Source organism: Aulonocara stuartgranti (assembly GCF_965226115.1).
Source record: "Aulonocara stuartgranti genome assembly, chromosome: 3".
Lineage (NCBI taxonomy): Eukaryota > Metazoa > Chordata > Actinopteri > Cichliformes > Cichlidae > Aulonocara > Aulonocara stuartgranti.
This window is the reverse complement of record NC_138941.1, coordinates 14,035,308-14,170,039: the sequence shown is the minus strand read 5'-3', so window position 1 is coordinate 14,170,039 and position 134,732 is coordinate 14,035,308. Positions and strand designations below refer to the sequence as shown.

The following is a 134,732-nucleotide window of genomic DNA, read 5'->3' as shown; positions in this document are numbered from 1 at the left end:
GCCGCTTTGAGGGTATTTCCATCATCTGTCTCAATCCCTGTATCTTCTAGATCTTTAAGGTCTGTGATAATACTTGAGAAAACTTTCTCCTGACCAAATGTCTTGAAGTCCCTTTCTCTGCACAGCATCACCAACTGCATGGGATCAACTGAAGAGCGATTGTGTGGCTGGACCTCACCTAGACTCATGTAAACCCCCAAAACTTTATGTTTTTTCTTCCCTGACCCAAGAGGATTCACAACCTCAAATCCATCCTGGTAAAGGATGATGGACAATGAAGAAGGATTGTCTTTTAACAGAGCATTTTCTTTCACATTTCTTCCATCTGCCACATCCTCTACAACCATGTTGGAAGAGGTATGATTTTTGGATTGGTGATATTGCTCTTTAACACTTGACTGTCGAAGGAGTGATTTTAATGTCTCTTTGATGGAAATGTACTGGCAGAAGCATTCCTTTCCAGCAGCATCACTTCCCAGATAAATCTGGGTGGGTTCAACATAGTCAAAATACTGCTTGTAAAATTTTCCCATTGTTTTGTCAGATCTGAGTATTCCTTTGTTGTATATTGTGAAGACATCCTCTTTAGAGAGATTTTGAATAATCATTTCTATCTCAGTTTGTGGTATGTCTAGCTCAGAAAGCTTGCCCTTCAACTTGTCAAAAACATCTGCCATAGAAGTGCTATGGACATGCAGAAATCCATCAAGAATACATTGTATTGTGCTCGCTGGCAACAGCATCTTGACTTGCATTTTCAGGTAGAAAAGAGCCAAATTATGTAAAAATGTCTCTTGTTGATTATCACACTCCTCTAGATGATCACATGGAGTTGGAGTCAGATTCTCCTCAGAAGGCTGAGTACAGTCTATATTTTCGGGGAGAGTTGACACCTGAGTTGTTATCACCGGCTTATGTTTCCTGGATAAATGTGTGGCAAAAGATGAGCGCACTCTGAAATGTTTGTGGCAGTCATCATAAGGACAGACAACTTTCTTGCCATCTTTAATATGAAATCTCAAATGAGTGCATAATGCTGAAAAATTCTCTGCCACATAGAAACATGCCTCAACTCCACAAGCAAGATTTCCTTTAAAATGGGTGTGTTTAGTCTGAGCCCTGCGATAGCGGTGGTTCCTGTGCATATGGGATCTGAATGCAGAAAATGTTCGATAGGAAGAAGGACATTGCTCTATTCCACATGTGAATCGATAATTAGCTGTGTGCTGATGTTTCTTCGTATAATAACAAAATTGTCTTAATTCTGAACAAAAAACACCACAAAATTTACACCTGTACATGGCTGCATGTGTCTGAATTTGAATTTCCAAAAAAATGTTGTCTACCTTTATTCTCACTAAATATGTCTTTTTACCTGCTGTTTTGTCTTGTCTGTCAAAGAACTGAGGCTACATCACACTGTCAGCGCGGCCAGCAAGGGCAGGAGGACAGCAATGCACCACACTGGGCGGGAAAAGACAGAGAGAAAACTGTTAATTTAACGTTGCATTTATTTAACCCTTGAAAAATATATTTACATAAGTAAATAAAAGAAAAAAAACACACAACCCATCTTTTCCAGAATAATTCAACTAATTCCCTTTTGACCAACCTAACACAGACGTTACATGGTTTTCATATGAAAAAGACCCTGGATGACGTTGTATTAAAGGAAAAAAAACATGCTCCCCTTCCCACTTAAAAAAATAATAAATATTAAACTTAGGTTGGAATTCCTCGCGCCACCAACCTAACGTTATATTAACTTTTTGTTGTTGTGTACTGCAGCTCACACAAAATTAAATAAAGCAGGCTAACCTACATGAGCAAGCTCAAAACTGGATAAGATTGTTTTAGCAGTCTCTAAATTTCCAAAAAAAAGTTGTCTTACTTTATTCTCATTAAATGTGTATTTTTACCTGCTGCTTTAGCTGAAGCTAAATGTCCCACTGTTAGCGTGGCCAGCTTCTCAAAAGTCATAGAACAGAAGCGCAGGAGGACAATGCACCACACTCGGCGGGAAAAAGACAAAGACTGTCGTTGCGCCTTTGTTCCTCGCCCCTCCCCGTGGAAAATATATATCTAAATATTTATTTGAATAAGAAAAGAAAAAAAACACACACAACCTATTTTTTCCAGAATAATTCAGCTAATGTGCTATTTCGACCAAGCTAACACCGAATTTAAGCCCCCCCTCCCCCCCCACACACACACAAAATATATATGCTCTTAAAAATTAATAAACGAGTATGTTAGGTAGGAGAGTCCTTTGCATTACCTTATGACGTCCCGTTTGCAGTTTCCACACAGAGGTCCAACAATAACGAGGTGCAAAATCTTTTGTCCTCTCGAGCATATCGTAAGGAAGAGTTAACAAAGTTGGCCTGTCTTTCCTCTCCTGTCAATCACTGGATCACAGGTCATGTCAGTCAGGATATGGAGTGGTGGTTGGTAGAGATAGGTTGGTGGGCGGGGCCAGCATGCATTCAGTGTGTGTTTCACTAAGTTGGGTTGACTAGTTCCCAGAAGAGTTCTGTACATGTAAATGAGCAATTCAGTTACTGCTCGACTGAGAAGCCTCCGCCAAATTATTACAATATTCTCCACTGACTGAAGTTCGCCTTTGGCAACGCAGTGGCAAGCACACATTTGCAGCAGCTGTGCATGTGCATACAACTGCATGCAGCAGATTAGATGATCAGAATTCTTGAACCTTACACACAGGCAAGTCCCCTAAAAAGTCAAAACCATAATACTTTCACTGGTATCATACTGACAAATGGCATAGGTTGGAGGAAAATCTGGAAATGGTTGGCAGTGAAAGAGTTAAAATGTAATGCACTATTGCAACCAACCACTGAAAGAGTAAAAATACACAAACAGTATGATGAACCATTCAAATCACATAATACAGTAGCACTAATGCTAATGTGTTAACGGTAGGTATAACTACTACCGCAATTTTAAAAAATACAGTAAGTAAATGTAAAAAACCTTAATATACCCATAATGCAAAGCAAATTACAGTAATTAACTGTAGAAATGTTTTCAGGTAAGTTACTGGGCATTTTGTGGTATTTTACTGTGAAAAATACAGCAAAGGTTAACAGTGTACACGCAATGAAGAAACAGCTTACACCCATGAACACGTGAAGATTTTCCAGCAAGTTTAAAGCAGTGAAACTTAACATATACCCGCCGTTAAATAATAAAGTTTATCCACTACTAACAAATAAACTCTCTGGGTTGCAGGACAACAACTTAACTTCAAAAAAGAAAAAAAAGACACGACAAATTTACTGGTTAATAAAAGTCAAATTGTGACATGTTTTCTGCTGATTGATTAATACAAGTGATTACTAAATGAAAGAAAATTCCAATTTTTGTGCTTTTAAACATGATCTTAAGAATTTTAACATGTACTTGTGTTGTCCTGTCAGCTTGGCGGGTCATGAGTGGATTAGATGGAGAGAAAAAACAAAAAAAGGGGGAGAGAAGGCTGACACAGGGCCTGGTCCCGTTGTTTCTCCCCTCTCTGAATAACGCAGCCAAAATAACATCATTTTCCTGTTCATCTGTTTTTGTTTTGTTTTTGTTTTGTTTTTTCTCTTTATGCTTGATTACAGGCTGCTTTGTCACCCAGAAAAGCCGAGGCTGACCCTGGACTCCTGCTCTCCCCTCTACCATCGTTGCTCTCTCCTTTACCATCTTTGATGTGACCCTGACCAAATGCTACAGCAGCTGGACCCACAACAACAACCTGAAAATGTCAACAGGGCTGCAAGAAAACGATCTCATGCAGCAGAGACGGAGAGAGTTAAATCCAAGGCCCGTTTCACTACACGGGGAGATTTCCGTCAGCGTCTTTTCTTTCTGAGAAGACTGAGAAAGGCCCGGCTCCCACCACCGATTCTGACCACCTTATATAGAGGAACTATCGAGAGCATCCTGAGCAGCTGTATCACTGTCTGGTTCGGGAACAGCACCAGGCCGGACAGACAAGCTCTACAGAGGGTTGTGCAATCAGCTGAGCGCACCATCCGCTCCGAGCACCCTGACCTGCACTCAATCTACAGCAGGCGGTGCTGGACCAAGACCAGGAAGATCGTGAAGGACCTCAGCCATCCCAACAACAGACTGTTCTCTCTGTTGCTGTGTACGTGACAAATAAACATCTGGATTTGGAAAACGAGGCACTCGCAAAGCCACCAGCATTGTGCCTGATCGGACACACCCCTCTCACACACTCTTCACACTCTTGCCATATGGAAAAAGACAGCTTCAGCTGACAGAGCTGTGACGAGACGTCCATTAAGCCCAGATGAAAAGTGAGGCCGAGCAAAACAATGCTGACCTTAACCACTCTGCATTAAAACTGTGCAGGACAGTGACGGACCAACAATGATCATCGGGCAGCAAAAAGGGCGTGCCAGAGACAGGAGGAGTAACTGAGGTCAGGAGGCACCTCAGAATGGACAAAACACCAGGAGAAAATAAGCTGAAGGCACAGGTGTCGGGGCTCGGCCAGGAGCTGACCTCTGAGAAGAGCCGAACAGCAAAGCCGCAAAAGGCCGTGGAGCAAAGCAAGGAAAACATCGATGGACTTCAATCTGAAGTGGACGGAAAAGATTGTGAGGTTTCTGCCCCTCAGTGAGAGCTCAAGGCATCAGAGCAGAAACTGACCATGGCTCAGGAGGAGCTGGCTGATTATCGAACCCATCAGACTTGGAGTCCCAGACACACGACTTGAAATCAGGCTCAGGACCTCAGCAAGGAGATGAGAATAAAGCAGAACGAGCAGCAGTGACAGCAGCTGAACTTTGACCTGAACAAAATCTTGACTTGGCTGGGAGAAACAGAGGAAGAGCTGGAGCAGCAGCGTAGACTGGAGCTTGACACTGACATCCAGACGATTGAGCTGCGTATCAAAACCCTGAAGGAGCTACAGAAGCAAAAGGGTCAAGTTAAGGAGGAGGGCAGGACCCCAGGGCATGCTTCAGGCCTTGGTTTACCCAGAACACCAGAACAGGAAAGTGATGAACACAAACACCCACACAAACACACACATCTACATGCACTGACTCAGAATGAAGAGAAACACACATATGAACATATGCACTCGTTGATTGAGTGAGAAATGACACACACACGTGCAAAAAAAAAAAATCGAAATGCTGATTCAATTCACTGAGAAGTGATCCACACACACACACATTTACAAGCTTGTGCAATAAAGAGTGATACACACACACGCTGATGCAATGAAGAATGCTCTACTAACAAATGCTGCACACAAACATCCAAATATGGAGTCGGTTACAACAATAAGAACTCATTGATTGTTTATTGGTTAAATGCATTTCATGCCACACAGAGGGCATCTGTGTAGATTTAGGGGACAGGGTCTAAAGCAGTTTGGTTGTGAAAACAATGTCTGTGCGTGATGTCTGTTTATGGCTTAAGGCCTCCACTGAATTGTGTACTGTGCTTCACACAGCCTGATAAGGAGCAGTGGTACAGAGTGAAAATGATGAGTGAATGGTGTGAGTTTTAGTTCGGAGAGAATATGAAAAGGTTGTGTTGATTTGACTCAGTTGTTTAAGTTTCTGCCAAAGCAAAACATTTGTGTGTAACCAGTGTCCACTATTGAATCAAGTCAATCCAACATGTTTTTGTCAGTGAAAAAAAAAAAAAGGGGACACCTTCCTGTTCTTTTTTCTGGAGGATACACAGATCGTTGTTTGCAATCGGGGCAGAATAATCCCCTGATCTGTGCCACGACTGAAGGGTTGTCTAACCCCTAAGGTTGAAGAATGAAGAGCAGAGGATCACCCAACTGGACGACACTGGTAGCTGCAGCAATAAAATAAAGGCTAAAAGCTGTGGGAGACCTGGGGAGTGTCATCTGTACCCGCTATTGTTGGAATAATAGTTTTTCTTGCATCTGAACTGCGCAAACATAGAGGTCATCCCACATATGGTTCGCCCCTCAGGGGGACAAAGGACCTCAGGAGTGAGAAGAGATGAACCCGGCCACACTGAATTGAAGGGTGTTGGTGAGGTCATTAGAATAATGACCTCATCAGGGGGAATTGTTAGATTATAATATTATTTTATGCCATGTTAGACCCCTAATTAAAGATTGTGAATTATTATGTAGTTTTACTTTGCATTATTCTCCTGAATTAGAAGAAGCCGACAACTATTGCATTAGTTAAACTGATTTGCATTAAAGTAGACTGCTGATTTATTGTGAATGAATGATATTGTTTTATGATGCATTATACTGCTGAGTTATAAGAAATACTGTTTGCAGAAAGTCATTGCCTTATTTGTCTGATTAGAAGAGAACAGAACATACTGGAGTTTTCTGCCCCATCTCAGCAGAAGCAGATAAACAGGGAGCCAAGGTCGTAGCTTAGGCACTGTGTGAGAGAAAGCATGTGAATGTTTAGGCTTTTATGATAAGGTGGAGACACCAGAGGCTATAAAAGTTTGAGCAATGCTCCACCATTTTGAGATCTGATGCTGTCTGCAGTTTCCATCTCCCACGTGTGTGATCATTAAAATCATCGTTTGACTCAACCCGACCGGACCAGTGTTGTTATTGTGGTTTTTCTCTTGTCTCCATCCCCAATATTTTTGAACCATAACATCACCTATCGACCCTAACAGTAGAAGACGCACACCATGTATTGTTTTGTGGCAAATTTCTTCTTAAAGCATTTTTTGTAAGTCAACAGAAGAGTTTTTTTCCCACTATGTTGAAGTAATTTCTTGTAAACACACATTTCTCTTGTGTTCTTAACAGTTCTTCCACCCTCTTTTTTGGTATATTAGACAAAAAAAAGGTGTCGGTTTAGGGACAAGTTGTGGGCTGGTTAGCTCAGCTGGTCAGAGCGTGGTGCTAATAACGCCAAAGTCATGGGTTCAATCCCCATACTGGCCATTCCAGTATGGAAGGTGCTGTCTCATGGTAGACTGTGGTTTTGTTTGGTGGGATCCAAGAAAAAAACTTCTGCCAACTTCCAGGTGTCAGATCAGGCCACGTAAGCTTTATGACGTCCATTGGCAGTTGATACTCTGGCTTAGTGGGTGGATCCACTGTGCATGTGGCAGGTAGGACTACGTTTTTAAGAGCGTGATACATGGGAGAAATGCTGTGGCATGCACTTATTTCAAGCAACAATCAATTATTTCAAGCAACAATCAAGCAATATCCACCAGCCACGTGACCAACCCAACACCAGCAGTTGGCTCAAGCAGACTCCAACGAACGTTCGTGAAAAGTGGGAGCTTGTGCCAGACCATGTGGCCTAACGGACAAGGCGTCTGACTTCGGATCAGAAGATTGAGGGCTCGAGTCCCTTCGTGGTTGGTTGTGAGTCCTTGAGGAGCAGGCATGTGTTTGCAGCATGCCAACCTCGGCTCCTTTATGTCATCCAAAATTGCTGCGCTGTTGTCAACTTCATGTCCTTCAACAGAGACTCTACGAGTTCTCAAACGAGGCTCGAATGGCCAGGTTGGGGACTGAAGCCATGAACTTGGCCTTATCAGTGCCAGGCTCCAGTAGTCTTGGCTTAGAAGCAACCATAGAAAGTCAATAACATGCCATGACCTCAAGCGACAAGGGTGAAAAAATCACGACTTGGAAGCAGGCTGTTGGTGGAACTCCACCTGCATAGGTGGCTTCTGATCAGTAGGAGCTTCCAAGAGTTGGCTTTCATTGGTACAGCTTGAAGTAATTTCTTGTAAACACACATTTCTCTTGTGTTCTTAACAGTTCTTCCACCCTCTTTTTTGGTATATTAGACAAAAAAAGGATCAGTTCGCACACAAGTTGTAGGCCGGTTAGCTCAGCTGGTCAGAGCGTGGTGCTAATAACGCCAAGGTCATGGGTTCAATCCCCATACTGGCCATTCCAGCAGCCATCCAAGGTGCTGTCTGGTGACACACTGTGGATTTTATTTGGTGCGATCCAAAAAAAAACCTCTGCCAACTTCCAGGTGAGTGATGTACGCAACTACAAATGACAGCAAACCACAAAATTCACTGACACATGACACGCTAATGAATACATTACATGCTTAGCTACAATCTCCAAATCACTTTTCCAGCTACTTTCTGGATAAATCACTCATTTCCAAAGTCTGACACAGCATACTGCATCAAAAACTGCTGCTTTATATCCTCACCTATCGACCCTAACAGTAGAAGACGCACACCATGTATTGTTTTGTGGCAAATTTCTTCTTAAAGCATTTTTTGTAAGTCAACAGAAGAGTTTTTTTCCCACTATGTTGAAGTAATTTCTTGTAAACACACATTTCTCTTGTGTTCTTAACAGTTCTTCCACCTTCTTTTTTGGTATATTAGACAAAAAAAGGGGTCGGTTTAGGGACAAGTTGTGGGCCGGTTAGCTCAGCTGGTCAGAGCATGGTGCTAATAACGCCAAAGTCATGGGTTCAATCCCCATACTGGCCATTCCAGTATGGAAGGTGCTGTCTCATGGTAGACTGTGGTTTTGTTTGGTGGGATCCAAGAAAAAAACTTCTGCCAACTTCCAGGTGACAGATCGCGCCACGTAAGCTTTATGACGTCCATTGGCAGTTGATACTCTGGCTTAGTGGGTGGATCCACTGTGCATGTGGCAGGTAGGACTACGTTTTTAAGAGCGTGATACATGGGAGAAATGCTGTGGCATGCACTTATTTCAAGCAACAATCAATTATTTCAAGCAACAATCAAGCAATATCCACCAGCCACGTGACCAACCCAACACCAGCAGTTGGCTCAAGCAGACTCCAACGAACGTTCGTGAAAAGTGGGAGCTTCTGCCAGACCACGTGGCCTAACGGACAAGGCGTCTGACTTCGGATCAGAACATTGCAGATTCGAGTCCCCTCGTGGTTGGTTGTGAGTTCTTGAGGAGCAGGCATGCGTTGCTAAGTGCTGCTGGATGTTTGCTGGAAGCTGAGACCTGCTGTTATTTGACAGCTACTGGAAGTTGCAGGTGACTCCTTGAAGCAGAGTGCTGCTAGCAGCTGAGAACTGCTGCAGGGTGAGATCTGCCGGAGGTTTAAAGCTGCTTGAAGCACCTTGAGCCTGCTTGAGGCTTGAAGCTGCTTGAGTCACTTGAGTTTAAATTATACTACTCTTCATATTCAGTATGTTTGAAACCTTTCATCGGTCTGGTTAGTGCTTTTATTCTGTTGTTGCCAGAGGCGGAGCCAGACATTTGAAACACCCGGGGCTTAGCCCAAAAGGGTAGTATGCATGTGGGATTTATTTTTTTTTTTTTTTTTGGGGGGGGGGGGGGGGGGGGGGGGTAGAAATTACTGAAAGATTAATTGGCTCTGTTTTGAGTTTTGTTCAAAAAACAATGACTTCATATAGGGAAAAATATATATCACATGTGCAGGACACCTTAAACTAGTTTTTTAATTAGGCAGCAAGGCAGAACAAAATCGGGGCTGCATCAAGACATGAGGACTAAACCCCAATTCAACCAGACCCAGAACTGATCCGGAATTAAAACAGGACTACAACAGTTCAAAATCAGGACTACTGAGGGCTTAACCAAGACAGAACCAGAATCAGAACTAGATGATAGTAGCACTAAAAGTCATCATAGACCTGCAGTACATTTATTGTTTAATTCTACCAAAGTACAATATTTAGATTGAGAAAAGTTTATATAATTATTGAGCCTTGTTGTGCAAACAAGCCTGCAGAACTTAATAAATATAGAATTTGAAAAATAACAAACCTAAAAAGAAACACTAGGTACGAGATACATGAGGACGGTGATACTTTTGGTAAACAACCATTTGACTAACATGTGTGTCTCACCTGCTCTTGTTCCACCTCTGTTCTGTCCTCATTCTCCTCTCTCTCCCTCTCTGTTCCTCTCTCTCTCTTTGTGCTGACAATCATCAAATATACAGTTGAAACCACATATTTATGTACTCTTCAGATCAAAACACAAACACTTTTTTAATTGTAACATCAAATCAGACTAAATGTTTATTTTTTTAGATTGATAAATCTAAAAAACATATTTGTTAACTTTAAGAGTAAAGAGAGAAACTATCTGTATTTCTTAATTGCAAATGGCACCAAATTGTATTCAAACTGAGCCACACTTATGGAGCTCCACAATTCTTTTCCTGGTGTTTTGGTTGACATCTTTTGATGTTCCCATGTCACAGAAAATTTACTCACATGGACTCTACTAACCTATCAGAAGCTTCTTCAGCTCAGAATGGAATCGTCTGGAGTTTCTTATTAGTTAACAATAAACTTAGTGTACATGTACTCCTAAATTTGATGAAAGTGATAAAAATAGATCTCTCTCTCTCTTTATTCTGACATTTAACTAATTCAAAAGATATTTCAATATTTATCTAAAACAAAAGTTTACTCTAAATTGATGTTGTACAGTAAAAATGTTTTATGTTTTCTCCCTAAAGTGTAAATATCTGGTTACAAATGTGAATATCCTGCTGTGTACTGAAATCCCTCTTATTTTGCATAGAAATATACTGAACAACATACAAAGCATAATATATAAAATAACATTTACCTGAGTTTTTTCTTTGAAAGAAGCCTCTAATGTCCATTCTTATATTTCAGTGCATAACTGAAACCGATTTAGTCGGGGAGGGTAAGAACTGAAAATATGAAATAAACACACGTAAGCTAAGACTCTCTAAAAAATAGCATTTGTTCGGCTTTTCATTTCACCATTTGTTGATTCACTTGAAGAGCGAGTAACGTAATATTGGTCAAGTGATCAGTTTGATATCAATCTTTCGTGATGCATCGTCATATTTACATTATTTGTACGCTACGAATGATTTGCTTTGGTACCTGGTCAAACTTAAGCTCTCCTTAGTATGGCTGGCTCCGTTTCTCCAACAGTGCACACAGGCAGCAGCAGCCCCCTCGCTCAGTCGCTTAGTGCCTGAGCTCGGATCATACCAATATGAGGGGGGATTCATGCACAGTCGTAAATTCCCACGGTGTGCACTATGTGCTTCGAATATTGTGTGTACTTTTTGTTTTATACAGTTGTCAGCCAGGCATCTAACTATGAAAAAAATTACACTCCAAAAGACCCCGGGCTTCTGACAAAACAACCCGAGCTTAAGCCCAGTAAGCCACCCCCACGCTCCGCCCCTGGTTGTTGCTGTAGCGGGTTGTCAAATGCAGTTATTCATCAGTTAGTCAATGACCAGAGAATTGATTGTTTTGTCATTATTTTAATCACATTTAAAGCTGGTTCCAGTTTCTGAAATGTGAAGATTTGTCACGGCTGGGGGCAGTCGTGTGGTGTATTGAGAAAAGGATCCAAAATGCAGGCACTGGCTGGGGTGCGAGTGAGTGTTTATTTACAGCGGTGATAAGGTGACAAAAACAGGAAGAGCAGAGCGGGGAGTAAACAACCTAAACATGGAAAACTAAAGAACAAAACTTAAACCAAACACTCACAATTAGGCTAACGAGACAGGGGAGAGGTAAAACTGAACACACTGACATGAGACATGAACTTTCAGAATTAAACAGGAAACTAACAGACACAGAGAACCAGACAGGACACTGAACTTGACAGGCAGACTCATGAGCAGACACAATAACTCCATGGACAGACAGAGGGAACACAGAGAAGTGGGAGCAGGCAGGCAAAGAACAGAAACCTAACAAATGGCAAAATCACAACAGAATACATACTCGGAATGAACAAAAGCATGATTTTCTTGATCATATATGATCTTAAACTTAATGTCTTTAAAGGTTTGAACTTTTAAAATGTAACAAAAGATTGAATCTTTGAGTTTTTTTTAATTGTTCTTATTGTATCTAGAGTGATGACATTTAATGTCATTTTTCAGATGACAGATGTGGAGGAGAGACATGTTTCTTTGCCCTAAGCTGTGTCTGGCAGGCAGAGCATCTCCACGCTCCACAAAGCTGATGCTTCTGATTTGGAGTAAATGAGCTGAGGGAGACATCTGGTGGACAAACACAGACATGACAAGAAGAAAGATTAAAGTGCAGAGGGGAGACAAACAGCTGGAAATACTTGTTGGAAAGGATTGTCATGCTTCAGAAAAACACACAGCACACACTCTAACAATCCTTTATTTGCACTGAAGGAGACACGTGAAGAAACCAAATCACACAATAATGACGTGAACACATTTATAGCCAGTGTTCAAGATGATGGATAGAAACGAAAATCATGGAGCATTTATGCATTTTTAGGTCTGTGTCACAGAAACTGTTCAGCTATTCTCTGTTTATTAGTCTATTTATTAGGAACCTCTGTTGGTTTTTATATGTAAAGCATTTTTCTTCTATCATTGAACCTTTTCAGGGTTTTCTCATAGTAGTTTTGGGGAGTTTTTAATTTTACATCACAAAGAATAACTTTGTGATGTCCGATTAGAAAGTCTGTGTCCATGTGGATTTTTTTATATGAATGATGAATTTGTTGTATTGCATTTGAGTTAGATTTTTACTGATGGATGATCCAAGTCAATGCACACAGCAGCAAAAAGAACTACAGCAACACAACCGAGAACAAACGAGCAGCACAAACAGGAAAGCAAACTGAGAACAAAGCAGCAGGGTATCCCTCAGCAGCAGCTACAATATCTTCAGAGTGACAAACTGCATTTAGCAGAACACCAACTTCAATTCAAAGAACCGCAAACTGCAGTTTCTACAAACCCGCTAAATGACTCCACCTGAACAGGAGAGGAGCGCTTCCTGAACCGATGTTTGTCAAAACGTCACGCCGCTGTCAGATTGGCGTTCACGCCGCCGTCGCTCCAGTACAGCTGAGCAGACTGCAGCCGTGGGAGAGAGTGACTGTGTTTCGCACGCTCAGCATTCTGATCCTGGACTTCATGACAGATCTGCCACTGTGAGTAACACTGCTTCGTCTTCCGTGGACTCTGTATCTGCTACATCAGATGACTGTGTGTTTGAACTCTACAGACATTGTTCAGAGGGACTCCTCGGTGTCACGTTATTCACCGGTTGTCCTCGCTCGTGATCTTTGTGTTCCTGAGCCGTCAGACTCTGCTAATGCTCGCAGTGTTTTCTCTGAGTTAGCCAATATGGATTTTCCAGCTGTTGAGTTTGCTGAACAAAGGACTGTTACTCCACCCCAGACTCACCTCCACACTATCACTGGCATTGTATCCCCACTGGACTGTTTTCCTCCTCAACCTGCTGATTCTGAGGTTTCACAGCCTGAGCCCAGCCACACCATCAACAGTTGTGAATAAAACAGTGCGTGCTGAGGAGCCTGGACATTAGTAATCCTGCTCCTGCATCTGAGACTTCCTGTGTTGATCCGCCAGTTTCCCAGTTTGTGATATTTTCTGCGCCTCAGCTGGTAAACGTAAATGGTAGCAGAGTGCCACCTGCCATAGTTAAACTGGCTGAAATGCTGGAATTAGTGCCTCAGAAATAATGAATTAGGTTGGATTTTGTGTTTCACAACCATTTATATGTAAACCAGCTCACCATGCTTTTGTGTCAGTCACTGTTAACACTGTTGTGGTATTGTTACACCCTTGGACTGTGCAGTTTATTCTGTGATGGCCTGTGAAAATACACCTGCTTCTGTAACCTCCTTCTGAGCTGAGAGTTACTGAGTTTGCTAAGCCTGAATCTGTGTATACAAAGACTGTTTCAAAGACTGCTATTTCGAACATGGACAGCTTAAGAACAGCAGAGTTGCTAAAACCAGCCTGCCATACGTCTGTCTCCTGAAACTGTGTTTGGCACCATTAACCTAGTTTACCCAGTGACTGTTACTGAGCTCCGCTCTGCACCTTGCACCTACCCATACCATAGGTCAGTTTCTAGCTCTATTACCTGTTCAGGCTTTAGCTCCACTGCTAGCTGCTGAAAGCTCTAGTGAGCTTATTCAGTCAGCTGAGGACTGCATCTTTCTGACAAAGAGGACGAGCATCAAAATTTCCCCTCAGAGGTGAAAAAGATCATGATAAAGAAGACTTAAGGCAGCACCACAGAAGAGGGAGACTTTAATGTGGCAAAAGTACACACACGTTGTACTTAAGTAGAAGTACAGAAACCTGTGTTAAAAATGCTCCAGTAAAACTGATTCAATGTATTTACTTAAGTAAAAGTGAAAAAGTACAGGCTCTGAAATGTACTCAGTGTAAGACAGTAAAAAGTAGCTGAGCTCTGCCTCGTGAGCAGAGAAAAAGAAGGAAAATAAAACATGGCTCTATTTTCTGTTGCCTACGTTGTAGAGGGCGACTTTGTCCCTAAACAGGAAAATGAGGAGTCAGGAGTTAAAGTGGATTCAGCAGGTGGAGGAACCCTAAAATCAGCTGTAATGCCTCAGTGCCTGGAAAAGATCACAAATCACAATCATTTCTATTCAGAGCTCCAGTGGATTTTCTGAATGTACAGGCTGTGATCAGCTGACCTGCTACTCTTTGTGGATTTACACAAGTGAATTCAACCAGATCTCAGCTGATGATTTTATGAGTTGAACAGGCTGATTTCCATTCTCTACACTGACAGTAAATTGTTTATGCTGTCTTTAGATTAGACACTATTCAGCTGCTCTGAAGGTGGAATTCAGTGAATCTAAGCGCCACAGTCACACACTGTTCTGTACTTTAAATCCATCACAGTGCAGCAAACTAACCTGTTTATCCTGCAGCAGCATGCAACCTTTAAATAACACAGTTAGTCTTCATCAGTTTGTTTAGCAGCACATTTCAGAATATGAAAAAACATAATGTCACATGTACAGACCCAATATTTGATTTAAAAACTGAGCTTTAAATGTTACATGTGAGCTTTACCCCCTCCCTGTGAAATACAGCAGCTGGACCTTTAGCTACAACTCACTGTGACACAAACTGCACATGAAGAGTTTGTGTGTTTGCTGATGTTTGTTGAGCTGATAGAAACGTTGCATTTGAAATGTCCTCACGCTTAAAGTTTGATGCTTGAAGGCTGTCTTCATCCTGCTCTCTCAGGCTTTGTTCAATGTTGCAGTGAAACAGAATTTACAAAGACAAAGACAAAAAAAGACACAAACTGATCCACATCAGTTTATAACAATATTGAACACAGGCTGCAGCTGGACACTGACAGGTAACATCATTTTCACCTGCTGTTGCCTGGATGTGGAGCTGCACTGTAAACAAACACTGAAGCCCAATTCCATCAGAGTAGGAACAGAAATCTTTAACGAACTAAAATAATAAATTTCATCAGCTTCTCAGCCCCTGAATACAAGCAGACTAGTGGATCAGAAGGTTAGAGTTAGCTAATAATCTCTAATGTTTTTGATGCTATTTAGAGAACAGATAAAAACTTTTTTTCACAGCAACGTCGCCGTATTATCAGGACAGTTTGAACTTTTGCTGTATTTCAGTTAAAGTGTGTTTTAAATCTGCATCACTGATTTGTGCCATGACATGATCTCTTCATCGTCTTTCTGCCACAGCAAAGAAAGTCTTAATTAGGCGATTAATGACAAACCAGCCTCTGTGTGAGCGCACTGTAACATCATGATACCATAAACACTGCATATGAAACTTGTTCTCATCTGTCCTGTATGTCATCATTAGGCAAGTTAAGAAAATATAATGTTTAATGATAATTCCAGAAAATAATACTAACATGTGGTATTATTACTAGTATTAATATAGTAGTAGTAGTATTTTTAGAGGTGCTCTGATTAAATTTGGGGGCGCTTGAACACCTCATAGGAGGAGTTATGAAAAAAGTGAAACCAAACGGAGCAACTTGTCATAGTCGACCTGGACCGGTTCTAGACAAGCATATATAAGGGGGCAGACCGAAATGTAAAGGGGGCAAATGGTGGAAGTGGAGGCAGGAAAGGGGTGGGGTTGGGTGGGGTGGGGTGTTCTTAATAACTGTTTTTGTCATGTAACTGAATTGCACTTTGTCAGGCCTCTACCCTAAGACTAGACCAACTTGGGTGTCCCACCTGAAGGCTGGTCTAACTCTTAGGGTCACCGAGGCACGCAAACCCCCTGACCACATTAAGGTGGTAATCCGTCAGGGGGGAAACAGAAAAACAAAACAACCAAAATATTCCTCATCTATCACGGTTTGCCGGGGCAGGCCGTGTGGATAAATAACGGACCCAAGATGCAGACTGCTTAAGTGGAGGGTGAGCTTTATTTACAACCGGAGAAGTACAACAAAAAGGGGTGGCGAGAAACAGAACGGTAAAAACTCTAAACTGGGAAAACTAAACACAAAACCAGAACACGAGCGAGGGTACCTTGCAGGGAGAATGACCAGGAAGCCGGAGGCATAAACACAGAATGGCGTAAGGGAAATGACGCAGACAAACCAGCAACTACCATGACAGAAGACACAACTTAAATACACTCAGAGAACACAAGTGGGGAACACAGCTGGGAGGAACTAGGCTAACGAGACAGGAGAAAGGTAAAACTGAACACTTTGACATATGACACAGACCTTCACAATAAAACAGGAAACTCAGACACAGGGAGACAAGACGTTGAACTAAACAGACAGTTTCACACACAGACGGGGTGACACCATAGACAGACAGAGATACAGATGCAGACCGAATATAACACGTAGAACTCAAACAACAATAATCATCATGATAATAAACTGGAAAATGATAATAATAAACTTAAAGCGCTGGGTCACCGACCCAGGACCATGACATCATCAGATTCTAACAACAACTAAACAACAACTAACAACTAAAAGCACTAATTAGATGCCTTATATTAAATATATCCAAGCCCAGCAATAATACATCTTACTATTGCTAATATTAACAAAACTAAAAAGGGTAGGCGATGTTATTTAAAAAATACAGTTCACCAAGTCTTAAAAAATAAAACTCAAAAATAGAATTAAAAAAGAAAATAAAGAATAAATTAAACTATCCATCCAGATCTTTACAACCAACAACATCAAATCCATCTTCATTGAATGGCCTAATTCTCAAATAAATTTGTAAAATAAAGATTAAAATAAGACTTCTCAATATAGCCAATATTTACAAAACTAAAACGGGTTGGGATAGTAATGAAAAAAAAAAATCACCAGCTCTTGAACAAAACAGATTTTGTCATGCTTTAAGCTTATTTGTTTCGCAAGGGACTGAAGTCTGTTTGCAACTAAACAGCTCCACTCTCCTTTCTCCTCGGTCCACTCTACAACAACAGTCTCCTGTTTACCTTTCCAAAAACACTCTTACAGAGTCATCCATATCCAACTTATTTGTTATGGACTTCTCATGGACCAAGGTCACCAAATTCCTCTTTCTCTTATGTTGCAAAACTAAATAATCTTTGCTAAAATCACACTTTGTGTCGCGTCTGACAGACACAAGTCCCCCAGTCGGCAGCTGGCAGCAGACAGGCTCACAGTGGTGCTTGTGGGATTGAGAAACACGTCTTTTCCAGACTGAGGCCACGTCCACACCAGCCCGGATAGATTTGAAAACGGCGTCTTTGTCTGAAAGCACTCCGCGTCCACACTAGTGTTTTCAGCTGTTTTCACAGAGTTGTGCATCCACATTGAAAGGGTTGAAACTCTTACGTCCCAGTACTGCGCATGCGTGAAACGCAAGACGATTCGACCTGCCTCATTTCTGTCTGCCGCTTATTTACTTCCCGGCTCTTAGAAACGTCTCTTTGAAAAGCGCAGAGTTTTTTTAAATGGACTAACAATGAGGTGGAGTTGTTGCTGCGAGTAACACAAAAGTACAAAGTTGCAAAAGCGAGTGAGAATCATGAATCATGCAGCGGCCAACAACGGTCCAAGCATGGGATTTCTCTCCTGGAAATGTGCACATTATCTTTTCCTTTCTATTGGTAGGTGGCACAGTGCACGTGTGGCAAGTAAGCAAGCTAGAAGACTGGCAATGCTGGGTATCCAGTTACAGAAGCAACACATTAACAAGAGAAGTCTGAGTAAAACCAACGTTACTTTCCCTAGTAACTAGTTACTCTGAAAGTAATGAGTAACTTGAAGTAACTGAGTTACTTTTGATATAAGTAACTAGTAATGTAACTAAGTTACTAATTTAAAGTAACTTACCCAACAGTGTACATAACATTCATCAATCTTCAAACATTAAAGAAGGAAAACCTCTGGGGGACAAACCCAGTTTGATCCGGATGGATAATTGATCCAACATGTCTATTTAATCTGTTTGCCAAAATTTTAGTGGAAATTTTCATATCCAAATTCAACAAAGCAATATGTCGATAAGAGGAACATTCTGTTTCATCCTTTCCTTCTTTCAATAACAAAGAAATATTAGCGCACGGCGGAATGCTTGAGTATGGAAAGAATGCTTAAACATTCTCAATAAAAGCAGGGCCACCTTTTCAGAGTATTTTTTATACAATTCAATGCCAAACCCATCTGGGCCTGGGGACTTTCCACTGGGGAATGACTTAATAGCTTTCGAAACTTCTTCAACAGTAATATCTGAGTTTAAAGCCTCTCCTGCAGCGTCATTCATTGTCAGGAGATCCTGCTTCCCAAACCAATGAGAAATATTGCCCCAAGATTTCGACATATAGAGCTCTTCATAATATTCTCTAAATCGCTCATTAATAGCTTTAGGGCTAATTAAAATTTCGCCTGATCTTGATTTTATTTTGTGTATAGCCCTACTAGCCTGTAGGCCTCTCAGCTGCCGAGAAAGAAGCTTATGGGGCTTATCTCCAAACACAAAATGCTTCTGTCTGATCCTAAATAGCTGATCTGTTACTTGACAAGATAAAATTGTGGTTTACTCAAACTTCCTTTTAATGATGTCTTGAAACAAAGAGGGACAAGAGGAGGCCTTGTGGTCCTGTTCTAACTGTGTTAATTCAGCTTCTATTTCAAACAGGCGTTTCTGGCGTCCTTTTTTTAACGAGGATTCAAAAGAAATAATTTCTCCTCGCATGTTTCCCATAGAATCGAATCAGAAACGTCTTGTTTATCATTAGTTTCCAAGAATTCTGATATTTTAGTTGTCATAAATCGGCAAAAGGATTTCTCAGACAGGAGTGACGGGTGAAAACGGCAGTTGTTTCGTACCACAGAAGTCCAGGACTAAAGATCCAAGATCAAGATATTATGATAAGTTGAGCATACAACTTTAGACATCAATTTAGAATCAAGCAAAAAAATAATCTATTCTGGAGTACGATTTGTGCACTTGTGAAAAACAAGAGTAATCTCTACCAGTGGGGTTACACAGTCTCCAAACATCAACAGGTTAGTAGAACTCAACATATTATTATTCAGAACAGTCGAAGCGTTAAACAACTGGGAGGTTTGAGTGGATCTAACCAAGAGTTTATCAAGTACACAATTAAAATCGCCTCCTAAAATTACACGAGTATCAGCGAGACTAAGTAATAAATTAAATATTTGTTGAAAGACAGATCATAATTATAAAGCCAGGACGGTTTGCCACTTCATTTTACGCGTTAAAGCAGGGGGCAGGGGTGTCAAACTCAAATACACAGTGGGCCAAAGTTCATAACTGGATCAAAGGAGCTTGCAAAGAAAAGCGTCTGGACTTCTTTAAGTTACTTGAAGACGTTTCACCTCTCATCCGAGAAGCTTCTTCAGTTCTGCACCAGTTCATAACTGGATCAAATAATCATTGAAAAAAATCTTCCTCCAAATATAACAAGGAATCTTTTCTTATGGACTCAAACAAGTTTTGCTGAAAAACGAAATATGGAACAAGCAAAGCTTAATACTAAACAATATATAAAACTAATATAAACTTAATATTGCACACATGCAAAATCAAAATTCCAATTAAATAACAGATCAGTTGAAGTCATTTCTTAAATAAAAATTGCATTTGCAGCATTCTGAATTAAATTTTAAATTTAATTAAATTAATTTTTTTCATCATATTTTCCCACCTGTTCAGAAAGCTCCTGTTTTCTCCCTTTCTTTTTGCCACTTTGGGATTGGTAGCATGTAGGGATGGGTATCGTTTAGGTTTTATCCAATACCAGTACCAAACCAGTACTTTTGAAACGGTGCCGGTGCTTAAACGGTGCTCAAACTGGTGCTTAAAGAATGGAGAACACAAACTTTGTCCAAAAACCTCTCATGTTCAGCTGTTTTTTGTAAAAAGATAACAATGTTAGCCTTTTCTGCAGCTATAGGGGCATATATGGTATCACTCTTGGCTGGAAGCAGTGCTTAAACAATGGAAAAACACAAAATTTGTCCAAAAACCTCTCATGTTCAGCTGTTTCCCACTTTTTCTTTGGTCATTTTAGCCTTTTTGGCCAGGGTGAAGGGAGTATCTGCCATCAAACAAGAAGACAGCCACATGGTACAATGGTGTTTGCTAGTTCACCTTATGTGCATTAATGTAATAACGTGGCTAGCCTACTCAACGTAAATTACACACGAACAACATTAAGCTACTCATGCAGAGAAGAACACCTGCTGCTGTATCATCATCCTCATCATTTCTGCAACACTGGCAGGGCTAGGGGCCAGGACTCTCCTCTTCTTTAGAGAACCGGCTCTTTCTGCTCGGCTCACTAAAAAGAGCCGGCTCTTTCGGCTCCCAACTGGCTCTTCAGGTTGTTTTGTTGCTTTAATTAATTTATTATTAAAATCATGCACAAAAGGAATTTCTAATGTAAAAAAAGTGGTTACGTACAAACTCCAAAGAGCATGTACAAAGTCCAAAACACATTTCTAGCGTTAACTGAACTTCCAAAACAGAGCTATCGAGATCACTTAAATTACACAATTTAAAGCTGTGTTCTGTGGCTGTGATAAGATCCCCCGTGGGCAGTCCTTGGACTGTTTCACTGTGATGTTTTCTTTTGCAGTGGTTTTAGTTTAGCTTCTGTTTACAGTGAGGACAAATGATTATGGTTTTCTTCTTGTGTATGCTCTGTGGAGGATGCACTCAGAAAAATTCATCTGATTCTGTCTCCCTGTTCATCTCTGTCCCTACAAACACACAAACGCAGTCAGGTCAGCCCAAACTTTATAGTCGATGCTCATTACCACAGTATTGTTAAGTAATGCTGCTGCTTCATTTGGGCTGCTAACAGGCTGCAGACATTAGCATGGTGGTAGCTGTGTTGTAAAAATTGTGCTGTTTTTCACATCTTGTGGACTTCTACCTTAATAAAACAGTCAGTTTGAGATTTACCTGGTTTAGTCTGAGTTTGCTGAACTGTAAAAGTAGCTAAAACAAAGCAGAGCCTGCGTTACCTTTGACCTGCTGTACTTACTGTAGCTGTTTTTGGATCAGCTGACTGCTTGTGTCTTTTGCCTCTCGTTTCCAGAAGTGCACAGTTACTTACTGCAAGTAATTCTTCAAATACAACCCCAGTAAATTAAATAAACATATCCGATGTTAGATTTTTATAAAAGCTTGAGAATGGAGTAGAAACTGGCACGCTAAAAAACAAATGCGGCGTTGGACAACACAGACAATGAGGCGGTTTCCAGGAGAGCGGGGACTCTAAGTTTGGTTTTTCTTTCCCTTCCCGCTTCCTTGTTCAGACGCACCATCACACATGACTAATTTATCAGAACAGGCAGCAGCAACACTCACGGTGCCTGTAATCTGTGAGAGATGAGACTGTATTGTCAGCACACTGGTTTTTTTCCCTTATCAGCTTTCTTCTTATTTCCTGTTTTATGGCAGTTTGGCTTTGTCTGCATGTATGACTGTGTGTGCTGCCTCATGCAAACAGGGTGGGCTGCAGGGGTCACGGTTTGCTACACAGCGTAGCTCCATCAAGACGAACAAAGCAAAGAAGGAGCAGTGCCAAGACCGCTGAAATCAAAGACCAGGTTCAGGACTGGGCTTTGTTCCAAGAGGCTGGGTCCGTTTTGCTGGTGCAGGGGGTCTGAGTGCTGAAAGAAGTGTCTGGAGCCTTTGTATGCAGCATGTCTCCTCATCCCGCCCCTTTGAAGTCTGCTTGCTTTTGTCCTTTACATAACTTGATTGAATTTTTTGAACAGCTAATTCTTATGGATTTTGTGAGCAAAAGGGTGGGGGAGGGAGGAAGACAGAAATGCCCCCCACCCAGAATTCCACAGGAGAGCAACAGGAAGGCCAACATGATTGGCCACAGGGGAAATGACGGACACGAGCGAGCCAAAAGCATAGCATCCATGCACGTGTTTGAATTATGGCAGCTCTTTGCAAATTTGATGACAATGGCTGGGAGGTCGAGGATCCCTCTGCAAACAGAGGCCACGTACACTCTGGTGGTCTTCACTTTGTTGTCAGCTTCCCCGCTGGGAGAAACGGGAATGAGTTGAGGAGGAAAAACTATTCGTGAGCTGGAACCTGATTTTTTTTTTGTGATTTCATTAATTTTGATTATCTTCACTTTGCAGTTATTTCTGTGTGGGTCAATGTGCATATTGTATGTTTGAGGTGAATAAATGCCATAACGTGACACGATCTCAATTCCAAGAAAAGCTGGAACGCTCTAAAATGTAAAACTTCATATTTCCATATTTTATGGACAGTAGAACAAACGTGTGTTTTGCACATCTCTGTTGCTTGTGGGGCTCGCACACAAGAATTTCACTCGCATGTGCTGTGCCAGTGTGCCTGCACATGTGATGTGACAATAAAAGTGATTTGATTTGATTTGAAAACTAAACTAACAGTGGGTCAAAAGCTCTGTTTCATGGTCAGCAGTAGAGATGGCCCTGTCCCAACTTTGAGATGCATCGGTTAATATTTTATTAGCTTAGTTATCCAGCTTAGAGTAATTAACCATTTAACCAAATTGATGATAGTAGCATTCATTGCATCGGTCCTATTAGCACTGCAGTCCTCAAGGAACTGTGTTATTGATGTCGGATATCTTCTTTATCTGCAAGGCTTCATCTCAACGGATTCACGTCACTGAGCCAAAGTCTGATGAGTCTGTATGTGGCTGCTTGAACTTGGTTACTTACAAAGGGTTTGTAAACATGCAGATCGAGCTGCTACTGTGTTCAGTGATAAATCCGCTGTGCTAACATGCTTGTTTGTAAACAATATGCCAAGGAAACTCAAAGAACACTTTTTTAAATGAATTAATATTTATTTTGTTTACAATTTACGATGAAATCAGTCAGTTGCACTTGCTTATGTGTGGAAGTGAAGGAAGTGTGTTTTCCCCAAGAAGCCTGCCTTCACAGCTGCAGGCAGTGATACGAGTGAGGAAGGGCAGATGTGTCATCATGTGCAGAGGTTTGTGTGGAGGTGAGGGTGGGGTTTGGTGGGTGGGCAGCTTTTCACTTCCTTGGCCTTATGCCAGTGTGACAGTCGATGTCTCTGTGTCTCTTCTGCGGGAGGTTATTTTGAAGGTCTCCCAGTTTTATTGGAGGAAGTGTTTGCCGGACCGCTGAAGCGTTCTCCCACCCCTCGGTTCCAGTCTTCCTTTGTACCCAGCTCCTCTCCCTCAGCTACATTTTCTCAAGCGAGAATGGCTTAAAGGAGTCTCAGTGGGGACTTTCCCTTTTAGTTTAAAAAAGCAACACAAAACCCTCGTGGCTCGTAATGAAGCCTTTATCGTGTCCACCAGAGATAATGCTGTTTAAATAAATGATTACAATAGCAGTAGCAATGGTAGCATGAAGGGGAGACTACAATGATCCTAGCACATGCTTCCACTATGCTGTGCAGATGAGCTCATTTAGAACATCAGCAGAAACATGGCACCTCCATCCCCGGGATGAAACATCCCGCTGTTTCCTGCAACACCCAAGATGATCGTCCAAGATGTCTTATCCACAAAGCAGTTGGAAAACCTGACGAGGGGTGGGGGGTGTTAATGTCCATCTAAGAGATCAGCCCACTGTGGGTGGGCACTCCACCCTTTTCCTGCTGAGGACCATGGCCTCAGATTCAGTTATGGAAGTAAATACAGAAGGTACCAATCCTCCAGCTGCAGGAACATGAAGACAGTCCAAAAAACCCAAAACTACTTTTGCTTGTTTAGCTTGTAGGAAACGAGGGAACTGATTTTACCAGTGGCGCTGTCTGGGTCTCCAGGCTCTGAGTACATCACTACAGTTTAGCAGCTGCACTACTTAAGTTTGTTGTTGGAACAGGCAGGTTAGTTTTAAGGATGCAGAACAGCTACTGTAATCTAAACAGGGGCCTCTGCAGCTGTCAGCCATAACGAAACGCACTGCTTTTAAAGCATCACATCAAAAACCGGTCAGATAATCACATTTTTATTAGTGCTATTAATGAGTTTATATTATTTTAAGGTGTAGTACAGAAGGGTGAAGCTGTCGGCCTGTACTAACAGCCAATAGGGGGCAATCAGTCTATTTTAGCTTCCTTTACGGAGGGCTGTCCTGTGACTGCTTTAACCAGGAAACAACATTTTACATATTTTTAGGCAAAGACATCGACTTTGGGGGTAACGATGGTCACAGAATCGTGGAGTAAGTCTGCTTGAACCAAAGGCAGGGCTTTGTATGCATCATTCACATTAACTTAATATAAGCAGTGAATAAAGATGAGATGAATCATTTAACTGTGGATTTCCCACTTCAGGGAGCTGTGCAGCAGTTTTAACATGCTACCACTAGGTGGAGCTAAAAGCTGATATTTTGAACTAATGATCAGAGGCTGCTGTAAGATGCACACAGCAAACATTTTGGGCCTGACACCACAATTTGTGCACAGTGTACACAGCTACTTCAGACGCACATACAAAAACCAGCTCATCCACATGTGTGCGATCTGCACATCATACAGAACATTTATAGTTCATTCAATCCTCAAAATACGAAATCATCCTCATCAGACTGTCACGTGTCCCTGTGGCGACTCCAAGAAAGGCCTCGTCTCACGCTGAGCTTTGATTTAACAGGTGAAACACATCCACACCTCAGAGTACCTGTTAACGGTTCCTCCTGCAGGTTTTGGGTCGGTTGTATGACTCCACGTGTTAGTGGATCTTTGTCTACAAACATCCTAAACCAACTGAACCCATGATCTGTGCTTAGGCAGGCGATCAGAAGCAAAAGCTTAGTGGGCAGGACCTCCTGAGAGGCAGCTCTCCTGTACCAAAGATGAGTGCTCAGCACAGGCGAGCAGCCATTCATGCCCTGCTGTTTAAACAACATTAAACAGGTTTTTAAAGCAGCCGAACTGAGTTCATCTGGTATTTAAAGCTGGTAAAATGAGTTCACTTTGTAGAGCAGAGTAACAGGACCACAGTAAGATTAAAAAACAATGTCGATCATTTTGAGAATAAAGTCAAAAATCTATTTAGAGAAAAACACTGAAATGTGGCGATGACAGTCGTTTTAAGTGCCACGGCTGCACTGTGAGCTGGTGAAATGCTTCAGGATCAGGTTTAGTTGCAATAACTAATCTGCACATTTCCACTTTATTCTCAGAAGGATGTTTATGTTAATGTGCTCCCTACACTCCTCTGTAGGAAGGACACTTGCAGCAGTAGTTGTTTTAAAGGAGACAAGGCCAAAGATTTTTGTAAAGCTCCAGTGGATTCAAAGTTCAGAGTTTGCATAAAGGTGGCTTTAATAAAGACACACTTACAAATAAAGTTTTTTTAAAGCTTTAACTCCAGAACAAACTGGAGAAACTTCTCAACTTTTAGTTTTCAGACGACGGCGCTCTCAACTCAGCACGCTCGCCATGATGTGTCACTTTGTATCCAGACCTCCTGCTGGATTCTTCTTCATATTTCACACGTCTTTGCAAACTGTGAGGTCGCACACAACAAAACAGAACAACAGAGATGCATCTGTGCGGACGCTGTTTGATCCCAGGGAAATGAATGAATCGGTTATCTGATCGGAGACCGAAGCAGAGTAGTGTTACTGGTCAGACTTGTGCCTTAGAGCTCTTCAAAGTCCTGTTTCACTTTTTTCCACCCAACACACACGCACACACACCTGCAAATTAAATTTAATAAATAAGACGTACAATGTTGTAAGGCAAAGTTGATCATGCACTTGTCACGATAAACAACAACATACATGGCAGCAGAATCACTCCCACCCACCAACCCTTCATATCAAGCTTTCAGATTGTTGCCTGCTGACATCCTGATCTCGTACATCTACCCCCGATTTCTGCAGCAGGGTGAACTCTTTGTTCGGGGGAGTCGAAGCAGCAGGCTGGACCCACTGTGAGGTTTAGACACGCCAACTACAGCTGGAACTGATACAGGACGAGTCAGAGGCTCGGATCCAGCACCCAACTGCTGTGTGCCTCAGGACGTCCCGAGATAGCTCTGCAGCTTCCTTACTGTACTTCTGTCCAAAGAGCAAAGGTCAAAGTCAAACGTAGTGTTTGTAATGTGGAAGTGTCCGGTCTCTTCAATCAGGTTTACAATCTGCAAGACAGACAGTGAGAGTGGTGGGCACAGGCTGGGTCAAAGTAAAGTCTGCAACTATTAACTATTGTTATACATTACTACTTCATCATTATTATTTCGTCTAAGGTCTAATATTTATTTTAAACAAGCAGATTTCTTTATGCAGTCATCTGCTGCAGGCACAGCACGCTCTCAGCTGGCCAATCAGAAGAGAGCTTCGACCTGCGCTAACGTGTTTCCTCAACTGGTCGATTTAAACCGTGTGAATAAAATCTGAGATCTGAAAATCACTGAATTCAGTTTTTACATCTGACACGGATCCCAAACTTTGTAGAAGTGGGTTTGTGTCTGATGGACGTATCGGACACTGCTGACATCAGCTCACCTGTTGCAGTATGTGACCTTCTCTTAGTGTCATTAGTCTTTTATGCAGCTCCACCAGCTCATCCAGGTAAACCTGAAAAGCACACAGCAAACACGGCTGTCATGATGTAGCAGCGGCTGATGGTAACAAACCCCAAGACATAACAACACTTTCTATATTTCAGAATATTTACTAGTCTACTCCACATTACACGCACTGTTTCTAAAAACCAAAGACACTCGTTCTCACCTTATCACACTCCATGCTTTTGTCTTGCTTGCTCTGCTTGGTGGGACTTTTTACTTCCACTATCTGACAGACAGAAGAGCAAAGAGTCACCCAGGGTCACGCACACACCTGGATACTGTGGCTTTCAATCATGCTGCTCTAAGACATAAGCCAGTATATTACTGATACGATTACCTGGTTATTAGTAGACTTTAATAAGGGCGGGGCCTCACTGCACGACAGCGGGGAATGGGAGGAGCTGTCACTTCTGCTGCCATCACTTAAACTAATCCTAAGTGTGAAGTCACAAAGAATAAAGACATTAAAACTGTTGTCTCAGCTGTTAGCTAAAAACCGCTAACAATGAAAAATCCCCCATCTGAGAGAGTGGGGACGAAGGACGGTCTTTAACATGAAGATGACTCTCGCAGAATCAGTGTCAGGGAGGGGCCTGCTAGATCAGGGGTGTCCAACTCCAGGCCTCGAGGGCCGGTGTCCTGCAGGTTTTAGATCTCACCCTGGGTCAACACACCTGAATCACATGATTAGTTCATTACCAGCCTCTGGAGAGCATCAAGACATCATGAGGAGGTCATTTATCCATTTGAATCAGCTGTGTTGGATCAAGGACACATCTAAAACCTGCAGGACACCGGCCATCGAGGCCTGGAATTGCCCACCCCTGGCATAGATGATAGAAAACCGGTCAACTGTTGGAGACGATCTGGTTAAGTTATGCTTTTTGGCCAAGGTTGACGGCACGCCTCCACCAACAGGATGGTGGAGACAGTTGGAAAGAGCTTACATGAAATACTTGAAAAGTTAGTAAAAGGCACGTTGAAAGAACCTTTAGAAACTGTCACAAGCAATTTTAACCAAGATTTAAATAGCGGCTCTTCATCATTTTACAGGTTTGTTGTTAAAGGCTGGCTCTACTGCACAAACATGTGAGATACAAAGTAGCCCTCATAATAGCAATATCCTGGTTAGAAGGAATTCATTACCAATGTCTGCACACAGCTCTATGAAACTAAACTAGTGTGCGGTTCAGCCATTCGAAAAGCTGCCCTCGGGTTACTAACCTGTGCTGGTGGTGTGTGAGGTGTGCTGCTCGATCCCTGTCTGAATCCACATCGTCGTTGTCGTCCTCTGAATCGTCGTCGTCGTCCGAGTGCAGATCCTGCATCACTGACTGCAGCGGGCCAAGCACTGAGTGGAACAGTTCAATAAAGCCTCAGTCATTGCAGTTTAAACCTCAGGAATACAAGCAGAAAGCTGCAGATTGTGACGTTGGTACTGTAAAGCTCAGCAAATGTGGACTGGTGATCTGACTTTCAAAGGGAACATGCACACATCTCGAACTCTACATAGCTGACTTACAGCTCTGGTTTTCAATTGTTCTCATTGCTCAGGAAAACAACACGATTCTTTCATGTTCTTCAATCTCAAAATGATTTAGCAGCCTCTCTTACGACGTCTTCAACTTTCTGAACCGACTCAAAGTAAAAGTTTATAAACCAGGGCTGTGCCCGTTTGTTTACAGGCTCAAAGTGATACTTTAAGAAGATTTGTGGTAATAATGTTTCTGATCATTTACACAAAAAGATATTTTCTGCAGCATTTCTAAGTTTGATTAAATGAAGGGCATCCCATGATTGCTTCCAATGAGCTACTGTCACTGATGACACAGTGCCGTTTGCAGCAGCATTAAAGTGGCACGGCACTGCAACACAGAATAAGTCAAATGTAGTACAGAAACAGGGTTGGTGTTAGTCGTAGTTTGGCCTGGAAACTTTTGTTAAACAGTAACTAAAGTAACTTAACCTTGTGACTCTTTAGGAACCTGCACAATATTTTCACAATAAAACTGAAGACTCTCTTCTACCTGGGATGTTGGGTCATGAGTTGAGCTTTTTAACCTGCTGCTTTGGTCTTGCACCATGTACTGTATCAGTAACTTTCATCCACTGTTTGCTCTTCCTGTCACATGACGTCCTTCAGCCACACTTGGTGGAGTCATTTGTTTACATTTGGGTCACACACAGCCTGACTGTAGCGCACAGTTTTTTCACCTGAAGGGCTGAAACAGGTTCTTGCATATGTTGCAGAGCACTGTGATTGTTGGAGGTTCCTGAAGTTGCTCCACTGCAGACTGACACATGTGGCTCTCACTCCCAGACATGCCCAGGCTTGTCTCTTAATTGCATGCACTAGGGATCATAACCACCTGGTGTTGCTATAGCAATGATATCTCAGTACGACAGTTTTGTATCACGTAAGAATGATTGCAGACAATATGATATACACAGCTAGTTAATGCTTCCACTTTACAATAATAAAGCTTATGGTTCATATTAGAATATGTAGGAGGGATCACTCTCCTCAGCCTTCCCGGGAAAGTCTGTGCCAGCGGGCTGGAAATGAGAGTTCGTCCACTGCAGGAGCACGATGTAGAGTGGCTACATAAGATGCAGGTTCAGGCATACCAGGCGAATTCAAGGTCTGGCTATACCAGCATGGTATAGTACCAAGACTCATTGGCAAGTCCTGCATGGGGCGTTAGGGACTCGGGTCCACCCACTTCCAACAATGGGCAATAGCTGAGCCCTGGCTGAGGAGAGGCATGGTCCGAGCCGAGGTCCGGCAGCTAGAGGAGGAAAGCACGGAACTGGGTTTACAAGGAATCTGGACATAGTGGGACCTGTCAAAGCAGACGATTAATTGGCTTTAACTTTGGAGCCTTTCCACATCTTAATATTGCTCCGCTTAGTCTACAAGTCAATGACGGAGGAGCCACAGTGCAGGTTATGTGGGGCGATGGCGCACAGGCTGGAAGAATGCAAGACTACTGTTAGCCAGGGAAGACAGAGATGGCGCCATGACCAGGTCCTGAGACTGAGCAGTACTGTGAGAAAGTAGCATCACACAACACCAACATCAGGTGGCTGGAGGACCCAACAGCAGACCAAAGAACCTCCCAGAAAAAGCCAACATAACAAACACAGACATCCAACAATGACTCCACAATGAAGAGCTGGATAGTACTGGACACCTACTGGCTAAAGAGGCAAACAGCCCTCCAAGAACACCTGGCAGCAGCTGCTGGCTAATCAACCACACACAGTGGTGCTGGACAAGGAGCAGAAGGCTGCAGTTGTGATAGATGTGGCAGTCCCAGCAGAGAGCATGTCAGGAAGGGGAGCATGAGAAAAACTGGAGGAAAACTGGAGCCAACGTAGAAGGTCAAGAACGAAGTGGTCCCAGTAGGAATGAACGCGTTAGGAGCTGTAATCCCTAAAGTGGAAGAGCCAGGCACAACATTTCTCACATGACCGGGTCCACTGCCAGAGACCTCGAGGTCGAGGTCACCGAGATTCAAACTCGTCGACGTCGTTAGCTTAAATCCTACGTAGCCTCGTTCTTGAGGTACTGCATGCACAAACCTGGCTCTCCACCCCAACCATCCGACCAGCGGGGTGATGACAATCAGCCTTTTTACAGCCGAGAGGAAAAACACAACATGCAGAGATATGTCAGGTTTTCATGATCCAGCCATTCATCCTTCCTTCAGTGGGTACTTCTTAACTTCAGTTCCAGACTTTCTCTTTGATATTTGGTCACATTGGGGCCCGATGAATGTAAAAACAAAGAATTACCAGATTTGGTTTTTTACCTTATTTTTGTTTTTAAGAAAAATATCAGCCACATCTGATAAAATTTTATAGAACAGCAGCAGTATAATGTCCTCGTAAGTGGATATCAGGCCCTTGTAGAGCAAAATTTAGTATTTTGGTCTAAATAACCCAAAATGTGATGTCCACATATGTGGACGCCCGGTCCTAGGAGGTTAACATGAGCATAACATTTTTCAGGCAAACGCCTCCATGTGTAATTAACATAGAGCCACAGTATTGTTACTGTTTTGTAATCAGCCATAGGCACTAGCACCGACTATTTTAAAGTGTTACTGTTACTAGTAAGCTAACATAAACTAACCAACCCAGTGACATCACATGCTGATGTCGGTAAACGTGTTATATAAACTTAAACTTTAAGCACTTACTTCTTAAATCGAGCTGCACAGACAGCGTTACCTTTGAGAGCAGGGCTCAGTGGTGTAAATTAGCCTTCATACATGTAGAGTTTCATGTCCACTTTAATGATAACAGCTAATTATCTCAAATCGTGAGCATGTTAAATTCCCACCAAGCAGGTTAACGATTATGGTAACTGTGTAACACTTCAGTTTTCTTTACATTGGAGTTTTGCTGAGTGCTGTGCATTGTTGTGAATGTCAGCTACATGTGTCGTAGTGAGGAAAGAGGTTGTGTGTCTGCCTGTGTGCAGGGGTGCTGCGTGTCAGCTGGAGGCAGTGAAACAACACTGTTCAATATCGATCCTGCTGCTAAGGAGCGTTTAATCCAAACAGTGTAGCAACCTTATGACAACCATACCACAGTCTCTACAGGGCACACAATAAGTGTTAGGCTACCACTGTGTACTTGGTGTTACGCTTGCATGACAACAGACTGTTGGACGCATCATTTTGCTTTCTTTGATTTCTACCAGTGAGTGTGATAAGTTTATGTCAGCTGGACCTAAAGTGATGTTAAAAACACTGTTTAAGCTTCACACTGCCAGACTGAATACTTCCACCTGTGTAACATAACAGTTGGACTCACTATAGTCTCGTCACATCCTGACATCACCCCAGCCCTGTCCTCTGTGCATCGTGGAAAGTGACGATGGGAAAACATTCAGACACTTTGTGCTCACATTAGTTTTCCTCTCCCAGATTCTCCCAACAAGCAGCTGAAGATCTATTAGGATAATTGTTGTTATCACAGTTAATATTCCAGATTTATCTGATTACATCTCAACACCCCACCACCCACCCCCCTTTGTCGTGTGCTGTTGTTGATTTGTTGAAAAGAAAAGTCATTAAAAAGTGAATTCAATTCTTCTACGGTGCTGCTGAGCACACGCATGTGTGCGAGGCGGCTGTTTGCTGGTTTGCTGAATGGCACTGAACACATGTGCCTGTACAGTTTAAATCATTTGCTCAGGATTATGTTTAATTTCACGTGGCACTCGTGATATAAATCTAATCACGAAAACAAACAAATCAAAGCGCTGCAGTTTATTGGTTACATCGCTTTGACTGCACGAAGTGTCACGTATGATGTTAGTGTCACTAACAAACAGCACAAACTAAACTTTGTAACTTGTGTGCACGGTCCAAGTCGGTTACCTTGTCGTTTGTGGGGTGTGGGAGCAAAGCTTGAACTGGAGCTGGAACCCGCTGGACTGGGCTGCTCAGACTGGGAGGAAGAAGAGAAACAGGCAGCGATTAATGATAAAAATATGACTCAAACTGCTGTTTGACTGAATGTGGCGGTTCTGCAAACACAGAAGCAAATGAATACTATTCGAGCCCCGGCTCCGACAGTCTCGGTCGTTGTGTCCTTGGGCCGTTGCCTACTGGTGGTGGTCAGAGGGCCCGGTGGCACCAGTGTCCAACACCATCGCCTCTGTCAGTGCCCCCCAGGGTGGCTGTGGCTACAATGTAGCTGCCATCACCAGTGTGTGAATGGGTGGATGACTGGATGTGTAAAGTGCTTTGGGGTCCTTAGGGACTAGAAAAGCGCTATATAAATACAGGCCATTTACCATTTACTGTTATTATTATGTATGTGCTGAAAGAAGACCAAACCCAGCAGGAGTGGACCAACCTGGACTCACCAGTGTTCCCACTTTGAACACGTTCGGCTTTCAAACCACCTCCAAGGGACAGGAATTAAGAGTTACAGTGAGGGGGACTCTCTTTATTAAAAATATGTTTATTTATCAAGGTTTGTATTTATTTTCAACAAATACAAACATAAAACAAACGAGGCTGCAGAGAGCACTGGATGTCTTTTTCCAGCTAATGTCAGAACTATCTGTCCTGACATTAGTTGGAGAAAGAAGAGCTCCAACAGGAGCCTGGTTTCATAGTGCCATCCATCGTCCGTTGGGTCGGCAAAGCATCAAGAGAAAATTAGATTTCTGTGTAAATGTTCAAGGTTGAAGCAGTACCTTTTATAACAGCACACACAGTTCACATGAAACAGTGTGTGCTAACATTTCCATACAGTCCTTCCCTTCATGTCCATGTTTGTGTTTGACACGTCTGCAGTTTGGATTCATAAAAGCCAAAAATGAAAATCGTTCTTTTAAACCCTTTCTTGAAGCAGCATCTGCCCACAGGCAGCAGAGGCTCACACAGCCCAGAGTGAGGATGTTTGACTCTTTCAGATTGACTGAGATGTGGACTTAAACAATGACAGTGCACGTTTAAACGTGTTTCAATGTACATGCACAGATACATAAGGAAACCTTCACAGTGCAAAACATGGTGAGGAGAAACGTGAGAGAAAGAGCGCACAGCTGCTCTGCTGGTTTACAGGCTTCTTCAAAGTGTCATAAATTTGACCGGCACTCCTGTTTACGGCTTTTGTTCTCCTTTACTCCAAGTAAGCAAACCCAATCACATCAAGAGACAATAAACCGACAGCACATCCAGGAAACTGTCTGACGGTCTAGTTTAGAAACCACGGGGAACAAAGTGGGAAAAGTTGATGCCTGCAGCCGCTCTCACATCCACAGCTCGCAGCGCTCTGCCTCAGCTCTGCTCCTCACGCTCGAACCATCCGATTCATCTGCTCTGGATTTCCTCTGATTAGTTCCCAACAATGGGTTCAGCTACGGTTCCCCCGCTGCTCTGCACAGCGAGCAACTCGCTCGCTCCTCCACGCGTCCACTGTCACAGATCAATATCCCATCTGTGATCTGTTCAGCCTACAATAATGAATCCCGCTAACCTGCAAAGCTAATGACAACAGATGGCTGGCACTCATTTCAGTTTGAAAATAAGAGTGAGAGGATTGTCCACAGCAGCAGACGACATCTCATGAAGAGCAAACAAATCTGGGATGTGATTAAAACAGCTGAATGTAGAAAAACAGACTCAGGATAACATGAATACTGTCATTCAAAATAAAGATATTATTTTTATCATGTTTGAAGTTTAAGACACTCTTACATAATTAAATGTTCTTCGTGCTGTGTGATGATGATGAGTGGACACTTAAATCAAATAGATGATAAACTTTCTTTTACTAAATTTATCTGTCACCAGAACGTCACCAGTGTGACATCGTCAGCATCCTGAGACACCAGCATCTCTGTGGGGTCCTGACCATCCAGCACAAAGCGCCTCGACGATGCGGCGCCATGGAAATAAAACTGATTGGTTTTAAACAGACGTGTGCTGGTCGGAGGCCACACCCAGTTTCCCTTCCTTCATGTCATCACCTCGTCCGTGTTTCCTTCTCTGCCGTTTTTATCCGAGCACTCGCTCCCAAACTCTGAGATCAAAGATGAAGCAATGGGAGTGCTGGGCTGTGTCGCCTCAGGCCCACCAGGGTTGCTAGCCTGGGCACAATCAAATGCCTGGAATTTGTCAGCCCACATGCTTTTTACAACCAGTAGCTGCAGCAGCCCCCACCCCAAAGCTACTTCCATGACAAAAACACAGGTTTCGGTGCCACTCTGTGAGAACTCCTTTGACTAACCACGCGGCAGAGAACGATGCATGAAAGAGCTGCACTTCATACAATCACTGACAACAGAAATAAAAACTGCTGCAGAAAGAAATGCTGTGAAGCACAAACACGCAGCCATTTGATTCTTTCAAAGCTAAAAGAATTAAAGAGGAGCTGTGCTATTTACGGCCCTCGTTTCTCCTCAGGTGCCGTAAAACCATAAATCTTTCTCGTCTGTGATTTGGCTTTAAAACTTCTTTATGGGGAGGCTCTCTGCAAACCAGCGTGGGCATGGCAACAAGGTCAAATGTCAGCCTGTTCATGAAGCTGCAGCATTTTCCTAATTTGGCTCACGGGTTTGAAGAAGACGCAGACACTCTGTTAGATACTCGACATCATCATCAGCTGTTTGCTCCCAAACCAATCAATGTGCAGACGAACGCACCAGAACTTCCACCAGGTTTACTGGTGGAAGTTACCAGTAGATGAGCTCATTCCCAGCTGTAACGACAGTAAAGCGTCACGTTTACTCACATCCGATCTGGCAGACTGGTCCTCCATATCAGAGTCATTAGCATCAACCAGGTCCTGGAATGGCGGCAGCGTGGACACGCTCCTGAGGTCTGCGTCCTCGCTTTCTGCTCGTAGCTTACTGCTGTGCAGCTGCGATCGGTCTCTCAGTAGTTTCTTATCCAAACACGGACCGTCCAACTCTGAAATCTGCATTTCCGAGGAATTCACAAACCCCTTTTTGCGTCTTTTGGTCCCGTGATCGTCACCTTCGAGGCCGGACAAGCGCTTGTTTAACCTCGACACATGAGTTATCCCCTCAGTCCTACGCTCCTTAGACAAAGACTTGGGCTGCTTGAAGCCCATCTTAGGATTGATCTCTCTAAGTGGCTGGTTCTCTTTGGGTTTCCTGGAAGATTCTTTGGGGGCTTTTCCGGGTTCCCAGCCCGAGTCCCTGAAGGCACTTTTGGGGTCTTTTAAATCTTTTGGGGTCTTGTCTATATGGTCCTTAAATGGCTTGTGGAGTTTGGAGATGCTGCTGTTGTCAGAGCTGGTGGTTGTGGCCATGATGAGGAAAGTGTTTCCTGTAGAGCCATCCTGCAGATTGAAACAAACACAGGAGATCAGATAGTAGCGTCGGATATTTAAGTAGCTGGAGATGAAAAGTGACATCAAGCAAAACAATAACAGAAGAGAAAGAAAGACTGAAGCTACACGGGAAAAACACGTAAAGCTCAGAGTGTTCAGGCACAAGGCAAAGGGAAGCTCCTCGCGCTGTCAGGGCGCTAATGAGACCATACCGCTGTCAGCTGATACAGTATCGAACACGCCACCGATTTTACAAGCAAAGATGTTTTTAAAGGTGCCGTGGACATGAAACCCACTCAGTCCACACATGCAAGGACATCATACACGTGCACATATTAAGTTATGCATAGTAATGAAAAACAATGCAGGGAAAAGTGCTGAACACACTAACTGAAACTTGTACAAAAACCTTTATTGATAGTACAGCTTCAAGATGCCTCCTTTATGAAGGAAGCAGTCACACTGCTCAGGTGTGGTTTCGTCCCAGTCTGTGGGATCATAATCTGAACAGGTGATTGGCTCTAATCCTGTCCCTCACGCTGATGTTGAAACCAAAGCTGATTGGGCGAAACAAAAACACAAAGTGTGGAACAGATCAGCTGATTCTGTTTGCTAATGTGTTGCTAATATCTTTCTACATTTTCTTAGTTTAAACCAAGTTTTTCTGAGTAAATATGAGTTCTAAATCAGTGCATTCTGTTTTTATTTACATTTCACGCAGTGTCCCAATATTGGCTGACAAACACTGCAATGATCAACTGTACAGCGAAACACTGATGCTGTATTACTGTAAAACACTAAATATCTGTTTCTTTGTCCACAAACATCCACACGGGTAAATCTTCGGCCCCTGACATTCTGATGTACGTCAGATATTATAAAGTGGATCCAAACAATCTCAGAAAAATGAGGGATGTTCCTGGCCACTCATTTCTAAGCCGACTAAACGAGGAAAGCCAAACGGCTGCTGTGAAACTAAGAAACACTGCAACACACTGTGGGTTCAGTTTGAGGGCTGTATAATGGACAAACACTGTAAATGCTGCTCAGCTGTGTGGCGTCTCACATCGTGCATGATGAACACGTTATCCTCCAACACCAGACTAAACCCAGAACAGAAACAGGTAACCTGATGGTAACCCTCAGCTGCATCAGAGGCTCCAAACTAACCTGCTGAGGTTGGTTTTAACAGCAGTTGTTCTGGTTTCATGTTCCAGCTATAAAAACATGATTTTGATATCATGCCATTTAAATTTTAAACTTACCACATACACTGATGTACTCATGCATATACACACAACGGACGATGACATCTTTGCTGCTGAGGAATTATTTTCCCTTTTTCCAATTTTCAAAGTGTTTAAAAAAATGTTTAAAACGTTAAAAAGAAAATATTTCAAACATTAAAGCACAACATTGGTTACTAGTAACCAAAATAACACAGGTGGCATAAAAACACTGATTTGAACATTTGTGACCCACCTGTGGAAGACTGTAGGGTCCAGTCTCTCATCTAAAGGTTAAATATGATGTTAAGATAACTTTCTACTAAAGATGTTCATGCACTATTAAATATGACAAAACGAATACACTGTGGCACATTGTGCTGTGCATTATTAATGATGCACATTGATGCAATTCATAGAAACCATAAATGATCATCCATTTCCTCTGACGGGTCGTTGCATTAAAATAAATATATCAATAATGACTTTGGTTTGCAGAGCGCCTCACATGAAACCCAAGGACGTGCTAGAAACAGTATAAATGAAAATATAGTGAAGAAGCCTACAGCTCCCTCACAACAACCGCCTTCTGCAGTTTATCCAAGGAAACACAGAGACATTCCCAAGCCAGCCGAGAAGCAACCTCTCCTGGGACCGCCTCCCAGAAGGCCACGCCCTGAACACCTCACCCCGGCGACAGCTGACTCAAATGGTAAATGGCCTGTATTTATATAGCGCTTTACTAGTCCCTAAGGACCCCAAAGCGCTTTACATATCCAGTCATCCACCCATTCACACACACATTCACACACTGGTGATGGCAGCTACATTGTAGCCACAGCCACCCTGGGGCGCACTGACAGAGGCGAGGCTGCCGGACACTGGCGCCACCGGGCCCTCTGACCACCACCAGTAGGCAACGGGTGAAGTGTCTTGCCCAAGGACACAATGATGGAGACTGTCCGAGCCGGGGCTCAAACCAGCAACCTTCCGAGTACAAGGCGAACTCCCAACTCTTGAGCCACGATCGCTCTCCTTTCGATGTAGAAGGACATCGACTGCAGTCCGAGTCCCTCTTGAACTCGTCACCCTATCACAAAGCAAAAGCCCACCTTCGGAGAAAGCTCACGTCTTGCATCTGCGATCTCATTCTTTGCACTTCAGCAGTGAGTAACAATAACAGGCCTAGTTTTATAAGCGATGGCTGCTTTGCCATTTGCTGGCAGACGACTGCGTATGGGAGACACAATTTTCTCCCATTGGGCACCAATTAAAGCGTTAACATTAAACAACTAGTCCTTCTGATACGTTTAATGACAGCAGCTCTGATGAGTCAGGCACATTCCTGCTAAGAATAGGCCGAAGCACCTCGGTTCAATTCAATTTTATTCATACAGCCAAATCACAACAAGCTTTACATTGTACAGTATATCCTATAATAACAGATACAGAGAAAACTCTTATCCACATACAACACCATCTCAGTTCTGTTCACCACAGCTCAATTATACACATTATGACATAATCATTTTGCCTAGCAACAAGCTTTTAGCATATATAAACTTTACCACCATATTATTATTTATTGATTGATTTTTTTTACTTTTTTAATTAAGTATATCAACTAACAATATTGTAGTTTTAGTGATTCATCTAAAACAAAATAAATAAATTAGTACCAAACACCGGTGCACCCTGGGAGAGGCTCCAGGCCCCGACAGGCCAAAGCGTTTAGTGCAGTACAAGCAGGAATCACCCTGAGGTTTAAAAAACATATTTCATGCTTGTGCTACAACTTTTTTGCAGCAGCTGGTCTTTGCTGCAAAACGAGCGACCTTTGTAGCAGCAGTGCTATAAGCTAACAAGGTAAAGAGCAGAGACACTGACCTTGGACGCAGTAAAGCCTTTGCTTTTCTTTGTGTCAGAGCTGTTGGGAAGTGTTGCCAGCTTGAGGTGGGAGCCAAACAGGGAGGTTGAGCCCTCCTGCATTATCATCACCTGCCAAAGGAAAATCAGCAGCTTAAATGAGCAGAGAGTTCTTTGCTTTCAGTAAATGTAGAGTGTTCAGTCTCTACCAGGACAGCTGATAATAAATCAGTCATTTACTGAGTAATATCACTGTGTTTGTAGAGTCAAGTACCAGAAAAAAGGACATCAGTAAAGAATGTTCAGCTTTACTGTCAAGCAGCTTGTGTGAGCACTTTTGTACATATTTGTTCTATATTACATCGATTTCATCCCAGTGACATCAGTGCCTCACATGTACATGTAACTGACTTGGCTCAAACCCATTCCCATAAAAAAAAAAATAAAAAAAAACTGCATCAAAAACAACAACAACAATCAAAGAAAGAACAACAAAGGATTCTTCACTTGTACAAGTGAAGATGGATATCATGAAGATTTAGAGTAACACATAAATGCCACACAGTTACCAAACACACACAAAACCATATGACCATAGACTATACTGGCTGCACTCGAGGTTCACCTGAAGCACAACAAGTGAGCACCGCTCCAACTGCAACTCCAATCCCCAAACGTTTGATCGAATGCTTATATAGGTCATCATGTGCTACCACATACCCCTCTTCATGAAACGCCTCACGTGGTCTGAAATCTTACTCAAGAACAGAACCCGATTCCTGCCTAGCCTAAACATTTAGCTAATTACGGCTAATCATGAAGTGGACCTGCTGTCATCTTAGATCGCAGTGCAGGGGCGGGGCCGGTGTCCTGCAGGTTACAGAGCGCAACCTGGGTCAACACACCTGAATCACATGACTAGCTCATTACCAGGCCTCTGGAGAACTTCAGGACATGTTGAGGAGGTAAATAAACTGGATTAAAATGAAGTCAGTGCACATGAAAGTCCCAGTGAGGGAATTGAAAAGCTTAGCAAAGGATGGCAAGTTAAAGATGTGTTTATTGAACTCATTATAAACACTTTATCAACATTTTAACAACATAAACCGTTGTTCCACGATTTCTGGCACAGCTTTAAAAAGAAACACATGCTTTATGTTTAGCAACAGCGTTTGATTTTCGTACTGCACATTATAGCAAACATGTCCACTTTGGTCCTGTCCATACACAACCACAGGTTTGTGACTTTGTAAAGCTCAACTGTGCTGCTCTGTTATTTTTGGCAAACTCCAGGAAGACAGTCGCACTATGTTAACGTAGATGTAAACGCTCCAGACAAGAAAACAACCAAAACCTCTGCTGGTGTGGAGCAGTAGGGCCGTACATACACTGCCCCGTGAACGCCGTGTTTCCATGACTGCAGGCGTCTTATGTGGATCTGACAGTCGTTCAAGTGCACAATTTAGTAACGGGACACATTTGAAACAACTGGTTTTGACTGAAATCCCTTACATTAAAGTGCTACAACAAAGTTCAACATCTGCAGCAACAATAGCTGCTACATTGTGTCATTGCTGAGGTGGTAACAGTAACAGGGAGGAGGAGTCATGAGCTACAAGCCTGTTAGAAATCTTACCTTTGAGTCTTCTGAACTTCTTTTGTGAGGATTTCGTTGCTGTGAAGGACAACAGAAGAACAGGGTGACAATCTTGGTAAACAGAAAAATACAAACTATTCATTACTATTCATATCTCACATATGCAGGGTAAACTAGTTCAGCCATTGACTGTCCAGACTGACTGTAGCACTTCAGCCCACTGTGGGGCCAATCAGAGGCTCCAGACATGTCAAATAAAGTGAATCAATACTGAAGTGCAGTTTTAAAACCCTCACATTTACTGAGGAACGTAAACTTATGTCATTGCTGTAAAGACTATACACATATACTCCACACATACTACATCCATGATATAAAGCGACAGCCCAGGATGGACCTGGTCTGTCACGCCCTCGTGCCTACCCCTCCAGCTTTCAGTAACTTCCTACGAAACTCCTCTGTTGGATTGTTGAAGGTGAGCTTCTCACAGCGGAGGTGATTGACGGGCGGGTGACCTTCCAGGTGGAGGAACAAGTCATAATCAAAGCGAACTTTCTTCGGTTCTTCCTACGGAGAAGTGGAAGGAAAACCACGAAAGGGACAAACAATAAAAACCCGTCATGCAGCACGTTACCCACATCATGCTCTGTTTTTGACTGCATCATTTAATTAGATTCAATTCAATTTTATTTACACAGCATCAAATCACAACAAAAGTCGCCTGAAGGTGCTTTATATTGGACAGTAGATACAGAGAAAAGCCCAACAATCACATGACCCCTTATGAGCAGCACTTTGGCGACAGTGGGAAGGAAAAACTCCCTTTTAACAGGAGGGGCGGGGCCATCTGCTGTGACCGGACTACCTTATTCAGATCCCAAACACCCTCTGAAGCCTGAACCATGAAATAACAGACAGAATTTTTTTTTTTAATTAATTAATTAAAATTTAAATTTCATATAAACCCTTCATTTTGATTGAATTTGCTACATCTGGCAAAAATGTGTTGTGCAATTTATTTACTTTCTTCAGGGGAAAATAAATAAATCACACTGATTATGTACAAGAACTGTATTTGTTAAATATGATACACGAGGCACTAAGTAAGTACCACAGTAACGCAGCAAACTCAAGTCCTGATTGTAAACGACTAATTAAAAAAAATAAGTTGAGAAATTTAAGGCAGCTTTCAAATGAACATCCATGTTTTTGCTGGGTTAAGATCAACTTTGATTTTTTGCTTTTGGACTTAGTTTCATTATTTTTACTGGCTTTTTTAGTTTGAATCACCATTTGATGAAATGATGACAGTTTGGGTTGAGACGACCTTTGCTCAGGAGTCAGCATCTGTTAGATGTGTTCGAAAGGCTCTCTGCTAGAAAACGCCAAAGAAAATAGAGCCAGTGGAACCAGTGGAACCAGTAACAAGCTAAAACTCTGGAACAAATGCTGCTTCTGAATTTTGCACCAATAACCAATAATGGAGCTCTTCCAGCACTACAAAATGCACCTTTCTCTCCACTGGATGTGCCAGTTCATGGCTCTGACCCAGTATCTGTGTGGGGTCGTTTAATTTAAATCTCTGCATTCATGACCTACGTTACCAGGTGTCGTCACCCAAAGAGAGAACCAGTTCATCCAGCCTTTACCCTCACATGGCAAAGGTGGCATCGCCTTTAGGCCCAGCTGTGTGTGTGACCTGCTGCTTTGTTAGAGCTGCACACACACCTCTGAGTATGGTAGGCCAGTTTTTTCTCTTTTCCAGCAAAAACACTTTCAAGAGAGCACAACTGAATCACGCGTACACTCCTTCAGTAACGTCGCTGCAGAAGCTTCCACATAATACATAAAATGTTGCAACAGCTTGAAAAGACGTGACTCTTGATAGAAAAATGAAAACAGCTCTGAATGGACACATTTGACAATCAGCCTCTCCAAAGCTGCAGTTCAGGAACGACCTGGTGCAAACCCGACACATGTTCAGAGCATACACAAAAACCCCTTCATGGTTTAGAGGTTCAGGGTCTTACAACAATAGTGCATTACCCACAGACACAAACCCTGGCAGCTGAGTGCTGCTTGTTAAATGTACCTTGTTTCTGAAATAAACTTCGATGGGCAAGATGAAGCCTGCGTATCCAGATTCCTCCACTTTGTACGGTGGATCCTTGCACACTGAAAGAGAAAACTGCTGTTAGACTTCAGCACCAGGAGGCTGACAGTTCACAAAGCTTGCTTTAAATTCATGCAGTTACATGAAATGCAGAGCAGCGCTGAGTGTGCTGCAGCCATCTGGTTGGGTTGCTGGGAGACGGCCGCTCTGACAAACACAAAAAACCCAACCATTACATAAATCACATCCCCTCCACACCTGAACCAGGTGACAGGACTGTATTAAGACTGTTGCTTCATTTATTGTGTCATTAAACACACTAATCCTGCAGCTGTGTTCTCATGAGACCTCATTAACTCAATTTCTGCAGCCTACTCTGATGCATCGATACAGAGAGCGGGCGTCCATTAGAGCCAAAGCCTTAAACACACACGACAAGGCCAAGACGTCCACGCATGCTCGTAGAGGAGCACACGGATCACAGCGGATCCCTCCTGAGTCACAAACTGTACCAATGCAGGAAATGTACTAATTAAGTTACGTGTGCTTATTGAACAAAGGAAGCTTTGCTTAATTCTCAAATATTGTCCGTTTGACACATCACAGCATGCAGCTACGATGGTGATGCGTGTGAATGTGTAGAAATGCTGTACGGATGGATGAGAGTAGAGAAGGACGACATCTTTCTCACATCGTCCCTCTGCTGCCTCCAACATCTTCGTTCCTGAAAATCACATCTTTTCAAATTATTGTTGTTAATAAGTTACAAACTATTTTACTTACTGGTCACGGATCTAATCCAGTAGTCTAGAACTACATCTGTCCATGTATTCATACTATGACAGCAGTGGCACCTCTCAGTGTCCTTGTATACACAGCTATGTGCTCAGTTTGAAAATCCTACATGTGCTCAGGTTTCAGTGGTTTAGGTTGAAAAAGCAGCCATGACCTGATGGAGCACATAATGGTTGTTGTGAAACGTTAGCTTCATGCTTTTCAGGATTTTTTTTCCTTCCACACTTTTAAATCTGCAGCTGTTTGACAAAATTAAATGTCACAGCCTTTGTTACCCTCAAAATGAACCAGGATCCTTATTTTAGGACAGATGTGTCATAGACACTAGGCTTGTAACAATACTACAGTTTCAGTTTTAATACCAATACCCAGAAAAATAGCATGGTGAAGAGTATAACTGCATCCTACACCAACAGAAGTAATGGTGAACAAGTTCTATCTTGAAAATGTCAAGTTGTTACCTTTCAACTAATTCTTTCAAATATAAAGTTGATTTAAATAAAATCAATCCTGGTGGCCTGCAGCGCTCCCCCTCAGCCAAAGACACGAATTTAAAAATCAGAGCTGATTTTCAGAGATGTTGTCCTCCAACCACGAGGTCAGCGGGATTCAAACTCATCTGAGATTTTCAGCAGATACACCTCTGGTATCAAGTTGAAAATCTTAGGTGACCTCCTCCTTGAGTTATCACATTCACAAGACTTTACAAATCCTTGATCCCCGACCTTGACGCTGAGCTCTTTAGAAGAGCACCTATGGCATGAACTTCCCAACCCTACATCCCCTCATTCTTGATGTATCACATCTGGACAAAGTGTGGTATTAGCTGTGTTGAAATGAAGAAGACAGAAAACAGAGTGCTTACTGTGAACGCTCACACCGCTCACTGCCTGGATTTCCAAACTGACCTTTCAGGCAGCTCTTTACATCCTGGTAATTGCTAATAGTTAAACAGCAATGCTGACATGTGCTCCTGCCAGGTTAATATTTATGATAATTTCTTAATACTTTAATACTAGTGAAATGCAAGCTTCACTGATCTCTGGAGATGCCTCTGAAAGGACTGTTCGGTGTTAAAGACAGCTGTTAGCTGCATGCCTGACTTACTGCAGCAGTGCCATGTGAAAACAGCACTGTTTGTATTGATGTTCTTGCAAATATGTACCATTGGAGTCAGTGATTAACATCTGAGTGCCTATTTTTTGACAGCCCTAATAGAGACATTGCTTATGTTTGGAGAACGCAGGGACTGATGTAGACCCCAAAAACACGTCCCCACAGTGAAACGAGGGCGTGGGAGTATTAGGCTGTGGGTATGCTTCAGTCCATCTGGAACTGGAAATCTTGTCAAGGTGGAAGGAATTATCAAGAAAGACACACATGTGATAGTTTGGAAAGAAAAGATCAAGCAGCCAAACCTGGATCTAAGTAATCGCTTTGTCACATTTTCCTTTGTCTGAAAACGCCTGCGTCTCATCTGTTTGTGGGTTTATATTGGTGCTAATGTAGGACCCTTACATTCATACATCCCTGTAAAGAGGCACTTTGACGTTCAATCACTGTTGCTCTACTAGAGACAGTGCTATTAAAACTGTTCCAAAGTACTGACTAAGCCAATCTCAAAGAGCAAGGGCCGACCAAAGCTGCACATCAGCATGAAGCTATGGTCCAGCAGGCAACAGTTGCTCCTGTTCTCGGATGAACGCTACAAAAAGCTGAGCAAAAGCATTCTTCTTATGTCATGGTGAATCTGATTAGTGCTTATTTATGCACAGACAACACTAATTCATCATGATATTCACCGCAGGTGATGAAGAGTGTCTGTGGTTGACTGAGCAGAGCACCCAACAACAACCCTGCACTCCCCCACCCTACACGACCTCTCCTGACTCTACATCACACTAATCAGGTAACAGCAAGACCCTTCGACAAAATGAGGTCAACATTAAGCTCCTGAGCAGCAAGAGCAGAGCAGGGATGAACGCACACGCTAAAGTTTGTGTTGGAGGTCAGTTAGGCCGTACGGGTGGAGAGCCTCAGCAAGTTAAAGGTTAGCATCCTCCTCGCTGCTCGTCGTACCTCTCCCACCCCGCTAGCACACATGCTAATGCAGGTCACATACAGAAGCAGGCTGCATACACACTATATCACATATGTCAGCCTGTTAAGATACACACACCTCCACAGAAACGCACTGAAAGAAACTCCTGATCAAAGGTCTGAGACTAACAGCACACACAGCAGGGTGAAACTTCCACACCTCACCTATAAAACCACCACAGAAGTGTTGGATGCTCAGTGAGCTCCGGGGTGGCAAACTTTAATTCTTGCAAAAGGTTGATCAATTTCCTATTATTTGATCTGATTTTATTAGCGTCAACATCATCAACATGTTTGATGAAGAGCAAACATGATGCAGACGATGTAGGACAACTCGAACATGCCTGAGAAGGACCGTTTACGAAGTTTGGATGAACCTTCAGAGTCGTAAACTGAAATCACAGCAGAGAACACTCAGATCTGATTTATGACAACATCTGCATATCATAATAATGATAACGAAAGTAGCTCCTCAGACGTGTAACTGATGAGTCCGATGAAGAAGGAAGTAATAATGGAGCACATTATGATTCTTTACGTCCAATAAAAGCTGCCAAACCAGTGTTAGAACGAATCTAACATTACGAGAACCATCGAGAAAAAGTGAACAGCAGAAAGAGACAGCAGGTTGGTCACATCAGCTCCAGTCGGTGCTGCTCCTCGATATTAATGTTTTCCATGGGGGGGAATAAAGGATATGCAGGGTGTGATTGAGGTGGGTGATCTGCTGCACCCTCAAACGAAGCAGCCACAAGAAGAAGAAGAAGACGAAGAAGACGAAGAAGAAGAGTGGTTTATTTGTACAGCACCAACGCGCAGTCGATTTAATGTGCTTCATATTTTAGGGTAAAGATCCAACAGACAATCTACGCACGTGGAAACCAAACTACACCACCATCAGAGGTGGGCTTCAGGTGTGCACCAGTACTTCCTGAAACTATTGGCCTCCTGTTACCTCACGAGGTAAGACATGCTGCACTACATCTGCTTACTAGCTATCATGTACTGGATATAACGTCCCAGTATGGAGAGTATGGCTACAACAATGACTTATTATTCAGACTTATGGATATATTCATGTCAAAAAGGTTAACAAGTAATAATAAATGAATGCATAGGCTTTCACAGGTTTCAGGCCCTAATAAAACTCCACCAGCAGGCCACGAGTCTCAGAGCGAGTCCTGACTCAGGCCTCGGAGCTTTGTTGTGGGGAGGGACTGTAAAGAAAGACAAATGTTTTATGGTAAGGCCAACTGAGAGGAGTGAAAGAGCTTTCAACAGACACCCCAAATAAATCAAGCTTCAATAAACCACTTCCTCAAACTTCCTTTCATTGATTGAACCGAGGAAGAGTTGGCATTTACAGCCCAGTTCCTGTTCCTTGGAGGTGGCCGCCTTGTTTATCGGCACCTCCTCCTAACCCCATGCTTTCTTGTAAACAACAGCAGCCAGCCTGGAGCTTTCTTTGTGTTTCACCTTCATGAGTGGAAAGCATTTTTGAGGAATCAAGGAACAATACCGGCAAAATCCCGAAGCCCTTCAGTTTCTCAGAGCTTATTTATTTTTCCTCCACGTTACAAACTACACGTTTCACGCAGTTTTCAGGGAGATGAACCATTTTTTTTATCTTCCAACTTTCCATAAAAGTGACAATTCTCTGAAATATCAAACACCTCTGAAGAGATTCCCTCCATCTGTAGATTAAACGGCACTACAGAATCCAAATGAGGTGCTTAAGCAGCACGAGCCTCTGCTGCCAAAAACAGCACCGCCTTCGCTGCTTCCTAACAACGTCTTTACCTCCATTTGTTCAGACAGCTTTGCCATTTGGCTGTCACCATGGAAACACCTCCATGCTGGCCTGCTAACTAAACAGCAGCAATGATGAAGCGCAACGGCGGCTTTACTCGCCGACTCGGGGAGCTTCTCCGAGCTACACACCCAATCGTTTGGAGAGTGAGAAGAAGTTAGACATGCGCCATCTTTTGGCGTTCTCGCTCTGACTCCCTTCGATGTTTGGATTGATAAGAAAACACTGATGTGCTGACATATGAAGAAGACTATATTGAGAGCACTTAGGATCTGAGATCTTATCAGTGGACCTAGTTTGGTTTGGTATTGCTACACAAGCCAATAAAGACCAGCTGACAACTGTAAACAGCAGCAGAGCTACAGGACTGATGTTCAGCACCTTCTACATTTTTTGGCGTCCCGACAGACCCCAGATATGTCCAGGTGGACATACAAAGCTTATATTTCATTTGACAAGCCAAGTGAAATGGAGACATGTTAAAAGGACGTCCACGTCCATTTAGTCCCCCCCACCTCCAAACCCTCTGGTTTCCAAGGCTACAGTTTATAACCATCTGTAGTAAATACTGCTGCAAAGGTTATCGTATAAATCAGCACACGACCTGCTGCCATTAAAGCAAACTGTTAGTCCTCACTTCAGTTTGTAATTTTAATATCTGCTCGTGACGTCTTTAAATGTCTCCGTTTTATTTCAGTGTGTAGGTGGAGCCTGTGTGGCTGTTTCAGTTAAACTGGAAAGGAACCATGTCAAGAAAAACAGCTGAGCTCAGATCTTTGTGCGAAGCACACAACGTCCAGGTGCAACAACATGTGCTGGTGACTGATCTCTTAGTTGATTAAACAAGGAAAACATTAGACTAACCAACTAGTGTAAAACTAGGAAATACTCAGGTATAAAGTTCAGTTTGAGAACAGTTTAAATGAAAATGTCAAAAATGAATTATAGGCCAGTCAGTGAGCCATCGGGGGGCAGATTAAACTGGAGCAGCAGATCCTGGAAGTCATGTAAGCTGTGAGGCAAGGCCTCCTTGGACTGGACTTGTTTGTCCAACATGCCCCACAGATGCTCGACTGAACTGATATCTGTGGAATCTGAAGCCCAACTCAACACCTTAGACTTGTCCCAGTTGTTCCAGTTTGTGCTACTCAAAGAAGGCACCTTCTCCCACTTCTCCATCATCCTGTCCTGATGCTCAGGTGTCCACTGGTGACCCTTTTGGCAGTAGACGGGGGTCAGCGTGGACATCCTTACTGCTGTGCAGCTCCATGTGCAACAAACTGCGACACGCTGTGTGTTCTGACACGTTTCTATCAGAACCAGCATCAACGTTTTCACCAGTGTGAGCTTCAGTAAGTCACCTGTTGGACTGGCACACACAGGTCAGTCTTTGCACCCCACTGGTTTACTAACACTAACCCTACCTTCATTAGATCACTTTTGATAGATACTGACCAGTGCAGCCTGGGAACATCCCATAGGAGCTGAAGGTTTAGAGATGCAGTAACACAATCTTAAACCCTTATGCTTGCTCATGTTTCCTGCTATTAAAGAGAAAACCTTCACATGCTCCCTGATCTATGCCACTCACCAACAGGTGCATTGATGAAGAGATGACCAGCACCATCACCTCACCCGTCAGTGGTGGATTTCCATATTACCACACTAAGCCTTCTTTTCCACAGTGGCTCTAGTGTGTAGGGCTGTGTCAGCTGGGTGCCGTGTTTCATTAACAGTTAATCTTGTACTTGTACTCCTCTAAAAACTCAACTGTGTGTCACTCCAAGCAGATGATGTCTGCCACTGCTGAACAGGTTGTCAGGATACTACAATTTCAAACTCAGTACTGACACCACAGGGTCGATTCTGACCCCCTCCTGCAACAACACGTGGTGAAGAAGTTGTACCTTCAAAACATTAACTTGTTCATTTTTCAACAAATTTTCCCAGTTATATGTTAGCTTTAACAAAATAACTATTGAAGCTTAAAGGTTTTATTTATTTTACATAATTTCATTACAGATTATTGCGGTAAAATATATTTCAGGATCTACTAATGAACAATGGGCGCAAACAAACAACGCTTTACCATCTACATGACTGAATTATTGTAGAAGAAGAACATAATTAAAATGAGTTTGAATTGGGGTCGGGCGACTGGATGAATATTTCGACTATCGCCGATAGGCTGAGCATACTCAGCCGGATGGTGGACACGTGCATGCTCATGCAAGTTAGTCGAGTTTGAGTACTTTGCTCGTACTACACTGATTACATTGCTCTGCAATCAAAAAGTCTGTGGACGCACGAATTTATCGCCCATCGCCGATTATTGGACTGATGATTGTCGGTTGGAAAATTTTTACATATCGCCCAACTTTAGTCTGAATAAAGTCTCTCATTTGTTTCCTAAAATAAAAATAATGATTAAAAAATTTAGACAAAGTACGTGTTATGTATTTAGGATGAGTACAGGATAAGATAACAAAGTTAAATACATTTAGAAGACTATATATTACTTATACTTATATACTTATATTATATAAGATTATATCATACAGTTTTGGTTTGATTACAGACCAATTTTTCTAATAATTTCATTATTATTATTATGATCATCATTATTATTAGTAGTAGTAGTAGTAGTAGTAGTAGTAGTAGTAGTAGTAGTAGTATCTGTGTGGCCACCAGTATTGTTTTAGATCAGGGGTGTCAAACATAAGGCCCGGGGACCAGGATCGGTCTAGCAAAGACTTCAGTCTGACCCACTGGACAGCTGTAAACACTGTGAAGGCGTAAACTTGGCATTTTTCTCTACATTTTACAGCTTTTTCCGATAGATAAAGGGCACTGATACTACACTAACATAATAAAACAACAGAGAAACAGTTAAATCTGATAACTGTGTAAATTAAAAATGTCCAGTTTTAGATTTATAGGTCAGTAAGTGAGCTACCAGAACTTTACTAATTTATCTGAGACATTTTCTTAGAATTTAATTCCAAAGAGTCACGCTGACAGATTTCTTTCTTTATCATGTAGAAAAGTTGAGACGTCCTGTTTTCCTTATTTTAAGATACCTCGGAGTCTAACTTCTTTGCACTGACACAAAGGGGAGTTTCACTGATCTGGCCCAGGATAAAGGTGGGCTGTATGAGCTAAATAAGTTCAACATTACTGATCATCCTTACTGTCTGTGGAGCTATGTGATGAACACTGGGTGGACAGTCTGAAGGTTAACTGTGGGCTTCTCCAAGGTTAGTTGTTTACACTGGTTTGTACTGGTCTGGGAAACGTTTGGAAATTCATAAATGAATGTATGACACACTAAACTATTTATACTTAAATAAAGTTTTGTATGTAGTAATATTATTGTGTCTATTACAGCTACTACTAATGTTATACTAATTACTACTGCTGCTATAAATAAAAAAGATGCATGTAGACACAGACTTCACCTGATTATATGATTATTGTCATCATTGTTATTACTGTATTATAATAAGCCGAAGCACCAGCCTGCACCTCTTCACTCACTAATTTGTGTTGTCTGTTGTTATTTATGTGATTATTTGTGTCAAAACATGAAAAGTGAAACGACACCAGGACGTAACATTACACAGACAACAAGACAGAAAGGACTTTAAGTGAGAACCTGACTCTGCCAACGCTGCACTACAGGTGTGAAATAAATGCACGCACATGAAGATACAACACACATTAAAAGTATACACATATACACACACACACACACACACACATATATACATATATGTGTGTGTGTGTGTGTGTGTGTGTGTGTGTGTGTGTGTGTGTGTGTGTGTGTGTTTGATCAATTACAGATGTGAAGCCCTTAACCTCCACCCCTCCACACAAAGCACCAGGGCAGCTCTCCTCACCTCGCTTTGGTTTCGGGAAGCTTTCGTGCAGATGAAAAACCACTTTCTCCACAAAGTGCTGGATGTTGCTGTGCTCTGGTCCTCGCACAAACACCATCCAGTCGTGGGTGAACCCTTCCACCGTGGGTTTCTTTCTGACCTGGGCACGATGACCAAGTTCCAGTTTCACCTGCACAGCACCCTGCAAAGCACAAAGACGCAGGGTTAGCGTTACTAAAGACGGGTCACGGGTCCATGTTTCATGCAGGTGTTTGTTCCTGAAACACTGCAGTCTGCTGCTGTTCCTCTCAGCTGAAGCAACAGGTACACGCTTACACACGACGAGCTGAGCTGCTCACACGTCAACCTTCGTGTGTCCTGCGCTTTGTTTCCTGAGCTAACGTTACACAACTGTTAAACCGTAACATCGTAAGAATAAAGAGCAAACTTCTCAACAAAGTTGGCATGTCTGCGTTACCGGCCCAGCGACTCCTCTCACTGACTACAGCCGCTCTCCAACACTCTATCGGCGCATTAGCCGAAACGTTTTGGGGGTTTCTCCCGAAAGATTTTCCTCTGTCTGTCTCTGAGGGGAATTTAACATCTCTATTATTTCATGTGGTAGCGGCGCGCTAAGTAGCAGTACAGCCCGAAAACCCTTGTTGCAGAAAAACCCACGGACCCCTCCGGTGTGCCATAAATGTCCACGCGTATAGTGTTTAAACCCGAGCCGGGAACAGCAAAGCACCGTGAGCAGCTACTTACCGAGCTGGCCATAGCTGAGGCCGAGCCTTCGTGTTATTTCATGGAGACTTCGTTTTATATTAAATGAGAGGTGAGTGCAGTTTGCCTATGACGGCCGACATGGTTTCTTAGGGACTCAACTCAGACCCAAGACTTTGAAAGGTTCGCCGGCTGTAAAGCGTCTGTAATGACGTGGACAGTATCCGCTTGGGGCTTTTCAAAGTAAAACACTTGCGGGAAAGATGCACTCCAGGTCCCCACATACCTAACATTCTCCTTATATATATTTCTTTAGATTTGTCTTTCTTTTGTTTTGTCTTTCAGACAATCTCCACGTGTGTTTATTTGAAAAGATTCAGGTTTCTTAACTACTTTTCGACTTTGTTGTTAGCATATATACACACAGCTGTTTATAATCCTGGCGTGTATGATTTTAACCTGTATATGCATGACCCAGAATGAATCATTTTAATTAGTAAATTACTTTTTTTTATACCGTTGCCAGCAATCCAGCTGCACAGACATTTACTTCCAACATTAAGCTGTTAATGCAGCTCCAAAGACTTCTGCACTCTGCCAGGATTAAAACTAAGCTATGCTTCTCTAATTTTATGACTGTAGGTCCTTTTTGTGTTTCCTGAAGCTGTCCGTGCATTCGACAAGTCTTGCCGGTATTGAAGCTCTATTTTAGTTGAATTGCATGTTTTCACTGTGCAGTATTAGTAAGGAATGTAGGAGTGCCTTCACTGGCGTCTCTGTTCTCTTACTGCGTGTCTGTGGTTCCCAGCACTGATACTGGAGTGAGATTTACAGTCTATAAAGTCTTTAAAGGACTTCAGCGGCAAAGAGAATATCTTCACACACTTACTGGATGTTAAGTCTGTTTGCCATGACTTTAAACCAATTTGTTAAGAAAGTAAAAGATCGTGTAGCTATTGTGATATTAATCAGAATCAGAATACTTTATTGATCCCGAGGGGAAATCATTTAATATTAATAATTAATAATTATATTAATACTCAATATTAATAGTAATTATTAATTAATAATATGTAATATTAATTATCACTACAGCGTCATTATTTATCTTTAAATTCATTTTAATGACTGCTAACTACGGTGCACTTTTTCCAAAAATTATCCAGTATTTTATTTTGAGCATGAAACGCGGTCACTTCCGTTACGGTCTTTGTTACGTTCAACAAACCGGATCGCTTTAAGAGGCACAGCGCACGCGCGGCTTGGCGTACCCGCTTGAGGCCTCAGAAAGAGCACGAGATGCAAAGAACCAATAAGAGAACAACAGATCCACAGATCTCCAATCAACTACCGGCAACCTCCCGTAAGAACGCTACGTTCAGGTCCCAAAGGAAACCTGATGTTTCTGCCTTAAAACAATTAAATGTAACGTTCAAAGTCGCTCGAACTGGAGTTTAAAATGATAATCTGATTGTTCCAGGCTAACGAAAAGAAGTAATTCAGTGAACTCCAGTTTCCCCTTTTCTGTGCATATATGTTACTAAAAAGGTTTTTTACTATACTGCATAATAACGCCCAAATTTGGACAAAATAATAAGAAAGTCTATGAAAAACCCTCTTATACAAACTAGCCTTCAGTGTACTCCAGAGAATTGGCTTAAAGTGTCATATAATAACAACAATAAATAACCATCATTATTGTATAGCACTATTTAAAACACATTTCTGAAACTCTTAACACATCACAGAGAGGTCTACATATCGCATCACACAGTATAGAAATATGTATATTCAACCATAAACTGTTACAGATCCTTCTTGCAAACATATTAACATTAAAGCAGTGGTGTGAATCATAGTCAATAGGAAATGGATAAATGGATGGAGATAGAAGGAAATGAAATTACATCTAATTATTACTGGTACATAGTACAGTATAGGACTGCTGCATATTCTTCCCACTGAATGTGTCCAGTTACCCTTAATTAACATACAATGAAAGCTGAGTTAGTCTGAGGATTGACCCTTGTGGGATCCCATAGGAGTGGAGTAAGCCCTGTAGTTATTTATATGAATTTTGAAGTGTTTGTGAGATAAGAATGATGAAAACTATGTGAGAGCATCACTATAACTATAATCTCAGTTCACTATTCTGTTTGTTAGAATGGCATTAATCACCTTACCATTACTCAAGAATATTGTTTTGGAGTTTCAGCAGGCACAGTGATTTACACACTGGTGCCTTCCTGCAAAAAACCTGTTCCTGGTATTAACGCCTGTCAGCGGGGGGGGGGGGGGGGGGGGGCTGTATTCCTGTTTTCTCCCACAATCCAAGGGCCCTAAATTTAATTGACCATAGTGTGAATATGAGTGTGTGGTTCTGTCTCTCAGTGATGGACTAGTGGCAGGTCAAGAGGTACCCATGACAGGTGGGATGGGTTCGTGACACCACAGGTTCCTAAGTTGGAGGAGAGGTTAAGAGGATGGATGGATGGATGGTGTTTTAGTGCTGTGACTCTGAGAGAAACTAGATTAGAACTGATGCAAGGTGCAGGGTTCCTTAACCAGTTGAAGAAGCAGGTTTTTGGAAAACTTCAGTAACGACTTGTATTTTAGAAATGTGGCTGTAATTATATAACAGTGGAAGACACAGGCTGCCTTCAAGTGTTCAGGTATCCAAAGCAAAAGCTGATAACATGAAGGAAAGGGGAGATGACCAGAAAGGTATCTTTGAGAGATTTACCAGGAATAATATCAGCAGAAGGCTATGCATATGAAACATGGTATTCACGAAATGGAAACTGTACATTCAGGCAACAGTTATTAATTAAATTAATGTTCAAAAATATTTAAAATGAAAGATTTTACTACTTTGTGAAAAGTATTAGTTGATCTTGAATTTAAGGGCATCACCTCATCTTTATAAAGGTGGGACGGGGACAAGAAAAACCCAGAGAAGTAAGTGTTGGAGGGACAGGAATATTTTGCAACTCATTCGCTTATCTGGCCATAGGGAAGTCATTTAATTGGGTATAAAAGGAGCATACTGGAAGAACAGGGCTCTCATTGGTTTACCCATCTACAAACTGTGGCACAATATCAGAATAATGTTCTGCAGTGTAAAATCTTTACTGGGTAAATCTAGTAAAGATCTGAAAACCAACATGATCTTCTGTTACTCAGGTGGCATGCTGTCATGGAAATCATTGCATGGGTTTAGGAACACCTGCACGTTCTGCCTGTGAACACTGACATATCCAAATGGTCTGAGCTGAAGTTTGTTATCAGTGTTTAAAAAGGCTGCATCTCTGATGGTTGGCATTAGATCAGTGCCTATGGAATTGGCACCTTGCACATTTGGAAAGGAACCAAGACTGAATTATATACACAGGTTTTAGAGCAACATGTGCTCCCATGGAGATGATGTCTTTTACATGTTTATGGAGGATGTTGCTAAGCTGCACACTACAGCAGGGCTTTGTAGTGGAAGACCGCAAGTCCTGAACCAGATATTTGATGATATTTGTGACATCACGAGAGGAAAAGCCGCAGGACTGTTGAGCAGCTCTGTCCCTTATATCAGACAAAAATGATGCTCTCCCAAAAGTCCAGCACCTGGTCTCCTCAGTTCCCAGGTGTTTATGGATGGTTGTTGAAAGTAGAGGTGATGTTGGAAACATGGCCATGCTGCAAGCTTTTTGGGATGTTGCTGCCACCAAATTCACAATGAGCTCATTTGTTTTCTATGTTGTGTTATGAGTAAAGTATGGGTTCATGAAATTTGGAGGAGGTAAAGTTTTTTGAACAGCATGTATAACTTCATCTGAGCTTCGTTAGTCTTTCTTAGCCTGCTGCAGTTACAGTTACAGCCGCGTATCTGTTACAGTGAACCTGCCGTCAGCTGTATAACGTTAGCATTAGCTTGTGGTGATGCTAAGCTGCTATTAGCAGGTCCTGTTCAGTGCTAAGTTGTGTCCGGACGACTTTACAGTTTAGTTTTCTCCGTATTACGATCACCAGATAACTGTGGATGGCCTCGTGTGTACGGAAGCTTCGCGGTGAAGCGCTTTGGCCTGTGGGAAATGTAGGAAACACCAGGACGAGCTGCGCACCGCAGGAAACAAACATGCTGCTCTGTCTTGGGTGGTCGGCTTTGCCATTTCCAGATTGAGCGTTGTTATATATCTGGGGGATTACTCCTGATTAATTATTTGAGCTGTCACGTACTATGTGGCTGTATCAGTGTGAGTGCAGCTCATCATGGTGTGTCGCACTAATTTAATAACAGTAGATGTTAGCCTGATGTCCTCTTAGAGACCAACAGAGCAACGCTGCTGATTTTATTTTTGTATTTTATAGTTTGAAAGTGACACTTGGGACACAATGAGTGTGCGTCCCAATGTATTGTGCTCCTTCAGACACAGATCCACACAGCATGTGTATATAAACCATGGAAGAAGCAGAGCTTTCATAGTGACACACTGCTCAGCTTCACAGTGTGTGTGACACAGGTGGGTCACTTGGATGGGCAGAGGTGAGGCCTGGTAAAAAGCTACAGCTGTAAACTGTGACAGTGCTCATATAGGGGGCTGTTGGGGTTGTCTCACTTTTGGATGCAGGCTCCAGGGGCCGTTAGGGGAATTGCAGTTTTTGGCACTTCTGCACAGGTTTCAGTTTTCAGCCCTGGAGGTGCCGCCTGATATGAGGCGACACTTTTGTCTTTGTCCTCTCACCGTCTGTGAGAGATGAGTATCCACCATGTGAGTCCCTCCCTCTCCACCAGTCGGTCAGACGTCTGCCCGTCCTCCAGTCTGTTTCGGCTAAAAGGGAGATTTTCCTTCCTGCTGTAGCCGAGGCCTTGCTCATTGGGGTTGAGCGGTTGGTGGGATTTTCTCTGTACTTCGTGGTCTGTGCCTTCACGTGACTGTTGTTGTGATTTGTTGATCACAGAGACCTAAAAGACCTGGTGACCTCTAATTTCCTGCTTCTAAATCCAGACAGAGGCTGTTGTGCTCGGCCCTAAAACTCTTAGAAACAGCATCATCGTGGCCTCCAGTGAAGCTGTGAGGAGCCATCTTTGAGCAGAATATATCATTCAGTGTGCACAAACAACCACGTAGGTCTGTGAACTAAGCTGAGAGTGATTCTAGCTGCACGATTGTGAGTCAGTGTTATCAGACAGGTGCCATGAAAAGCCTCAAAGCCTCCAGTTAACCTGAAACGCTGCAGCACGAGTACCAACAGGAAGTAGAAAGAGAGCATATCTGTCACATATTAGCTCCTCTTCACTGACTCCCTGTTAAATCCAAGATTTAAAGTCCTCCTTCTGACAGACGAGGTCTCGAATAATCAGCCTCTGTCGTCTCTTAAAAAGCTTGTAGTACAAAGTTATACTGATAGAGCACTCCCTCCTCAGACTGCAGCCTTATTTGTTGTTGCTAGGTAGAATAGGAGGCAGTGCCTTCAGCTGTCTCTCAGTGGCCCATCTCCTGTGGACCAGCTCCCAGCTTGGATTCACGAGACTCCCCATTTAGTTTTTGTGTTTTTTCTCTAAAGCTTATTGTTAGAACTGGATCAGGTGTCTCTGAGCCGTATCCCAGTAACACTGCAGTAGGAGGGCTGCTGGGAGACTTCATCATCTATCACCATGTGTTCTCTTTGAAAGCTACATATTTGTTATATAAGATAACGTAATCAGGCACTGTTAGCATCTCTGTTTGAACACTTATTGATAGATGTACATGACAACACACTGCCACAGTACTAAAATAGTTTAGCAAAATGCATTTGGAAACAACAATGTACACGTCATGTAAGTTCATATAAAGTTTCATCCAGACTGATCACATGTCTCTGAGGTGAGGAGGAGCAACATCACCTCATTACATCATTTTATTCCCTGTTCACAACCACAGTTTAAATCATGATTCAAGTACAGATTTGAAGCTTTAACAAAAGTATTGCTTTCATTTCTCAGAAATATTTTAATGCTCTCACCACATTTATTGGACACATTCATTTTAAATATAAAGATTGTTTTTAATACCTTGATGAAAATCCTTTGCAGATGATGCCTCAGGTCTAAAACTGTATTCCCAGTATTCCCAGTGTGGCTCCTTAGTGTCATGGTAACACGTTGGCTCAGGAAGTGACAAAGTCACTTTTTAAAGGCAAATAAGAAGCTTTAAAAAATAAAAGCTGCCATATGAAACAAATGGAGCTTCCTGCTGTGGTGACCCCAGAGTGACTAAAGCATTTCTATAAACTAACACAAGAATAAACGAGAACATATCAAAATGAAAAGTAACTGCCATAAATCTCATGTACTTACACAGAAAAGTCAAAGCTCTGCCCATCAAAGCCCCGACTGTGATGACCTCAGGGCTCCACCACAGCAATCACAGGCTGCCACTGTGCCGCTGAGTGCTCTCCCAAAAAGCCGCGGCCCGTCAGGCCCGTCGGGCTCGTGCAGTCTGAGTGTTGCACAGCAAAGCCTCCGTGGTGTCATTTCTAAAGCATCGTGCTCATGCATTGTTCTGGCTTGTATTGCTAGTGCAGACCTAGCATTACAGCACAGCCTGTATTGTTTGCTGTATAGGCAACATCCTGTAGAAACCGCTGGCACTGTTTGGTTTCAGACTTTCAAACCATTCACAGCCATGAAGCAGGACTGAGCTTATTTTCAGCATCACCTCAAATATAATGAAGGCTTTCTTTATGCTGTTGGAACGTCTTCTTCATGTTGGTGACACGTTTGAAAGTGTTCAGATTTAAAGTGCAGTGGTGTGTGTGTGTGTGTGTGTGTGCGTGCGTGTGTGCGTGCGTGCGTGCGTGTGTGTGTGTGTGTGTGTGTGTGTGTGTGTGTGTGTGTGTGTGTGTGTGTGTGTGTGTGTGTGTGTGCACTGTCACGCTGCTCTGACTGGTCAGTAACTCTGTTCTACATATTGTAGTAAATAAGCTGTTATATATATATATATATTATAATATATATATATTATATATAATATATATTATATATATTATATATAATATATATAATATATATTATATATATTATATATAATATATATAATATATATAATATATATTATATATATTATATATAATATATAATATATATTATATATATTATATATAATATATATAATATATATTATATATAATATATATAATATATATTATATATATTATATATAATATATATTATAACACACGATAACTTTAAATGAATGTCGTGTTTTTAATTCCGCTCCGGACTCGTGAATCTCAACCCAGCAGCAGCGGTAACGTTTGCACGTCCTCTCCCGTTAATGCGGCAGGTAAATAATCAGCTAACAGTGCATATTATGTTAGCGCGATCTGCCTTATTACAAACCTGCCATCACTGTGCATTTAGTGACCATGATGAGAGAGACAGAGTCTGGCTCAGATGCTGGCAGTTCTCGCTGCAGTCTGCCGGTAGCGTCTCCTTTCAGGCCAGGATAGACGAACGTCACCGAGCAGTGACTCAGTTTGTGGTCAAAGGCTGGCACCGATTTTCGGTAAGTGAATGTGTTTAATTGTAGGGACATTACTGGATATTCTTGTGTAATTGCTACAGAATAATTTATGTTAAACTTTGTTATTGCTACAGGAGAATATTTATTTTATTATTTTACATTTACATTTTTCTTTCCCGGGGACCCTGTGACACCCATTGAAGAGCCATAGGCTGTGGATCTCTTAAGATCTCACTGTTGGGTTTGTAAGGCCATGTTACTCCTAAATTTCTATCTTGTTCAAAGAGAAGATATAAAACAAAGTTCTGAGCTAATCGACCTTAGTGTTCTCCTTTTTTAAACAGAATCGATAAAGAATCGAAAATGGAACCGGAATCGTGAAAATCGTATCAATACCCATCCCTATTTGTCGGTACTGCGCAAAGTGGCCAACAATCCAGCAGCAGCGACCGATTGGCTGTTGGCGGTCAGCTCCACCCTGTCGTCCAGCCAGCGCCTGTCCTCCTCTCTTGTCCTGATTGTGACTTATCTCATCATCATGGGTCAGGAAAACATCTGCCAGCTGGCTTTGAAAGCAAGCCAGGCTGTCGCTGCTGCCGACCCCTGCCAGGTAGATAACCCACACAACTGTTCTCTTAAATCTGTGGACTGAATATAAAGTAATGCATGTTGTTCCCTCTGACATGTAGATATGTTGTATGTAAGGGAGCTAGCTTGTGTTTGTCTTTCTAAGAGCAGGAAACACATGTTGATAACCTGGTGTTTTGGCACCAACACATGACTTTGAAATGGTTCAGATCAGCAGGAAGATAAAAGCTGTCACTGCTGTGTGATTGCTGCTGATCTGCTGCCGTATAAAGGGAGAGGTTAGGGAGTGCTCTAAGGGGACAGACCTCCCTCTGGACTTGTGTTGGAGTCACTAGCTGCAGATGAAGTGTGAAGTTTACCCCTCATTACTCAAGCGTGCACCGGGCCCCAGAGGATTCACCTTCTGCTCTAATTGCTCCCAGAGTGCTGCACACACTGGTGTTTGGATGCACTGGTTGAAGGTTGTTGGCATATTTGAGTCCTCTGGAGATCTCTGCTCGCTCATACTTGTCATGTTAAACGTGCAGCAGCAGGTCTTTGTTACAGGAAAAGCCAGAAGCTAACCACTATGAAACCTAAATGATGATTTACTGCAGTGATTTTGATTCAAAGTGATGTTTTTGGCTCGACAGCATTAAACGTGTCATCGCTCAGCTTTATTTTCTTTGCCCCTCCCTCTCGCTCTCGGGCCGTGCAGGTGAAGCGGTCGCTCTGCAACAGTTAAGGCTCGGAGTGCCATTAGGTGTGTGGTGGTAATTAAGCTGTGACACTGCACAGCAGCGTGGTGTACCTAAGGACCGTGATGCTGTCTCACTGTTTCCTTATTTGTAACCTGTCTCATACTAAAGTGTCAGGACTTCATGTGTGATCTATGAAGCTTTAACTGACTGCAGAGTACAAGATGGGCACCACACATTTAGTATCACAAGGGCAGACTCAACCCTGCTCTATCTGTTTATGCTGAACATCCTGTGAAGCTGTCGGTTTGTGTGCACGTACAGGTCAGTGATGCAGCCTCTGTACGGTCTGACAAAGTGCATTTAATGTTTGGTTGGTGTGTTTGCTGATGTGGGTGTTTCCCTCTGCAGGTCCCGCCCCTCGTGCTGCTTCTTTTGTTCAAACTGACCAAAGAAAAGAATCCCGTCCTGGCTCACGCTGTTCTCACAAGCCTGCCAAACCTCGGCACTCATAAGGTACGCAGCACGACTAAGAAGAATCTGTACTGACTGTGAGCGTCTGGAGACGGGGCTGGAACATCAGCAGCACCTTTCTACTTCATCTGAGCGCTCACAGTGTGTTTTAGTCCATCATACACACATGTGAGCTTTTATCTGTGGGGTCATCCAGGTCATGTAGTCTGAGGAGCTTCTCTTCATCCAGGAGGCTCCTAGAGTTTAAAAACCAGGGACCCGCGTGTCCCAAATACCAGCCTGTGAGCACAATCCACCAATAGCAGCGATAGATGTTAGTTTAGATTTTTGGGTGATTTAAGTTGCAAAGCCGTCATTTCAGTCTGCCAGGAGCTGCTCAGTTCAGAGCAACATGAGATTTTTGGTTGCCAGTAATTTGCTAATAGAACAGCCCCAGCTTTGTAATGAAATCATATAAACAGAGGTTACATGATCCAAAGGCTCCAATCTGGGACTGGAAGTACAATACAGTGGTTTGCAAAAGTATTCGGCCACCTTGAACTTTCCCACATTTTGTCACATTTCAGCCACAAACATGAATCAATTTTATTGGAATTCCACGTGAAAGACCAACACAAAGTGGTGCACACGTGAGAAGTGGAACGAAAATCAGACATGATTCCAAACATTTGTTACAAATCAATAACTGCAAAGTGGGGTGTGTGTAATTATTCAGCCCCCTTTGGTCTGAGTGCAGTCAGTTGCCCATAGACGTTGCCTGATGAGTGCTAATGATTAAACAGAGTGCACCTGTGTGTAATCTAATGTCAGTACAAATACAGCTGCTCTGTGACGGCCTCAGAGGTTGTCTAAGAGAATATTGGGAGCAACAACACCATGAAGTCCAAAGAACACAGCAGACAGGTCAGGGATAAAGTTACTGAGAAATTTAAAGCAGGCTTAGGTTACAAAAAGGTTTCCCAAGCCTTGAACATCCCACGGAGCACTGTTCAAGTGATCATTCAGAAATGGAAGGAGTATGGCACAACTGTAAACCTACCAAGACAAGGCCGTCCACCTAAACTCACAGGCCGAACAAGGAGAGCGCTGATCAGAAATGCAGCCAAGAGGCCCATGGTGACTCTGGACGAGCTGCAGAGATCCACAGCTCAGGTGGGGGAATCTGTCCATAGGACAACTATTAGTCGTGCACTGCTGTCAGGGACCAAGCAGTAAAGCATAAAGGACACAGGTGGTTTTAATTCAAAAAAGGGGTTTTATTGACCCAAAAATATGAAAATATATTTAACAAAGCCAAAACTTAAACAGGCAGACCAATAAAAGAGGTCAACTCAATAGACTAAACTCAAGATAATAATTAACAAAACCTCAACCATATGACAAACTGACCTGCTGAAATGACACACAGGTAGTGATGGCCCGCTTGAAGCTGAAGCTCCGGTGCGTGTGTCAGAAAAATCAACACACTGCTTCAGAAGCACTGTGTCGAAGCTTGATTCGTTTGGCCAGAGTCACATGATCGGGGACGTCCGAGCTTCATTTAGAACCTAACTGCTTCGGTATCTGATTCAATGGTTTATAAGGAAGTGAATCATTCGCGGGATTTGTGGAGCGTTTTGATGGTGACAGATAGCGAACCACTGATCATTCCACTGAGAGATTTGGAGCCAGCGAGGAATAGAGGAGGTTCTGTTGTGTGGGAGAATTTTGAGTGGATTTTGGTCAATCGGGTGGGTTTTCCAGCTTTGTGTTCTGGCTGTTTGCTTTTGTTTTGTGCGTGTTTATTATATCTGAAAACGGGAAAAAGGTAAAATGTCAAAAATCTGCTTCCATAATATAAATATCATTAAATAACTTTAGAAAAACTTCCACTTGACTCTTTACATGTAATGTTGTAAAAATATATATTTTATTGTTTAATTAATCTGAAAATGTTAGTCTGCCAAATGTGCAGCAATTGAATTTATTTATTCTCTTTAGCTGATAGTTTGTGGGGCCCAGGTAGACTGTATAACTGCATCTCTACCAGTTTCTGTGCGCTCCAGCCTCCTCTGTGCCATGTGAAGGATTTTCCTTAAGGCAGGAGAAATTATCTCCACGAAAAGGAACAGGTTCGGCCATCGCACACTAGAACAAATTCTCTTTTTAAATAAAAATGAAAAAGGGTTACCTTAAATGCATCATGTTTTTAATTTGCAAGTTCATAAGCATTTTCCCTTTCCATTTCACAATCAATTCTACCCCCAGGTCAAAAATATGTCTGGGAAAATTTCCCTGATATAATATTATTTATAAATACACCTGTCTAGCGATTAATTGCATAAGTGCATGGAGGCAGGACCTCAGAGCAGAAGCCTACTCCATAATGTGTTGTACATTATTATATGTATATATTATATGTAACGTGGTATTTTTCAATTATTGTATTTACTAACATCAAGAAGTCACAAGCAAAGAAAGACCACACCATGGTGCATGTTTAAACAAGGAGAGTTTACTGGTCAAAACTATTTATTAAACAAATAAAACACATTTTTTTAACCACCAAAAAAATACACGTTCAAAGCAACAGTGGCCCAATATCAGACAGAACTCCACTCTGTAGAGAGAGCAGTCATTATGAAGCAGTTGGTTTTATTTTGTGGATTCAAGCTGCTCTTTGTATTTTTGGCCACCAGATGTCATCAGAGAGGACTGTGTTTAAAAGCTTCGAGTAATGAACCGTTTTTCAATACAAGCTTCAGAAAGCTTCATTTGGCCATCACTACACACAGGGGAACTTAAATACTGGTTTAGCTAAACCAAATGACACACACGGGGGAAAACAAGATGGCTGCCATATAACCAACTAATACAAAACATTTAAACACACATGAAACACCCCCCAGGCAATGAAGCATGTGGTGCAATCCAATTAGGCTGTCAGTGGTACTTCAGGTCTCTCAGCCCTTTGCTACACCTTTTGCCAGACAGGAGGAGAAGCCAACCCCCAGGTAACTCAAACAAAGAAAAGATGTATTAATATAACATAAAACGGAACTTTGACCTTGCAAGGTTAATATGTGTGCACGCCATATAAACATTGGAAGGTGTGATGGAAAAATAAATACATTTAATAAAGAAACAATATTGAACAATAAGAATATTTTAAAGTAGTGACTGTAAATTAAACTAAAGTGAATCAACGGGTGGTGAGGTGTGGCGCTTACCATGTGTGGCATGCCATCACAACTGCACAAAGTTGGCCTTCATGGAAGAGTGGAGAGAAGAAAGCCATTGTTAACAGAAAACCATAAGAAGTCCCGTTTGCATGTTGCCACAAGCCATGTGGGGGACACAGCAAACATGTGGAAGAAGCTGCTCTGGTCAGATGAGACCAAAATGCAAAATGCTCTGTGTGGAAAACTAACACTGCACATCACTCTGAACACACCATCCCCACTGTCAAATATGGTGGTGGCAGCATCATGCTCTGGGGGTGCTTCTCTTCAGCAGGGACAGGGAAGCTGGTCAGAGTTGATGGGAAGATGGATGGAGCCAAATACAGGGCGATCTTGGAAGAAAACCTCTTGGAGTCTGCAAAAGACTTGAGACTGGGGCGGAGGTTCACCTTCCAGCAGGACAACGACCCTGAACATAAAGCCAGGGCAACAATGGGATGGTTCAAAACAAAACATGTCCATGTGTTAGAATGGCCCAGTCAAAGTCCAGATCTAAATCCAATCGAGAATCTGTGGCAAGATCTGAAAACTGCTGTTCACAAACGCTGTCCATCTAATCTGACTGAGCTGCAGCTGTTTCAAAGAAGAATGGGCAAAGATTTCAGTCTGTAGATGTGCAAAGCTGGTAGAGACAGACCCTAAAAGACTGGCAGCTGGAACTGCAGCAAAAGGTGGTTCTACAAAGTATCGACTCAGGGGGGTGAATAATTACGCACACCCCACTTTGCAGTTATTGATTTGCAAAAAATGTTTGGAATCATGTCTGATTTTCGTTCCACTTCTCACGTGTGCACCACTTTGTGTTGGTCTTTCACGTGGAATTCCAATGAAACTGATTCATGTTTGTGGCTGTAATGTGACAAAATGTGTGCAAGTTCAAGGGGGCCGAATACTTTTGCAACCCACTGTATTTTACCTACACATACATTCTTATATTTAGACAACACCTGAGGGATAAAACAAACTGTAAATGTCTCCAGCTGGTGTTAACAGCACCACTAACACATCTGTGCTGATGGGGTGTGTGTATCTGTGATCTACAGCTCATGTCTGTCACATCAAATGCAGCTGAGTTTATGTAGCTCCATAAAGCACAGCTGATCGTCCTGCGCTGTCTGTGGTCCTGAAATGAACCTAATAAACAAAGATGTGTTTGAGGTTTATCAGTGTAAAAGCAGAGATCAGACTGATGTCCATCAAATCTCTGTGACGCCATCTCTGTGCACAAATGAATGGCACAATATCAAGAGCAACAAATCAAACACTGCATTAAACAAACTGTGCTAAATATTAGCACCATTAGCAGGACACTGTGTGTGGATAATGTTGGTAAATCAGTTTGTGCACATAACTGAAATGTTCCCCTCTCGATGTTTAGCACTTTGACAAAGGAACAAAGAGAAATTCCCACGTCTGCCACACAGTTTTCTCTGTGTGAACACAGACAGTGTTTCTTGTACCCAGTTTGTAGGAGCTGGGATTGGACTCCACCACAGCAGCCTCTGTGTGGGATAGATGCAGTGCTCTGTAGTATAAAGCACTCTGTCAGTGAGCTGGACTCTCCAAACCAGCAGTCATCGTCTAACATCTGCCTTCTTCAGCTGTAACCGTGTGTTTCTCTTGTAAACTTGGCTCTGATCGTATGTGCTGTAATATTCCAGCTGTGCTTCCCGATCGTGCTGCACAGTCTGCACATGCTGGCCGGCTCCCCCAAGCTGAGAGCAGTGGGACTGCGCCTCATGACCGCTCTGTGGAAAAAACAGGTTTGTAATAATAACGCATTACTATAAATGTCATATTCATGTGTTCAAAGCTTCTGTTTGTCTTTGATTGTGTGCTGCTTTGGTCATGTCTGTAAGGACCGGGTCTACCCAGAGCTGCAGCGTCTAATGAGCCAGCAGGACAGCAGGGTGGTGCTGGGGAGGGACGCCCAGTGGGAGCAGATCCTGGCCAGGGCCGCCTGTGTCAGGGACATCTGCAGAGAGAGGTGGGTCCTCCCATACTTACAGAAACAGTGGGCACTTCCTACATTCACTGGTTCATTCATTCAGTGGACTTTGCATGCACAGTGCAGACAGTGTGAGCTTCCAACACCAGGATTCTTCATCTTCCCTTCTAATGAGTAATAATCACTGACTGGACTCTTCATAGATGTTTCTGCTCAGCAAGCTGATGAAAGTTCAGAAACATAGAAATATTTGTTTTTTCAGTCACATCAACTTTGCTTGTTAAGATAAATGAATGCACTTTGTAGCTTTGCAGTGAATGAAGCCTCAGCTCGACGCTCCACTGAGTCCCTGTTTCTCCAAAAATCAGCAGGAGTCCAGTTTTAAATATTTCCGTACAAATGTCCAGAGCAGCTACACGTGCCTGAATCCAGAAGGATCAAAGTCTTACAAAGTTCAGTTCAAACAGAGAGACTGAGAGGCAGCTAACTTCCTGTCTCTGCCAGACTATCAAAATAAAAGCATACATTTGAAGCAAAAGAAATCAAACTATGTCAGTCTGTAAGCACTGCTTCCCATATAATACAACTCTAAGCAAGTGAGCCATAACTTTATAGTTTTAACTTTTAACCCAAAAACTATGTTGATCATATAAACTCCACAAACTGCATCCAGGCTCCTGCACACGTCCTTTACATGTTAGCTGTTAGCTAACGCTTGTCAGTTTTTGTGAACTGGCCTTTATGTGTGTTGATGAAATAAAACGATGATTTTATTTGATTATTTCCTTTGTTCTAACCAGCTGGTGCACACTGTCCATCGTCCCGGGGCCTGTTACGCCTGCTAACATGTACATGCAGCTTTTTTAGCAGCATTAGTGAAAACCTGGGAAACCCTCTGGATATATGCTACAGTACAAATTTAGCAAATCATTGAGCTGTTTCGTTGTTTTCACAAATGCTTACGTTTGCTTTTATTGTAAAACATTTGCAGCCATAAGAGTTTGCAATGATAAGAAGCTGTGTTTGGCATTTACTTACTTACACGTGTCCTGGCACTTTTAATGCTTTTTTCTTAAATAAAAATGGTAACAAAATTAGAAGAAACACATTTCCCACTTTGTTCACGCTGATGTGTGTGTTAACCAGGCCTTACCAGCATGCAGGGGACATGGTGGCTAAACCTCCTTAGGAAACTCAACTCCTTTGGAGTCAGCACACCCATCATGATGACTTTTTACTACGTCTTCCTGAAAGCATCATGACCTTCTCCATCACCTGCTGGTCCCACTCTCTCAGCCTTCATACAGGAACAGACTGCAGCATCAGTGTGCTCTAAAATCATTGGCCTGCCTGTCAGAACTCTGGCAGGTTTTCATCAACAGGCCCTTAGACAGGCAGCCAAAATCATCAGTGACCCCTCTCACATTCTTCACCCTGCATTTCAATGGCTCCCCTCTGGGCGACGCCTCCGCTGCATTTCCTGCAGGACTGAGAGGAGGAGGAGCGCCACCTTTGTCCCCAAAGCAGCTCTGCTTTTTAACTCCAGCTGATAAGAACATTTCCCACAGAAACATAAACTACACTCTTATACTACCAACACTTTACTCACTTTTAGTCACTTACAGTTATTTATTCACCTTCAGTCACTTTAATTTTAAAACTGTGTAATTTTAAAACTGTATATTCTGTGTATTTATTATCTCACTTTTATTGTGCTTATCTTCAACGTCATGCTGCTCTGTTGTATGTTAATTGGCCCTTGGGGATGAATAAAGTCTCTCTGATTCTGATTCTGGTCTTGTTTTTTTTATATTGGTAGTTTGATAGGTTTTGTATTTGTTTTCTTTTACATCATATTAAAATGTATAAATATATAGATTTAAATATATTTGTGTATTTATGTCTGGATTGTGTTTGGTTTTCTTTTATTTATTTCTGCAGTGGTTGTTGTGTATTACTATTTAGATTGTCTTTTTTCCATTATTGTAATTGTGTATAAAGTTTGATTTGAATGAAAGTTGCACTCAAATGCTTTCAGTGTTGCTGTGTTGAGTGTTTTCATGTTTAATGTTTGTATGGAAGACACAGAAAGACATTCAGCTAAAGAAATCTGTGCTAGAGGGACTTTAAAAAATAAATAAACAGAATGTAAATAATGATGTTTAGTATTTGAGATGGAAACTGTTTCTACAGGATCCTGATGGACACTCAAAGGTTTATAAAATGTTCTCATTAGTTGTTTGCAGCAGAATATCAACCGATGTGAACCAAAACAACAAAAGTGCTCTGCACATGTGTGTGAGACTACAGATTCTAGAACCAGAACTGCTGATTTCATTACTCTGAACTTTTAAAGGCAGGTTTTGTATCTGAGAGCAGGGACACTTGCTGTGTTCAGTGTGACTCGTCTCTGCAGAAGGTCAGGGCTCTGATAGTTGCAGTTAGCGGGTGACTTACTGGGCAGGTGGCTCCTGAGTGTCTGTGGGAGTCAGGGTTCATTATGGTCCTGGTTGCTACTGGAAATAAAGAAACAAAAGGAGGGTGTGATGTTCAGGAAGTACAGACTGTAGCTCAGCAGGTAGAATTACTAACTGGAAGGTTGGAGGTTTGATCCCTGGCTGCTCCAGTCTGCACGCCACGGTATCCTTGGGCAAGATGTGGAACCCCGACTTGCTCTCCGATGCATCCATCATAGTGTCATTGTTAGAAAAAGAAATGCTTGTGTGAATGAAGCACGCTGTATAAAATGCTGTGACTGCTCATACAGAAAAGCAGCTCATAAGAACTGGTTCATTTTCCAGATAATTCCACTATTAAGACAACAGACATTTGGGAGGCTTTCTCTGAGAGTAACACTGAAAGTCTTGCTGCTCCTCCACAAAATGAACTTCAGATTAAAGACACAGCTCAGCTAAACACAACTCAAACTAATCTACACTATTTTTCTTTATTACGCAGCGTTTTTATAACTATTTCCAGATGTTTCTAAAGATGAAAACAGAATTAAACTCCAGCCTGATGCGTTTCTGAGGTTCCTGACTCTGACCGTCCCTCAAACGCCTCTCTGATCGTTTCCTTCCGTCGCTTTTACTTTCGCTTTCGTGAATGTTGTGGCGCAGTTGATCGTCTCGAAGTTAAGGTAACGTTAGCAGTCTGTACTGTTTTCCTGGCTGACATCAGCTGTGTGCAGCTTAGTTTCAGCATAAATCTGCTTCGTTTTATGTGAGATCAGAGTCTGGGAACGAGACAGAAACAGTTGATGATCAGCAGCTGAACTCGATGTTACTGTGGATCCACTGACTGATGTCTGTAGGCAGCTTCTCCTGCCTCCATCAGTCTGTTATGGAAGCCCGTTTCCGACACAAAAAAGGATCCATTCTCGAAATTTCGACTTATAACTCGAAAATTTTGAGAAAAGTAGCTCGAAATTTCGAGTTAGTTCTGCCAATCAGTAATCCAGCTACAATGCGCACTCAAACCCGCATCGCAACAAACCGGCGCTTTCGAGAGTACGTTAGCTGATATTAACGCCATGTGATTCAGCTGATAACAGAAGGATTTCATCATTTGTGAAGCCACACAGACAATAATCAGCGACTTGTGCGTTTATGACTGGCTGTAATTCTGGTGTCTTAGCTGTAGCATTTGTAGCTGAGGGCTTCAGCTTCCGGGTAACAAGGAAATTACGTCATTCACGTAAATGACTGATTGACAGCACTAACTCTTAATTTTGAGTTAGTTTTTTCAAAATTCCAAGTTAATAAATCGAAATTACGAGAAAATAAGTCGAAATTTCGAGTTCTGGATCCTTCTTCTTTTTAGTGACGCAAACGGGCTTCCAGTGTGTGGATGTTGTTTAACTGCTGACAGTGAGACAGGCTGTCCTAAGAGTCGCTGCCAACACTTCATCTATAAAATGCATTTCTCTGCTCGTTCGCTATAGTCTGCTGTCGTATTTGTATGCAGGTTATTTTCAGTTTAACTGGTGATGTTCATTCGTGTATTGTAGGTGAATGCGTTGATGATTGATCATAAATTAATAAACTGGCCGTTTTTGCTCAATAATTCCTGTTTCATGTTCAAACCGTCAGACAGAAACTCTGCGTTTGTTTTTATGTTCTTCAGCCTGTTGTTCTTGAGGTCATCTGTGATGCGTTCAATGACCCTCCACATGCTCTGAGGCTCATTTGAAGAGAAACAGAACTTCATCTTTAGAGCATAAGTGGGTTTTTGCCCTCTTTATGCCCGCGGTCAGGCTCTGTTTATTGTAGTATAACACTCATAGGACACGGTGTCCCGCTGCACACACACTGCACACACACTGCACACACACTGCACACACACTGCACACACACTGCACACACACTGCACACGATGACAGCTGCAGAGTTTGTGTCTGATGTATTAAGTATGAAACACTGTTGGGCTAAAATCTGGTCAGAATGAATCCAGGTGCAGGTGTGTCAGTTTAGGACCACTGGACTAACATCCAAGTGCTCACAATATAAAGTGTATTCTGTAGTAACATCCTGGTGTTGCAGCAACAGTCCCACATGGAAACGTCAACACTCAAACTCAAAATCTCTTTTTGTCAACAATAAAATGACAGCAGACCAATTTGATCAAAGTTGGTAAAAAGCTTCAGAAATTAGTAAAATATTAAAAAGTGTCTTGATGCTCAATCATCCAGGTAAGGGTTAGGTTAGTAATGCTGTGATTGCAGACATTCCCCAACTCTCTGTGAATGGGACTCATGGCCATTGATCAGTGGTTGTTGATCAATGGTCATGACCTCCCAGCCATTGTGCAAATGTCCTGTTTATAAGGTTGGAAACCTGCAGTCAGCTGAGACTGAAGGAGTCACCTGGATGAGTCATGAAACGTTTCTCCCACTGAAAACATCCAGATGAACAGAATCAACTTTTGGGGATTAAAACGTGTCTGAATTAATCAGTGGATGCTGAGTGGGTCAGTCAGTGTGTCGCTGGGCTGATTTGTGTTTCCTCTGCAGGTGAAGGTAGAAAGTGTGTGTGAGCTGATGTGAATTGAGCAGCATGGATCAGTGTGAGGACAGAGAGGAGGGAGTCCCTCCCTCTAAAAGCACTCTGTGTGGGGAACATGAGAGCCAGACCAAAGCTCAGAGGTGAGATGACCATCTCTAACTGTCCATGACTCTTCTCCATGTCACAGCTCAGCACTCACATCACTGCTCCATCATTATTCACAGGAACCCGCCTGGACCTCCACCCAGCTCTGTGTCCTTACAGAGTGACGTGTCTAAAGATGACTTCATTAATTTCAAAGTCTCTGCTGCAGAGAGGTGAGCTGTTAGTAACAAGAACTCTCTGATTTAAATGATTTTGATGTTTCCTGGTTTCTAAAATGCATCTCTGTAGCAGAGCAGTGTCTCCAAGGACACACAGGCTCAGCTGTAACTGTCAGTTTATCTGGTTTAAGACACATTTGGACTCAATTGGCTGTTTTTAACTATGTATTTTAATCAGAGGTGTAAATCTAGACCTCACACATCTGGATCCTAAACTATGATAGAAACAGCTGCTAGCAGTGGGTAGTTTGACTTTGATACGCTGCTCTAGAAAGCAAACAAAGGTTTGTGCAGCTCCTCTTCAGAAAAGTGTTCAGAGAGCAGCTGCTGTATTAGACAAAGGCTCGTCGTGTGAGCCCAGATGTGTGTAACAGCTGGATGAAGGAGAACCATCACAGGCACATCTCCATCCCGCCTTTATTAATGAACTTCCTGTTGCTTGCAGATGACAGGAACACAAAGTGTTTGTGCCACGTGATGCTGCAGGATTTGTTAACGTGTCCATGATGGTAACATCTCCTCGTCTAACTGCAAACACATGAGCGCTCCTAACGGCAGCTATCACAGCCACACAGGCAGACTGTGTCTCACTGTTGCATTCAGGGACATTTGTTTTCCTGTAAAAAGCTGAACTCTAATCTAAGAGGACTGTTACTGACAGGAAACAGCTGCATTATCTGCAGTCTGTGTGATCACAGCTGCTTCAATCACTTCATCAGAGAATTGATCATTGAATAAAACATGTTTGTGTCTGCAGAGGTCAGAGGTCACAGTCTGCAGGATCCAGCTGTCCGTCTGTGAGGAGTGATGGGTCCAAAGATTACCCTCCAGACTTCAGTGCTGAACCTGGACCAACGAGGTCAGAGAACTGTGATGACTCCTTTACATGTTTGTGTTTTCCTGGATAAATATGACCAAAGATTCATTAAAAAGATAAAAATCTTAGACTTTGTCCTGTAGCGCTGTGTGGCAGGCAGGATTGGACCCAAACACAACAGGATGAAGTCAAAGAGGCAGCTTTATTTCAGCTGTGAACATGCAAACAGCAGAAATAAGGAAACATAACTGTAGGTTTGCAGTGAATGAAGCCTCAGCTCGACGCTCCACTTTGTCCCTCTTTTCCTTCTCCAAACAGCCACATCAGGAGTCTCTGATGGAGTTTTAAAATATTTCATTACAAATGTCCAAAGATGGGTTCAGGATACCTGAATCCACAATTATTAAAGCTAAAATAGTTCACAGGGTTTGGACTTTGTTAGGTGACGAGAGAACATCAAAGTGTTTTTTATCTTTAAACAGTATTTTTATCACTTCAGTTGCTCTCACAGCCCTGTTTGTTATTTTAGTAAGTAAGTAAGTAAAGTTTATTTATTAAGCGCTTTTCATAGACAGGTAGTCACAAAGTGCTGCACACAGAGATTAAAATAAACAGTACGATAAATATCAAAATGCACAATATACACAATATAGAGTTTAAATGTAAATGAAAAATATAACAATGTAAACAGCATTGGTCAACAGAAAGCTTGTTTAAACAGTAAAGTTTTTAACTGTTTTTTAAAGGATTCCACAGAGTCAACCAAACGTAGTTGTAGAGGTAGACTGTTCCACAGTCTTGGTGCCACAGACTGAAAGGCTCCGCCCCTTTCGTCTTCAGACGTGTTCTGGGAGCAACCAACAAACTCTGAGTCTGTGAGCGGAGACAGCGAGCAGCAGTGTATTTAGTGAGAAGCTTGGATAAATAATCTGGGGCCATTTAGTGCTCTGTACGTTAAAACAATCATTTAAAACGAATTCTAAAATCTATTGGGAGCCAATGTAAAGAACATAAAATAGGAGTGATGTGAGCTCGCTGGGTAGAGCGAGTTAGTAGAGTGGGTGCTGCGTTTTGTACAGCTTGGAGGCGAGAAAGAGATGATTTATCCAAGCTGGTAAACAGGGAATTACAATAATCTAAACGCGATGACACAAATGCATGGACAATTTTTTCCAGTTCAGCTAAGGAGACCATATGTCGCAGTTTAGAAATATTCCTTAAATGAAAGAAACAGGAACGAGACAGAGACTTTACATGTGAGTCAAGGCCCAAAGAAGAGTCAAATATTATTCCAAGATTTCGAATATTTGGCTCAGCAGAAGAACAGAAAGGGGCAACAACTTGACTGATTTTAGAATATAGATCAGGAGGAGCTATGATCACGGTCTCTGTCTTGTTCTAACAAGGTAATTGTTAGAAAGCCAATCAGAGATTTGAGTTAAAGCCTGGACTAGGGTGGACAGCCTATCCAGCTGATGAGGCTTAACCAGAGCTCTTATGTTTCACTCAGTGCTCCCACCAAACACCTTGGAGGACACATTAGTGTGATTTAGATTTCATTGGTGCAAACACCAGTCACACAAGCTAACCCATGGAGGCAGCAGCAGGCTTTGTGTTTGGTAAAGTCTGCTGGCTTAAACTAAGAGAGTTTAGTTTGTTAGCACAAAGAGCTGTCAGCTAAAGCCCCGAATGCACTTTGAATACAGACGAACTGAGAAAAACACTTTAAATACAGCAAACAGTCAAACTGACCACATGTTTTTCTGCTGATCATCCACAGCAGTACGTTTAGCATTCATGCTAGCAGCAGGCTATGACTGTTAGGGTTGCCAACCGTCCCTTAAAAAACGGAATCGTCCCGTATTTAGAAACAAAAGTACACGTCCCGTATTGAGCTAATAAGGGACGCACTTTGTCCCGTATTGAGCTAATAAGGGACGCACTTTGTCCCGTAATACAGTGAGAATCAAAAGTGGTCTATAAATGTTTAGGGAATTAACGCTTTGTTTGAAAACATAATTCCAGCCCCTCTCCTGCTTTGTGACCAATGAGCTGACAATTCGAGTATGACAATTCAGATTACCGCTCATCTCATTGGTCGAGGAAAGGTCGCTTGCGGAGAAAATACCGGAAGACAACAGATGACCACAACAAGAAGCATGGCCAACAGGGAAACAAACGCCGACACTGCGGTGCAAGTCTCGGACGACAGTACACCTAAAGCTGGGCAGACACTGTGCGATTTTTTCAGTCACGTTATTCAGCTCCTGCTCAAACTGCACGATTGACTCGCAGGGGTTAGAAGTTGGTAGGTCACGATGCAGGTCTCACACTATACCGCCCGATGCTCTGATGCGACCTGAGTGCTCACACTGTGCCTCCATAAAATGAAGGTTATAAACAGAAAATCTGTCTCTCTCTCTGTCTTTCACTCACACAGACACACAAACCACCACCATCAACTTTGCTAAATTGCTAATGAAAAACACTGATCAGGCAGCTGTGAATGAGCAGCAGTGTAAATCCAACTATTTTCACGGTTGTTGTGGTCGTGATAATTTTGTGAGGCCACATCGAAAAGGCTCGGATGAGCTTTCCAAAGTTCTACAAGTTGTGCCTCCATCGCTTGTGTCCAGATCACACGCTGCACAGCCGTGCTGCTCCGTCTTTTTCACCGACGTTTACGTGTTTGCGCGTGAGCAGTGTGAGCGGCTCACGAGCGATTGATGATCGGGAGCTGCTCGAGGTGTTAATCGCTTCTCGTTACCCCACGTATACTACACGATGCACGATGAAGGCCAAAATCGGGCCGATCACCAAATCGGTCGCACGACTCAAAAATCGTCTCAAAATGGGCCAAAAATCGCACAGTGTGAGCCCAGCATTAGAGCAGCAATGTTTGTTCCCCTCAGAGAAAGAAAAAAGGCTGCAAAAGCACAGGGAGGAATGGGAAAAGGGAAACACCTGGCTGGAAAAGGTCACCATAACACCTATAAAGCGCACTGCACTGTGTGCCGGCGCACTTTTTCCATAGGCATGCTTCTAATGGTGGGGGCACATGAAGAACATGAGGGGCGTGAAAGCTCGGGGAACCCTTAACCAATTTTTTGTCCACCAGGCCACGGCAGAAGCAGATATGGTATGTAAACACTAGGGGTGCAACGATATTCGTATCGATATTGAACCGTTCGATACAGTGCTTTCGAACAATACAACATTTGTAATTTATTTTATCAACTTTCCTTCTGACGATGCTGTCTGTGTTGAGCGCTCAGTGAATCTGCGTTCGACTACTCCGCCTAGGCTGCACTGTCCAGCGCAGATCCACTGAGCGCTCAACACAGACAGCATAGTCAGAAGGAAGAGCGCAGGGCAAGCTAGCAAGACAGAAGTTAAGCTCTCCTTGCAAGATGGACCTCCCCCACCCTCATTCAGATCTGGCGTTTGGAATTATTTTGGTTTTCATGTGACGTATGACCCTGAAGGTAAGCGAGTCATGGACTAAAGTAAAACAGTATGTTGGATGTGCCACGCAATGCTCAATTACATTGGTGTGAACTAGTGTGTTAGCGCAGTTAGCTGGTTAACGTGTTGGCCGTCCAGCCCCATGCACGGGGCGATCGGCGGTAGCTCGTTAACGGAGATTTGCCGTGTTGTGGCGTTAAGGTCATTTCAACGAGATCAACCTGAAAGCACTAGTGGGAACACAACGAATATGACTGCACATTTACGCCGACATCATCCTAGTGCAAAGACAAAAACAACAAGCATGCTACTAACTTTAGCCGAGTCATTTAGACAGCCGTTAGCACATGATTCTCCTTATGGGGACCTGACATGTTTAATATGCTGCTGAGAATATAGCCCAGAAGAAGCGGATAGTATAGCTTTTATTTTGGAAAGAGACATTTCTCTGTAATAAACTCTCTTTTCCAAAGATGAGTGATTCCTCAATCAGATACAGGGCTCGCAAAATCGCTAGCCCGACGTCCTGGGGCTAGCGATTTTTTTCAGACGGGCTACCAAAATCTATCTCTTCCCTGCCCGTCGGGCTATTGTAGGAAGGAAAAATATATGTCAATGCTTTTGCATTCTTTCAGAAATGTAGCTGGGTAATTATGTCATTGGCATCGGTGAGCCACTATCAATATGTGACATATTGAAATCGCGTTTGAATTTGCGCTTGTTTTTTTGCTTTCACTTTGCAATCGCGCAAACTGTGTATAGAGAGCGACAGCACTGATCTGTGAGTGATGATAATTTGTGCACCAATTCCTCTGACATCGTCTTATTAATTGTTAGCTTACTATGCAAACATGACAAGTGAAATCTCACGCAGCAAGCTTAAACATGTGAGAGGTTGATCGCGCAGAGAATCGCTGAGCTTATGTGAGTGAGTGTGTAAAAGCAGCAGGATATATATTTTAGTTCTGCTGAGCCAAATAAGACAGGTCAGGGTGAAGAAGTGACAGCCAAAGAAAAGCTTACCACAAAACGGAGAAGTTATGACAAATCAGACTATAAGGCAAAAAGAAAGTGCAGCTTTATGGTTTCATGGACAAAAGAATTTCTGTGGCTGCAATATGACGAGCTAAATAACCAGGGCTGCACATAAGTGGTCCGCAGGTGCGCATTCGCTGTCAAAATAAAAAACACGCACAAGGGTTAGGGTTAAATTTAAAAACTGTACTTTTGAGTTAAAATATATATTTATAATTTTAATAAATGACAAATTAAAAAGGCATGAACATTTTTTTTGTATCGAAAAAATATCGAACCGTGACACCAAAGTATCGAACCAAACCGAACCGTGAATTTTGTGTATCGTTGCACCCCTAGTAAACACTGGTTTGTTTTTTAAACCCTCTGGTTAAGGTTAATATGGGCATGTGCGGTGAATATCAGCGCTATGTGGCCAGAAGTGTGATAATATAATTTATTTTGTGTGATAAACAACTGCAAGGATAGATGATTACAACAAATAGATGACTAATACATAAAAGTAATACATAGATGAATAATGATGATGAGTTATGATGTGTAATCATGGGAACAAGTGGGTTTACAAACAGGAGCAGCTGATTAGCTTTAGAAAAGCTGAAATAATACCTCAACTGAAGCCAATTGTACTAAATGCACTAAATGTGCACTGTTACAAGAATATTTTTCGTTCTATTGTTTTCTATTAATTTATATAATTTTAAGTTAAGCAGGACAGAGTTCTTTTAAAGAAAGATTTACTTATATTCTCAAAAGTTAAGCATGACAGGCTTCTGTTTAAGAAAGAGACCTGTTTTACTGTGTTAATGTTGTCATTTTGAGCTAAAAATAAATGGCTAAATGATCATTTGTTTCTCATATGGTCATATCACAAAGAATATGCATCTGCTTAAATCAAGTTCAAGTCAAATGGTTAAAAAATAATTTCACACACACAAAAAAGAGCTACCACACTGGGAAGGGTGAAGACAACTAGGTTGCCCGGCCCTGGCCACGAGGTGCCCCTTATTTATTTTTCAGGGAGTTGGCAACCCTAATGACTGTCCACTGAGCACCAACACAGGTAGGAGTGAGCAGTGATGAAGCAGGACTGTGGGCAAGTTTGAGCTACAATCCTATTGGCTTCTCAGTTTCTCCAAAGAAAAGGGGAAAAATTCTTGGTGTTGTGAAGATGTGAGTTGGTCTTGTTGTCGTGGGGCTGGAAGAATGCTGGCAGTGAGAGGCTTTTCATACAGTGTTCAGTAACAGAATGAGAAGAAAGCCACTGCACATGAAACAAGGTGCTCGTAGTGTTTGTTTACTGTGTTTGTGCCACAATGTCAGATCAGTTGTAGATTCACATGCAGACTTGTCCAGTGAAACCAGTGGAAGTACTGCAGTACAGAGCAAAGACTAAGCAAGCCAGGAGAGCTCTCCAACTTTCTGAAAGTATCAGGATATTTGAGTGATAAGAAAAAGTGGATCGTGCAACAATGTCCCTCAGCACACAAAACAATCAAAGCAGAATAAATATAATGTTTTAGATCAAACACTTACAGGGACCTGAAGAGAGAGAACCAACAAAATGTCATGGCTAACAGAGGAACTCAAGCACAGACTGAGTTCTGACAAACAAAAAGGTGACAGTTTATTTACCAAAGGGGTGAACCACAGTGCTCTATATATGTACAGTGAGTTGGGGAGGGGGTCCAGGGCTCCAGGGAAAAGAGGGAAGGGAGTCCACTCTCACTCCTCTTCAGTCACTCTTGTCCTGCTCTCCACTCACACAGCCACACACGGGAGTCACAGGTAAGCGTCTGTAACCAGGTCCGGGGAAATATTTACTCAAAGTATACTCAAAGTTAACCCAACTGGTGAATTTAGAGAGAGATTTCTTAGCAAAGAGCTGAGATCATGAACACAGGAGGGTCAATGTCCCAGCGACAAACTGCTCCATGCCGCAGCGTTAAATGGTTACCGGTAAGCCCAGGTGAGTCAGCAACAGGTGGTGTAATCATCATAGCTGTGTGGACCAAGAACGAGAGGCCATTACAAGCTCCACCCAGGCAGGCAAAACCATAGCAGGAGAGAGCAAAACATAAAACCTGAAAAGCCATCATGAGCCAGCCAGAGAGACACAGAGTTTATACTAGAAGAGAAACCTGCTCATCTTCATCATGTTTGTTTAAATAGAGAAAATCAGAAGTCTCTGTGTGTCAGACCACGGCTCTACACGGACACTTCTAAGCTGCTTCAGAGTGAACTGACCCAGATAATCTGCACACAGCAGCTGTAAAACAGTGAAAGTCATAACTGTCTCTCTGATGGAAAGCTTTTATTGTGAAGTCAGGAAGTCTGCAGGAAGTGTTGAGTTTGTATTCATCACTCAGTGTTTAATGAGACAGGCAGACAGGAAGAGCAGCTCATTAGTGTTGATGAAATCAAAGGAACTGTGAGGAACTGCAGTTTGGTCACATCTGGATGTTTTTCACTGACAGTAAATGTTTTAGTGATGAAGAAATGTGTTCACAGAGAGAGGAAGAGGAAGAGGAGTGGTGTTTGTGAGGAGGAGCAGCTGTCCTGCTGTGCTTTGTGTCAGGACGTCCTGAAGGATCCAGTCTCTACCAGCTGTGGACACTGGTTCTGCAGACAGTGCATCTCCTCATACTGGGACCAGTCTGCTTCATCAGGAGACTCCTCCTGTCCCCAGTGTGGAGAAAGATCCAGAAGCAGAGCTGGACTGCAGACAGCCAGTCAGAGCAGCTGTGTACAAAGTAAGACTGAACATCTGTCTGCTGATGGACTCATTTCTGAAAACTGGACTTCTTGTGTTGTTCAGACATTGAAGAGTTTTCTTTCTCTTTAGTCTCATTGTTTTTCTTTCTTTCAGCAGATGTTGGTCTGCAGGAGGTTTTAGATGAACATAAGATCAGTCTGAGGAGGAGATGTGAACGTGTGACTGAAGGAAGTGATGAAACAGGAAGTAGAACCCTCCTCAACAGGATCTACACTGAGCTCTACATCACAGAGGGACAGAGTGAAGAGGTTCATACCCAACATGAGGTGAGGCAGCTGGAGACAGCTTCCAAGATGGACACCCTCCATGACGCTCCAATCAGGTGCCAGGACATCTTTAAAGCCTTACCTGACCAACAGAGACCCATCAGAGTGGTTCTGACCAACGGCGTGGCTGGTGTTGGAAAAACCTTCTCAGTGCAGAAGTTCACTCTGGACTGGGCAGAGGGCTTGGAGAACCAACATGTCAGTGTGGTGGTTCTGCTTTCATTCAGGGAGCTGAACCTGATCAGAGATGAGCAGTACAGTCTTCTGGAGCTGCTCCATGTTTTCCATCCAACATTACAGAAGGTCACAGCAGAGAAGCTGGCTGTCTCTCAGCTTTTGTTCATCTTTGACGGCCTGGATGAAAGCAGACTTTCATTGGATTTCACCAACAGGAAGCTGCTGTCTGATGTCACACAGAAGTCATCAGTCAGCCAGCTGCTGACAAACCTCATCCAGGGGAATCTGCTTCCCTCGGCTCTCGTCTGGATAACTTCCCGACCCGCAGCAGCCAATCAGATCCCTCCTACATGTGTTGACAGGCTAACAGAAGTACGAGGCTTCACTGACGCCCAGAAGGAGGAGTACTTCAGGAGGAGATTCAGTGATGAAGAGCTGTCCAGCAGAATCATCTCCCACATGAAGACATCCAGGAGCCTCCACATCATGTGTAGTATCCCAGTCTTCTGCTGGATCACTGCTACAGTTCTGGAGCACATGTTGACTACAGAGCAGAGAGGAGAGCTGCCCAAGACCCTGACTGACATGTACTCACACTTCCTGCTGGTTCAGACAAAGAGGAAGAAGAACAAGTACCATGAGGGACGTGAGACGAGTCCACAGGAGCTGACGGAGGCTGACAGGGAAGTTCTTCTGAAGCTGGGGAGGCTGGCGTTTGAACATCTGGAGAAAGGAAACATCATGTTCTACCAAGAAGACCTGGAGCAGTGTGGTCTGGATGTGACAGAGGCCTCGGTGTACTCAGGAGTTTGTACAGAGATCTTCAAAAGAGAGTGTGTGATCTTCCAGAAACCAGTCTACTGCTTTGTTCATCTGAGCATTCAGGAGTTTCTGGCTGCAGTCTACATGTTCCACTGTCACACCAGCAGGAAGACAGAGGTGCTGGAGAACTTCTTGGGACAAAAATACAACGAGTCCTCTCTGGATGATTTCCTTGAGAGAGTCATGTATAAATCCCTCCAGAGTAAAAATGGCCACCTGGACCTGTTTGTTCGCTTCCTTCATGGCCTCTGTCTGGAGTCCAACCAGAGACTCTTAGTAGGTCTGCTGGGTCAGACAGAGATCAGTCCAGAAACCATCCAGAGAGTCATCAACAACCTGAAGGAGATGAACAGTGATGAAATCTCTCCTGACAGAAGCATCAACATCTTCCACTGTCTGATGGAGATGAACGACCTCTCAGTACATCAGGAGATCCAAGAGTTCCTGAAGTCAGAGAACAGATCAGAGAAGAAACTCTCTGAGATCCAGTGCTCAGCTCTGGCCTTCATGCTGCAGATGTCAGAGGAGGTTCTGGATGAGTTGGACCTGCAGAAGTACAACACATCAGAGCAGGGACGACAGAGACTGATTCCAGCTGTGAGGAACTGCAGAAAGGCTGGGTGAGTCCAGATGTGATCATTAACATCATTGATCAGTGTAGGTTAGTAGTTTAATGTTGAAAATAAAATCAGATTGTAAGCACAAAGTGTTTGTGTCCGTACGCTGCAACCTTCCACACCATTCCTTTATTGTACAGACTCAGCAGCAGCTCCATGGATCCCAAATCCAAGAGTGGAGAACAGATTTGAAGTGTGTCACATCCATGCAGTCACAGCTGTTTCCACCATGTTTCCACTGATATTGATCCTGTTCAATGACACGTTTCATATCAGTGAATATGTTCTTTAGGACGTCCACTGACATGTTTAAGTGTCCTGCTGGAAATCACTCAAATCATCCATGAAATCCATGAAAAATCCTTTTAGTGTTTCTAACTTCACCCTCTGTCCTCTCTCTCTCTCCATCCTCCTCACTGCTTCTTTCACTGATAATCACACAAACATTGTATTCAGCTACAAAATAACACAATAACATCATCTGATGATCATTATTATAAGAGCAGGATCCATATTTGATATCAGAGTAACACACTGCTTGGTTATGTGCAGTCATCATCAGTGACTGTGGGTCAAACAGAAGCTCTCTGATTGGTTGCTGACCTTGGTCACCTGTCCACTCTCACCTGTTTGTGTTTGCTCTCTCTTTGCTGTCTCCATCCTCTCTCTCCTTTCTCTCCCTCTCTGTCTTTGTACGTCACTCAGGTCCAATGGAAACAGTGACATTTACAAAATTTTTGTTTGTAAATCCCAAAAGGTTGATTCTGTTCATCTGGACATTTTCAGTTGGAGAAACGTTTCGTCACTCACTTCTTCAGTCTCAGCTGACTGTAGGTTTCCCCAACCATATAAACAGTACATTTGCATAGTGAAGGAAACTAGCGCCACTGAATGAACAATGTGCTGGGGGGTTAATTCCATGATTGTTAGTATGCAAATTCTTATGACCATTGATCAATGACAACTAATCAAAGCCTATTGATCAATGGCCATGAGTACCATTCACAGAAAGTGGGGAATGGCTACAATCACAGCATTGTAGGATGGCGAAAGATCAACCTTTTGGGATTTACTTACCTGGATGATTAAGCACGCATCAAGACGTTATTTTATTAAACATTTTAAAATGTTAGCAGCACAAACAAACATTTTTGCAGCACAAACCAGCACAAACGTTTGACATCCATTTTGTTTGATTCCATTAATATGGGGGGGCTGGTTGACCTCTAGAAATTTTTGTTAATATCTTTAAAATAATAACGGCACAAACAAAAATTTCTGCAGCACAAACCAGCACAAACGTAGCACAAACGTTTGATACTACTTTTGTTGGATTTGGGTAATGTGGGGGGGCTGGTTGACCTTTTGACCTTTACATTTTCATTAATATCTTTAAAACAGAAGCAGCACAAACGAAAATTTTAGCAGCACAAACCAGCACAAACGTAGCACAGTTGATTGACACCCATTTTGTTTGATTTAATTAATGTGGGGGGGCTGGTTGACCTCTGATGACCTCTAGAAATTGTTATTAATATCTTTAAAATGATAGCAGCACAAACGAAAATCTTTGCAGCACAAACCAGCACAAACGTAGCACAAACGTTTGATACCACTTTTGTTGGATTTGGGTAATGTGGGGGGGCTGGTTGACCTTTACATTTTCATTAATATCTCGGAAACCGTAGCAGCACAAACGCTAATTTTACCTGCACAAATCTGCACAAACGTAGCACTAACCGCTCCGCCTATTTGCCTTTACGTTTCAAGTGGGTGGGGGGTCAGCTTCACTCTGCTCATTTACAAACCAATCAAAGACAAACGGATCCATGTCAGGTTATAACAATATTCAAAGTAAATACAGGCTGCTGCTGGACACAGACAGGTAACATCATTTTGACTTGCTGTCACCTGGATCTGGACTCATAAACACTGAAGCCCTGAACAGGAATACAAATCATTTTCTGCCAACTAGCGACACAGCAGCAGATAATGGCTCAGAAAGCTAAAATGAGCCAATCATTTCTGTGTTTAGTTCCCCTGAAATCAGATCTGATATCAGCAGCTCTGAGTTCATTCATCATTATTGTCCAGTGATGAGATTTCTGCTCCGTTTGGTAACAGTCAGCAGGTTTTTCCTGCGTGTGGACGTGAACAGTCGTACCTGACAGCAGGTAGCAAACAGAGATCATCTTTCCAGCTGGAACTCTTCACTGAGCTGAACTCATTCAAAATGTTCTGGAGTCAAAACAGGAAACAGTCCAAATGTGTGTCTTCACTCTGACTCTGGATCAGATCTCAGTGACAGACTGTGGACATTATGGAAGCCTAAATGTGACACCATCTTCCTCCTTCATCTGCAGATTAAAGCCAAACAAAGATTCTCATTAAAAGTCTGCAGGTCTGAGAGAGACTCAATCGTTGTGTCATGTCAAACACAGTAAGAGGAGCTGAAGCACAGATGTGAAGAGCAGATTCATCAGATTATGACCTCACTCTGTTTTGTCTTCATATACATTCAGTCTGTGTTTATAATGCAGATTTTCTGCTTTTATAATAACACATTTTATATTTTCTATCATCACAGACTGACTCAGTGTGGACTCAAAGAGTCTCACTGTGAAGTTGTGGCCTCAGCTCTGAAGTCCAACCCCTCCCATCTGACAGAGCTGGACATGAGTAGAAACCTCAGCCTGCAGGATTCAGGTGTGAAGCTTCTGTGTGCTGGACTGGAGAGTCCAAACTGTCAACTGGAGACTCTGGGGTGAGTTCACTGACTGCGGCTGTTGTTGTTTTTCTATATTTCAGGTCTTTGATTGATGTTTGAAAATTTCTTTAGTTCCTAAATGTTCAGGATGTGTCTGAAGACAAATGTGAAGAAGTTTGAGTGCTTTCAGAAATGTTGTCTTTCCAAACGACTGAACAACAGTTTTTCCTTTTGGCTCCAAACAGAAGTGACAGACTTGAGCAGGGTTCATTTAAAGGCTGACAGAAGTGGAGTGGTGACGGGGAGATGTTTGACAGGACAGTGTTTCAGCCTCCACAGGTTCATGTTGTGCTCCATCAGTCAGTGAAGATGAAGTCAGTGCTGATGAGGCTGTAGAGTGTGTGAGGGATGTGAATGAGGATGATGAAGATCTGATGATAGCAGATAAGAACAGGCTGCAGAGACTTTGAGCCATACAGGGCACACAGTGTGTGTACAGAACAGCTGAAATCATTATGGAGGCCTCACTGGGATATGGAAGCATCACAGTACAGCTTCAGTGAAGCTTTAAAGTCTCTGATATGAGATGAGAAATGAAGCAGCCAGAGCTTTTTCATGAGTGGAAATCCACTGTGACTGTGAGCTGCTGCTACAGCCTCCAGATTAGCCAGCAGCTCATCCTGCTCAACATTTTCTCACCAACTTTAATGGAAGTGTGATGTTTTCAGCTGGAGTGATGGTCAGGGTGGCCGCCCTCTCCTCTTCTTCTCCTCTTCCTCTTTCATTTGTAAAGCCACTTCTGCTGCTTTCATTCATTTGGAAGTCCTGTAGCTGAGTTTGGGAGAGACTAACAGCCTCGGCAGCAGAGGGGAGAAAGGCTGTAACACCACCACTTTACTCTGTTCTACCTGTCACGTCATTTTATCAGGAAACAAATATGCTCATGTTTTTACTGTGTTTGTCTTGAAGATGTAAGAAGATCACATGGTGCTTTTTATTATTGTGTTGGTTTGTTTCCTGTCTCTTGGATGGAGCCCAGCTGTGCGTGGCCCCTGGGCCTGTGGTCAGAGTGTGTGCTGGATAATCCGGCCCAGGATGAGGCCAAACTGACATGGGATGAAATGTCTGTCACATAATTGAGCTTAGTGTAGTTTCATTTCTGCACAATTTAACAACAACCAAAACTTTGTTCTGTCTTTTCTATGTTATACTGTAGACTTTCTTTGATACTGTGTCCAAAAGGAGCAGCTTTTACTTTGAAGGGGAGGCGTCTCTGTTTCCTCTTCAGGTTCGATGATGGAAGCAAATGAGTGTGTGATGTTCTTTCAGTGTTGCACTTTGTAGACGCTCCCTGAGCACTGGTCTCACAGCCAGCTGCACATAGAGACCAGTGTTGTTAGTCCAGGTCAGAAGATGACTTGTTGGAATGAAAATGAGCTTGTAGTTTGTCTGCTTTAATAATGTGACTGGAAAAAGGTGTTGGACTTCAAATATGTCCATTTCTTTCACACTTCACCTTTAAAAGTGAAGCCTTGTGGTTCCTGGAAGGAAAAACACGACTTTTTCAAGTCTTTGTCCTGTTTTTATGATAAATGTACGACTTTAATGTGAAACATTCAGAGTTTTTTCTCTTGTTGTGTTTGTTTGAAGCTGCTTCCTGTTGGCTTCAGCTGTTTGGAGTTTCCATTTTCTAAACTTCTACATTCTGAACCTTCTTCAGCTCTGAACAGATGATGAAACACTGAATGATTTCAAGCACTTTGTCTAATAAACTTACATCTTTCATTCTTTATACAGATTGTGGGGCTGTGGTTTGTCAGAGATCAGCTGTGATTATCTGGCAGCAGCACTGAAGTCCAACCCCTCCCATCTGAGAGAGCTGGACCTGACCTACAACAAAAAGCTGCAGGATTCAGGAGTGAAGCATCTGTGTGGTTTCCTGGAGAGTCCAGGATGTGGACTTGAAACTCTGAGGTCAGTCAGCATGTTTTAGTTGTGCTGAGATGAATATGATGTGAAAGTTGTGCTGACACTAAACTGCAGACATCAGGCTGATATTATACTGATCCACACTGAGGATCTTCATGGTAAAGTCTGTTTTCTTCTTCTCTGGTTTAGTCCATTGACTGCAGCAGAACAATGTTCACATTTCAAACAGTGAGACTCAACGTATGGCCCGCGGCCCACACGCGGCCTGCCCACCTTTCCTGATTCAGAGAGAGGGGACCCTGATTAACTGTGTAGTGTTCTTCCTCACAGTTCTAAGTATCAGACACAACAATGAATAATCCACAGCTGACTGTCTTTAGCAGGTCAAAGGTCACGGCACACAGCAGACAGTGGGAAATATTATAACTCTGATCATTTATCAGCACATATCCATATGTATAAAAACAAAGCTGACACTGTGAGACTTGATCAGAGGTGTGATCATCACAGCAGAGGCCTTTGTGTCAAAGTCACTGAGGATCAAACAGAAACACATGAAGCAGATTTTCCTGTTCTGGCTTTTTATAGCAGATAACCTTCAAAATATTCTGCAGTCCATCAAAAACTGAAGCAAACCATGAATCAACATGTGAACATGAGCTGATGCTGCTGAAGTGAAGCAAAGTTACAGAGGTTTGATTACAGACACAGCTGAGAGTTTGTAATCTGTCATCATTTTAAAAGGTTTACATTTCTTCAGTATTGAACAGCAGAAATGAGGCTTTGTTTTCGGAGGCCGACAGCAGTGAACACAACAGCAGACTGGTGCGTAATAAGCAGTGAATAATGCAGGAAACAGATTTTTGAAGGTAAACTGTTCTTGAAGTACACTGAGAGAGAGAGAGCTGTGCAGGAAGTAAACGTCAAAGTCAGAGAGAATTCATGACGATGTTCATCAAACGTAAAGCGTAGTTTGGATCTTCTTCTGCTGCTGGTTCACTCAGTTTTGGTTGGAGACAGATGAAACCTGCAGCTTCAGGATCTGTGAGCTGTCCACTTTCAGCCCCGACGGCGTGTCCGTGTACGTGCCGTCGAGTGAACGATCCACGCTCTGTGTTTCCATCTTTGTGTGTTTAGCTGCTCTCATTTACTGTTTTATCTGTTTGCTTGTTGTTGAAATACTTTTGGGAGCTTTAACCTGAGATTCTGGCAAAATACATTTATATAAAAAATCGATTCAGGATTGAATGAATCAACATCGCTTTATTCAAATTAAAACCATTTAAATAGGAAAATCCATTTTTTACAGCCGCCTCTAATGCTGGGTAATGTCAGCTGGTCCATGTGCAGCTGGCTGTGAGGCTCAGGGAGCGTCTACAAAGTGCAACACTGAAAGAACATCATCCATAAATATTGAGTAATAACTGGACTCTCATACAGCGAGACTCAAATGCCTTTAAACATCAGCTTATCCTGCTGATCCAAGTCCAACACTGAGTTTGTAAAAACATGTTTGTCAATCATTTTGTTTGGTTTCTGAGGAAAATGATTCAATAACTTGCTGCTAATACACAACATTTCATCATATTTCCTCATAACCCTCTTTTGTCTGACCATTTGATCCCATTTGAATTTGCAATAAAGGATCCACAGAGTTTGGTGACAATAATGACAGTAGATGTTTGTGTGAAAGTGCTGGAAGCAAATGAGTGTGTGATTTTCTTTCAGTGTTGCACTTTGTAGACGCTCCCTGAGCACTGGTCTCACAGCCAGCTGCACATAGAGACCAGTGTTGTTAGTCCAGGTCAGAAGATGACTTGTTGGAATGAAAATGAGCTTGTAGTTTGTCTGCTTTAATAATGTGACTGGAAAAAGGTGTTGGACTTCAAATATGTCCATTTCTTTCACACTTCACCTTTAAAAGTGAAGCCTTGTGGTTCCTGGAAGGAAAAACACGACTTTTTCAAGTCTTTGTCCTGTTTTTATGATAAATGTACGACTTTAATGTGAAACATTCAGAGTTTTTTCTCTTGTTGTGTTTGTTTGAAGCTGCTTCCTGTTGGCTTCAGCTGTTTGGAGTTTCCATTTTCTAAACTTCTACATTCTGAACCTTCTTCAGCTCTGAACAGATGATGAAACACTGAATGATTTCAAGCTCACACTTTGTCTAATAAACTTACATCTTTCATTCGTTATACAGATTGAGGGGCTGTGGTTTGTCAGAGATCAGCTGTGATTATCTGGCAGCAGCACTGAAGTCCAACCCCTCCCATCTGAGACAGCTGGACCTGAGTAATGAGTACTCCTGGTCTTCGACCAAGAACAAGCTGCAGGATTCAGGAGTGAAGCATCTGTGTGGTTTCCTGGAGAGTCCAGGATGTGGACTTGAAACTCTGAGGTCAGTCAGCATGTTTTAGTTGTGCTGAGATGAATATGATGTGAAAGTTGTGCTGACACTAAACTGCAGACATCAGGCTGATATTATACTGATCCACACTGAGGATCTTCATGGTAAAGTCTGTTTTCTTCTTCTCTGGTTTAGTCCATTGACTGCAGCAGAACAATGTTCACATTTCAAACCTTCAAAGAAGAAGAAAAATCCTCCACTGGATAATTCACTGTGAAACTCTCCAACTCTTCATTCCACCTTAAAGTCTGTCTGACACTGAAATCCAAAGCAAAATGTGCGTTTGCTTTACAGACAGCAGTCCAACACAAACATACACACATCATCCAAAACACAGTCCAACATCCAAATCTCCTCCACTGCCAGCATGAATGATGGGAAAGAGAAGGAGGAACACTCTGACATTCAGGGTTAGAATGAGTTTCATGAAGCAGACTGTGAAGATCAAAGCTGCATTAGAAAGCTTACATGAATGAATGAGTGGACAGAAGTGGACAGAGATCATCTGAAGCACTTCAAAGGCTTTAAATCAGCACATTTCTCTTTATTCTTTATCAACTCTGTTAGTTTCTCTCAGTTTTCTGTGGAATGAAGCTAACAGCAGGCTAATAAGATGCTGACCAATAGGTTTCTATTAAAGGTTGTAATTTGTATATGAAAAAGTGCTTTGGCTCAGCAGGGATCAGCTTACAGGTAGAATACAGCTGCTGGATGGGATTAGCATGTCATAGCTATCTACCAAACTGCTAACTGGGGGATTTCAGGCCATCTATGGATCATTTTTGCTAACTGTTTATTCAGCTTAGGCTCACAGGGCTGCAGCCTGTGCCCTAGCTGTCATAGGGCAAGAGGCGTGGTCCACCTGCACAGGTGAGCAGTCCATCACAGGGCCAACAGAGAGAGACAGAGAAGCACTCTCTCACATCCACACCTACAGCCAATTTAGAAGCACCAATGAACCTAAGCAGCATTTCATTGGACTGTGGGAGAACATCCAACCTCCACAGAAAGGCCAACAAGCTTCAACCTACAACCTTCTTGCTTTAAGGCACTAGTGCTAACCACTTTTCCCCATTTCAGCCCAAATCCTGCATCTTCCTGTTTCTGACTCCAGGCCAGCTCCACTAACACTTTCTCATCAGACACTGCCACCTAGTGGAGGAAGTCTTAGTCCCATTTGAAGCTTCAGATTACAGTTAGTTCCTTTACAAAGAGGTGGAGGTGGTGGGGCCACAGCACCATCATCACTGAGTGCCATAGGACACTTAACCTTTGTTTCCATATGCTGGGAACTTCCTGTTGTTCCAAGGAGGACTGGAAAATGTGTGAAAATCTGCCAGTCAGTTCCTCACAGCACACTTCAATCATTTCCCTCCCACAGCATCAGGACCAGGGCTTTTTCTCTCTTTGCTCCCACTAAGAGATTTCCACACAAACACCTCATCAGTGGGACTCTCAGAGCTACCAGCCCTTTGCTACAATCACAAAGCTCTTCATTGAAATCAATGATATCAAAGCTGGAATCCAATGAGTCCAAGTCTTCTGCTGATTCAGCATCACATTCATCTTTGCTCCTTGTTCTGCATCCCCACCATGGACTTCATTCCTTTCCAAGCCAGCCTTGAGTGTCCTTTATTCAGCTCATCCTCTGCTTTACTTTGACACCTGATTTTAGCTGCTTTATCTCTCTTTCAACAAGTTTCTGTGCCTCAATCTTTTTCTTCTCTCCCTCATAACAAGACAGCTTCTTCTGCCTGAGAACATGTTGGAGTGATTTACTAATCCAGGGCTGCTTATTGGGGAAAATACTTCCTGTTTCCAAAGTAATCCCCATTTTTCCCAGAAAGAAATGTAAGTAGAAATCGATGATCCAAGTGAGAACATGAGCCTTTAAAAAGTCCCAGTGGCTGCAGTCAAAGCAGTCCCTCAGTCCCAGTATAGAGTCTTTGGTCCAGACTGGAACAACTGTGTGCCCAGTTTGAGCTCTCTTCAGTGCTGTGACCTGACAGACCCAGAGGGGCCATCACATCACATTTAGAAGCTCCCATAATGGAGCCACAACACATGTCCAACACTTAGTCTGTCTTGTTGGACCAACTGGAAGAAATGATTCAAGGACTTAGTCACAGAACAGAGATTCAAATCTCCAAAATCCAACTGGCTGGATCAGGACATATAGTCTGAAACTCTGCACAGTTTCCTGTTTGAAGCTGCTTCCTGTTGGCTTCAGCTGTTTGGAGTTTCCATTTTCTAAACTTCTACATTCTGAACCTTCTTCAGCTCTGAACAGATGATGAAACACTGAATGATTTCAAGCTCACACTTTGTCTAATAAACTTACATCTTTCATTCTTTATACAGATTGAGGCTCTGTGGTTTGTCAGAGATCAGCTGTGATTATCTGGCAGCAGCGCTGAAGTCCAACCCCTCCCATCTGAGAGAGCTGGACCTGAGCGGCAACAACAAGCTGCAGGATTCAGGAGTGAAGCATCTGTGTGGTTTCCTGGAGAGTCCAGGATGTGGACTTGAAACTCTGAGGTCAGTCAGCATGTTTTAGTTGTGCTGAGATGAATATGATGTGAAAGTTGTGCTGACACTAAACTGCAGACATCAGGCTGATATTATACTGATCCACACTGAGGATCTTCATGGTAAAGTCTGTTTTCTTCTTCTCTGGTTTAGTCCATTGACTGCAGCAGAACAATGTTCACATTTCAAACAGTGAGACTCAACGTATGGCCCGCGGCCCACACGCGGCCTGCCCACCTTTCCTGATTCAGAGAGAGGGGACCCTGATTAACTGTGTAGTGTTCTTCCTCACAGTTCTAAGTATCAGACACAACAATGAATAATCCACAGCTGACTGTCTTTAGCAGGTCAAAGGTCACGGCACACAGCAGACAGTGGGAAATATTATAACTCTGATCATTTATCAGCACATATCCATATGTATAAAAACAAAGCTGACACTGTGAAACTTGATCAGAGGTGTGATCATCACAGCAGAGGCCTTTGTGTCAAAGTCACTGAGGATCAAACAGAAACACATGAAGCAGATTTTCCTGTTCTGGCTTTTTATAGCAGATAACCTTCAAAATATTCTGCAGTCCATCAAAAACTGAAGCAAACCATGAATCAACATGTGAACATGAGCTGATGCTGCTGAAGAGAAGCAAAGTTACAGAGGTTTGATTACAGACACAGCTGAGAGTTTGTAATCTGTCATCATTTTAAAAGGTTTAAATTTCTTCAGTATTGTACAGCAGAAATGAGGCTTTGTTTTCGGAGGCCGACAGCAGTGAACACAACAGCAGACTGGTGCGTAATAAGCAGTGAATAATGCAGGAAACAGATTTTTGAAGGTAAACTGTTCTTGAAGTACACTGAGAGAGAGAGAGCTGTGCAGGAAGTAAACGTCAAAGTCAGAGAGAATTCATGACGATGTTCATCAAACGTAAAGCGTAGTTTGGATCTTCTTCTGCTGCTGGTTCACTCAGTTTTGGTTGGAGACAGATGAAACCTGCAGCTTCAGGATCTGTGAGCTGTCCACTTTCAGCCCCGACGGCGTGTCCGTGTACGTGCCGTCGAGTGAACGATCCGCGCTCTGTGTTTCCAGCTTTGTGTGTTTAGCTGCTCTCATTTACTGTTTTATCTGTTTGCTTGTTGTTGAAATACTTTTGGGAGCTTTAACCTGAGATTCTGGCAAAATACATTTATATAAAAAATCGATTCAGGATTGAATGAATCAACATCGCTTTATTCAAATTAAAACCATTCAATTAGGAAAATCCATTTTTTTACAGCCGCCTCTAATGCTGGGTAATGTCAGCTGGTCCATGTGCAGCTGGCTGTGAGGCTCAGGGAGCGTCTACAAAGTGCAACACTGAAAGAACATCATCCATAAATATTGAGTAATAACTGGACTCTCATACAGCGAGACTCAAATGCCTTTAAACATCAGCTTATCCTGCTGATCCAAGTCCAACACTGAGTTTGTAAAAACATGTTTGTCAATCATTTTGTTTGGTTTCTGAGGAAAATGATTCAATAACTTGCTGCTAATACACAACATTTCATCATATTTCCTCATAACCCTCTTTTGTCTGACCATTTGATCCCATTTGAATTTGCAATAAAGGATCCACAGAGTTTGGTGACAATAATGACAGTAGATGTTTGTGTGAAAGTGCTGGAAGCAAATGAGTGTGTGATGTTCTTTCAGTGTTGCACTTTGTAGACGCTCCCTGAGCACTGGTCTCACAGCCAGCTGCACATAGAGACCAGTGTTGTTAGTCCAGGTCAGAAGATGACTTGTTGGAATGAAAATGAGCTTGTAGTTTGTCTGCTTTAATAATGTGACTGGAAAAAGGTGTTGGACTTCAAATATGTCCATTTCTTTCACACTTCACCTTTAAAAGTGAAGCCTTGTGGTTCCTGGAAGGAAAAACACGACTTTTTCAAGTCTTTGTCCTGTTTTTATGAGAAATGTACGACTTTAATGTGAAACATTCAGAGTTTTTTCTCTTGTTGTGTTTGTTTGAAGCTGCTTCCTGTTGGCTTCAGCTGTTTGGAGTTTCCATTTTCTAAACTTCTACATTCTGAACCTTCTTCAGCTCTGAACAGATGATGAAACACTGAATGATTTCAAGCACTTTGTCTAATAAACTTACATCTTTCATTCTTTATACAGATTGAGTCTCTGTGGTTTGTCAGAGATCAGCTGTGATTATCTGGCAGCAGCACTGAAGTCCAACCCCTCCCATCTGAGACAGCTGGACCTGAGTAATGAGTACTCCTGGTCTTCGACCAAGAACAACCTGCAGGATTCAGGAGTGAAGCATCTGTGTGGTTTCCTGGAGAGTCCAGGATGTGGACTTGAAACTCTGAGGTCAGTCAGCATGTTTTAGTTGTGCTGAGATGAATATGATGTGAAAGTTGTGCTGACACTAAACTGCAGACATCAGGCTGATATTATACTGATCCACACTGAGGATCTTCATGGTAAAGTCTGTTTTCTTCTTCTCTGGTTTAGTCCATTGACTGCAGCAGAACAATGTTCACATTTCAAACCTTCAAAGAAGAAGAAAAATCCTCCACTGGATAATTCACTGTGAAACTCTCCAACTCTTCATTCCACCTTAAAGTCTGTCTGACACTGAAATCCAAAGCAAAATGTGCGTTTGCTTTACAGACAGCAGTCCAACACAAACATACACACATCATCCAAAACACAGTCCAACATCCAAATCTCCTCCACTGCCAGCATGAATGATGGGAAAGAGAAGGAGGAACACTCTGACATTCAGGGTTAGAATGAGTTTCATGAAGCAGACTGTGAAGATCAAAGCTGCATTAGAAAGCTTACATGAATGAATGAGTGGACAGAAGTGGACAGAGATCATCTGAAGCACTTCAAAGGCTTTAAATCAGCACATTTCTCTTTATTCTTTATCAACTCTGTTAGTTTCTCTCAGTTTTCTGTGGAATGAAGCTAACAGCAGGCTAATAAGATGCTGACCAATAGGTTTCTATTAAAGGTTGTAATTTGTATATGAAAAAGTGCTTTGGCTCAGCAGGGATCAGCTTACAGGTAGAATACAGCTGCTGGATGGGATTAGCATGTCATAGCTATCTACCAAACTGCTAACTGGGGGATTTCAGGCCATCTATGAATCATTTTTGCTAACTGTTTATTCAGCTTAGGCTCACAGGGCTGGAGCCTGTGACCTAACTGTCATAGGGCAAGAGGCGTGGTCCACCTGCACAGGTGAGCAGTCCATCACAGGGCCAACAGAGAGAGACAGAGAAGCACTCTCTCACATCCACACCTACAGCCAATTTAGAAGCACCAATGAACCTAAGCAGCATTTCATTGGACTGTGGGAGAACATCCAACCTCCACAGAAAGGCCAACAAGCTTCAACCTACAACCTTCTTGCTTTAAGGCACTAGTGCGAACCACTTTTCCCCATTTCAGCCCAAATCCTGCATCTTCCTGTTTCTGACTCCAGGCCAGCTCCACTAACACTTTCTCATCAGACACTGCCACCTAGTGGAGGAAGTCTTAGTTCCATTTGAAGCTTCAGATGACAGTTAGTTCCTTTACAAAGAGGTGGAGGTGGTGGGGCCACAGCACCATCATCACTGAGTGCCATAGGACACTTAACCTTTGTTTCCATATGCTGGGAACTTCCTGTTGTTCCAAGGAGGACTGGAAAATGTGTGAAAACCTCCCAGTCAGTTCCTCACAGCACACTTCAATCATTTCCCTCCCACAGCATCAGGACCAGGGCTTTTTCTCTCTTTGGTCCCACTAAGAGATTTCCACACAAACACCTCATCAGTGGGACTCTCAGAGCTACCAGCCCTTTGCTACAATCACAAAGCTCTTCATTGAAATCAATGATATCAAAGCTGGAATCAAATGAGTCCAAGTCTTCTGCTGATTCAGCATCACATTCATCTTTGCTCCTTGTTCTGCATCCCCACCATGGACTTCATTCCTTTCCAAGCCAGCCTTGAGTGTCCTTTATTCAGCTCATCCTCTGCTTTACTTTGACACCTGATTTTAGCTGCTTTATCTCTCTTTCAACAAGTTTCTGTGCCTCAATCTTTTTCTTCTCTCCCTCATAACAAGACAGCTTCTTCTGCCTGAGAACATGTTGGAGTGATTTACTAATCCAGGGCTGCTTATTGGGGAAAATACTTCCTGTTTCCAAAGTAATCCCCATTTTTCCCAGAAAGAAATGTAAGTAGAAATCGATGATCCAAGTGAGAACATGAGCCTTTAAAAAGTCCCAGTGGGTGCAGTCAAAGCAGTCCCTCAGTCCCAGTATAGAGTCTTTGGTGCAGACTGGAACAACTGTGTGCCCAGTTTGAGCTCTCTTCAGTCCTGTGACCTGACAGACCCAGAGGGGCCATCACATCACATTTAGAAGCTCCCCTAATGGAGCCACAACACATGTCCAACACTTAGTCTGTCTTGTTGGACCAACTGGAAGAAATGATTCAAGGACTTAGTCACAGAACAGAGATTCAAATCTCCAAAATCCAACTGGCTGCATCAGGACATATAGTCTGAAACTCTGCACAGTTTCCTGTTTGAAGCTGCTTCCTGTTGGCTTCAGCTGTTTGGAGTTTCCATTTTCTAAACTTCTACATTCTGAACCTTCTTCAGCTCTGAACAGATGATGAAACACTGAATGACTTCAAGCTCACACTTTGTCTAATAAACTTACATCTTTCATTCTTTATACAGATTGATGGACTGTGGTTTGTCAAAGATCAGCTGTGATTATCTGGCAGCAGCACTGAAGTCCAACCCCTCCCATCTGAGAGAGCTGGAGCTGTGGGGAAACAACCTGAAGGATCCAGATGTGAAGCAGCTGTCTGATCTTCAGCAGAGTCCAGACTACAGACTGGAGACTCTGCTGTAAGTAGAGTGATGGAGTGAGTGGGTGGTGCTGTCAGCAGTATTGTACTAAACACAGTCAGTATGAAACAAAGATCCAGTGTTTCCTGTAAAGCTGCAGCTTCTCAGTGAAGCTGTGAGAGGAGAACGGTGACAGGCTTCAGGATTGGACACAAACACTTCCTGTTTCTGACCTTTATGGTCACCATAGTAACAGCTGACACGCTCTGATCAAACGCTGTCAACAGCCAATCAGCTCTCTGAACAAAGCAGCACGCAGACCAATGACTGCATTCGTTTCCAAGTTTAAAGCAGTGAAGAACACAGTCTGTAGGTGAGGAAGAATTTAGTGAGAGCAGATGTTTGGATGGAATTCCTCCAGTTAACAGCTGGAACCGTCCATCTGGATTGTTGGGCTTGTTGTTGGGGTTCCTACAGAGCTCAGAGTGGACACACCAAGGTTCTTCTAATGAATGAAAGTCCAAACTCAAACTAGGAGGGAAAAACATTTTCATCAACTTCAATAAAAATCCAAAGATTAGAAAAAGTGAAGCAACAATGAGTCCTAGTACAGTCCCAGCACTGAAGTCCCTGCTGCTCTTTATACTGGATGTGCTGCATCACTGACTGACAGCTGATGAAGAGTCTCTGGAAACACGCGTTTATCTCCTCTGCTCTTCCTTCTTCTCTCTGCAGGTGGAGCTGATGATGGTAAACAGGACGGTGTGTGTGCTGAGAGAGGAGGAGCTGTGTCCTGATGATCCAGAGAGGTTGAAGCAGCAGCAGCTTGTGTGTAGAGACGCTCTGACTGGGCCATGTTACTGGGAGGTGGAGAGGAGAGCTTCATCCAGCAGTGACTGACAGAGGAATGAGAAGAAGTGCAGATGACTGTCAGTGCTGCAGAGTGAACTGCTCTGAGAACAGCTCCACTGTCAGACACAATGTAGAGTCCAGCATCATCCCTGTGTGTCCCTCTGGATCTGACAGAGGATCATCAGTGTATCTGGACTGCTCTGCTGCTGCTCTGTCCTTCTACAGTCTCTGCACAGTCTCTGTCTGACTCTGGCTTCAGACCCTCCTGGATCAAACTCACCTGGAAAGACTTTCAAACATCACTCAATAGATTTGAATACAGAATATATTTGATATATACTGTAGATGTACTGTAGAGTTGCAGTTTGTCACTTGTAAATACAGTCTGTGAGCAGCTGTGAGCTGAAAGATCTTTCTAGAAACACGAAATGTTTTCACTCTTCTGTTGCTTTTTCATATATTTCCACAACATTAATATTGATCCCACCTGTCTCACCTGTTTCATGCTTTTATACATAATAACAGGACACGTGTGATCTGAGCGCTGCTGTGGTTGCTGTGCTGCACGTCTTCATTTAGATAACAGAGACATCTAGTGGTTCAGAGGGAGAACTGCAGGAGGTGGAGCTGTGTTTTAGCATGGAAAACTTTTTATCTTTAAGGCGCAGATACAAATATGACAAGTATCAGTGTGAGATACAAAAGGTCACATCAGTCAGCAGAGGGAACAGTGATCACACAGCAATGTAAGAATAGAAACATAACAGTGAATCTGGACATGTATACAGATGGAAGCAAATAAACAGGATGTAACACTACATTAAAGCCACAAATGAATCATCAGAGCTGAGCAGGTGATGGAGAAACAGGTTTACCTTTTAGGTGACATGAATGAGTTGATGGGAAGTTATGAACTGTTTCTGAGAGACAAATAACACCAGGATCCTTTTCTAAGTAGCTGACAGCTGGTAACTGTGCAGGGGCGGGTCTAGTAAAGTTTTGCCGACCTAAACCAGGGGGTTTAGAGTATCATAGAGTTTTTGTGGTTTGTTTTCTTTAAGTCATTTCACAGATTTTCTCCATAATTTCAATTCCTTGAATAAAACAACAAACTTAGGGGATGATTTTGTAATCCGACTTTATGTATGAAAGATTTGACTAAACGTAAAACAATCTTCCGACTCAGTCGTCATTCTTATCTTGTGAAATCAAACCAAACGTTCTGTTGTCTCTGAATCAGGGATTGATGAAATCTTTGGTTGCATCCATTTATGAACATGTTCTCATTCATATTAAATCGTAGTCTAAGTCCTTCTTTAGAGGGATAAATGTCATTCATTATCTTCAAATGTGTTTCTGTTGTTTTGGGGGGAAGTTTGAAGTCCATTGTTCAAAGTCTGTTAATGAAACTTTATGAAGTTTATGTAGGATGTTTTTCCTATTTTGTATTTGTTTGAATTATGATGTATTTCTGACTCTTGCTGCCATGATGCCAGGTCTCTCTTGAAAACAACATTTTTAATCTCAATTAAATTTTCACCTGGAGAAATAAAGATGATAATAATAATTTTGTCTTCAGGGAATCATTTCTCTGTAAAACAGCTTCTTCTGAAACTCTTGTTACATTTCTTGTTTATTGTTTGCTGGTTTTAGAAAAATGTCATCGTCTCTGTGTGAACTTAAACTCTACATGTGGTGTCAGCTATAAACGAGCTCTAGAGTCTAATAACGATGCTTTTATTATTGTCTGGTATCCAACCTAACCCTGGGCCTCTGGCTGAATGTGAAACACCAGCAGATGTTAAAAACTGTCTGGGTTACACGTGCATCACGTCGTGTGCTTCCTGACATGGATATGATTGGAATCTGGGCCTGTTCAAGCGGTGCTGGTATCATTGTTGTTTCTGAGACTTTCCAAATCTTTACTGGATAAAAACGTAGCAACTGATGGATTTAACATTTAGCTCTCAGACTGTCCCAGAAAAGGCGGAGGTCTGGAAGTTTATGTGAAGCTCTGTCTTGCTGCTCAAGTCTTGTTCTCTCCATCTGCACCTCAGCCATTTGAAATCTTGGCCTTAACTATTGATCTGTTTGGAAATCAGACTGTTGTTGGCTGCTATCAGCCTCCACCTGCTTCCCCCAGCACATCACCGTCTCTGGTTCAACTTTTATCTGAGCTGCATTTTAATGACGTCTTTCAGATGGATGATTTTCATTGGGACTGGCTTTCTTCTGTGTCTGATGATTTTAAGGCACGCTGCTTGTTTTTAAAACTGACTCAAATTATTTAAAGCCTCACACGCCTTGATCCTAAACACCCAGATAAATCTGCTCTTATTGACCTTTTTAACTAATATGCTGCGTAAGTTTTCCACATCTGCAGTTTTTGCCAACGACCTGAGTGATCACTGCATAGTTGGTGCTGTGAGAAACACTCTCACGCTCCGAGCCCGCATCAGTTTGAACTGGGGTCGTATTAAACAGGCTGACAATGTCAGTTTGGGAACATTTACAGGAGAGTCGTGTCTACTTTGTGGACAGACACGCCCCTTTTTGCCAGGTCAGGGTGAAAGGTCGGGACAGGCCTGGTTTGGTTCAGTACCGGCCGATCTCCTACATGAGAGAAACCAGGCCTGGGCAGGAAGTCTGGCTCTGATGCTGATTGGCTACGTTTTCATTAGCTGTGTAATCGGATTACTGCCTCCATCATCAAGATCCAATGTAACTATTTTTTACTTTAACGACTGACAGTCCAAACGACCGTAGGAGGTTTTGGCAAACTATAAAGTGTCTCTGCCAGCTGTGACTCCTCAGAGCTTCCTCCTCACTTAAATATCGACTCCACTCCTGTGTCACACAAAACTGAAATGTTGCTTTAACAAACACTTTGTTGCTTCTTGTTCTTTGTTCAGCACAGTATCTGATGGTAAACCTCTTGCACACAACTCTGCTCGTAGTTCCTGGTTACTGATACCTTTTCCTTCACACCTGTCACAGTAGAAGAGGTTTGTAAGGCTTTGAATAGCCCCAACACCAGAAACTCGTCCTCACAATCGTTCTCCTTCCTTCTTGCACTTGGCTGCAAATATCATAGCTGAGCCAGTGTCTTATATTTTTAATCTTTCTCTACAACAGAAGGCTTTACCACAGATGTGGAAGTGTGCCTCTGTACTCCCCCACTGAAAGCTGGTGATTCTTCAACAGTTAGTAATTACAGGCCAATTTCCAAACTCTGTGTCTTATCTAAGGTTCTTCAAAGGCTGGTAAATCAACTTCAAAGTTATCTGGATGAAAATAGGATTTTATCTCCCTTCCAGCCTGGTTTTAGGAAACTGCACAGTACTGGAGCTGCTTCGATAAAAGTTCTCAAAGACGTCTATGAAGCGCTGGATGCAAAGAACTACTGTGCAGCTCTTTTTATTGATCTATCAAAAGCCTTTGACACTGTCGACCACAACAAAAAATCTTCTGGCACAACTTCACCTACTTCCAAGCTGCGTGGAGAGGATGAGGATCTAACAGCACAGGAACTCCAGCAACACTCAGCAGCAGCTGCTCCCAGTCCCTTGGTTTATGAGCTGAGCTGCTGACCACAGCATTTTATGTCATAGATTACTGGAAATAGGCCTTTCAGACCGAGCAGCTGGCTGCTTCTCTAATGTTCTTTTGGACATCAGCAGTGCGTTCAGCTCAATGGTCTCTCTTCCAGCTTTTTAAATGTCACTAAACGAGTGCACAGGGTTCTGTCCTGGGCTACTTATGTCAACGGTGTGGCACAAAATCTAGATGCATCTGTTCATTTTATACCATCAACATAGTTTTCAAACCATTACAGCAGCTGTTGATAGTATTCAGTCTCAGCTGGCTCAGACTGGCTTTAAATGTAGAAAAAACCAAAGTCATGTTGTTCACAAACAGAAAGAGGGTCCGGCTTTATTTCCTTCTCCTGTATCTGCTCAAAGTATTTCTATTGAAACTGTGGCCTCGTACACATACCTCGGTATTGTGGTTGATGACAGTCGTTCCTATAAGCCACACATTGAACATCTAATAAAGACACTGAGGCTGAAGTTGGGCTTCTCTTCCAGGAACAGATCATGTTTCACAGGAAAAAGCTTGTTGCTGCCACCTTTTTTTCACCTGCCCTGGATTACAGTGACAGGATTTATATGAATGACTCTGCTCGCTCTCTTCATCTGTTGGATTTTGTCCATCATGGGGCATTAAGATTTATAACTGTCTGTAAACCTTTAACACACCACTGTACTCTGTGTTCTCTGGTTAACTGGTCCTCATTGGTCTTACACAGGATGGTCCATTAGTATCATTTTATCTATCAATCTGTTTCTGGGTTACTGCCTCCTATTCATCAGAGTACATGTTAGGCAAACAGTTTAGTCACAGCCTGCAGTCTCAGGACATCATTACATCCACTGTTCCATCAGTTCATGCAGAGCTTGGGAAGAAGGCGTTCTCCTTTTCTGCTCCGTCTTCATGGAAAACATAACCGAAGGATTTAAGGCTCTCCGTTGATTTCACTTGCAGACTTCAAAAGACGTACACATGTTTTTGTGAAACCATCTCTGGGAACTTGTTCTCGTTTTTAATGTGACTGAGTACATTACACAAACTTTTCTTTTATTGTTGTAATTTTAATATGTTTGTCTGGAACAGGTCTCTCTTGTAAATGAGACATTGAGTCTCAATGAGCCGACCTGTATAAATAAAGCTTCAATTACAAAGTCCTTTGTTTAAAAGTTCCTTCAGCTGCCAGTGGGACGTGCTGTGGCTCTATCGGTTGCAGAGCCTTTATATTGTTAGTTAGAAACTACAAATATAATGGCTCACTGTATTTCAGAATCAGAGAAACTTTATTAATCCAGGAGGGAAACTGAGTTGTCATAGCAGCAAATATACAAGAAACAACAAGCACTCATATAAAGTGAGTGTAGAAACAGTTATGATAGATTAATATTCAGATAAATAGAGAAATAGAGAAATATAGGTATAAATTGTTACGAAATCAGTTTTACTCCGGTTCTTTTATTCGTCGAGGCATCCAGAGACGGCACCAGAACTCAGTAGTTATTTCACAAAACCTTTATTCATCTTCATTTAAGAATAAGAATCTTTACTCTTTAATGTCACAAATTTCTCTTTGTATGTAACATAACAACATACATGATACAGCTGCAGCAACTGAGGCGAGGAGAGAGGCAGCAACAAGAAAACTGGAAGAAGGAGACCAACAACACCACCTGTGGAAATCTTTCCCCAATCAAGCGTCATCATATCAGCATTTCATCAAAAGCACACATGCTCCGACCTGACAATGCAGAGCTGTGGCAAAATCATTGAAATCATTTATTAAACAAATGAGTGCATCCAAAATAAGAGTGGAGCTGCAATGAAAGAGAAGTGAACTTTCTTCAGTCAACACAAAGTTTTCCCTCACAGGTGACATTTAATTAAAGTGACTTTATCACCACACACACATTCAGAGGCAGTCTACAGGAGCAGAGCTGCAGCTATTCAGCAAATGTCTCCCTGCAATCCTCACTGCAACACCTACATGTGAAAATGAAACCACCTCTACTGTTCACACATGAAAAGTCGTGTGAAGAACCAGTTTTCCTCACATCTCTGTTTTAGTAACTCTGAAGTCTGAACTTTGGATTTTTGCATCCTGTTTGTACTGATAACTGTCAGTGGATTATTTTGATCCCAAAGAAATCTTTAACACACATGTAGTGATGGGACGTGTGCACTGAAACAATGGTTAGGAAACAGAAATCGCCTGAGAATCTGCTCATGTTTAAGATTTCTTCTTTACAAACATTTTCTATGGCTGTTCCCAGTATGACCAGTGATACAAAGCATGGGAAATGGGGATTAGTTCATTCAGACAAATACACTTTTTAAAATGTAAAAATAAAGAAATGAATCAATAAAATAAAAAGTCAAAGAAATAAAAAATAAGGGTCTGAGGCGTCTGTCTCACTGTATCCATGGCAACAATTGACTTTCTGTTCCTTCATATCAGAACCACATCTTTGAAATCAAAACATTTAAGATTCAAATTCAATCATAGATGTGTTCAATTAGATATTAAATGAAGCAGTGCAATGTTTGTATCACTATCCAAGTTTGAACTCTAAGTAGAAGATTTAAAAAAGCAACACACACACACACACACACACACACACACACACACACACACAGTATGCAGACATGATTTAGCTGATGATAATATAACGACTGCACAGACCCGTGGGATGATTCATGTCCTTTTTCTTACTCTATGCAATGATGAACTTCTTGCTTCAGGACCTTCTTGATGAATTTGTTTTCTAATCCACAGTTTTCTACCTGATCTGTGTGTTTGAAGTAAAATGTGTTGCTTCAAATGTAAAAGTTAAACAGACAGAAAGCATCAACGTGGACTTCAATCAGTGTTTTGTGTTCATACAGGTCAGCTGTTGCACACAGAGCTCCTGGATTTACACTGTGCCCTGGTTCCTGTGTTTCTGTATGTAGTTTAGTCTAAAGTGGATCCTCCTCATGCACAGACTGAATTATCTGTTCAACAATCAGCATTTCTGATTCATGGATTTCATTTGTCTTTGCTAGTTTTGACTGAGATTTTAACATATCTGTGGTGGCATCTGTTCAGTGTTATGGAAGTTTTACAGCACTAATCTCACTTCACTGCTTTCTTTCATTTGTGCAACATCTCTAAAGTTAGAAATATCCTGTCTCAGAGTGACGCTGAAAAACTAGTTCATGCATTTATTACTTCCAGGCTGGACGACTGTAATTCATTATTATCAGGATGTCCAAAAAACTCGCTGAAAAGCCTTCAGCTAATCCAAAATGCTGCAGCAAGAGTCCTGACAGGGACTAGAAAGAGAGAGCAGATTTCTCCTGTTTTGGCTTCCTGTTAAATTCAGAATTCAAAATCCTGCTCCTCACATACAAGGTCTTAAATAATCAGGCCCCATCTTATCTTAATGACCTTGTAGTACCATATCACCCTATTAGAGCACTTCGCTCTCGCTCTGCAGGCCTACTTGTTGTTCCTAGAGTATTTAAAAGTAGAATGGGAGGCAGAGCCTTCAGTTTTCAGGCCCCTCTTCTGTGGAACCAGCTTCCAGTTTGGATTCGGGAGACAGACACTATCTCTACTTTTAAGATTAGGCTTAAAACTTTCCTTTTTGCTAAAGCATATAGTTAGGGCTGGACCAGGTGACCCTGAATCCTCCCTTAGTTATGCTGCAATAGATGTAGGCTGCTGGGGGATTCCCATGATGCATTGAGTTTTTCCTTTCCAGTCACCTTTCTCACTCACTATGTATTAATAGACCTCTCTGCATTGAATCATATCTGTTATTAACCTCTGTCTCTCTTCCACAGCATGTCTTTATCCTGTCTTCCTTCTCTCACCCCAACCGGTCGCAGCAGATGGCCCCGCCCCTCCCTGAGCCTGGTTCTGCTGGAGGTTTCTTCCTGTTAAAAGGGAGTTTTTCCTTCCCACTGTCGTCATAGTGCTGCTCATAGGGGGTCATATGATTGTAGTTTTTTTTCTATGTATCTACTGTACAATATAAAGCGCCTTGAGGCGACTGCTGTTGTGATTTGGTGCTGTATAAATAAAATTGAATTGAATTGAATTGAAGAATTTTATAATGAACTATTTACAGGTGTATACAGCCGGGTCGAAAGATCCCAAACCTGAAGCAACAAGTGTAGCAGTGGTAATTCTGCAGTTAAGGCTCAAGATTGCAAAAACAACATCAAATCTTCTGAGTATATATGCAGTTGAGTTATATGTCACACTGTTGGCTTTAGAATGGGTGGAAGACAGCAGAATTTCAAAAGTAACTAGAAAGTGCATTTTCTGAAGAAACTGCAGTGTGAATGCTTGAATCTGAATGTATGCACTGAAATGAATTAGTTACTGAATTTAAGTTAAAAATCTTGAATGAGATAAAAAAAAAAACCCGAATTTAACCTAAAAACAAAAGTGCTGAACTGCTAAAAGCTGAAGGTTACACAGAAGAAGAAGTTGGAAAAAAGCTGAAAATGTTTTAATTGTAAATTAGAAAAACCTAAGAAATGAGAAAAGAACATTTAGAGTCAGAAAACATCTGAAAGAATATTAAAAGGTCATATTCTTTGAATCACTGAATGACTAAAATGTGATCCCTCCACTTGGACCCACACAGTTTAAAAAGTTTACATCTCTGAGCTTTGAAAGACAAGATGTTGGAAAAAGAACAACGATGGCGACGTTTTGAGGGTAAAATGATGGCTTTAACACTGTGGACACAGCAGCAGTTGAAAGAGAAGTGTTTAAGATGAATTTTGGCAGAGTGGCAGAGAGAGCTCGTTAAGCAGGCAGGTGTGAGCCTGGTTGCTATAGTGACCGCACCCAATGGCTCCATACACACGTACACAGACATGCACCTCACTTTTGCTGCTTAAAATGAACAGAAAAGTCAGGCCGAAACAAATCGCTCCCAAATGAAAAGTAAAAGTCGTATTGACAAAATTCTTTCACCGTGAGCGACAGCAATGTCTAGTCTACCAAATTCTCAGTTTTCATGTCTGTGGAGTTTATTATATGGACGTGGTGACAGTGGAAAGACACCATGCTCTTCTGATTTTCAAACGAACCTTCTGAGCCATTTTAACATTAGAGTCTATGGAAGAGTTGGAGGGAGGAGGCTGTGCATTGGTGACATTTATGAAAGAACCATAACACCTAGTACAATAGTAAACACATTGGATGAAAGAGGACAGCCATGGCTACGTTTTGAGGGTAAAATCATACCTGTAGAGCAAACGCTGCGGACACAGCAGCAGTTTTAAAAAAGATTTTAAGATTAATTTTTTTGCTCCTCTCACTCTAGCAGTTGAGCTGCCTCACTCTAGCCCCAACATTCCGTCCCATACACACCCATTATAAACTCTGAAACGGGTGAAAAAACATCATGAAACTTAAACTGGAACTGAAGAAAAAGTATAATAGATATTGAAAAGATAAATACAAGTTGAATAGTTGAATGTCTTGTCTTCGTTTTAAAGTTTGAATGGTGGCTCTATGTGAACGTATGTTGAAGTAGTAAGAGTTTAAAAATGAGTAAGTTGAATGAGAATTTGAAGGGTCTCCCCATTGAAATACATGGGAAATTTTTGTTGAATAAAGTTGAATAAAATTAAAAATATAAATGTTAAAAATGAGAAAAGTAGAAGCACACCATTCCAAAAGAAGAGGAATCTAATGGTGTTTGAATGGTTTTTCTAAGTTGAACGGTTTTGAAGGAGATAGTCGGCGAAAAACGTACGGAATAGGAAAAAATAATAATAAAGATTAGAAGAACAATACTGTGAATGCTTTTCAAGCATTCACACTAATAATATGTAGTGATTCATTGTCAGCATTGAAAGTAAATTTGTATGACGTCCTTTTGCTCATCATAGAGTGTCTGAAGAAAATAAACATATAGTGATAATGTGGACTCCAGCTCATAGAGGTATTGTGGGTAATGAAAGAGCAGATTGGCTAAAGCAGCTGTTAAAAAAGTAGACATAGATGTGCAGATACCATTGTTGAAATCTGAGGGAAAAGAATAGTTTGGCCACAAAGTAAGAACTTCTGGAGAATGGCATGGGATAATGGAACAAAAGGGAGACATGGGGTACAAAACACAATAGAAGTTAAGAGGAGTAGTGGGTTAAATAGGCAGCAGGAGAATACAAACAGGTCATTGCTTTCTGAATGGTTCTCTTTTTATGATGGGGAAACATCCGACTGGGTTATGTGATGGTGTAATGCTGTGGAGACGGGTGAACATGTGGTTATTAGTTGAAGTATAGAAGTCAAAGGAGAGTGTTGAGGGTGGGAACTGGTGGTGAAATGAAACTTACGTTTGGAAAAAGTGGTTAATCAGTTAAGTCCTGATGAGGTGAAAGGAGTGGTTTTTCATTTTTGAGAAATACTGATCTTATCAAGAGGATCTGAGGATCTGGAAGAGAAGTAAGAGTAAAAGCCAGGAGATGGCAGTAGTGCAACATCTTTGGATGCAAGCTGCTGTTAAAAATGACAGAAGAAGAAGTTTGCTTGATCGTTCCTCAGCTCGTCTGTGTGAAGCTGAGTGTAAAGAGGCTCCTGCTGTCAGAGAAACACTCTGACTGTTTCACAGAGTCAGACATGTTCAGACTCAATCTCAGTCAGAAACTCAGCATCACATTGATGAAGCTGCAGATTCATTGAGGTTAATTTCTGATTCATTTCTTTGCTGCCAGCTGAAATTTAAATGTAATTTAAAAGAAGGATTGAAGGTTATTGAACCCAAAGATTTCACATGAACGTGTATGAATTGTATGATATGTCTCTTCTATTTTTCTATGATCATATTTTGATGTTGATTGTGATTGGTTTCATTTGTTTCTTCATTGGTTGTAGTGTTTTAATGTTTAGATTGTCTTTTGTTCCATGTTGTAATTGTGTATAAAGTTTGATTTGAATGACAGTTACACTCAAATGGTTTCAGTGTTGCTGTGTTGAGTGTTTGCATGTTTAATGTTTGTATGGAAGACACAGAAAGACATGTGACTAAAGAAATCTGTGCTAGAGTGACTTTAAAAAATAAATAAATAGTAGAAAACGAAACAGATGTTGAATTCTTTAGAGAATTTTCTAAAAATCTTTTTCTTTCTAAACAGAAATGTTTGACATGGAAGCTGTTTCTACAGGATCCTGATGGACACTCAGAGGTTTAGAAAATGTTCTCATTAGTTGTTTACAGCAGAATATCAACCGATGTGAACCAAAACTACAGAAATGCACAAGTGGTGTGTGAGACTAGAAATGATAGAATCAGTGCTGCTGATTTCATTACTCTGAACTTTTAAAGGCAGGTTTTGTATCTGAGAGCAGGGACACTTGCTGTGTTCAGTGACTGTAAGTTCAGGCTACCCTTGATTTAGTTGCTAGATGTTTTTAAACTGTGTTTATTTTATAAGGCTCATTAAAAGCCATCTGAACTAGAGATGGACCGAGCCGATGTTGCATATCGGTATCAGTCCGATACTGACCTAAATTACTGGATCGGATATAAGTAATAAATAAAGATGTAATCCGATCTACTAAATATCACAAAAGCTCCTCAGAAAACTTGCGACATGGCGTAACCCAACACATGACCACATAGGAGCAGTATGTGAGCTGCTGACATCAGCTCACCTGTTGCAGTATGTGACCTTCTCTTAGTGTCATTAGTCTTTTATGCAGCTCCACCAGCTCATCCAGGTAAACCTGAAAAGCACAAAGCAAAGACGGCTGTCATGATGTAGCAGTGGCTGATGGTAACAAACCCCAAGACATAACAACACTTTCCATATTTCAGAATATTTACTAGTCTACTCCACATTACACGCACTGTTTCTAAAAACCAAAGACACTCGTTCTCACCTTATCACACTCCATGCTTTTGTCTTGCTTGCTCTGCTTGGTGGGACTTTTTACTTCCACTATCTGACAGACAGAAGAGCAAAGAGTCACCCAGGGTCACGCACACACCTGGATACTGTGGCTTTCAATCATGCTGCTCTAAGACATAAGCCAGTATATTACTGATACGATTACCTGGTTATTAGTAGACTTTAATAAGGGCGGGGCCTCACTGCACGACAGCGGGGAATGGGAGGAGCTGTCACTTCTGCTGCCATCACTTAAACTAATCCTAAGTATGAAGTCACAAAGAATAAAGACATTAAAACTGTTGTCTCAGCTGTTAGCTAAAAACCGCTAACAATGAAAAATCCCCCATCTGAGAGAGTGGGGACGAAGGACGGTCTTTAACATGAAGATGACTCTCGCAGAATCAGTGTCAGGGAGGGGCCTGCTAGATCAGGGGTGTCCAACTCCAGGCCTCGAGGGCCGGTGTCCTGCAGGTTTTAGATCTCACCCTGGGTCAACACACCTGAATCACATGATTAGTTCATTACCAGCCTCTGGAGAACTTCAGGACATCATGAGGAGGTCATTTATCCATTTGAATCAGCTGTGTTGGATCAAGGACACATCTAAAACCTGCAGGACACCGGCCATCGAGGCCTGGAATTGCCCACCCCTGGCATAGATTATAGAAAACCGGTCAACTGTTGGAGACGGAGACGATCTGGTTAAGTTATGCTTTTTGGCCAAGGTTGACGGCACGCCTCCACCAACAGGATGGTGGAGAGAGTTGGAAAGAGCTTACATGAAATACTTGAAAAGTTAGTAAAAGGCACGTTGAAAGAACCTTTAGAAACTGTCACAAGCAATTTTAACCAAGATTTAAATAGCGGCTCTTCATCATTTTACAGGTTTGTTGTTAAAGGCTGGCTCTACTGCACAAACATGTGAGATACAAAGTAGCCCTCATAATAGCAATATCCTGGTTAAAAGGAATTCATTACCAATGTCTGCACACAGCTCTATGAAACTAAACTAGTGTGCGGTTCAGCCATTCGAAAAGCTGCCCTCGGGTTACTAACCTGTGCTGGTGGTGTGTGAGGTGTGCTGCTCGATCCGTGTCTGAATCCACGTCGTCGTTGTCGTCCTCTGAATCGTCGTCGTCGTCCGAGTGCAGATCCTGCATCACTGACTGCAGCGGGCCAAGCACTGAGTGGAACAGTTCAATAAAGCCTCAGTCATTGCAGTTTAAACCTCAGGAATACAAGCAGAAAGCTGCAGATTGTGACGTTGGTACTGTAAAGCTCAGCAAATGTGGACTGGTGATCTGACTTTCAAAGGGAACATGCACACATCTCGAACTCTACATAGCTGACTTACAGCTCTGGTTTTCAATTGTTCTCATTGCTCAGGAAAACAACATGATTCTTTCATGTTCTTCAATCTCAAAATGATTTCGCAGCCTCTCTTACGACGTCTTCAACTTTCTGAACCGACTCAAAGTAAAAGTTTATAAACCAGGGCTGTGCCCGTTTGTTTACAGGCTCAAAGTGATACTTTAAGAAGATTTGTGGTAATAATGTTTCTGATCATTTACACAAAAAGATATTTTCTGCAGCATTTCTAAGTTTGATTAAATGAAGGGCATCCCATGATTGCTTCCAATGAGCTACTGTCACTGATGACACAGTGCCGTTTGCAGCAGCGTGAAAGTGGCACGGCACTGCAACACAGAATAAGTCAAATGTAGTACAGAAACAGGGTTGGTGTTAGTCGTAGTTTGGCCTGGAAACTTTTGTTAAACGGTAACTAAAGTAACTTAACCTTGTGACTCTTTAGGAACCTGCACAATATTTTCACAATAAAACTGAAGACTCTTCTACCTGGGATGTTGGGTCATGAGTTGAGCTTTTTAACCTGCTGCTTTGGTCTTGCACCATGTACTGTATCAGTAACTTTCATCCACTGTTTGCTCTTCCTGTCACATGACGTCCTTCAGCCACACTTGGTGGAGTCATTTGTTTACATTTGGGTCACATGACACCAGCAGCTAATATCTCCCCACACACAGCCTGACTGTAGCGCACAGTTTTTTCACCTGAAGGGCTGAAACAGGTTCTTGCATATGTTGCAGAGCACTGTGATTGTTGGAGGTTCCTGAAGTTGCTCCACTGCAGACTGACACATGTGGCTCTCACTCCCAGACATGCCCAGGCTTGTCTCTTAATTGCATGCACTAGGGATCATAACCACCTGGTGTTGCTATAGCAATGATATCTCAGTACGACAGTTTTGTATCACGTAAGAATTTGTACCGGTATGATTGCAGACAATATGATATACACAGCTAGTTAATGCTTCCACTTTACAATAATAAAGCTTATGGTTCATATTAGAATATGTAGGAGGGATCACTCTCCTCAGCCTTCCCGGGAAATACTGTGCCAGCGGGCTGGAAATGAGAGTTCGTCCACTGCAGGAGCACGATGTAGAGTGGCTACATAAGATGCAGGTTCAGGCATACCAGGCGAATTCAAGGTCTGGCTATACCAGCATGGTATAGTACCAAGACTCATTGGCAAGTCCTGCATGGGGCGTTAGGGACTCGGGTCCACCCACTTCCAACAATGGGCAATAGCTGAGCCCTGGCTGAGGAGAGGCATGGTCCGAGCCGAGGTCCGGCAGCTAGAGGAGGAAAGCACGGAACTGGGTTTACAAGGAATCTGGACATAGTGGGACCTGTCAAAGCAGACGATTAATTGGCTTTAACTTTGGAGCCTTTCCACATCTTAATATTGCTCCGCTTAGTCTACAAGTCAATGATGGAGGAGCCACAGTGCAGGTTATGTGGGGCGATGGCGCACAGGCTGGAAGAATGCAAGACTACTGTTAGCTAGGGAAGACAGAGATGGCGCCATGACCAGGTCCTGAGACTGAGCAGTACTGTGAGAAAGTAGCATCACACAACACCAACATCAGGTGGCTGGAGGACCCAACAGCAGACCAAAGAACCTCCCAGAAAAAGCCAACATAAACACAGACATCCAACAATGACTCCACAATGAAGAGCTGGATAGTACTGGACACCTACTGGCTAAAGAGGCAAACAGCCCTCCAAGAACACCTGGCAGCAGCTGCTGGCTAATCAACCACACACAGTGGTGCTGGACAAGGAGCAGAAGGCTGCAGTTGTGATAGATGTGGCAGTCCCAGCAGAGAGCATGTCAGGAAGGGGAGCATGAGAAAAACTGGAGGAAAACTGGAGCCAACGTAGAAGGTCAAGAACGAAGTGGTCCCAGTAGGAATGAACGCGTTAGGAGCTGTAATCCCTAAAGTGGAAGAGCCAGGCACAACATTTCTCACATGACCGGGTCCACTGCCAGAGACCTCGAGGTCGAGGTCACCGAGATTCAAACTCGTCGACGTCGTTAGCTTAAATCCTACGTAGCCTCGTTCTTGAGGTACTGCATGCACAAACCTGGCTCTCCACCCCAACCATCCGACCAGCGGGGTGATGACAATCAGCCTTTTTACAGCCGAGAGGAAAAACACAACATGCAGAGATATGTCAGGTTTTCATGATCCAGCCATTCATCCTTCCTTCGGTGGGTACTTCTTAACTTCAGTTCCAGACTTTCTCTTTGATATTTGGTCACATTGGGGCCCGATGAATGTAAAAACAAAGAATTACCAGATTTGGTTTTTTACCTTATTTTTGTTTTTAAGAAAAATATCAGCCACATCTGATAAAATTTTATAGAACAGCAGCAGTATAATGTCCTCGTAAGTGGATATCAGGCCCTTGTAGAGCAAAATTTAGTATTTTGGTCTAAATAACCCAAAATGTGATGTCCACATATGTGGACGCCCGGTCCTAGGAGGTTAACATGAGCATAACATTTTTCAGGCAAACGCCTCCATGTGTAATTAACATAGAGCCACAGTATTGTTACTGTTTTGTAATCAGCCATAGGCACTAGCACCGACTATTTTAAAGTGTTACTGTTACTAGTAAGCTAACATAAACTAACCAACCCAGTGACATCACATGCTGATGTCGGTAAACGTGTTATATAAACTTAAACTTTAAGCACTTACTTCTTAAATCGAGCTGCACAGACAGCGTTACCTTTGAGAGCAGGGCTCAGTGGTGTAAATTAGCCTTCATACATGTAGCGTTTCATGTCCACTTTAATGATAACAGCTAATTATCTCAAATCGTGAGCATGTTAAATTCCCACCAAGCAGGTTAACGATCATGGTAACTGTGTAACACTTCAGTTTTCTTTACATTGGAGTTTTGCTGAGTGCTGTGCATTGTTGTGAATGTCAGCTACATGTGTCGTAGTGAGGAAAGAGGTTGTGTGTCTGCCTGTGTGCAGGGGTGCTGCGTGTCAGCTGGAGGCGGTGAAACAACACTGTTCAATATCGATCCTGCTGCTAAGCAGCGTTTAATCCAACAGGAAATGTTAGTTTTAATTTGTAACAGTGTAGCAACCTTATGACAACCATACCACAGTCTCTACAGGGCACACAATAAGTGTTAGGCTACCACTGTGTACTTGGTGTTACGCTTGCATGACAACAGACTGTTGGACGCATCATTTTGCTTTCTTTGATTTCTACCAGTGAGTGTGATAAGTTTATGTCAGCTGGACCTAAAGTGATGTTAAAAACACTGTTTAAGCTTCACACTGCCAGACTGAATACTTCCACCTGTGTAACATAACAGTTGGACTCACTATAGTCTCGTCACATCCTGACATCACCCCAGCCCTGTCCTCTGTGCATCGTGGAAAGTGACGATGGGAAAACATTCAGACACTTTGTGCTCACGTTAGTTTTCCTCTCCCAGATTCTCCCAACAAGCAGCTGAAGATCGATTAGGATAATTGTTGTTATCACAGTTAATATTCCAGATTTATCTGATTACATCTCAACACCCCACCACCCACCCCCCTTTGTCCTGTGCTGTTGTTGATTTGTTGAAAAGAAAAGTCATTAAAAAGTGAATTCAATTCTTCTACGGTGCTGCTGAGCACACGCATGTGTGCGAGGCGGCTGTTTGCTGAATGGCACTGAACACATGTGCCTGTACAGTTTAAATCATTTGCTCACGATTATGTTTAATTTCACGTGGCACTCGTGATATAAATCTAATCACGAAAACAAACAAATCAAAGCGCTGCAGTTTATTGGTTACATCGCTTTGACTGCACGAAGTGTCACGTATGATGTTAGTGTCACTAACAAACAGCACAAACTAAACTTTGTAACTTGTGTGCACGGTCCAAGTCGGTTACCTTGTCGTTTGTGGGGTGTGGGAGCAAAGCTTGAACTGGAGCTGGAACCCGCTGGACTGGGCTGCTCAGACTGGGAGGAAGAAGAGAGACAGGCAGCGATTAATGATAAAAATATGACTCAAACTGCTGTTTGACTGAATGTGGCGGTTCTGCAAACACAGAAGCAAATGAATACTATTCGAGCCCCGGCTCCGACAGTCTCGGTCGTTGTGTCCTTGGGCCGTTGCCTACTGGTGGTGGTCAGAGGGCCCGGTGGCACCAGTGTCCAACACCATCGCCTCTGTCAGTGCCCCCCAGGGTGGCTGTGGCTACAATGTAGCTGCCATCACCAGTGTGTGAATGGGTGGATGACTGGATGTGTAAAGTGCTTTGGGGTCCTTAGGGACTAGAAAAGCGCTGTACAAATACAGGCCATTTACCATTTACTGTTATTATTATGTATGTGCTGAAAGAAGACCAAACCCAGCAGGAGTGGACCAACCTGGACTCACCAGTGTTCCCACTCTGAACATGTTCGGCTTTCAAACCACCTCCAAGGGACAGGAATTAAGAGTTACAGTGAGGGGGACTCTCTTTATTAAAAATATGTTTATTTATCAAGGTTTGTATTTATTTTCAACAAATACAAACATAAAACAAACGAGGCTGCAGAGAGCACTGGATGTCTTTTTCCAACTAATGTCAGAACTATCTGTCCTGACATTAGTTGGAGAAAGAAAAGCTCCAACAGGAGGTTTCATAGTGCCATCCATCGTCTGTTGGGTCGGCAAAGCATCAAGAGAAAATTAGATTTCTGTGTAAATGTTCAAGGTTGAAGCAGTACCTTTTATAACAGCACACACAGTTCACATGAAACAGTGTGTGCTGACATTTCCATACAGTCCTTCCCTTCATGTCCATGTTTGTGTTTGACACGTCTGTAGTTTGGATTCATAAAAGCCAAAAATGAAAATTGTTCTTTTAAACCCTTTCTTGAAGCAGCATCTGCCCACAGGCAGCAGAGGCTCACACAGCCCAGAGTGAGGATGTTTGACTCTTTCAGATTGACTGAGATGTGGACTTAAACAATGACAGTGCACGTTTAAACGTGTTTCAATGTACATGCACAGATACATAAGGAAACCTTCACAGTGCAAAACATGGTGAGGAGGAACGTGAGAGAAAGAGCGCACAGCTGCTCTGCTGGTTTACAGGCTTCTTCAAAGTGTCATAAATCTGACCGGCACTCCTGTTTACGGCTTTTGTTCTCCTTTACTCCAAGTAAGCAAACCCAATCACATCAAGAGACAATAAACCGACAGCACATCCAGGAAACTGTCTGACGGTCTAGTTTAGAAACCACGGGGAACAAAGTGGGAAAAGTTGATGCCTGCAGCCGCTCTCACATCCACAGCTCGCAGCGCTCTGCCTCAGCTCTGCTCCTCACGCTCGAACCATCCGATTCATCTGCTCTGGATTTCCTCTGATTAGTTCCCAACAATGGGTTCAGCTACGGTTCCCCCGCTGCTCTGCACAGCGAGCAACCCGCTCGCTCCTCCACGCGTCCACTGTCACAGATCAATATCCCATCTGTGATCTGTTCAGCCTACAATAATGAATCCCGCTAACCTGCAAAGCTAATGACAACAGATGGCTGGCACTCATTTCAGTTTGAAAATAAGAGTGAGAGGATTGTCCACAGCAGCAGACGACATCTCATGAAGAGCAAACAAATCTGGGATGTGATTAAAACAGCTGAATGTAGAAAAACACTGCACAGACTCAGGATAACATGAATACTGTCATTCAAAATAAAGATATTATTTTTATCATGTTTGAAGTTTAAGACACTCTTACATAATTAAATGTTCTTCTCTTCGTGCTGTGTGATGATGATGAGTGGACACTTAAATCAAATAGATGATAAACTTTCTTTTACTAAATTTATCTGTCACCAGAACGTCACCAGTGTGACATCGTCAGCATCCTGAGACACCAGCATCTCTGTGGGGTCCTGACCATCCAGCACAAAGCGCCTCGACGATGCGGCGCCATGGAAATAAAACTGATTCGTTTTAAACAGACGTGTGCTGGTCGGAGGCCACACCCAGTTTCCCTTCCTTCATGTCATCACCTCGTCCGCGTTTCCTTCTCTGCCGTTTTTATCCGAGCACTCACTCCCAAACTCTGAGATCAAAGATGAAGCAATGGGAGTGCTGGGCTGTGTCGCCTCAGGCCCACCAGGGTTGCTAGCCTGGGCACAATCAAATGCCTGGAATTTGTCACCCCACATGCTTTTTACAACCAGTAGCTGCAGCAGCCCCCACCCCAAAGCTACTTTCATGACAAAAACACAGGTTTCGGTGCCACTCTGTGAGAACTCCTTTGACTAACCACACGGCAGAGAACGATGCATGAAAGAGCTGCACTTCATACAATCACTGACAACAGAAATAAAAACTGCTGCAGAAAGAAATGCTGTGAAGCACAAACACGCAGCCATTTGATTCTTTCAAAGCTAAAAGAATTAAAGAGGAGCTGTGCTATTTACGGCCCTCGTTTCTCCTCAGGTGCCGTAAAACCATAAATCTTTCTCGTCTGTGATTTGGCTTTAAAACTTCTTTATGGGGAGGCTCTCTGCAAACCAGCGTGGGCATGGCAACAAGGTCAAATGTCAGCCTGTTCATGAGGCTGCAGCATTTTCCTAATTTGGCTCATGGGTTTGAAGAAGACGCAGACACTCTGTTAGATACTCGACATCTTCATCATCAGCTGTTTGCTCCCAAACCAATCAATGTGCAGACGAACGCACCAGAACTTCCACCAGGTTTACTGGTGGAAGTTACCAGTAGATGAGCTCATTCCCAGCTGTAACGACAGTAAAGCGTCACGTTTACTCACATCCGATCTGGCAGACTGGTCCTCCATATCAGAGTCATTAGCATCAACCAGGTCCTGGAATGGCGGCAGCGTGGACACGCTCCTGAGGTCTGCATCCTCGCTTTCTGCTCGTAGCTTACTGCTGTGCAGCTGCGATCTGTCTCTCAGTAGTTTCTTATCCAAACACGGACCGTCCAACTCTGAAATCTGCATTTCCGAGGAATTCACAAACCCCTTTTTGCGTCTTTTGGTCCCGTGATCGTCACCTTCGAGGCCGGACAAGCGCTTGTTTAACCTCGACGCATGAGTTATCCCCTCAGTCCTACGCTCCTTAGACAAAGACTTGGGCTGCTTGAAGCCCATCTTAGGATTGATCTCTCTAAGTGGCTGGTTCTCTTTGGGTTTCCTGGAAGATTCTTTGGGGGCTTTTCCGGGTTCCCAGCCCGAGTCCCTGAAGGCACTTTTGGGGTCTTTTAAATCTTTTGGGGTCTTGTCTATATGGTCCTTAAATGGCTTGTGGAGTTTGGAGATGCTGCTGTTGTCAGAGCTGGTGGTTGTGGCCATGATGAGGAAAGTGTTTCCTGTAGAGCCATCCTGCAGATTGAAACAAACACAGGAGATCAGATAGTAGCGTCGGATATTTAAGTAGCTGGAGATGAAAAGTGACATCAAGCAAAACAATAACAGAAGAGAAAGAAAGACTGAAGCTACACGGGAAAAAACACGTAAAGCTCAGAGTGTTCAGGCACAAGGCAAAGGGAAGCTCCTCGCGCTGTCAGGGCGCTAATGAGACCATACCGCTGTCAGCTGATACAGTATCGAACACGCCACCGATTTTATAAGCAAAGATGTTTTTAAAGGTGCCGTGGACATGAAACCCACTCAGTCCACACATGCAAAGACATCATACACGTGCACATATTAAGTTATGCATAGTAATGAAAAACAATGCAGGGAAAAGTGCTGAACACACTAACTGAAACTTGTACAAAAACCTTTATTGATAGTACAGCTTCAAGACGCCTCCTTTATGAAGGAAGCAGTCACACTGCTCAGGTGTGGTTTCGTCCCAGTCTGTGGGATCATAATCTGAACAGGTGATTGGCTCTAATCCCAACTGTCCCTCACGCTGATGTTGAAACCAAAGCTGATTGGGCGAAACAAAAACACAAAGTGTGGAACAGATCAGCTGATTCTGTTTGCTAATGTGTTGCTAATATCTTTCTACATTTTCTTAGTTTAAACCAAGTTTTTCTGAGTAAATATGAGTTCTAAATCAGTGCATTCTGTTTTTATTTACATTTCACGCAGTGTCCCAATATTGGCTGACAAACACTGCAATGATCAACTGTACAGCGAAACACTGATGCTGTATTACTGTAAAACACTAAATATCTGTTTCTTTGTCCACAAACATCCACACGGGTAAATCTTCGGCCCCTGACATTCTGATGTACGTCAGATATTATAAAGTGGATCCCAGCAATCTCAGAAAAATGAGGGATGTTCCTGGCCACTCATTTCTAAGCCGACTAAACGAGGAAAGCCAAACGGCTGCTGTGAAACTAAGAAACACTGCAACACACTGTGGGTTCAGTTTGAGGGCTGTATAATGGACAAACACTGTAAATGCTGCTCAGCTGTGTGGCGTCTCACATCGTGCATGATGAACACGTTATCCTCCAACACCAGACTAAACCCAGAACAGAAACAGGTAACCTGATGGTAACCCTCAGCTGCATCAGAGGCTCCAAACTAACCTGCTGAGGTTGGTTTTAACAGCAGTTGTTCTGGTTTCATGTTCCAGCTATAAAAACATGATTTTGATATCAAGCCATCTTAATTTTAAACTTACCACATACACTGATGTACTCATGCATATACACACAACGGACGATGACATCTTTGCTGCTGAGGAATTATTTTCCCTTTTTCCAATTTTCAAAGTGTTTAAAAAAATGTTTAAAACGTTAAAAAGAAAATATTTCAAACATTAAAGCACAACATTGGTTACTAGTAACCAAAATAACACAGGTGGCATAAAAACACTGATTTGAACATTTGTGACCCACCTGTGGAAGACTGTAGGGTCCAGTCTCTCATCTAAAGGTTAAATATGATGTGAAGATAACTTTCTACTAAAGATGTTCATGCACTATTAAATATGACAAAACGAATACACTGTGGCACATTGTGCTGTGCATTATTAATGATGCACATTGATGCAATTCATAGAAACACCATAAATGATCATCCATTTCCTCTGACGGGTCGTTGCATTAAAATAAATATATCAATAATGACTTTGGTTTGCAGAGCGCCTCACATGAAACCCAAGGACGTGCTAGAAACAGTATAAATGAAAATATAGTGAAGAAGCCTACAGCTCCCTCACAACAACCGCCTTCTGCAGTTTATCCAAGGAAACACAGAGACATTCCCAAGCCAGCCGAGAAGCAACCTCTCCTGGGACCGCCTCCCAGAAGGCCACGCCCTGAACACCTCACCCCGGCGACAGCTGACTCAAATGGTAAATGGCCTGTATTTATATAGCGCTTTACTAGTCCCTAAGGACCCCAAAGCGCTTTACATATCCAGTCATCCACCCATTCACACACACATTCACACACTGGTGATGGCAGCTACATTGTAGCCACAGCCACCCTGGGGCGCACTGACAGAGGCGAGGCTGCCGGACACTGGCGCCACCGGGCCCTCTGACCACCACCAGTAGGCAACGGGTGAAGTGTCTTGCCCAAGGACACAACGATGAGACTGTCCGAGCCGGGGCTCAAACCAGCAACCTTCCGAGTACAAGGCGAACTCCCAACTCTTGAGCCACGATCGCCCTCCTTTCGATGTAGAAGGACATCGACTGCAGTCCGAGTCCCTCTTGAACTTGTCACCCTATCACAAAGCAAAAGCCCACCTTCGGAGAAAGCTCACGTCTTGCATCTGCGATCTCATTCTTTGCACTTCAGCAGTGAGTAACAATAACAGGCCTAGTTTTATAAGCGATGGCTGCTTTGCCATTTGCTGGCAGACGACTGCGTATGGGAGACACAATTTTCTCCCATTGGGCACCAATTAAAGCGTTAACATTAAACAACTAGTCCTTCTGATACGTTTAATGACAGCAGCTCTGATGATTCATTCCTGCTAAGAAGTTCAATTCAATTTTATTCATACAGCCAAATCACAACAAGCTTTACATTGTACAGTATATCCTATAATAACAGATACAGAGAAAAATCTTATCCACATACAACACCATCTCAGTTCTGTTCACCACAGCTCAATTATACACATTATGACATAATCATTTTGCCTAGCAACAAGCTTTTAGCATATATAAACTTTACCACCATATTATTATTTATTGATTGATTTTTTTTACTTTTTTAATTAAGTATATCAACTAACAATATTGTAGTTTTAGTGATTCATCTAAAACAAAATAAATAAATTAGTACCAAACACCGGTGCACCCTGGGAGAGGCTCCAGGCCCCGACAGGCCAAAGCGTTTAGTGCAGTACAAGCCGGAATCACCCTGAGGTTTAAAAAACATATTTCATGCTTGTGCTACAACTTTTTTGCAGCAGCTGGTCTTTGCTGCAAAACGAGCGACCTTTGTAGCAGCGGTGCTATAAGCTAACAAGGTAAAGAGCAGAGACACTGACCTTGGACGCATTAAAGCCTTTGCTTTTCTTTGTGTCAGAGCTGTTGGGAAGTGTTGCCAGCTTGAGGTGGGAGCCAAACAGGGAGGTTGAGCCCTCCTGCATTATCATCACCTGCCAAAGGAAAATCAGCAGCTTAAATGAGCAGAGTTCTTTGCTTTCAGTAAATGTAGAGTGTTCAGTCTCTACCAGGACAGCTGATAATGAATCAGTCATTTACTGAGTAATATCACTGTGTTTGTAGAGTCAAGTACCAGAAAAAAGGACATCAGTAAAGAATGTTCAGCTTTACTGTCAAGCAGCTTGTGTGAGCACTTTTGTACATATTTGTTCTATATTACATCGATTTCATCCCAGTCATCCCAGTGACATCAGTGCCTCACATGTACATGTAACTGACTTGGCTCAAACCCATTCCCATAAAAAAAAAAAAAAAAAAAAAAAAACTGCATCAAAAACAACAACAACAATCAAAGAAAGAACAACAAAGGATTCTTCACTTGTACAAGTGAAGATGGATATCATGAAGATTTAGAGTAACACATAAATGCCACACAGTTACCAAACACACACAAAACCATATGACCATAGACTATACTGGCTGCACTCGAGGTTCACCTGAAGCACAACAAGTGAGCACCGCTCCAACTGCAACTCCAATCCCCAAACGTTTGATCGAATGCTTATATAGGTCATCATGTGCTACCACATACCCCTCTTCATGAAACGCCTCACGTGGTCTGAAATCTTACTCAAGAACAGAACCCGATTCCTGCCTAGCCTAAACATTTAGCTAATTACGGCTAATCATGAAGTGGACCTGCTGTCATCTTAGATCGCAGTGCAGGGGCGGGGCCGGTGTCCTGCAGGTTACAGAGCTCACCCTGGGTCAACACACCTGAATCACATGACTAGCTCATTACCAGGCCTCTGGAGAACTTCAGGACATGTTGAGGAGGTAAATAAACTGGATTAAAATGAAGTCAGTGCACATGAAAGTCCCAGTGAGGGAATTGAAAAGCTTAGCAAAGGATGGCAAGTTAAAGATGTGTTTATTGAACTCATTATAAACACTTTATCAACATTTTAACAACATAAACCGTTGTTCCACGATTTCTGGCACAGCTTTAAAAAGAAACACATGCTTTATGTTTAGCAACAGCGTTTGATTTTCGTACTGCACATTATAGCAAACATGTCCACTTTGGTCCTGTCCATACACAACCACAGATTTGTGACTTTGTAAAGCTCAACTGTGCTGCTCTGTTATTTTTGGCAAACTCCAGGAAGACAGTCGCACTATGTTAACGTAGATGTAAACGCTCCAGACAAGAAAACAACCAAAACCTCTGCTGGTGTGGAGCAGCAGGGCCGTACATACACTGCCCCGTGAACGCCGTGTTTCCATGACTGCAGGCGTTTTATGTGGATCTGACAGTCGTTCAAGTGCACAATTTAGTAACGGGACACATTTGAAACAACTGGTTTTGACTGAAATCCCTTACATTAAAGTGCTACAACAAAGTTCAACATCTGCAGCAACAATAGCTGCTACATTGTGTCATTGCTGAGGTGGTAACAGTAACAGGGAGGAGGAGTCATGAGCTACAAGCCTGTTAGAAATCTTACCTTTGAGTCTTCTGAACTTCTTTTGTGAGGATTTCGTTGCTGTGAAGGACAACAGAAGAACAGGGTGACAATCTTGGTAAACAGAAAAATACAAACTATTCATTACTATTCATATCTCACATATGCAGGGTAAACTAGTTCAGCCATTGACTGTCCAGACTGACTGTAGCACTTCAGCCCACTGTGGGGCCAATCAGAGGCTCCAGACATGTCAAATAAAGTGAATCACTACTGAAGTGCAGTTTTAAAACCCTCACATTTACTGAGGAACGTAAACTTATGTCATTGCTGTAAAGACTATACACATATACTGCACACATACTACATCCATGATATAAAGCGACAGCCCAGGATGGACCTGGTCTGTCACGCCCTCGTGCCTACCCCTCCAGCTTTCAGTAACTTCCTACGAAACTCCTCTGTTGGATTGTTGAAGGTGAGCTTCTCACAGCGGAGGTGATTGACGGGCGGGTGACCTTCCAGGTGGAGGAACAAGTCATAATCAAAGCGAACTTTCTTCGGTTCTTCCTACGGAGAAGTGGAAGGAAAACCACGAAAGGGACAAACAATAAAAACCCGTCATGCAGCACGTTACCCACATCATGCTCTGTTTTTGACTGCATCATTTAATTAGATTCAATTCAATTTTATTTACACAGCATCAAATCACAACAAAAGTCGCCTGAAGGTGCTTTATATTGGACAGTAGATACAGAGAAAAATCCAACAATCACATGACCCCCTATGAGCAGCACTTTGGCGACAGTGGGAAGGAAAAACTCCCTTTTAACAGGAGGGGCGGGGCCATCTGCTGTGACCGGACTACATTATTCAGATCCCAAACACCCTCTGAAGCCTGAACCATGAAATAACAGACAGAATTTTTTTTTTAATTAATTAATTAAAATTTAAATTTCATATAAACCCTTCATTTTGATTGAATTTGCTACATCTGGCAAAAATGTGTTGTGCAATTTATTTACTTTCTTCAGGGGAAAATAAATAAATCACACTGATTATGTACAAGAACTGTATTTGTTAAATATGATACACGAGGCACTAAGTAAGTACCACAGTAACACAGCAAACTCAATTCCTGATTGTAAACGACTAATTAAAAAAAATAAGTTGAGAAATTTAAGGCAGCTTTCAAATGAACATCCATGTTTTTGCTGGGTTAAGATCAACTTTGATTTTTTGCTTTTGGACTTAGTTTCATTATTTTTACTGGCTTTTTTAGTTTGAATCACCATTTGATGAAATGATGACAGTTTGGGTTGAGACGACCTTTGCTCAGGAGTCAGCATCTGTTAGATGTGTTCGAAAGGCTCTCTGCTAGAAAACGCCAAAGAAAATGGAGCCAGTGGAACCAGTGGAACCAGTAACAAGCTAAAACTCTGGAACAAATGCTGCTTCTGAATTTTGCACCAATAACCAATAATGGAGCTCTTCCAGCACTACAAAATGCACCTTTCTCTCCACTGGATGTGCCAGTTCATGGCTCTGACCCAGTATCTGTGTGGGGTCGTTTAATTTAAATCTCTGCATTCATGACCTACGTTACCAGGTGTCGTCACCCAAAGAGAGAACCAGTTCATCCAGCCTTTACCCTCACATGGCAAAGGTGGCATCGCCTTTAGGCCCAGCTGTGTGTGTGACCTGCTGCTTTGTTAGAGCTGCACACACACCTCTGAGTATTGGTAGGCCAGTTTTTTCTCTTTTCCAGCAAAAACACTTTCAAGAGAGCACAACTGAATCACGCGTACACTCCTTCAGTAACGTCGCTGCAGAAGCTTCCACATAATACATAAAATGTTGCAACAGCTTGAAAAGACGTGACTCTTGATAGAAAAATGAAAACAGCTCTGAATGGACACATTTGACAATCAGCCTCTCCAAAGCTGCAGTTCAGGAACGACCTGGTGCAAACCCGACACATGTTCAGAGCATACACAAAAACCCCTTCATGGTTTAGAGGTTCAGGGTCTTACAACAATAGTGCATTACCCACAGACACAAACCCTGGCAGCTGAGTGCTGCTTGTTAAATGTACCTTGTTTCTGAAATAAACTTCGATGGGCAAGATGAAGCCTGCGTATCCAGATTCCTCCACTTTGTACGGTGGATCCTTGCACACTGAAAGAGAAAACTGCTGTTAGACTTCAGCACCAGGAGGCTGACAGTTCACAAAGCTTGCTTTAAATTCATGCAGTTACATGAAATGCAGAGCAGCGCTGAGTGTGCTGCAGCCATCTGGTTGGGTTGCTGGGAGACGGCCGCTCTGACAAACACAAAAAACCCAACCATTACATAAATCACATCCCCTCCACACCTGAACCAGGTGACAGGACTGTATTAAGACTGTTGCTTCATTTATTGTGTCATTAAACACACTAATCCTGCAGCTGTGTTCTCATGAGACCTCATTAACTCAATTTCTGCAGCCTACTCTGATGCATCGATACAGAGAGCGGGCGTCCATTAGAGCCAAAGCCTTAAACACACACGACAAGGCCAAGACGTCCACGCATGCTCGTAGAGGAGCACACGGATCACAACGGATCCCTCCTGAGTCACAAACTGTACCAATGCAGGAAATGTACTAATTAAGTTACGTGTGCTTATTGAACAAAGGAAGCTTTTCTTAATTCTCAAATATTGTCCGTTTGACACATCACAGCATGCAGCTACGATGGTGATGCGTGTGAATGTGTAGAAATGCTGTACGGATGGATGAGAGTAGAGAAGGACGACATCTTTCTCACATCGTCCCTCTGCTGCCTCCAACATCTTCGTTCCTGAAAATCACATCTTTTCAAATTATTGTTGTTAATAAGTTACAAACTATTTTACTTACTGGTCACGGATCTAATCCAGTAGTCTAGAACTATATCTGTCCATGTATTCATACTATGACAGCAGTGGCACCTCTCAGTGTCCTTGTATACACAGCTATGTGCTCAGTTTGAAAATCCTACATGTGCTCAGGTTTCAGTGGTTTAGGTTGAAAAAGCAGCCATGACCTGATGGAGCACATAATGGTTGTTGTGAAACGTTAGCTTCATGCTTTTCAGGATTTTTTTTCCTTCCACACTTTTAAATCTGCAGCTGTTTGACAAAATTAAATGTCACAGCCTTTGTTACCCTCAAAATGAACCAGGATCCTTATTTTAGGACAGATGTGTCATAGACACTAGGCTTGTAACAATACTACAGTTTCAGTTTTAATACCAATACCCAGAAAAATAGCATGGTGAAGAGTATAACTGCATCCTACACCAACAGAAGTAATGGTGAACAAGTTCTATCTTGAAAATGTCAAGTTGTTACCTTTCAACTAATTCTTTCAAATATAAAGTTGATTTAAATAAAATCAATCCTGGTGGCCTGCAGCGCTCCCCCTCAGCCAAAGACACGAATTTAAAAATCAGAGCTGATTTTCAGAGATGTTGTCCTCCAACCACGAGGTCAGCGGGATTCAAACTCATCTGAGATTTTCAGCAGATACACCTCTGGTATCAAGTTGAAAATCTTAGGTGACCTCCTCCTTGAGTTATCACATTCACAAGACTTTACAAATCCTTGATCCCCGACCTTGACGCTGAGCTCTTTAGAAGAGCACCTATGGCATGAACTTCCCAACCCTACATCCCCTCATTCTTGATGTATCACATCTGGACAAAGTGTGGTATTAGCTGTGTTGAAATGAAGAAGACAGAAAACAGAGTGCTTACTGTGAACGCTCACACCGCTCACTGCCTGGATTTCCAAACTGACCTTTCAGGCAGCTCTTTACATCCTGGTAATTGCTAATAGTTAAACAGCAATGCTGACATGTGCTCCTGCCAGGTTAATATTTATGATAATTTCTTAATACTTTAATACTAGTGAAATGCAAGCTTCACTGATCTCTGGAGATTCCTCTGAAAGGACTGTTCGGTGTTAAAGACAGCTGTTAGCTGCATGCCTGACTTACTGCAGCAGTGCCATGTGAAAACAGCACTGTTTGTATTGATGTTCTTGCAAATATGTACCATTGGAGTCAGTGATTAACATCTGAGTGCCTATTTTTTGACAGCCCTAATAGAGACATTGCTTATGTTTGGAGAACGCAGGGACTGATGTAGACCCCAAAAACACGTCCCCACAGTGAAACGAGGGCGTGGGAGTATTAGGCTGTGGGTATGCTTCAGTCCATCTGGAACTGGAAATCTTGTCAAGGTGGAAGGAATTATCAAGAAAGACACACATGTGATAGTTTGGAAAGAAAAGATCAAGCAGCCAAACCTGGATCTAAGTAATCGCTTTGTCACATTTTCCTTTGTCTGAAAACGCCTGCGTCTCATCTGTTTGTGGGTTTATATTGGTGCTAATGTAGGACCCTTACATTCATACATCCCTGTAAAGAGGCACTTTGACGTTCAATCACTGTTGCTCTACTAGAGACAGTACTTTGGAACAGTTTTAATAGCACTGACTAAGCCAATCTCAAAGAGCAAGGACCGACCAAAGCTGCACATCAGCATGAAGCTATGGTCCAGCAGGCAACAGTTGCTCCTGTTCTCGGATGAACGCTACAAAAAGCTGAGCAAAAGCATTCTTCTTATGTCATGGTGAATCTGATTAGTGCTTATTTATGCACAGACAACACTAATTCATCATGATATTCACCGCAGGTGATGAAGAGTGTCTGTGGTTGACTGAGCAGAGCACCCAACAACAACCCTGCACTCCACCACTCTACACGACCTCTCCTGACTCTACATCACACTAATCAGGTAACAGCAAGACCCTTCGACAAAATGAGGTCAACATTAAGCTCCTGAGCAGCAAGAGCAGAGCAGGGATGAACGCACACGCTAAAGTTTGTGTTGGAGGTCAGTTAGGCCGTACGGGTGGAGAGCCTCAGCAAGTTAAAGGTTAGCATCCTCCTCGCTGCTCGTCGTACCTCTCCCACCCCGCTAGCACACATGCTAATGCAGGTCACATACAGAAGCAGGCTGCATACACACTATATCACATATGTCAGCCTGTTAAGATACACACACCTCCACAGAAACGCACTGAAAGAAACTCCTGATCAAAGGTCTGAGACTAACAGCACACACAGCAGGGTGAAACTTCCACACCTCACCTATAAAACCACCACAGAAGTGTTGGATGCTCAGTGGCAAACTTTAATTCTTGCAAAAGGTTGATCAATTTCCTATTATTTGATCTGATTTTATTAGCGTCAACATCATCAACATGTTTGATGAAGAGCAAACATGATGCAGACGATGTAGGACAACTCGAACATGCCTGAGAAGGACCGTTTACGAAGTTTGGATGAACCTTCAGAGTCGTAAACTGAAATCACAGCAGAGAACACTCAGATCTGATTTATGACAACATCTGCATATCATAATAATGATAACGAAAGTAGCTCCTCAGACGTGTAACTGATGAGTCCGATGAAGAAGGAAGTAATAATGGAGCACATTATGATTCTTTACGTCCAATAAAAGCTGCCAAACCAGTGTTAGAACGAATCTAACATTACGAGAACCATCGAGAAAAAGTGAACAGCAGAAAGAGACAGCAGGTTGGTCACATCAGCTCCAGTCGGTGCTGCTCCTCGATATTAATGTTTTCCATGGGGGGGAATAAAGGATATGCAGGGTGTGATTGAGGTGGGTGATCTGCTGCACCCTCAAACGAAGCAGCCACAAGAAGAAGAAGAAGACGAAGAAGACGAAGAAGAAGAGTGGTTTATTTGTACAGCACCAACGCGCAGTCGATTTAATGTGCTTCATATTTTAGGGTAAAGATCCAACAGACAATCTACGCACGTGGAAACCAAACTACACCACCATCAGAGGTGGGCTTCAGGTGTGCACCAGTACTTCCTGAAACTATTGGCCTCCTGTTACCTCACGAGGTAAGACATGCTGCACTACATCTGCTTACTAGCTATCATGTACTGGATATAACGTCCCAGTATGGAGAGTATGGCTACAACAATGACTTATTATTCAGACAAGTAATAATAAATGAATGCATAGGCTTTCACAGGTTTCAGGCCCTAATAAAACTCCACCAGCAGGCCACGAGTCTCAGAGCGAGTCCTGACTCAGGCCTCGGAGCTTTGTTGTGGGGAGGGACTGTAAAGAAAGACAAATGTTTTATGGTAAGGCCAACTGAGAGGAGTGAAAGAGCTTTCAACAGACACCCCAAATAAATCAAGCTTCAATAAACCACTTCCTCAAACTTCCTTTCATTGATTGAACCGAGGAAGAGTTGGCATTTACAGCCCAGTTCCTGTTCCTTGGAGGTGGCCGCCTTGTTTATCGGCACCTCCTCCTAACCCCATGCTTTCTTGTAAACAACAGCAGCCAGCCTGGAGCTTTCTTTGTGTTTCACCTTCATGAGTGGGAAGCATTTTTGAGGAATCAAGGAACAATACCGGCAAAATCCCGAAGCCCTTCAGTTTCTCAGAGCTTATTTATTTTTCCTCCACGTTACAAACTACACGTTTCACGCAGTTTTCAGGGAGATGAACCATTTTTTTTATCTTCCAACTTTCCATAAAAGTGACAATTCTCTGAAATATCAAACACCTCTGAAGAGATTCCCTCCATCTGTAGATTAAACGGCACTACAGAATCCAAATGAGGTGCTTAAGCAGCACGAGCCTCTGCTGCCAAAAACAGCACCGCCTTCGCTGCTTCCTAACAACGTCTTTACCTCCATTTGTTCAGACAGCTTTGCCATTTGGCTGTCACCATGGAAACACCTCCATGCTGGCCTGCTAACTAAACAGCAGCAATGATGAAGCGCAACGGCGGCTTTACTCGCCGACTCGGGGAGCTTCTCCGAGCTACACACCCAATCGTTTGGAGAGTGAGAAGAAGTTAGACATGCGCCATCTTTTGGCGTTCTCGCTCTGACTCCCTTCGATGTTTGGATTGATAAGAAAACACTGATGTGCTGACATATGAAGAAGACTATATTGAGAGCACTTAGGATCTGAGATCTTATCAGTGGACCTAGTTTGGTTTGGTATTGCTACACAAGCCAATAAAGACCAGCTGACAACTGTAAACAGCAGCAGTGCTACAGGACTGATGTTCAGCACCTTCTACATTTTTTGGCGTCCCGACAGACCCCAGATATGTCCAGGTGGACATACAAAGCTTATATTTCATTTGACAAGCCAAGTGAAATGGAGACATGTTAAAAGGACGTCCACGTCCATTTAGTCCCCCCCACCTCCAAACCCTCTGGTTTCCAAGGCTACAGTTTATAACCATCTGTAGTAAATACTGCTGCAAAGGTTATCGTATAAATCAGCACACGACCTGCTGCCATTAAAGCAAACTGTTAGTCCTCACTTCAGTTTGTAATTTTAATATCTGCTCGTGACGTCTTTAAATGTCTCCGTTTTATTTCAGTGTGTAGGTGGAGCCTGTGTGGCTGTTTCAGTTAAACTGGAAAGGAACCATGTCAAGAAAAACAGCTGAGCTCAGATCTTTGTGCGAAGCACACAACGTCCAGGTGCAACAACATGTGCTGGTGACTGATCTCTTAGTTGATTAAACAAGGAAAACATTAGACTAACCAACTAGTGTAAAACTAGGAAATACTCAGGTATAAAGTTCAGTTTGAGAACAGTTTAAATGAAAATGTCAAAAATGAATTATAGGCCAGTCAGTGAGCCATCGGGGGGCAGATTAAACTGGAGCAGCAGATCCTGGAAGTCATGTAAGCTGTGAGGCAAGGCCTCCTTGGACTGGACTTGTTTGTCCAACACGCCCCACAGATGCTCGACTGAACTCATATCTGTGGAATCTGAAGCCCAACTCAACACCTTAGACTTGTCCCAGTTGTTCCAGTTTGTGCTACTCAAAGAAGGCACCTTCTCCCACTTCTCCATCATCCTGTCCTGATGCTCAGGTGTCCACTGGTGACCCTTTTGGCAGTAGACGGGGGTCAGCGTGGACATCCTTACTGCTGTGCAGCTCCATGTGCAACAAACTGCGACACGCTGTGTGTTCTGACACGTTTCTATCAGAACCAGCATCAACCTTTTCACCAGTGTGAGCTTCAGTAAGTCACCTGTTGGACTGGCACACACAGGTCAGTCTTTGCACCCCACTGGTTTACTAACACTAACCCTACCTTCATTAGATCACTTTTGATAGATACTGACCAGTGCAGCCTGGGAACATCCCATAGGAGCTGAAGGTTTAGAGATGCAGTAACACAATCTTAAACCCTTATGCTTGCTCATGTTTCCTGCTATTAAAGAGAAAACCTTCACATGCTCCCTGATCTATGCCACTCACCAACAGGTGCATTGATGAAGAGATGACCAGCACCATCACCTCACCCGTCAGTGGTGGATTTCCATATTACCACACTAAGCCTTCTTTTCCACAGTGGCTCTAGTGTGTAGGGCTGTGTCAGCTGGGTGCCGTGTTTCATTAACAGTTAATCTTGTACTTGTACTCCTCTAAAAACTCAACTGTGTGTCACTCCAAGCAGATGATGTCTGCCACTGCTGAACAGGTTGTCAGGATACTACAATTTCAAACTCAGTACTGACACCACAGGGTCGATTCTGACCCCCTCCTGCAACAACACGTGGTGAAGAAGTTGTACCTTCAAAACATTAACTTGTTCATTTTTCAACAAATTTTCCCAGTTATATGTTAGCTTTGACAAAATAACTATTGAAGCTTAAAGGTTTTATTTATTTTACATAATTTCATTACAGATTATTGCGGTAAAATATATTTCAGGATCTACTAATGAACAATGGGCGCAAACAAACAACGCTTTACCATCTACATGACTGAATTATTGTAGAAGAAGAACATAATTAAAATGAGTTTGAATTGGGGTCGGGCGACTGGATGAATATTTCGACTATCGCCGATAGGCTGAGCATACTCAGCCGGATGGTGGACACGTGCATGCTCATGCAAGTTAGTCGAGTTTGAGTACTTTGCTCGTACTACACTGATTACATTGCTCTGCAATCAAAAAGTCTGTGGACGCACGAATTTATCGCCCATCGCCGATTATTGGACTGATGATTGTTGGTTGGAAAATTTTTACATATCGCCCAACTTTAGTCTGAATAAAGTCTCTCATTTGTTTCCTAAAATAAAAATAATGATTAAAAAATTTAGACAAAGTACGTGTTATGTATTTAGGATGAGTACAGGATAAGATAACAAAGTTAAATACATTTAGAAGACTATATATTACTTATACTTATATTATATAAGATTATATCATACAGTTTTGGTTTGATTACAGACCAATTTTTCTAATAATTTCATTATTATTATTATGATCATCATCATTATTATTATTATTATTATTATTATTATTATTATTATTATTATTATTATTATGATCATCATTATTATTATTAGTAGTAGTAGTAGTAGTAGTAGTAGTAGTAGTAGTAGTAGTAGTAGTAGTAGTAGTATCTGTGTGGCCACCAGTATTGTTTTAGATCAGGGGTGTCAAACATAAGGCCCGGGGACCAGGATCGGTCTAGCAAAGACTTCAGTCTGACCCACTGGACAGCTGTAAACACTGTGAAGGCGTAAACTTGGCATTTTTCTCTACATTTTACAGCTTTTTCCGATAGATAAAGGGCACTGATACTACACTAACATAATAAAACAACAGAGAAACAGTTAAATCTGATAACTGTGTAAATTAAAAATGTCCAGTTTTAGATTTATAGGTCAGTAAGTGAGCTACCAGAACTTTACTAATTTATCTGAGACATTTTCTTAGAATTTAATTCCAAAGAGTCACGCTGACAGATTTCTTTCTTTATCATGTAGAAAAGTTGAGACGTCCTGTTTTCCTTATTTTAAGATACCTCGGAGTCTAACTTCTTTGCACTGACACAAAGGGGAGTTTCACTGATCTGGCCCAGGATAAAGGTGGGCTGTATGAGCTAAATAAGTTCAACATTACTGATCATCCTTACTGTCTGTGGAGCTATGTGATGAACACTGGGTGGACAGTCTGAAGGTTAACTGTGGGCTTCTCCAAGGTTAGTTGTTTACACTGGTTTGTACTGGTCTGGGAAACGTTTGGAAATTCATAAATGAATGTATGACACACTAAACTATTTATACTTAAATAAAGTTTTGTATGTAGTAATATTATTGTGTCTATTACAGCTACTACTAATGTTATACTAATTACTACTGCTGCTATAAATAAAAAAGATGCATGTAGACACATACTTCACCTGATTATATGATTATTGTCATCATTGTTATTACTGTATTATAATAACCCGAAGCACCAGCCTGCACCTCTTCACTCACTAATTTGTGTTGTCTGTTGTTATTTATGTGATTATTGGTGTCAAAACATGAAAAGTGAAACGACACCAGGACGTAACATTACACAGACAACAAGACAGAAAGGACTTTAAGTGAGAACCTGACTCTGCCAACGCTGCACTACAGGTGTGAAATAAATGCACGCACATGAAGATAGAACACACATTAAAAGTATACATATATACACACACACACACACACATATATACATATGTGTGTGTGTGTGTGTTTGATCAATTACAGATGTGAAGCCCTTAACCTCCACCCCTCCACACAAAGCACCAGGGCAGCTCTCCTCACCTCGCTTTGGTTTCGGGAAGCTTTCGTGCAGATGAAAAACCACTTTCTCCACAAAGTGCTGGATGTTGCTGTGCTCTGGTCCTCGCACAAACACCATCCAGTCGTGGGTGAACCCTTCCACCGTGGGTTTCTTTCTGACCTGGGCACGATGACCAAGTTCCAGTTTCACCTGCACAGCACCCTGCAAAGCACAAAGACGCAGGGTTAGCGTTACTAAAGACGGGTCACGGGTCCATGTTTCATGCAGGTGTTTGTTCCTGAAACACTGCAGTCTGCTGCTGTCCAACAACGTCTGTTTCCTCTCAGCTGAAGCAACAGGTACACGCTTACACACGACGAGCTGAGCTGCTCACACTTCAACCTTCGTGTGTCCTGCGCTTTGTTTCCTGAGCTAACGTTACACAACTGTTAAACCGTAACATCGTAAGAATAAAGAGCAAACTTCTCAACAAAGTTGGCATGTCTGCGTTACCGGCCCAGCGACTCCTCTCACTGACTACAGCCGCTCTCCAACACTCTATCGGCGCATTAGCCAAAACGTTTTGGGGGTTTCTCCCGAAAGATTTTCCTCTGTCTGTCTCTGAGGGGAATTTAACATCTCTATTATTTCATGTGGTAGCGGCGCGCTAAGTAGCAGTACAGCCCGAAAACCCTTGTTGCAGAAAAACCCACGGACCCCTCCGGTGTGCCATAAATGTCCACGCGTATAGTGTTTAAACCCGAGCCGGGAACAGCAAAGCACCGTGAGCAGCTACTTACCGAGCTGGCCATAGCTGAGGCCGAGCCTTCGTGTTATTTCATGGAGACTTCGTTTTATATTAAATGAGAGGTGAGTGCAGTTTGCCTATGACGGCCGACATGGTTTCTTAGGGACTCAACTCAGACCCAAGACTTTGAAAGGTTCGCCGGCTGTAAAGCGTCTGTAATGACGTGGACAGTATCCGCTTGGGGCTTTTCAAAGTAAAACACTTGCGGTAAAGATGCACTCCAGGTCCCCACATACCTAACATTCTCCTTATATATATTTCTTTAGATTTGTCTTTCTTTTGTTTTGTCTTTCAGACAATCTCCACGTGTGTTTATTTGAAAAGATTCAGGTTTCTTAACTACTTTTCGACTTTGTTGTTAGCATATATACACACAGCTGTTTATAATCCTGGCGTGTATGATTTTAACCTGTATATGCATGACCCAGAATGAATCATTTTAATTAGTAAATTACTTTTTTTTTATACCGTTGCCAGCAATCCAGCTGCACAGACATTTACTTCCAACATTAAGCTGTTAATGCAGCTCCAAAGACTTCTGCACTCTGCCAGGATTAAAACTAAGCTATGCTTCTCTAATTTTATGACTGTAGGTCCTTTTTGTGTTTCCTGAAGCTGTCCGTGCATTCGACAAGTCTTGCCGGTATTGAAGCTCTATTTTAGTTGAATTGCATGTTTTCACTGTGCAGTATTAGTAAGGAATGTAGGAGTGCCTTCACTGGAGTCTCTGTTCTCTTACTGCGTGTCTGTGGTTCCCAGCACTGATACTGGATTGAGATTTACAGTCTATAAAGTCTTTAAAGGACTTCAGTGGCAAAGAGAATATTTTCACACACTTACTGGATGTTAAGTCTGTTTGCCATGACTTTAAACCAATTTGTTAAGAAAGTAAAAGATCGTGTAGCTATTGTGATATTAATCAGAATCAGAATACTTTATTGATCCCGAGGGGAAATCATTTAATATTAATAATTAATAATTATATTAATACTCAATATTAATAGTAATTATTAATTAATAATATTTAATATTAATTATCACTACAGCGTCATTATTTATCTTTAAATTCATTTTAATGACTGCTAACTACGGTGCACTTTTTCCAAAAATTATCCAGTATTTTATTTTGAGCATGAAACGCGGTCACTTCCGTTACGGTCTTTGTTACGTTCAACAAACCGGATCGCTTTAAGAGGCACAGCGCACGCGCGGCTTGGCGTACCCGCTTGAGGCCTCAGAAAGAGCACGAGATGCAAAGAACCAATAAGAGAACAACAGATCCACAGATCTCCAATCAACTACCGGCAACCTCCCGTAAGAACGCTACGTTCAGGTCCCAAAGGAAACCTGATGTTTCTGCCTTAAAACAATTAAATGTAACGTTCAAAGTCGCTCGAACTGGAGTTTAAAATGATAATCTGATTGTTCCAGGCTAACGAAAAGAAGTAATTCAGTGAACTCCAGTTTCCCCTTTTCTGTGCATATATGTTACTAAAAAGGTTTTTTACTATACTGCATAATAACGCCCAAATTTGGACAAAATAATAAGAAAGTCTATGAAAAACCCTCTTATACAAACTAGCCTTCAGTGTACTCCAGAGAATTGGCTTAAAGTGTCATATAAT

The 134,732-nt window shown here is 42.4% G+C and overlaps 4 protein-coding genes across 13 annotated transcripts; 2 read left to right on the top strand and 2 right to left on the bottom strand.

Annotated features, from left to right (window-relative positions):
• Positions 1 to 25,962: 25,962 nt before the first annotated feature.
• mllt3 (MLLT3 super elongation complex subunit) lies at positions 25,963 to 51,973 on the bottom strand. Its single transcript, XM_082527210.1, has 13 exons — positions 51,817 to 51,973; positions 51,073 to 51,253; positions 42,448 to 42,530; positions 40,779 to 40,922; positions 40,395 to 40,433; positions 38,780 to 38,890; positions 35,103 to 35,675; positions 32,234 to 32,303; positions 28,065 to 28,191; positions 27,178 to 27,274; positions 27,004 to 27,066; positions 26,776 to 26,847; positions 25,963 to 26,408 (listed from the first exon to the last, which is right to left on the bottom strand). The coding sequence occupies exons 1-13, from the start codon at positions 51,826 to 51,828 to the stop codon at positions 26,286 to 26,288; spliced, it is 1,695 nt and encodes a 564-aa protein (XP_082383336.1). The 5' UTR covers positions 51,829 to 51,973; the 3' UTR covers positions 25,963 to 26,285.
• A 7,738-nt stretch (positions 51,974 to 59,711) lies between these two features.
• On the top strand, positions 59,712 to 67,933 carry LOC309702616 (focadhesin-like). Its single transcript, XM_082527251.1, has 5 exons — positions 59,712 to 59,883; positions 60,950 to 61,054; positions 65,895 to 65,996; positions 66,093 to 66,220; positions 67,328 to 67,933. The coding sequence occupies exons 1-5, from the start codon at positions 59,812 to 59,814 to the stop codon at positions 67,368 to 67,370; spliced, it is 450 nt and encodes a 149-aa protein (XP_082383377.1). The 5' UTR covers positions 59,712 to 59,811; the 3' UTR covers positions 67,371 to 67,933.
• A 1,273-nt stretch (positions 67,934 to 69,206) lies between these two features.
• On the top strand, positions 69,207 to 98,316 carry LOC309702573 (NACHT, LRR and PYD domains-containing protein 12-like). Of its 9 annotated transcripts, none has more exons than XM_082527168.1 (14): positions 69,208 to 69,320; positions 71,193 to 71,324; positions 71,409 to 71,501; positions 72,265 to 72,366; positions 78,496 to 78,612; positions 79,336 to 79,577; positions 79,697 to 81,485; positions 84,070 to 84,246; positions 85,987 to 86,163; positions 88,319 to 88,516; positions 90,887 to 91,063; positions 93,216 to 93,413; positions 95,784 to 95,957; positions 96,633 to 98,316. In XM_082527168.1, exons 2-14 carry the CDS (start codon positions 71,236 to 71,238, stop codon positions 96,640 to 96,642), a joined length of 3,543 nt encoding a protein of 1,180 aa, XP_082383294.1. In that variant the 5' UTR covers positions 69,208 to 69,320; positions 71,193 to 71,235; the 3' UTR covers positions 96,643 to 98,316. The 9 variants fall into 9 exon arrangements, with proteins under 9 accessions (XP_082383299.1, XP_082383295.1, XP_082383301.1 ...); XM_082527167.1 differs by having other exon boundaries at positions 79,694 to 81,485; XM_082527173.1 differs by lacking the exon at positions 85,987 to 86,163 and having other exon boundaries at positions 69,207 to 69,320; positions 79,694 to 81,485.
• A 7,858-nt stretch (positions 98,317 to 106,174) lies between these two features.
• On the bottom strand, positions 106,175 to 133,256 carry LOC309702588 (protein AF-9-like). Of its 2 annotated transcripts, XR_014275633.1 has the most exons (14): positions 133,100 to 133,256; positions 132,341 to 132,521; positions 123,733 to 123,815; positions 122,064 to 122,207; positions 121,680 to 121,718; positions 120,054 to 120,164; positions 116,394 to 116,966; positions 113,514 to 113,583; positions 109,293 to 109,419; positions 108,400 to 108,496; positions 108,226 to 108,288; positions 107,998 to 108,069; positions 106,680 to 106,777; positions 106,175 to 106,586 (listed from the first exon to the last, which is right to left on the bottom strand). XR_014275633.1 is itself a non-coding variant. In XM_082527211.1 (13 exons), the coding sequence occupies exons 1-13, from the start codon at positions 133,109 to 133,111 to the stop codon at positions 106,760 to 106,762; spliced, it is 1,590 nt and encodes a 529-aa protein (XP_082383337.1). In that variant the 5' UTR covers positions 133,112 to 133,256; the 3' UTR covers positions 106,175 to 106,759. The 2 variants fall into 2 exon arrangements, 1 of the variants encoding a protein (XP_082383337.1); XM_082527211.1 differs by having other exon boundaries at positions 106,175 to 106,777.
• Positions 133,257 to 134,732: the final 1,476 nt, after the last annotated feature.

What these genes read in the sequence shown, in the direction of transcription:
- mllt3 (XM_082527210.1), bottom strand. An exon ending in ACCAGTCTGCCAGATCGGAT is followed by an intron (nt 32,304 to 35,102) that starts GTGAGTAAACGT and finishes TCTTCCTCCCAG; the next exon opens with TCTGAGCAGCCCAGTCCAGC. An exon ending in CACACCCCACAAACGACAAG is followed by an intron (nt 28,192 to 32,233) that starts GTAACCGACTTG and finishes TGTTCCACTCAG; the next exon opens with TGCTTGGCCCGCTGCAGTCA.
- LOC309702616 (XM_082527251.1), top strand. Translation starts at nt 59,812, where the DNA reads ATGGGTCAGGAAAACATCTGCCAGCTGGCTTTGAAAGCAAGCCAGGCT. An exon ending in CTGCTGCCGACCCCTGCCAG is followed by an intron (nt 59,884 to 60,949) that starts GTAGATAACCCA and finishes TTCCCTCTGCAG; the next exon opens with GTCCCGCCCCTCGTGCTGCT. An exon ending in CCGCTCTGTGGAAAAAACAG is followed by an intron (nt 65,997 to 66,092) that starts GTTTGTAATAAT and finishes CATGTCTGTAAG; the next exon opens with GACCGGGTCTACCCAGAGCT.
- LOC309702573 (XM_082527167.1), top strand. Translation starts at nt 71,236, where the DNA reads ATGGATCAGTGTGAGGACAGAGAGGAGGGAGTCCCTCCCTCTAAAAGC. An exon ending in AGCCAGACCAAAGCTCAGAG is followed by an intron (nt 71,325 to 71,408) that starts GTGAGATGACCA and finishes CATTATTCACAG; the next exon opens with GAACCCGCCTGGACCTCCAC. An exon ending in TGTCAACTGGAGACTCTGGG is followed by an intron (nt 84,247 to 85,986) that starts GTGAGTTCACTG and finishes TTCTTTATACAG; the next exon opens with ATTGTGGGGCTGTGGTTTGT.
- LOC309702588 (XM_082527211.1), bottom strand. An exon ending in AGTTACTGAAAGCTGGAGGG is followed by an intron (nt 121,719 to 122,063) that starts GTAGGCACGAGG and finishes TGTCCTTCACAG; the next exon opens with CAACGAAATCCTCACAAAAG. An exon ending in GAAGTTCAGAAGACTCAAAG is followed by an intron (nt 120,165 to 121,679) that starts GTAAGATTTCTA and finishes TTCCTTTGGCAG; the next exon opens with GTGATGATAATGCAGGAGGG.